The sequence below is a fragment of the Aythya ferina genome (genome assembly GCF_964211825.1).
Source record: "Aythya ferina genome assembly, chromosome: 10".
Classification (NCBI taxonomy): Eukaryota; Metazoa; Chordata; class Aves; order Anseriformes; family Anatidae; genus Aythya; species Aythya ferina.
Genome location: NC_140306.1, coordinates 23,330,497 through 23,474,675, shown reverse-complemented (window position 1 = coordinate 23,474,675; position 144,179 = coordinate 23,330,497). Strand labels below are relative to the sequence as shown.

The window sequence follows — 144,179 nt, the reverse complement described above, 5'->3', positions numbered from 1 at the left end:
TTTCCCCGCAAAACCACCCTAAACTCACCTGATCTTCTTCAAAACCCACAATCCACTCCCATTTCCCTTAAGGACCAACGAGAATCCAACTAAAACCCAACGGAGACCCCAAAACAAGTCAAAAACACCCCAAACAAGAACAGGATAACCCCTAAAAAAGAAAGAAAACCCCAAAAAAACATAGATCCACCCCAAAACCACACTAAACCTACCTGATGTTCTCCAAATCCCAAAGTCCACTCCCAACAAACTTAAAACACATTAGGAAATCAACAAAACGCAACGGAAACCCCAAAACACCTCAAAAACACCACAAAAAAAAGCGGGATCACCCCCAAAACCGAAAGAAAACCCTAAAAGCCGTTGATCCACCCCAAAAGTCCCCCTAAACCTACCTGATGTTCTCCAATACCCACAATTTACCCGTTTTCACCATGATGAACAACAAGAACCCAACAAAAAACAACGGAGACCCCAAAACACGTCAAAAACACCCCAAAAAAGAACTGAATCAGAAGAAAAAACACCAAAAACTATGAATTTCCCCGCAAAACCACCCTAAACTCACCTGATCTTCTTCAAAACCCACAATCCACTCCCATTTCCCTTAAGGACCAACGAGAATCCAACTAAAACCCAACGGAGACCCCAAAACAAGTCAAAAACACCCCAAACAAGAACAGGATAACCCCTAAAAAAGAAAGAAAACCCCAAAAAAACATAGATCCACCCCAAAACCACACTAAACCTACCTGATGTTCTCCAAATCCCAAAGTCCACTCCCAACAAACTTAAAACACATTAGGAAATCAACAAAACGCAACGGAAACCCCAAAACACCTCAAAAACACCACAAAAAAAAGCGGGATCACCCCCAAAACCGAAAGAAAACCCTAAAAGCCGTTGATCCACCCCAAAAGTCCCCCTAAACCTACCTGATGTTCTCCAATACCCACAATTTACCCGTTTTCACCATGATGAACAACAAGAACCCAACAAAAAACAACGGAGACCCCAAAACACGTCAAAAAAAAACCAAAAAAGAACTGAATCAGAAGAAAAAACACCAAAAACTATGAATTTCCCCGCAAAACCACCCTAAACTCACCTGATCTTCTTCAAAACCCACAATCCACTCCCATTTCCCTTAAGGACCAACGAGAATCCAACTAAAACCCAACGGAGACCCCAAAACAAGTCAAAAACACCCCAAACAAGAACGGAATCACCCCCAAAACTGGAAGAAAATCCCCAAAAACATAGATCCACCCCAAAACGACACTAAAACTACCTGATGTTCTCCAAAACACGCAAGTTAAACTTTTCCAACATGATGACCAACATGAACCAAACGAAAACCCAAAAGGAGACACCAAAACACGTCAAAAACACCCCAAAAAAGAAAGGGATCACCCATAAACAGGAAGAAAATCCCCAAAAAGCACAGATCCAATCCCAAAACCAGCCTAAACCTACCTGATGTTCTCCAAAACCCACAAATTTACCCTTTTCCACCATGATGACCATGGAAAACCCAACAAAACCCAACGGAGACCCCAAAAACGTCAAAAACACCCCAAAAAAGAACTGGTTCAACCCCAACAACGAAAGAAAACCCCAAAAGACATAGATCCACACCAAAAATCCCCCTAAACCAACCTGAAGTTCTCCAAAACCCACAATTTACACTTTTCCACATTGATGACCATGGAAAACCCAACGAAACCCAACGGAGACCACAAAACACGTCAAAAAAAAAAAAAAAAAAAAAAAAAAAAAAAAAAAGGATCACGCCCAAAATTGGAAGAAAATCCTTCAAAATCATAGATCCACCCCAAAACCACCCTAAACCTACCTGATGATCTAGAAAACCCACAATTTACAATTTTCCACATTGATGACCATGGAAAACCCAACGAAACCCAACGGAGACCCCAAAAGAAGTCAAAAACACCCAAAACAAGAACGGGATAAACCCTAAAAATGAAAGAAAACCCCAAAAGCCATAGATCCACCCCAAAAGTCCCCCTAAACCTACCTGATGTTCTCCAAAACCCACAATTTACACTTTTTCACCAGGATGACCAACATGAACCAAACGAAAACCCAAAACGAGACACCAAAACACGTCAAGAACACCCCAAAAATAAAGGGATCACCCATAAACTGGAAGAAAATCCCCAAAAAGCACGGATCCAATCCCAAAACCACCCTAAACCTACCTGATGTTCTCCAAAACCCACAATTTACCATTTTCCACCACGATGACCAACGAGTACACAACAAAACCCAACGGAGACCCCCAAACACCTCAAAAATTTCCCAAAAAAGAACGGGACCACCCCAAGAAACAGAAGAAAACACCAAAAAACATGACTCTGCCCCAAAAGTCCCCCTAAACCTACCTGATGTTCTCCAAAACCCACAATTTACACTTTTTCACCATGATGACCAACAAGAACCCAACTAAAACCCAACGGAGACCCCAAAACACGTCATAAACACCCCAAAAAAGAACAGGATCACCCAAAAAAAACAGAAGAAAAGACCAAATACCATGAATCCACCCCAAAATTCCCCTAAACCTACCTGAAGTTCTCCAAAACCCACAATTTACAATTTTCCACCACCATGACCACGGAAAACCCAAGGAATACCAACGGAGACCCCAAAACACGTCAAAAACACCCCAAAAAAGAACGGGATCACCCCCAAAAACAAAAGAAAATCCCCCAAAACCATAGATCCAATCCCAAAAACAACCTAAACCTACCTGATGTTCTCCAAAACCCACAATTTACCCTTTTCCACCATGATGACAACGGAAAACCCAACGAAACCCAATGGAGACCCCAAAACACGTCAAAAACACCCCCAAAATGAATTGGATCACCCCCCAAAAAAAAAAAAAAAAAAAAAAAAAAAAAAAAAAAAAAAAAAAACAGAAGAAAACCCCATATATCATGAATCCACCCCAAAAGTCCCCCTAAACCTACCTGAAGTTCTCCAAAACCCACAATTTACACTTTTCCACCATGATGACAACGGAAAACACAACGAAACCCAACGAAGAACCCAAAACACGTCAGAAACACCCCTAAAATGAATTCGATCACCCCAAAACTGGAACAAAATCCCCCAAAACCACAGATCCACCCCAAAAACACCCTAAATCTACCTGATGTTCTCCAAAACCCACAATTTACACTTTTCCACCATGATGACCACGGAAAACCCAACGAAACCCAACGGAGACCACAAAACACGTCAAAAACACGCCGAAAACCAACTGGATCACTAGAAAAAACAGAAGAAAACCCTAAAAACCATGAATCTGCCCCAAAAGTCCTCATAAACCTACCTGATGTTCTCCAAAACCCACAATTTACACTTTTCCACCATGATGACCACGGAAAACCCAACGAAACCCAACGGAGAACCCAAAACACGTCAAAAACACCCCAAACAAGAACAGGATCACCCCCAAAACCAAAGAAAACCCCAAAAAGCACGGATCCAATCCCAAAACCACTCTAAACGTACCTGATGTTCTCCAAATCCAAATGTCCACTCCCAACCACCATAAAACCCATTAGGAACTCAACGAAACCCAACGGAAACCCCAAAACACCTCAAAAACACCCCAAACAAGAACTGAATCAGAAGAAAAAACACCAAAAACTATGAATTTCCCCGCAAAACCACCCTAAACTCACCTGATCTTCTTCAAAACCCACAATCCACTCCCATTTCCCTTAAGGACCAACGAGAATCCAACTAAAACCCAACGGAGACCCCAAAACACGTCAAAAACACCCCAAACAAGAACTGAATCAGAAGAAAAAACACCAAAAACTATGAATTTCCCCGCAAAACCACCCTAAACTCACCTGATCTTCTTCAAAACCCACAATCCACTCCCATTTCCCTTAAGGACCAACGAGAATCCAACTAAAACCCAACGGAGACCCCAAAACACCTCAAAAACACCCCAAACAAGAACAGGATAACCCCTAAAAAAGAAAGAAAACCCCAAAAAAACATAGATCCACCCCAAAACCACACTAAACCTACCTGATGTTCTCCAAATCCCAAAGTCCACTCCCAACAAACTTAAAACACATTAGGAAATCAACAAAACGCAACGGAAACCCCAAAACACCTCAAAAACACCACAAAAAAAAGCGGGATCACCCCCAAAACCGAAAGAAAACCCTAAAAGCCGTTGATCCACCCCAAAAGTCCCCCTAAACCTACCTGATGTTCTCCAATACCCACAATTTACCCGTTTTCACCATGATGAACAACAAGAACCCAACAAAAAACAACGGAGACCCCAAAACACGTCAAAAACACCCCAAAAAAGAACTGAATCAGAAGAAAAAACACCAAAAACTATGAATTTCCCCGCAAAACCACCCTAAACTCACCTGATCTTCTTCAAAACCCACAATCCACTCCCATTTCCCTTAAGGACCAACGAGAATCCAACTAAAACCCAACGGAGACCCCAAAACAAGTCAAAAACACCCCAAACAAGAACGGAATCACCCCCAAAACTGGAAGAAAATCCCCAAAAACATAGATCCACCCCAAAACGACACTAAAACTACCTGATGTTCTCCAAAACACGCAAGTTAAACTTTTCCAACATGATGACCAACATGAACCAAACGAAAACCCAAAAGGAGACACCAAAACACGTCAAAAACACCCCAAAAAAGAAAGGGATCACCCATAAACTGGAAGAAAATCCCCCAAAAGCACAGATCCAATCCCAAAACCAGCCTAAACCTACCTGATGTTCTCCAAAACCCACAAATTTACCCTTTTCCACCATGATGACCATGGAAAACCCAACGAAACCCAATGGAGACAAAACACATGTCAAAAAAAAAAAAAAAAAAAAAAAAAAAAAAAAAAAAAAAAGAACAGGATCTCCCCCCAAAAAAACAGAAGAAAACACCAAATACCATGAATCCACCCCAAAAGTCCCCCTAAACCTACCTGAAGTTCTCCAAAACCCACAATTTACCCTTTTCCACCAAGATGCCAACAGAAAACCCAACAAAACCCAACAGAGACATCAAAACATGTCAAAAACACCCCAAAAAAGAACGGGATAACCCCCAAAACTGGAAGAAAATCCCCAAAAAGCATGGATCCAATCCCAAAACCACCCTAAACCTACCTGATCTTCTCCAAATCCCAAAGTCCACTCCCAACCACCATAAAACCCATTAGGAACTCAACAAAACGCAACAGAAACCCCAAAACACCTCAAAAACACCCCAAAAGCAAACCGGATCAGAAGAAAATACGTGATTTAACCCCAAGAAAACCCTTAAACCTACCTGATCTTCTCCAAATCCCAAAATCCACTCCCACCCACCATAAAACCCATTAGGAACTCAACAAAACGCAACGGAAACCCCAAAACACGTCAAAAACACCCCAAAAAAGAACTGGATCAGAAGAAAAAAAAAACAAAACTATGCATTTCCCTCCCAAATCACCCTAAACTCACCTGATCTTCTTCAAAACCCACAATCCACTCCCATTTAGCTTAACGACCAACGAGAACCCAACAAAACCCAACGGAGACCCCAAAAACGTCAAAAACACTCCAAAAAAGAACTGGTTCAACCCCAACAACGAAAGAAAACCCCAAAAGACATAGATCCACACCAAAAATCCCCCTAAACCAACCTGAAGTTCTCCAAAACCCACAATTTACACTTTTCCACATTGATGACCATGGAAAACCCAACGAAACCCAACGGAGACCACAAAACACGTCAAAAAAAAAAAAAAAAAAAAAAAAAAAAAAAAGGATCACGCCCAAAATTGGAAGAAAATCCTTCAAAATCATAGATCCACCCCAAAACCACCCTAAACCTACCTGATGATCTAGAAAACCCACAATTTACAATTTTCCACATTGATGACCATGGAAAACCCAACGAAACCCAACGGAGACCCCAAAAGAAGTCAAAAACACCCAAAACAAGAACGGGATAAACCCTAAAAATGAAAGAAAACCCCAAAAGCCATAGATCCACACCAAAAGTCCCCCTAAACCTACCTGATGTTCTCCAAAACCCACAATTTACACTTTTTCACCAGGATGACCAACATGAACCAAACGAAAACCCAAAACGAGACACCAAAACACGTCAAGAACACCCCAAAAATAAAGGGATCACCCATAAACTGGAAGAAAATCCCCAAAAAGCACGGATCCAATCCCAAAACCACCCTAAACCTACCTGATGTTCTCCAAAACCCACGATTTACCATTTTCCACCACGATGACCAACGAGTACACAACAAAACCCAACGGAGACCCCCAAACACCTCAAAAATTTCCCAAAAAAGAACGGGACCACCCCAAGAAACAGAAGAAAACACCAAAAAACATGACTCTGCCCCAAAAGTCCCCCTAAACCTACCTGATGTTCTCCAAAACCCACAATTTACACTTTTTCACCATGATGACCAACAAGAACCCAACTAAAACCCAACGGAGACCCCAAAACACGTCATAAACACCCCAAAAAAGAACAGGATCACCCAAAAAAAACAGAAGAAAAGACCAAATACCATGAATCCACCCCAAAATTCCCCTAAACCTACCTGAAGTTCTCCAAAACCCACAATTTACAATTTTCCACCACCATGACCACGGAAAACCCAAGGAATACCAACGGAGACCCCAAAACACGTCAAAAACACCCCAAAAAAGAACGGGATCACCCCCAAAAACAAAAGAAAATCCCCCAAAACCATAGATCCAATCCCAAAAACAACCTAAACCTACCTGATGTTCTCCAAAACCCACAATTTACCCTTTTCCACCATGATGACAACGGAAAACCCAACGAAACCCAATGGAGACCCCAAAACACGTCAAAAACACCCCCAAAATGAATTGGATCACCCCCCAAAAAAAAAAAAAAAAAAAAAAAAAAAAAAAACCATATATCATGAATCCACCCCAAAAGTCCCCCTAAACCTACCTGAAGTTCTCCAAAACCCACAATTTACACTTTTCCACCATGATGACAACGGAAAACACAACGAAACCCAACGAAGAACCCAAAACACGTCAGAAACACCCCAAAAATGAATTCGATCACCCCAAAACTGGAACAAAATCCCCCAAAACCACAGATCCACCCCAAAAACACCCTAAATCTACCTGATGTTCTCCAAAACCCACAATTTACACTTTTCCACCATGATGACCACGGAAAACCCAACGAAACCCAACGGAGACCACAAAACACGTCAAAAACACGCCGAAAACCAACTGGATCACTAGAAAAAACAGAAGAAAACCCTAAAAACCATGAATCTGCCCCAAAAGTCCTCATAAACCTACCTGATGTTCTCCAAAACCCACAATTTACACTTTTCCACCATGATGACCACGGAAAACCCAACGAAACCCAACGGAGAACCCAAAACACGTCAAAAACACCCCAAACAAGAACAGGATCACCCCCAAAACCAAAGAAAACCCCAAAAAGCACGGATCCAATCCCAAAACCACTCTAAACGTACCTGATGTTCTCCAAATCCAAATGTCCACTCCCAACCACCATAAAACCCATTAGGAACTCAACGAAACCCAACGGAAACCCCAAAACACCTCAAAAACACCCCAAACAAGAACTGAATCAGAAGAAAAAACACCAAAAACTATGAATTTCCCCGCAAAACCACCCTAAACTCACCTGATCTTCTTCAAAACCCACAATCCACTCCCATTTCCCTTAAGGACCAACGAGAATCCAACTAAAACCCAACGGAGACCCCAAAACACCTCAAAAACACCCCAAACAAGAACTGAATCAGAAGAAAAAACACCAAAAACTATGAATTTCCCCGCAAAACCACCCTAAACTCACCTGATCTTCTTCAAAACCCACAATCCACTCCCATTTCCCTTAAGGACCAACGAGAATCCAACTAAAACCCAACGGAGACCCCAAAACAAGTCAAAAACACCCCAAACAAGAACAGGATAACCCCTAAAAAAGAAAGAAAACCCCAAAAAAACATAGATCCACCCCAAAACCACACTAAACCTACCTGATGTTCTCCAAATCCCAAAGTCCACTCCCAACAAACTTAAAACACATTAGGAAATCAACAAAACGCAACGGAAACCCCAAAACACCTCAAAAAAACCACAAAAAAAAGCGGGATCACCCCCAAAACCGAAAGAAAACCCTAAAAGCCGTTGATCCACCCCAAAAGTCCCCCTAAACCTACCTGATGTTCTCCAATACCCACAATTTACCCGTTTTCACCATGATGAACAACAAGAACCCAACAAAAAACAACGGAGACCCCAAAACACGTCAAAAAAACCCCAAAAAATAACTGAATCAGAAGAAAAAACACCAAAAACTATGAATTTCCCCGCAAAACCACCCTAAACTCACCTGATCTTCTTCAAAACCCACAATCCACTCCCATTTCCCTTAAGGACCAACGAGAATCCAACTAAAACCCAACGGAGACCCCAAAACAAGTCAAAAACACCCCAAACAAGAACAGGATAACCCCTAAAAAAGAAAGAAAACCCCAAAAAAACATAGATCCACCCCAAAACCACACTAAACCTACCTGATGTTCTCCAAATCCCAAAGTCCACTCCCAACAAACTTAAAACACATTAGGAAATCAACAAAACGCAACGGAAACCCCAAAACACCTCAAAAACACCACAAAAAAAAGCGGGATCACCCCCAAAACCGAAAGAAAACCCTAAAAGCCGTTGATCCACCCCAAAAGTCCCCCTAAACCTACCTGATGTTCTCCAATACCCACAATTTACCCGTTTTCACCATGATGAACAACAAGAACCCAACAAAAAACAACGGAGACCCCAAAACACGTCAAAAAAACCCCAAAAAATAACTGAATCAGAAGAAAAAACACCAAAAACTATGAATTTCCCCGCAAAACCACCCTAAACTCACCTGATCTTTTTCAAAACCCACAATCCACTCCCATTTCCCTTAAGGACCAACGAGAATCCAACTAAAACCCAACGGAGACCCCAAAACAAGTCAAAAACACCCCAAACAAGAACGGAATCACCCCCAAAACTGGAAGAAAATCCCCAAAAACATAGATCCACCCCAAAACGACACTAAAACTACCTGATGTTCTCCAAAACACGCAAGTTAAACTTTTCCAACATGATGACCAACATGAACCAAACGAAAACCCAAAAGGAGACACCAAAACACGTCAAAAACACCCCAAAAAAGAACGGGATCACCCATAAACTGGAAGAAAATCCCCAAAAAGCACAGATCCAATCCCAAAACCAGCCTAAACCTACCTGATGTTCTCCAAAACCCACAAATTTACCCTTTTCCACCATGATGACCATGGAAAACCCAACGAAACCCAATGGAGACAAAAAACATGTCAAAAAAAAAAAAAAAAAAAAAAAAAAAGAACAGGATCTCCCCCCAAAAAAACAGAAGAAAACACCAAATACCATGAATCCACCCCAAAAGTCCCCCTAAACCTACCTGAAGTTCTCCAAAACCCACAATTTACCCTTTTCCACCAAGATGCCAACAGAAAACCCAACAAAACCCAACAGAGACATCAAAACATGTCAAAAACACCCCAAAAAAGAACGGGATAACCCCCAAAACTGGAAGAAAATCCCCAAAAAGCATGGATCCAATCCCAAAACCACCCTAAACCTACCTGATCTTCTCCAAATCCCAAAGTCCACTCCCAACCACCATAAAACCCATTAGGAACTCAACAAAACGCAACTGAAACCCCAAAACACCTCAAAAACACCCCAAAAGCAAACCGGATCAGAAGAAAATACGTGATTTAACCCCAAGAAAACCCTTAAACCTACCTGATCTTCTCCAAATCCCAAAATCCACTCCCACCCACCATAAAACCCATTAGGAACTCAACAAAACGCAACGGAAACCCCAAAACACGTCAAAAACACCCCAAAAAAGAACTGGATCAGAAGAAAAAAAAAACAAAACTATGCATTTCCCTCCCAAATCACCCTAAACTCACCTGATCTTCTTCAAAACCCACAATCCACTCCCATTTAGCTTAACGACCAACGAGAACCCAACAAAACCCAACGGAGACCCCAAAAACGTCAAAAACACTCCAAAAAAGAACTGGTTCAACCCCAACAACGAAAGAAAACCCCAAAAGACATAGATCCACACCAAAAATCCCCCTAAACCAACCTGAAGTTCTCCAAAACCCACAATTTACACTTTTCCACATTGATGACCATGGAAAACCCAACGAAACCCAACGGAGACCACAAAACACGTCAAAAAAAAAAAAAAAAAAAAAAAAAAAAAAAGGATCACGCCCAAAATTGGAAGAAAATCCTTCAAAATCATAGATCCACCCCAAAACCACCCTAAACCTACCTGATGATCTAGAAAACCCACAATTTACAATTTTCCAACATGATGACCATGGAAAACCCAACGAAACCCAACGGAGACCCCAAAAGAAGTCAAAAACACCCAAAACAAGAACGGGATAAACCCTAAAAATGAAAGAAAACCCCAAAAGCCATAGATCCACACCAAAAGTCCCCCTAAACCTACCTGATGTTCTCCAAAACCCACAATTTACACTTTTTCACCAGGATGACCAACATGAACCAAACGAAAACCCAAAACGAGACACCAAAACACGTCAAGAACACCCCAAAAATAAAGGGATCACCCATAAACTGGAAGAAAATCCCCAAAAAGCACGGATCCAATCCCAAAACCACCCTAAACCTACCTGATGTTCTCCAAAACCCACAATTTACCATTTTCCACCACGATGACCAACGAGTACACAACAAAACCCAACGGAGACCCCCAAACACCTCAAAAATTTCCCAAAAAAGAACGGGACCACCCCAAGAAACAGAAGAAAACACCAAAAAACATGACTCTGCCCCAAAAGTCCCCCTAAACCTACCTGATGTTCTCCAAAACCCACAATTTACACTTTTTCACCATGATGACCAACAAGAACCCAACTAAAACCCAACGGAGACCCCAAAACACGTCATAAACACCCCAAAAAAGAACAGGATCACCCAAAAAAAACAGAAGAAAAGACCAAATACCATGAATCCACCCCAAAATTCCCCTAAACCTACCTGAAGTTCTCCAAAACCCACAATTTACAATTTTCCACCACCATGACCACGGAAAACCCAAGGAATACCAACGGAGACCCCAAAACACGTCAAAAACACCCCAAAAAAGAACGGGATCACCCCCAAAAACAAAAGAAAATCCCCCAAAACCATAGATCCAATCCCAAAAACAACCTAAACCTACCTGATGTTCTCCAAAACCCACAATTTACCCTTTTCCACCATGATGACCACGGAAAACCCAACGAAACCCAATGGAGACCCCAAAACACGTCAAAAACACCCCCAAAATGAATTGGATCACTCCCCCCCCCCCAAAAAAAAAAAAAAAAAAAAAAAAAAACAGAAGAAAACCCCATATATCATGAATCCACCCCAAAAGTCCCCCTAAACCTACCTGAAGTTCTCCAAAACCCACAATTTACACTTTTCCACCATGATGACAACGGAAAACCCAACGAAACCCAACGAAGAACCCAAAACACGTCAGAAACACCCCAAAAATGAATTCGATCACCCCAAAACTGGAACAAAATCCCCCAAAACCATAGATCCACCCCAAAAACACCCTAAATCTACCTGATGTTCTCCAAAACCCACAATTTACACTTTTCCACCATGATGACCACGGAAAACCCAACGAAACCCAACGGAGACCACAAAACACGTCAAAAACACGCCGAAAACCAACTGGATCACTAGAAAAAAACAGAAGAAAACCCTAAAAACCATGAATCTGCCCCAAAAGTCCTCATAAACCTACCTGATGTTCTCCAAAACCCACAATTTACACTTTTCCACCATGATGACCACGGAAAACCCAACGAAACCCAACGGAGAACCCAAAACACGTCAAAAACACCCCAAACAAGAACAGGATCACCCCCAAAACCAAAGAAAACCCCAAAAAGCACGGATCCAATCCCAAAACCACTCTAAACGTACCTGATGTTCTCCAAATCCAAATGTCCACTCCCAACCACCATAAAACCCATTAGGAACTCAACGAAACCCAACGGAAACCCCAAAACACCTCAAAAACACCCCAAACAAGAACTGAATCAGAAGAAAAAACACCAAAAACTATGAATTTCCCCGCAAAACCACCCTAAACTCACCTGATCTTCTTCAAAACCCACAATCCACTCCCATTTCCCTTAAGGACCAACGAGAATCCAACTAAAACCCAACGGAGACCCCAAAACACCTCAAAAACACCCCAAACAAGAACTGAATCAGAAGAAAAAACACCAAAAACTATGAATTTCCCCGCAAAACCACCCTAAACTCACCTGATCTTCTTCAAAACCCACAATCCACTCCCATTTCCCTTAAGGACCAACGAGAATCCAACTAAAACCCAACGGAGACCCCAAAACAAGTCAAAAACACCCCAAACAAGAACAGGATAACCCCTAAAAAAGAAAGAAAACCCCAAAAAAACATAGATCCACCCCAAAACCACACTAAACCTACCTGATGTTCTCCAAATCCCAAAGTCCACTCCCAACAAACTTAAAACACATTAGGAAATCAACAAAACGCAACGGAAACCCCAAAACACCTCAAAAACACCACAAAAAAAAGCGGGATCACCCCCAAAACCGAAAGAAAACCCTAAAAGCCGTTGATCCACCCCAAAAGTCCCCCTAAACCTACCTGATGTTCTCCAATACCCACAATTTACCCGTTTTCACCATGATGAACAACAAGAACCCAACAAAAAACAACGGAGACCCCAAAACACGTCAAAAAAACCCCAAAAAATAACTGAATCAGAAGAAAAAACACCAAAAACTATGAATTTCCCCGCAAAACCACCCTAAACTCACCTGATCTTCTTCAAAACCCACAATCCACTCCCATTTCCCTTAAGGACCAACGAGAATCCAACTAAAACCCAACGGAGACCCCAAAACAAGTCAAAAACACCCCAAACAAGAACAGGATAACCCCTAAAAAAGAAAGAAAACCCCAAAAAAACATAGATCCACCCCAAAACCACACTAAACCTACCTGATGTTCTCCAAATCCCAAAGTCCACTCCCAACAAACTTAAAACACATTAGGAAATCAACAAAACGCAACGGAAACCCCAAAACACCTCAAAAACACCACAAAAAAAAGCGGGATCACCCCCAAAACCGAAAGAAAACCCTAAAAGCCGTTGATCCACCCCAAAAGTCCCCCTAAACCTACCTGATGTTCTCCAATACCCACAATTTACCCGTTTTCACCATGATGAACAACAAGAACCCAACAAAAAACAACGGAGACCCCAAAACACGTCAAAAACACCCCAAAAAAGAACTGAATCAGAAGAAAAAACACCAAAAACTATGAATTTCCCCGCAAAACCACCCTAAACTCACCTGATCTTCTTCAAAACCCACAATCCACTCCCATTTCCCTTAAGGACCAACGAGAATCCAACTAAAACCCAACGGAGACCCCAAAACAAGTCAAAAACACCCCAAACAAGAACGGAATCACCCCCAAAACTGGAAGAAAATCCCCAAAAACATAGATCCACCCCAAAACGACACTAAAACTACCTGATGTTCTCCAAAACACGCAAGTTAAACTTTTCCAACATGATGACCAACATGAACCAAACGAAAACCCAAAAGGAGACACCAAAAAACGTCAAAAACACCCCAAAAAAGAAAGGGATCACCCATAAACTGGAAGAAAATCCCCAAAAAGCACAGATCCAATCCCAAAACCAGCCTAAACCTACCTGATGTTCTCCAAAACCCACAAATTTACCCTTTTCCACCATGATGACCATGGAAAACCCAACGAAACCCAATGGAGACAAAAAACATGTCAAAAAAAAAAAAAAAAAAAAAAAAAAAAAAAAAAAAAGAACAGGATCTCCCCCAAAAAAAACAGAAGAAAACACCAAATACCATGAATCCACCCCAAAAGTCCCCCTAAACCTACCTGAAGTTCTCCAAAACCCACAATTTACCCTTTTCCACCAAGATGCCAACAGAAAACCCAACAAAACCCAACAGAGACATCAAAACATGTCAAAAACACCCCAAAAAAGAACGGGATAACCCCCAAAACTGGAAGAAAATCCCCAAAAAGCATGGATCCAATCCCAAAACCACCCTAAACCTACCTGATCTTCTCCAAATCCCAAAGTCCACTCCCAACCACCATAAAACCCATTAGGAACTCAACAAAACGCAACAGAAACCCCAAAACACCTCAAAAACACCCCAAAAGCAAACCGGATCAGAAGAAAATACGTGATTTAACCCCAAGAAAACCCTTAAACCTACCTGATCTTCTCCAAATCCCAAAATCCACTCCCACCCACCATAAAACCCATTAGGAACTCAACAAAACGCAACGGAAACCCCAAAACACGTCAAAAACACCCCAAAAAAGAACTGGATCAGAAGAAAAAAAAAAACAAAACTATGCATTTCCCTCCCAAATCACCCTAAACTCACCTGATCTTCTTCAAAACCCACAATCCACTCCCATTTAGCTTAACGACCAACGAGAACCCAACAAAACCCAACGGAGACCCCAAAAACGTCAAAAACACTCCAAAAAAGAACTGGTTCAACCCCAACAACGAAAGAAAACCCCAAAAGACATAGATCCACACCAAAAATCCCCCTAAACCAACCTGAAGTTCTCCAAAACCCACAATTTACACTTTTCCACATTGATGACCATGGAAAACCCAACGAAACCCAACGGAGACCACAAAACACGTCAAAAAAAAAAAAAAAAAAAAAAAGGATCACGCCCAAAATTGGAAGAAAATCCTTCAAAATCATAGATCCACCCCAAAACCACCCTAAACCTACCTGATGATCTCCAAAACCCACAATTTACAATTTTCCAACATGATGACCATGGAAAACCCAACGAAACCCAACGGAGACCCCAAAAGAAGTCAAAAACACCCAAAACAAGAACGGGATAAACCCTAAAAATGAAAGAAAACCCCAAAAGCCATAGATCCACACCAAAAGTCCCCCTAAACCTACCTGATGTTCTCCAAAACCCACAATTTACACTTTTTCACCAGGATGACCAACATGAACCAAACGAAAACCCAAAACGAGACACCAAAACACGTCAAGAACACCCCAAAAATAAAGGGATCACCCATAAACTGGAAGAAAATCCCCAAAAAGCACGGATCCAATCCCAAAACCACCCTAAACCTACCTGATGTTCTCCAAAACCCACAATTTACCATTTTCCACCACGATGACCAACGAGTACACAACAAAACCCAACGGAGACCCCCAAACACCTCAAAAATTTCCCAAAAAAGAACGGGACCACCCCAAGAAACAGAAGAAAACACCAAAAAACATGACTCTGCCCCAAAAGTCCCCCTAAACCTACCTGATGTTCTCCAAAACCCACAATTTACACTTTTTCACCATGATGACCAACAAGAACCCAACTAAAACCCAACGGAGACCCCAAAACACGTCATAAACACCCCAAAAAAGAACAGGATCACCCAAAAAAAACAGAAGAAAAGACCAAATACCATGAATCCACCCCAAAATTCCCCTAAACCTACCTGAAGTTCTCCAAAACCCACAATTTACAATTTTCCACCACCATGACCACGGAAAACCCAAGGAATACCAACGGAGACCCCAAAACACGTCAAAAACACCCCAAAAAAGAACGGGATCACCCCCAAAAACAAAAGAAAATCCCCCAAAACCATAGATCCAATCCCAAAAACAACCTAAACCTACCTGATGTTCTCCAAAACCCACAATTTACCCGTTTTCACCATGATGAACAACAAGAACCCAACAAAAAACAACGGAGACCCCAAAACACGTCAAAAACACCCCAAAAAAGAACTGAATCAGAAGAAAAAACACCAAAAACTATGAATTTCCCCGCAAAACCACCCTAAACTCACCTGATCTTCTTCAAAACCCACAATCCACTCCCATTTCCCTTAAGGACCAACGAGAATCCAACTAAAACCCAACGGAGACCCCAAAACAAGTCAAAAACACCCCAAACAAGAACGGAATCACCCCCAAAACTGGAAGAAAATCCCCAAAAACATAGATCCACCCCAAAACGACACTAAAACTACCTGATGTTCTCCAAAACACGCAAGTTAAACTTTTCCAACATGATGACCAACATGAACCAAACGAAAACCCAAAAGGAGACACCAAAAAACGTCAAAAACACCCCAAAAAAGAAAGGGATCACCCATAAACTGGAAGAAAATCCCCAAAAAGCACAGATCCAATCCCAAAACCAGCCTAAACCTACCTGATGTTCTCCAAAACCCACAAATTTACCCTTTTCCACCATGATGACCATGGAAAACCCAACGAAACCCAATGGAGACAAAAAACATGTCAAAAAAAAAAAAAAAAAAAAAAAAAAAAAAAAAAAAGAACAGGATCTCCCCCAAAAAAAACAGAAGAAAACACCAAATACCATGAATCCACCCCAAAAGTCCCCCTAAACCTACCTGAAGTTCTCCAAAACCCACAATTTACCCTTTTCCACCAAGATGCCAACAGAAAACCCAACAAAACCCAACAGAGACATCAAAACATGTCAAAAACACCCCAAAAAAGAACGGGATAACCCCCAAAACTGGAAGAAAATCCCCAAAAAGCATGGATCCAATCCCAAAACCACCCTAAACCTACCTGATCTTCTCCAAATCCCAAAGTCCACTCCCAACCACCATAAAACCCATTAGGAACTCAACAAAACGCAACAGAAACCCCAAAACACCTCAAAAACACCCCAAAAGCAAACCGGATCAGAAGAAAATACGTGATTTAACCCCAAGAAAACCCTTAAACCTACCTGATCTTCTCCAAATCCCAAAATCCACTCCCACCCACCATAAAACCCATTAGGAACTCAACAAAACGCAACGGAAACCCCAAAACACGTCAAAAACACCCCAAAAAAGAACTGGATCAGAAGAAAAAAAAAAACAAAACTATGCATTTCCCTCCCAAATCACCCTAAACTCACCTGATCTTCTTCAAAACCCACAATCCACTCCCATTTAGCTTAACGACCAACGAGAACCCAACAAAACCCAACGGAGACCCCAAAAACGTCAAAAACACTCCAAAAAAGAACTGGTTCAACCCCAACAACGAAAGAAAACCCCAAAAGACATAGATCCACACCAAAAATCCCCCTAAACCAACCTGAAGTTCTCCAAAACCCACAATTTACACTTTTCCACATTGATGACCATGGAAAACCCAACGAAACCCAACGGAGACCACAAAACACGTCAAAAAAAAAAAAAAAAAAAAAAGGATCACGCCCAAAATTGGAAGAAAATCCTTCAAAATCATAGATCCACCCCAAAACCACCCTAAACCTACCTGATGATCTCCAAAACCCACAATTTACAATTTTCCAACATGATGACCATGGAAAACCCAACGAAACCCAACGGAGACCCCAAAAGAAGTCAAAAACACCCAAAACAAGAACGGGATAAACCCTAAAAATGAAAGAAAACCCCAAAAGCCATAGATCCACCCCAAAAGTCCCCCTAAACCTACCTGATGTTCTCCAAAACCCACAATTTACACTTTTTCACCAGGATGACCAACATGAACCAAACGAAAACCCAAAACGAGACACCAAAACACGTCAAGAACACCCCAAAAATAAAGGGATCACCCATAAACTGGAAGAAAATCCCCAAAAAGCACGGATCCAATCCCAAAACCACCCTAAACCTACCTGATGTTCTCCAAAACCCACAATTTACCATTTTCCACCACGATGACCAACGAGTACACAACAAAACCCAACGGAGACCCCCAAACACCTCAAAAATTTCCCAAAAAAGAACGGGACCACCCCAAGAAACAGAAGAAAACACCAAAAAACATGACTCTGCCCCAAAAGTCCCCCTAAACCTACCTGATGTTCTCCAAAACCCACAATTTACACTTTTTCACCATGATGACCAACAAGAACCCAACTAAAACCCAACGGAGACCCCAAAACACGTCATAAACACCCCAAAAAAGAACAGGATCACCCAAAAAAAACAGAAGAAAAGACCAAATACCATGAATCCACCCCAAAATTCCCCTAAACCTACCTGAAGTTCTCCAAAACCCACAATTTACAATTTTCCACCACCATGACCACGGAAAACCCAAGGAATACCAACGGAGACCCCAAAACACGTCAAAAACACCCCAAAAAAGAACGGGATCACCCCCAAAAACAAAAGAAAATCCCCCAAAACCATAGATCCAATCCCAAAAACAACCTAAACCTACCTGATGTTCTCCAAAACCCACAATTTACCCTTTTCCACCATGATGACCACGGAAAACCCAACGAAACCCAATGGAGACCCCAAAACACGTCAAAAACACCCCCAAAATGAATTGGATCACCCCCCCAAAAAAAAAAAAAAAAAAAAAAAAAACAGAAGAAAACCCCATATATCATGAATCCACCCCAAAAGTCCCCCTAAACCTACCTGAAGTTCTCCAAAACCCACAATTTACACTTTTCCACCATGATGACAACGGAAAACCCAACGAAACCCAACGAAGAACCCAAAACACGTCAGAAACACCCCAAAAATGAATTCGATCACCCCAAAACTGGAACAAAATCCCCCAAAATCATAGATCCACCCCAAAAACACCCTAAATCTACCTGATGTTCTCCAAAACCCACAATTTACACTTTTCCACCATGATGACCACGGAAAACCCAACGAAACCCAACGGAGACCACAAAACACGTCAAAAACACGCCGAAAACCAACTGGATCACTAGAAAAAAACAGAAGAAAACCCTAAAAACCATGAATCTGCCCCAAAAGTCCTCATAAACCTACCTGATGTTCTCCAAAACCCACAATTTACACTTTTCCACCATGATGACCACGGAAAACCCAACGAAACCCAACGGAGAACCCAAAACACGTCAAAAACACCCCAAACAAGAACAGGATCACCCCCAAAACCAAAGAAAACCCCAAAAAGCACGGATCCAATCCCAAAACCACTCTAAACGTACCTGATGTTCTCCAAATCCAAATGTCCACTCCCAACCACCATAAAACCCATTAGGAACTCAACGAAACCCAACGGAAACCCCAAAACACCTCAAAAACACCCCAAACAAGAACTGAATCAGAAGAAAAAACACCAAAAACTATGAATTTCCCCGCAAAACCACCCTAAACTCACCTGATCTTCTTCAAAACCCACAATCCACTCCCATTTCCCTTAAGGACCAACGAGAATCCAACTAAAACCCAACGGAGACCCCAAAACACGTCAAAAACACCCCAAACAAGAACAGGATAACCCCTAAAAAAGAAAGAAAACCCCAAAAAAACATAGATCCACCCCAAAACCACACTAAACCTACCTGATGTTCTCCAAATCCCAAAGTCCACTCCCAACAAACTTAAAACACATTAGGAAATCAACAAAACGCAACGGAAACCCCAAAACACGTCAAAAACACCACAAAAAAAAGCGGGATCACCCCCAAAACCGAAAGAAAACCCTAAAAGCCGTTGATCCACCCCAAAAGTCCCCCTAAACCTACCTGATGTTCTCCAATACCCACAATTTACCCGTTTTCACCATGATGAACAACAAGAACCCAACAAAAAACAACGGAGACCCCAAAACACGTCAAAAACACCCCAAAAAAGAACTGAATCAGAAGAAAAAACACCAAAAACTATGAATTTCCCCGCAAAACCACCCTAAACTCACCTGATCTTCTTCAAAACCCACAATCCACTCCCATTTCCCTTAAGGACCAACGAGAATCCAACTAAAACCCAACGGAGACCCCAAAACAAGTCAAAAACACCCCAAACAAGAACGGAATCACCCCCAAAACTGGAAGAAAATCCCCAAAAACATAGATCCACCCCAAAACGACACTAAAACTACCTGATGTTCTCCAAAACACACAAGTTAAACTTTTCCAACATGATGACCAACATGAACCAAACGAAAACCCAAAAGGAGACACCAAAACACGTCAAAAACACCCCAAAAAAGAAAGGGATCACCCATAAACTGGAAGAAAATCCCCAAAAAGCACAGATCCAATCCCAAAACCAGCCTAAACCTACCTGATGTTCTCCAAAACCCACAAATTTACCCTTTTCCACCATGATGACCATGGAAAACCCAACAAAACCCAACGGAGACCCCAAAAACGTCAAAAACACCCCAAAAAAGAACTGGTTCAACCCCAACAACGAAAGAAAACCCCAAAAGACATAGATCCACACCAAAAATCCCCCTAAACCAACCTGAAGTTCTCCAAAACCCACAATTTACACTTTTCCACATTGATGACCATGGAAAACCCAACGAAACCCAACGGAGACCACAAAACACGTCAAAAAAAAAAAAAAAAAAAAAAAAAAAAAAAAAAAGGATCACGCCCAAAATTGGAAGAAAATCCTTCAAAATCATAGATCCACCCCAAAACCACCCTAAACCTACCTGATGATCTAGAAAACCCACAATTTACAATTTTCCACATTGATGACCATGGAAAACCCAACGAAACCCAACGGAGACCCCAAAAGAAGTCAAAAACACCCAAAACAAGAACGGGATAAACCCTAAAAATGAAAGAAAACCCCAAAAGCCATAGATCCACCCCAAAAGTCCCCCTAAACCTACCTGATGTTCTCCAAAACCCACAATTTACACTTTTTCACCAGGATGACCAACATGAACCAAACGAAAACCCAAAACGAGACACCAAAACACGTCAAGAACACCCCAAAAATAAAGGGATCACCCATAAACTGGAAGAAAATCCCCAAAAAGCACGGATCCAATCCCAAAACCACCCTAAACCTACCTGATGTTCTCCAAAACCCACAATTTACCATTTTCCACCACGATGACCAACGAGTACACAACAAAACCCAACGGAGACCCCCAAACACCTCAAAAATTTCCCAAAAAAGAACGGGACCACCCCAAGAAACAGAAGAAAACACCAAAAAACATGACTCTGCCCCAAAAGTCCCCCTAAACCTACCTGATGTTCTCCAAAACCCACAATTTACACTTTTTCACCATGATGACCAACAAGAACCCAACTAAAACCCAACGGAGACCCCAAAACACGTCATAAACACCCCAAAAAAGAACAGGATCACCCAAAAAAAACAGAAGAAAAGACCAAATACCATGAATCCACCCCAAAATTCCCCTAAACCTACCTGAAGTTCTCCAAAACCCACAATTTACAATTTTCCACCACCATGACCACGGAAAACCCAAGGAATACCAACGGAGACCCCAAAACACGTCAAAAACACCCCAAAAAAGAACGGGATCACCCCCAAAAACAAAAGAAAATCCCCCAAAACCATAGATCCAATCCCAAAAACAACCTAAACCTACCCGATGTTCTCCAAAACCCACAATTTACACTTTTCCACCATGATGACCACGGAAAACCCAACGAAACCCAATGGAGACCCCAAAACACGTCAAAAACACCCCCAAAATGAATTGGATCACCCCCCCAAAAAAAAAAAAAAAAAAAAAAAAAAACAGAAGAAAACCCCATATATCAGGAATCCACCCCAAAAGTCCCCCTAAACCTACCTGAAGTTCTCCAAAACCCACAATTTACACTTTTCCACCATGATGACAACGGAAAACCCAACGAAACCCAACGAAGAAGCCAAAACACGTCAGAAACACCCCAAAAATGAATTCGATCACCCCAAAACTGGAACAAAATCCCCCAAAACCATAGATCCACCCCAAAAACACCCTAAATCTACCTGATGTTCTCCAAAACCCACAATTTACACTTTTCCACCATGATGACCACGGAAAACCCAACGAAACCCAACGGAGACCACAAAACACGTCAAAAACACGCCGAAAACCAACTGGATCACTAGAAAAAAACAGAAGAAAACCCTAAAAACCATGAATCTGCCCCAAAAGTCCTCATAAACCTACCTGATGTTCTCCAAAACCCACAATTTACACTTTTCCACCATGATGACCACGGAAAACCCAACGAAACCCAACGGAGAACCCAAAACACGTCAAAAACACCCCAAACAAGAACAGGATCACCCCCAAAACCAAAGAAAACCCCAAAAAGCACGGATCCAATCCCAAAACCACTCTAAACGTACCTGATGTTCTCCAAATCCAAATGTCCACTCCCAACCACCATAAAACCCATTAGGAACTCAACGAAACCCAACGGAAACCCCAAAACACCTCAAAAACACCCCAAACAAGAACTGAATCAGAAGAAAAAACACCAAAAACTATGAATTTCCCCGCAAAACCACCCTAAACTCACCTGATCTTCTTCAAAACCCACAATCCACTCCCATTTCCCTTAAGGACCAACGAGAATCCAACTAAAACCCAACGGAGACCCCAAAACACGTCAAAAACACCCCAAACAAGAACAGGATAACCCCTAAAAAAGAAAGAAAACCCCAAAAAAACATAGATCCACCCCAAAACCACACTAAACCTACCTGATGTTCTCCAAATCCCAAAGTCCACTCCCAACAAACTTAAAACACATTAGGAAATCAACAAAACGCAACGGAAACCCCAAAACACGTCAAAAACACCACAAAAAAAAGCGGGATCACCCCCAAAACCGAAAGAAAACCCTAAAAGCCGTTGATCCACCCCAAAAGTCCCCCTAAACCTACCTGATGTTCTCCAATACCCACAATTTACCCGTTTTCACCATGATGAACAACAAGAACCCAACAAAAAACAACGGAGACCCCAAAACACGTCAAAAACACCCCAAAAAAGAACTGAATCAGAAGAAAAAACACCAAAAACTATGAATTTCCCCGCAAAACCACCCTAAACTCACCTGATCTTCTTCAAAACCCACAATCCACTCCCATTTCCCTTAAGGACCAACGAGAATCCAACTAAAACCCAACGGAGACCCCAAAACAAGTCAAAAACACCCCAAACAAGAACGGAATCACCCCCAAAACTGGAAGAAAATCCCCAAAAACATAGATCCACCCCAAAACGACACTAAAACTACCTGATGTTCTCCAAAACACACAAGTTAAACTTTTCCAACATGATGACCAACATGAACCAAACGAAAACCCAAAAGGAGACACCAAAACACGTCAAAAACACCCCAAAAAAGAAAGGGATCACCCATAAACTGGAAGAAAATCCCCAAAAAGCACAGATCCAATCCCAAAACCAGCCTAAACCTACCTGATGTTCTCCAAAACCCACAAATTTACCCTTTTCCACCATGATGACCATGGAAAACCCAACAAAACCCAACGGAGACCCCAAAAACGTCAAAAACACCCCAAAAAAGAACTGGTTCAACCCCAACAACGAAAGAAAACCCCAAAAGACATAGATCCACACCAAAAATCCCCCTAAACCAACCTGAAGTTCTCCAAAACCCACAATTTACACTTTTCCACATTGATGACCATGGAAAACCCAACGAAACCCAATGGAGACCACAAAACACGTCAAAAAAAAAAAAAAAAAAAAAAAAAAAAAAAAAAAAGGATCACGCCCAAAATTGGAAGAAAATCCTTCAAAATCATAGATCCACCCCAAAACCACCCTAAACCTACCTGATGATCTCCAAAACCCACAATTTACAATTTTCCAACATGATGACCATGGAAAACCCAACGAAACCCAACGGAGACCCCAAAAGAAGTCAAAAACACCCAAAACAAGAACGGGATAAACCCTAAAAATGAAAGAAAACCCCAAAAGCCATAGATCCACACCAAAAGTCCCCCTAAACCTACCTGATGTTCTCCAAAACCCACAATTTACACTTTTTCACCAGGATGACCAACATGAACCAAACGAAAACCCAAAACGAGACACCAAAACACGTCAAGAACACCCCAAAAATAAAGGGATCACCCATAAACTGGAAGAAAATCCCCAAAAAGCACGGATCCAATCCCAAAACCACCCTAAACCTACCTGATGTTCTCCAAAACCCACAATTTACCATTTTCCACCACGATGACCAACGAGTACACAACAAAACCCAACGGAGACCCCCAAACACCTCAAAAATTTCCCAAAAAAGAACGGGACCACCCCAAGAAACAGAAGAAAACACCAAAAAACATGACTCTGCCCCAAAAGTCCCCCTAAACCTACCTGATGTTCTCCAAAACCCACAATTTACACTTTTTCACCATGATGACCAACAAGAACCCAACTAAAACCCAACGGAGACCCCAAAACACGTCATAAACACCCCAAAAAAGAACAGGATCACCCAAAAAAAACAGAAGAAAAGACCAAATACCATGAATCCACCCCAAAATTCCCCTAAACCTACCTGAAGTTCTCCAAAACCCACAATTTACAATTTTCCACCACCATGACCACGGAAAACCCAAGGAATACCAACGGAGACCCCAAAACACGTCAAAAACACCCCAAAAAAAGAACGGGATCACCCCCAAAAACAAAAGAAAATCCCCCAAAACCATAGATCCAATCCCAAAAACAACCTAAACCTACCCGATGTTCTCCAAAACCCACAATTTACACTTTTCCACCATGATGACCACGGAAAACCCAACGAAACCCAATGGAGACCCCAAAACACGTCAAAAACACCCCCAAAATGAATTGGATCACCCCCCCAAAAAAAAAAAAAAAAAAAAAAAAAAAAACAGAAGAAAACCCCATATATCATGAATCCACCCCAAAAGTCCCCCTAAACCTACCTGAAGTTCTCCAAAACCCACAATTTACACTTTTCCACCATGATGACAACGGAAAACCCAACGAAACCCAACGAAGAACCCAAAACACGTCAGAAACACCCCAAAAATGAATTCGATCACCCCAAAACTGGAACAAAATCCCCCAAAACCATAGATCCACCCCAAAAACACCCTAAATCTACCTGATGTTCTCCAAAACCCACAATTTACACTTTTCCACCATGATGACCACGGAAAACCCAACGAAACCCAACGGAGACCACAAAACACGTCAAAAACACGCCGAAAACCAACTGGATCACTAGAAAAAAACAGAAGAAAACCCTAAAAACCATGAATCTGCCCCAAAAGTCCTCATAAACCTACCTGATGTTCTCCAAAACCCACAATTTACACTTTTCCACCATGATGACCACGGAAAACCCAACGAAACCCAACGGAGAACCCAAAACACGTCAAAAACACCCCAAACAAGAACAGGATCACCCCCAAAACCAAAGAAAACCCCAAAAAGCACGGATCCAATCCCAAAACCACTCTAAACGTACCTGATGTTCTCCAAATCCAAATGTCCACTCCCAACCACCATAAAACCCATTAGGAACTCAACGAAACCCAACGGAAACCCCAAAACACCTCAAAAACACCCCAAACAAGAACTGAATCAGAAGAAAAAACACCAAAAACTATGAATTTCCCCGCAAAACCACCCTAAACTCACCTGATCTTCTTCAAAACCCACAATCCACTCCCATTTCCCTTAAGGACCAACGAGAATCCAACTAAAACCCAACGGAGACCCCAAAACACGTCAAAAACACCCCAAACAAGAACAGGATAACCCCTAAAAAAGAAAGAAAACCCCAAAAAAACATAGATCCACCCCAAAACCACACTAAACCTACCTGATGTTCTCCAAATCCCAAAGTCCACTCCCAACAAACTTAAAACACATTAGGAAATCAACAAAACGCAACGGAAACCCCAAAACACGTCAAAAACACCACAAAAAAAAGCGGGATCACCCCCAAAACCGAAAGAAAACCCTAAAAGCCGTTGATCCACCCCAAAAGTCCCCCTAAACCTACCTGATGTTCTCCAATACCCACAATTTACCCGTTTTCACCATGATGAACAACAAGAACCCAACAAAAAACAACGGAGACCCCAAAACACGTCAAAAACACCCCAAAAAAGAACTGAATCAGAAGAAAAAACACCAAAAACTATGAATTTCCCCGCAAAACCACCCTAAACTCACCTGATCTTCTTCAAAACCCACAATCCACTCCCATTTCCCTTAAGGACCAACGAGAATCCAACTAAAACCCAACGGAGACCCCAAAACAAGTCAAAAACACCCCAAACAAGAACGGAATCACCCCCAAAACTGGAAGAAAATCCCCAAAAACATAGATCCACCCCAAAACGACACTAAAACTACCTGATGTTCTCCAAAACACACAAGTTAAACTTTTCCAACATGATGACCAACATGAACCAAACGAAAACCCAAAAGGAGACACCAAAACACGTCAAAAACACCCCAAAAAAGAAAGGGATCACCCATAAACTGGAAGAAAATCCCCAAAAAGCACAGATCCAATCCCAAAACCAGCCTAAACCTACCTGATGTTCTCCAAAACCCACAAATTTACCCTTTTCCACCATGATGACCATGGAAAACCCAACAAAACCCAACGGAGACCCCAAAAACGTCAAAAACACCCCAAAAAAGAACTGGTTCAACCCCAACAACGAAAGAAAACCCCAAAAGACATAGATCCACACCAAAAATCCCCCTAAACCAACCTGAAGTTCTCCAAAACCCACAATTTACACTTTTCCACATTGATGACCATGGAAAACCCAACGAAACCCAATGGAGACCACAAAACACGTCAAAAAAAAAAAAAAAAAAAAAAAAAAAAAAAAAAAAAGGATCACGCCCAAAATTGGAAGAAAATCCTTCAAAATCATAGATCCACCCCAAAACCACCCTAAACCTACCTGATGATCTCCAAAACCCACAATTTACAATTTTCCAACATGATGACCATGGAAAACCCAACGAAACCCAACGGAGACCCCAAAAGAAGTCAAAAACACCCAAAACAAGAACGGGATAAACCCTAAAAATGAAAGAAAACCCCAAAAGCCATAGATCCACACCAAAAGTCCCCCTAAACCTACCTGATGTTCTCCAAAACCCACAATTTACACTTTTTCACCAGGATGACCAACATGAACCAAACGAAAACCCAAAACGAGACACCAAAACACGTCAAGAACACCCCAAAAATAAAGGGATCACCCATAAACTGGAAGAAAATCCCCAAAAAGCACGGATCCAATCCCAAAACCACCCTAAACCTACCTGATGTTCTCCAAAACCCACAATTTACCATTTTCCACCACGATGACCAACGAGTACACAACAAAACCCAACGGAGACCCCCAAACACCTCAAAAATTTCCCAAAAAAGAACGGGACCACCCCAAGAAACAGAAGAAAACACCAAAAAACATGACTCTGCCCCAAAAGTCCCCCTAAACCTACCTGATGTTCTCCAAAACCCACAATTTACACTTTTTCACCATGATGACCAACAAGAACCCAACTAAAACCCAACGGAGACCCCAAAACACGTCATAAACACCCCAAAAAAGAACAGGATCACCCAAAAAAAACAGAAGAAAAGACCAAATACCATGAATCCACCCCAAAATTCCCCTAAACCTACCTGAAGTTCTCCAAAACCCACAATTTACAATTTTCCACCACCATGACCACGGAAAACCCAAGGAATACCAACGGAGACCCCAAAACACGTCAAAAACACCCCAAAAAAGAACGGGATCACCCCCAAAAACAAAAGAAAATCCCCCAAAACCATAGATCCAATCCCAAAAACAACCTAAACCTACCTGATGTTCTCCAAAACCCACAATTTACCCTTTTCCACCATGATGACCACGGAAAACCCAACGAAACCCAATGGAGACCCCAAAACACGTCAAAAACACCCCCAAAATGAATTGGATCACCCCCAAAAAAAAAAAAAAAAAAAAAAAAAAAAAACAGAAGAAAACCCCATATATCATGAATCCACCCCAAAAGTCCCCCTAAACCTACCTGAAGTTCTCCAAAACCCACAATTTACACTTTTCCACCATGATGACAACGGAAAACACAACGAAACCCAACGAAGAACCCAAAACACGTCAGAAACACCCCAAAAATGAATTCGATCACCCCAAAACTGGAACAAAATCCCCCAAAACCATAGATCCACCCCAAAAACACCCTAAATCTACCTGATGTTCTCCAAAACCCACAATTTACACTTTTCCACCATGATGACCATGGAAAACCCAACGAAACCCAACGGAGACCACAAAACACGTCAAAAACACGCCGAAAACCAACTGGATCACTAGAAAAAACAGAAGAAAACCCTAAAAACCATGAATCTGCCCCAAAAGTCCTCATAAACCTACCTGATGTTCTCCAAAACCCACAATTTACACTTTTCCAACATGATGACCACGGAAAACCCAACGAAACCCAACGGAGAACCCAAAACACGTCAAAAACACCCCAAACAAGAACAGGATCACCCCCAAAACCAAAGAAAACCCCAAAAAGCACGGATCCAATCCCAAAACCACTCTAAACGTACCTGATGTTCTCCAAATCCAAATGTCCACTCCCAACCACCATAAAACCCATTAGGAACTCAACGAAACCCAACGGAAACCCCAAAACACCTCAAAAACACCCCAAACAAGAACTGAATCAGAAGAAAAAACACCAAAAACTATGAATTTCCCCGCAAAACCACCCTAAACTCACCTGATCTTCTTCAAAACCCACAATCCACTCCCATTTCCCTTAAGGACCAACGAGAATCCAACTAAAACCCAACGGAGACCCCAAAACACGTCAAAAACACCCCAAACAAGAACTGAATCAGAAGAAAAAACACCAAAAACTATGAATTTCCCCGCAAAACCACCCTAAACTCACCTGATCTTCTTCAAAACCCACAATCCACTCCCATTTCCCTTAAGGACCAACGAGAATCCAACTAAAACCCAACGGAGACCCCAAAACAAGTCAAAAACACCCCAAACAAGAACAGGATAACCCCTAAAAAAGAAAGAAAACCCCAAAAAAACATAGATCCACCCCAAAACCACACTAAACCTACCTGATGTTCTCCAAATCCCAAAGTCCACTCCCAACAAACTTAAAACACATTAGGAAATCAACAAAACGCAACGGAAACCCCAAAACACCTCAAAAACACCACAAAAAAAAGCGGGATCACCCCCAAAACCGAAAGAAAACCCTAAAAGCCGTTGATCCACCCCAAAAGTCCCCCTAAACCTACCTGATGTTCTCCAATACCCACAATTTACCCGTTTTCACCATGATGAACAACAAGAACCTAACAAAAAACAACGGAGACCCCAAAACACGTCAAAAAAACCCCAAAAAAGAACTGAATCAGAAGAAAAAACACCAAAAACTATGAATTTCCCCGCAAAACCACCCTAAACTCACCTGATCTTCTTCAAAACCCACAATCCACTCCCATTTCCCTTAAGGACCAACGAGAATCCAACTAAAACCCAACGGAGACCCCAAAACAAGTCAAAAACACCCCAAACAAGAACAGGATAACCCCTAAAAAAGAAAGAAAACCCCAAAAAAACATAGATCCACCCCAAAACCACACTAAACCTACCTGATGTTCTCCAAATCCCAAAGTCCACTCCCAACAAACTTAAAACACATTAGGAAATCAACAAAACGCAACGGAAACCCCAAAACACCTCAAAAACACCACAAAAAAAAGCGGGATCACCCCCAAAACCGAAAGAAAACCCTAAAAGCCATTGATCCACCCCAAAAGTCCCCCTAAACCTACCTGATGTTCTCCAATACCCACAATTTACCCGTTTTCACCATGATGAACAACAAGAACCCAACAAAAAACAACGGAGACCCCAAAACACGTCAAAAACACCCCAAAAAAGAACTGAATCAGAAGAAAAAACACCAAAAACTATGAATTTCCCCGCAAAACCACCCTAAACTCACCTGATCTTCTTCAAAACCCACAATCCACTCCCATTTCCCTTAAGGACCAACGAGAATCCAACTAAAACCCAACGGAGACCCCAAAACAAGTCAAAAACACCCCAAACAAGAACGGAATCACCCCCAAAACTGGAAGAAAATCCCCAAAAACATAGATCCACCCCAAAACGACACTAAAACTACCTGATGTTCTCCAAAACACGCAAGTTAAACTTTTCCAACATGATGACCAACATGAACCAAACGAAAACCCAAAAGGAGACACCAAAACACGTCAAAAACACCCCAAAAAAGAAAGGGATCACCCATAAACTGGAAGAAAATCCCCAAAAAGCACAGATCCAATCCCAAAACCAGCCTAAACCTACCTGATGTTCTCCAAAACCCACAAATTTACCCTTTTCCACCATGATGACCATGGAAAACCCAACGAAACCCAATGGAGACAAAACACATGTCAAAAAAAAAAAAAAAAAAAAAAAAAAAAAAAAAAAAAAAAAGAACAGGATCTCCCCCAAAAAAAACAGAAGAAAACACCAAATACCATGAATCCACCCCAAAAGTCCCCCTAAACCTACCTGAAGTTCTCCAAAACCCACAATTTACCCTTTTCCACCAAGATGCCAACAGAAAACCCAACAAAACCCAACAGAGACATCAAAACATGTCAAAAACACCCCAAAAAAGAACGGGATAACCCCCAAAACTGGAAGAAAATCCCCAAAAAGCATGGATCCAATCCCAAAACCACCCTAAACCTACCTGATCTTCTCCAAATCCCAAAGTCCACTCCCAACCACCATAAAACCCATTAGGAACTCAACAAAACGCAACAGAAACCCCAAAACACCTCAAAAACACCCCAAAAGCAAACCGGATCAGAAGAAAATACGTGATTTAACCCCAAGAAAACCCTTAAACCTACCTGATCTTCTCCAAATCCCAAAATCCACTCCCACCCACCATAAAACCCATTAGGAACTCAACAAAACGCAACGGAAACCCCAAAACACGTCAAAAACACCCCAAAAAAGAACTGGATCAGAAGAAAAAAAAAACAAAACTATGCATTTCCCTCCCAAATCACCCTAAACTCACCTGATCTTCTTCAAAACCCACAATCCACTCCCATTTAGCTTAACGACCAACGAGAACCCAACAAAACCCAACGGAGACCCCAAAAACGTCAAAAAAACTCCAAAAAAGAACTGGTTCAACCCCAACAACGAAAGAAAACCCCAAAAGACATAGATCCACACCAAAAATCCCCCTAAACCAACCTGAAGTTCTCCAAAACCCACAATTTACACTTTTCCACATTGATGACCATGGAAAACCCAACGAAACCCAACGGAGACCACAAAACACGTCAAAAAAAAAAAAAAAAAAAAAAAAAAAAAAAAAGGATCACGCCCAAAATTGGAAGAAAATCCTTCAAAATCATAGATCCACCCCAAAACCACCCTAAACCTACCTGATGATCTAGAAAACCCACAATTTACAATTTTCCAACATGATGACCATGGAAAACCCAACGAAACCCAACGGAGACCCCAAAAGAAGTCAAAAACACCCAAAACAAGAACGGGATAAACCCTAAAAATGAAAGAAAACCCCAAAAGCCATAGATCCACCCCAAAAGTCCCCCTAAACCTACCTGATGTTCTCCAAAACCCACAATTTACACTTTTTCACCAGGATGACCAACATGAACCAAACGAAAACCCAAAACGAGACACCAAAACACGTCAAGAACACCCCAAAAATAAAGGGATCACCCATAAACTGGAAGAAAATCCCCAAAAAGCACGGATCCAATCCCAAAACCACCCTAAACCTACCTGATGTTCTCCAAAACCCACAATTTACCATTTTCCACCACGATGACCAACGAGTACACAACAAAACCCAACGGAGACCCCCAAACACCTCAAAAATTTCCCAAAAAAGAACGGGACCACCCCAAGAAACAGAAGAAAACACCAAAAAACATGACTCTGCCCCAAAAGTCCCCCTAAACCTACCTGATGTTCTCCAAAACCCACAATTTACACTTTTTCACCATGATGACCAACAAGAACCCAACTAAAACCCAACGGAGACCCCAAAACACGTCATAAACACCCCAAAAAAGAACAGGATCACCCAAAAAAAACAGAAGAAAAGACCAAATACCATGAATCCACCCCAAAATTCCCCTAAACCTACCTGAAGTTCTCCAAAACCCACAATTTACAATTTTCCACCACCATGACCACGGAAAACCCAAGGAATACCAACGGAGACCCCAAAACACGTCAAAAACACCCCAAAAAAGAACGGGATCACCCCCAAAAACAAAAGAAAATCCCCCAAAACCATAGATCCAATCCCAAAAACAACCTAAACCTACCTGATGTTCTCCAAAACCCACAATTTACCCTTTTCCACCATGATGACCACGGAAAACCCAACGAAACCCAATGGAGACCCCAAAACACGTCAAAAACACCCCCAAAATGAATTGGATCACCCCCAAAAAAAAAAAAAAAAAAAAAAAAAAAAAAACAGAAGAAAACCCCATATATCATGAATCCACCCCAAAAGTCCCCCTAAACCTACCTGAAGTTCTCCAAAACCCACAATTTACACTTTTCCACCATGATGACAACGGAAAACCCAACGAAACCCAACGAAGAACCCAAAACACGTCAGAAACACCCCAAAAATGAATTCGATCACCCCAAAACTGGAACAAAATCCCCCAAAACCATAGATCCACCCCAAAAACACCCTAAATCTACCTGATGTTCTCCAAAACCCACAATTTACACTTTTCCACCATGATGACCACGGAAAACCCAACGAAACCCAACGGAGACCACAAAACACGTCAAAAACACGCCGAAAACCAACTGGATCACTAGAAAAAAACAGAAGAAAACCCTAAAAACCATGAATCTGCCCCAAAAGTCCTCATAAACCTACCTGATGTTCTCCAAAACCCACAATTTACACTTTTCCACCATGATGACCACGGAAAACCCAACGAAACCCAACGGAGAACCCAAAACACGTCAAAAACACCCCAAACAAGAACAGGATCACCCCCAAAACCAAAGAAAACCCCAAAAAGCACGGATCCAATCCCAAAACCACTCTAAACGTACCTGATGTTCTCCAAATCCAAATGTCCACTCCCAACCACCATAAAACCCATTAGGAACTCAACGAAACCCAACAGAAACCAAAAAACACCTCAAAAACACCCCAAACAAGAACTGAATCAGAAGAAAAAACACCAAAAACTATGAATTTCCCCGCAAAACCACCCTAAACTCACCTGATCTTCTTCAAAACCCACAATCCACTCCCATTTCCCTTAAGGACCAACGAGAATCCAACTAAAACCCAACGGAGACCCCAAAACACGTCAAAAACACCCCAAACAAGAACAGGATAACCCCTAAAAAAGAAAGAAAACCCCAAAAAAACATAGATCCACCCCAAAACCACACTAAACCTACCTGATGTTCTCCAAATCCCAAAGTCCACTCCCAACAAACTTAAAACACATTAGGAAATCAACAAAACGCAACGGAAACCCCAAAACACGTCAAAAACACCACAAAAAAAAGCTGGATCACCCCCAAAACCGAAAGAAAACCCTAAAAGCCGTTGATCCACCCCAAAAGTCCCCCTAAACCTACCTGATGTTCTCCAATACCCACAATTTACCCGTTTTCACCATGATGAACAACAAGAACCCAACAAAAAACAACGGAGACCCCAAAACACGTCAAAAACACCCCAAAAAAGAACTGAATCAGAAGAAAAAACACCAAAAACTATGAATTTCCCCGCAAAACCACCCTAAACTCACCTGATCTTCTTCAAAACCCACAATCCACTCCCATTTCCCTTAAGGACCAACGAGAATCCAACTAAAACCCAACGGAGACCCCAAAACAAGTCAAAAACACCCCAAACAAGAACGGAATCACCCCCAAAACTGGAAGAAAATCCCCAAAAACATAGATCCACCCCAAAACGACACTAAAACTACCTGATGTTCTCCAAAACACACAAGTTAAACTTTTCCAACATGATGACCAACATGAACCAAATGAAAACCCAAAAGGAGACACCAAAACACGTCAAAAACACCCCAAAAAAGAAAGGGATCACCCATAAACTGGAAGAAAATCCCCAAAAAGCACAGATCCAATCCCAAAACCAGCCTAAACCTACCTGATGTTCTCCAAAACCCACAAATTTACCCTTTTCCACCATGATGACCATGGAAAACCCAACAAAACCCAACGGAGACCCCAAAAACGTCAAAAACACCCCAAAAAAGAACTGGTTCAACCCCAACAACGAAAGAAAACCCCAAAAGACATAGATCCACACCAAAAATCCCCCTAAACCAACCTGAAGTTCTCCAAAACCCACAATTTACACTTTTCCACATTGATGACCATGGAAAACCCAACGAAACCCAACGGAGACCACAAAACACGTCAAAAAAAAAAAAAAAAAAAAAAAAAAAAAAAAGGATCACGCCCAAAATTGGAAGAAAATCCTTCAAAATCATAGATCCACCCCAAAACCACCCTAAACCTACCTGATGATCTAGAAAACCCACAATTTACAATTTTCCAACATGATGACCATGGAAAACCCAACGAAACCCAACGGAGACCCCAAAAGAAGTCAAAAACACCCAAAACAAGAACGGGATAAACCCTAAAAATGAAAGAAAACCCCAAAAGCCATAGATCCACACCAAAAGTCCCCCTAAACCTACCTGATGTTCTCCAAAACCCACAATTTACACTTTTTCACCAGGATGACCAACATGAACCAAACGAAAACCCAAAACGAGACACCAAAACACGTCAAGAACACCCCAAAAATAAAGGGATCACCCATAAACTGGAAGAAAATCCCCAAAAAGCACGGATCCAATCCCAAAACCACCCTAAACCTACCTGATGTTCTCCAAAACCCACAATTTACCATTTTCCACCACGATGACCAACGAGTACACAACAAAACCCAACGGAGACCCCCAAACACCTCAAAAATTTCCCAAAAAAGAACGGGACCACCCCAAGAAACAGAAGAAAACACCAAAAAACATGACTCTGCCCCAAAAGTCCCCCTAAACCTACCTGATGTTCTCCAAAACCCACAATTTACACTTTTTCACCATGATGACCAACAAGAACCCAACTAAAACCCAACGGAGACCCCAAAACACGTCATAAACACCCCAAAAAAGAACAGGATCACCCAAAAAAAAACAGAAGAAAAGACCAAATACCATGAATCCACCCCAAAATTCCCCTAAACCTACCTGAAGTTCTCCAAAACCCACAATTTACAATTTTCCACCACCATGACCACGGAAAACCCAAGGAATACCAACGGAGACCCCAAAACACGTCAAAAACACCCCAAAAAAGAACGGGATCACCCCCAAAAACAAAAGAAAATCCCCCAAAACCATAGATCCAATCCCAAAAACAACCTAAACCTACCTGATGTTCTCCAAAACCCACAATTTACCCTTTTCCACCATGATGACCACGGAAAACCCAACGAAACCCAATGGAGACCCCAAAACACGTCAAAAACACCCCCAAAATGAATTGGATCACCCCCCAAAAAAAAAAAAAAAAAAAAAAAAAAAAAAACAGAAGAAAACCCCATATATCATGAATCCACCCCAAAAGTCCCCCTAAACCTACCTGAAGTTCTCCAAAACCCACAATTTACACTTTTCCACCATGATGACAACGGAAAACACAACGAAACCCAACGAAGAACCCAAAACACGTCAGAAACACCCCAAAAATGAATTCGATCACCCCAAAACTGGAACAAAATCCCCCAAAACCATAGATCCACCCCAAAAACACCCTAAATCTACCTGATGTTCTCCAAAACCCACAATTTACACTTTTCCACCATGATGACCACGGAAAACCCAACGAAACCCAACGGAGACCACAAAACACGTCAAAAACACGCCGAAAACCAACTGGATCACTAGAAAAAACAGAAGAAAACCCTAAAAACCATGAATCTGCCCCAAAAGTCCTCATAAACCTACCTGATGTTCTCCAAAACCCACAATTTACACTTTTCCACCATGATGACCACGGAAAACCCAACGAAACCCAACGGAGAACCCAAAACACGTCAAAAACACCCCAAACAAGAACAGGATCACCCCCAAAACCAAAGAAAACCCCAAAAAGCACGGATCCAATCCCAAAACCACTCTAAACGTACCTGATGTTCTCCAAATCCAAATGTCCACTCCCAACCACCATAAAACCCATTAGGAACTCAACGAAACCCAACGGAAACCCCAAAACACCTCAAAAACACCCCAAACAAGAACTGAATCAGAAGAAAAAACACCAAAAACTATGAATTTCCCCGCAAAACCACCCTAAACTCACCTGATCTTCTTCAAAACCCACAATCCACTCCCATTTCCCTTAAGGACCAACGAGAATCCAACTAAAACCCAACGGAGACCCCAAAACACGTCAAAAACACCCCAAACAAGAACTGAATCAGAAGAAAAAACACCAAAAACTATGAATTTCCCCGCAAAACCAACCTAAACTCACCTGATCTTCTTCAAAACCCACAATCCACTCCCATTTCCCTTAAGGACCAACGAGAATCCAACTAAAACCCAACGGAGACCCCAAAACAAGTCAAAAACACCCCAAATAAGAACAGGATAACCCCTAAAAAAGAAAGAAAACCCCAAAAAAACATAGATCCACCCCAAAACCACACTAAACCTACCTGATGTTCTCCAAATCCCAAAGTCCACTCCCAACAAACTTAAAACACATTAGGAAATCCACAAAACGCAACGGAAACCCCAAAACACGTCAAAAACACCACAAAAAAAAGCGGGATCACCCCCAAAACCGAAAGAAAACCCTAAAAGCCGTTGATCCACCCCAAAAGTCCCCCTAAACCTACCTGATGTTCTCCAATACCCACAATTTACCCGTTTTCACCATGATGAACAACAAGAACCCAACAAAAAACAACGGAGACCCCAAAACACGTCAAAAACACCCCAAAAAATAACTGAATCAGAAGAAAAAACACCAAAAACTATGAATTTCCCCGCAAAACCACCCTAAACTCACCTGATCTTCTTCAAAACCCACAATCCACTCCCATTTCCCTTAAGGACCAACGAGAATCCAACTAAAACCCAACGGAGACCCCAAAACAAGTCAAAAACACCCCAAACAAGAACAGGATAACCCCTAAAAAAGAAAGAAAACCCCAAAAAAACATAGATCCACCCCAAAACCACACTAAACCTACCTGATGTTCTCCAAATCCCAAAGTCCACTCCCAACAAACTTAAAACACATTAGGAAATCAGCAAAACGCAACGGAAACCCCAAAACACGTCAAAAACACCACAAAAAAAAAGCGGGATCACCCCCAAAACCGAAAGAAAACCCTAAAAGCCGTTGATCCACCCCAAAAGTCCCCCTAAACCTACCTGATGTTCTCCAATACCCACAATTTACCCGTTTTCACCATGATGAACAACAAGAACCCAACAAAAAACAACGGAGACCCCAAAACACGTCAAAAACACCCCAAAAAAGAACTGAATCAGAAGAAAAAACACCAAAAACTATGAATTTCCCCGCAAAACCACCCTAAACTCACCTGATCTTCTTCAAAACCCACAATCCACTCCCATTTCCCTTAAGGACCAACGAGAATCCAACTAAAACCCAACGGAGACCCCAAAACAAGTCAAAAACACCCCAAACAAGAACGGAATCACCCCCAAAACTGGAAGAAAATCCCCAAAAACATAGATCCACCCCAAAACGACACTAAAACTACCTGATGTTCTCCAAAACACGCAAGTTAAACTTTTCCAACATGATGACCAACATGAACCAAACGAAAACCCAAAAGGAGACACCAAAACACGTCAAAAACACCCCAAAAAAGAAAGGGATCACCCATAAACTGGAAGAAAATCCCCAAAAAGCACAGATCCAATCCCAAAACCAGCCTAAACCTACCTGATGTTCTCCAAAACCCACAAATTTACCCTTTTCCACCACGATGACCATGGAAAACCCAACGAAACCCAATGGAGACAAAAAACATGTCAAAAAAAAAAAAAAAAAAAAAAAAAAAAAAAAAAAAGAACAGGATCTCCCCCAAAAAAAACAGAAGAAAACACCAAATACCATGAATCCACCCCAAAAGTCCCCCTAAACCTACCTGAAGTTCTCCAAAACCCACAATTTACCCTTTTCCACCAAGATGCCAACAGAAAACCCAACAAAACCCAACAGAGACATCAAAACATGTCAAAAACACCCCAAAAAAGAACGGGATAACCCCCAAAACTGGAAGAAAATCCCCAAAAAGCATGGATCCAATCCCAAAACCACCCTAAACCTACCTGATCTTCTCCAAATCCCAAAGTCCACTCCCAACCACCATAAAACCCATTAGGAACTCAACAAAACGCAACTGAAACCCCAAAACACCTCAAAAACACCCCAAAAGCAAACCGGATCAGAAGAAAATACGTGATTTAACCCCAAGAAAACCCTTAAACCTACCTGATCTTCTCCAAATCCCAAAATCCACTCCCACCCACCATAAAACCCATTAGGAACTCAACAAAACGCAACGGAAACCCCAAAACACGTCAAAAACACCCCAAAAAAGAACTGGATCAGAAGAAAAAAAAAACAAAACTATGCATTTCCCTCCCAAATCACCCTAAACTCACCTGATCTTCTTCAAAACCCACAATCCACTCCCATTTAGCTTAACGACCAACGAGAACCCAACAAAACCCAACGGAGACCCCAAAAACGTCAAAAACAACCCAAAAAAGAACTGGTTCAACCCCAACAACGAAAGAAAACCCCAAAAGACATAGATCCACACCAAAAATCCCCCTAAACCAACCTGAAGTTCTCCAAAACCCACAATTTACACTTTTCCACATTGATGACCATGGAAAACCCAACGAAACCCAACGGAGACCACAAAACACGTCAAAAAAAAAAAAAAAAAAAAAAAAAAAAAAAAGGATCACGCCCAAAATTGGAAGAAAATCCTTCAAAATCATAGATCCACCCCAAAACCACCCTAAACCTACCTGATGATCTAGAAAACCCACAATTTACAATTTTCCAACATGATGACCATGGAAAACCCAACGAAACCCAACGGAGACCCCAAAAGAAGTCAAAAACACCCAAAACAAGAACGGGATAAACCCTAAAAATGAAAGAAAACCCCAAAAGCCATAGATCCACACCAAAAGTCCCCCTAAACCTACCTGATGTTCTCCAAAACCCACAATTTACACTTTTTCACCAGGATGACCAACATGAACCAAACGAAAACCCAAAACGAGACACCAAAACACGTCAAGAACACCCCAAAAATAAAGGGATCACCCATAAACTGGAAGAAAATCCCCAAAAAGCACGGATCCAATCCCAAAATCACCCTAAACCTACCTGATGTTCTCCAAAACCCACAATTTACCATTTTCCACCACGATGACCAACGAGTACACAACAAAACCCAACGGAGACCCCCAAACACCTCAAAAATTTCCCAAAAAAGAACGGGACCACCCCAAGAAACAGAAGAAAACACCAAAAAACATGACTCTGCCCCAAAAGTCCCCCTAAACCTACCTGATGTTCTCCAAAACCCACAATTTACACTTTTTCACCATGATGACCAACAAGAACCCAACTAAAACCCAACGGAGACCCCAAAACACGTCATAAACACCCCAAAAAAGAACAGGATCACCCAAAAAAAACAGAAGAAAAGACCAAATACCATGAATCCACCCCAAAATTCCCCTAAACCTACCTGAAGTTCTCCAAAACCCACAATTTACAGTTTTCCACCACCATGACCACGGAAAACCCAAGGAATACCAACGGAGACCCCAAAACACGTCAAAAACACCCCAAAAAAGAACGGGATCACCCCCAAAAACAAAAGAAAATCCCCCAAAACCATAGATCCAATCCCAAAAACAACCTAAACCTACCTGATGTTCTCCAAAACCCACAATTTACCCTTTTCCACCATGATGACAACGGAAAACCCAACGAAACCCAATGGAGACCCCAAAACACGTCAAAAACACCCCCAAAATGAATTGGATCACCCCCCAAAAAAAAAAAAAAAAAAAAAAAAAAAAAAAACAGAAGAAAACCCCATATATCATGAATCCACCCCAAAAGTCCCCCTAAACCTACCTGAAGTTCTCCAAAACCCACAATTTACACTTTTCCACCATGATGACAACGGAAAACCCAACGAAACCCAACGAAGAACCCAAAACACGTCAGAAACACCCCAAAAATGAATTCGATCACCCCAAAACTGGAACAAAATCCCCCAAAACCATAGATCCACCCCAAAAACACCCTAAATCTACCTGATGTTCTCCAAAACCCACAATTTACACTTTTCCACCATGATGACCACGGAAAACCCAACGAAACCCAACGGAGACCACAAAACACGTCAAAAACACGCCGAAAACACACTGGATCACTAGAAAAAAACAGAAGAAAACCCTAAAAACCATGAATCTGCCCCAAAAGTCCTCATAAACCTACCTGATGTTCTCCAAAACCCACAATTTACACTTTTCCACCATGATGACCACGGAAAACCCAACGAAACCCAACGGAGAACCCAAAACACGTCAAAAACACCCCAAACAAGAACAGGATCACCCCCAAAACCAAAGAAAACCCCAAAAAGCACGGATCCAATCCCAAAACCACTCTAAACGTACCTGATGTTCTCCAAATCCAAATGTCCACTCCCAACCACCATAAAACCCATTAGGAACTCAACGAAACCCAACGGAAACCCCAAAACACCTCAAAAACACCCCAAACAAGAACTGAATCAGAAGAAAAAACACCAAAAACTATGAATTTCCCCGCAAAACCACCCTAAACTCACCTGATCTTCTTCAAAACCCACAATCCACTCCCATTTCCCTTAAGGACCAACGAGAATCCAACTAAAACCCAACGGAGACCCCAAAACACCTCAAAAACACCCCAAAAAAGAACTGAATCAGAAGAAAAAACACCAAAAACTATGAATTTCCCCGCAAAACCACCCTAAACTCACCTGATCTTCTTCAAAACCCACAATCCACTCCCATTTCCCTTAAGGACCAACGAGAATCCAACTAAAACCCAACGGAGACCCCAAAACAAGTCAAAAACACCCCAAACAAGAACAGGATAACCCCTAAAAAAGAAAGAAAACCCCAAAAAAACATAGATCCACCCCAAAACCACACTAAACCTACCTGATGTTCTCCAAATCCCAAAGTCCACTCCCAACAAACTTAAAACACATTAGGAAATCAACAAAACGCAACGGAAACCCCAAAACACCTCAAAAACACCACAAAAAAAAGCGGGATCACCCCCAAAACCGAAAGAAAACCCTAAAAGCCGTTGATCCACCCCAAAAGTCCCCCTAAACCTACCTGATGTTCTCCAATACCCACAATTTACCCGTTTTCACCATGATGAACAACAAGAACCCAACAAAAAACAACGGAGACCCCAAAACACGTCAAAAACACCCCAAAAAATAACTGAATCAGAAGAAAAAACACCAAAAACTATGAATTTCCCCGCAAAACCACCCTAAACTCACCTGATCTTCTTCAAAACCCACAATCCACTCCCATTTCCCTTAAGGACCAACGAGAATCCAACTAAAACCCAACGGAGACCCCAAAACAAGTCAAAAACACCCCAAACAAGAACGGAATCACCCCCAAAACTGGAAGAAAATCCCCAAAAACATAGATCCACCCCAAAACGACACTAAAACTACCTGATGTTCTCCAAAACACGCAAGTTAAACTTTTCCAACATGATGACCAACATGAACCAAACGAAAACCCAAAAGGAGACACCAAAACACGTCAAAAACACCCCAAAAAAGAAAGGGATCACCCATAAACTGGAAGAAAATCCCCAAAAAGCACAGATCCAATCCCAAAACCAGCCTAAACCTACCTGATGTTCTCCAAAACCCACAAATTTACCCTTTTCCACCATGATGACCATGGAAAACCCAACGAAACCCAATGGAGACAAAAAACATGTCAAAAAAAAAAAAAAAAAAAAAAAAAAAAAAAAAGAACAGGATCTCCCCCAAAAAAAACAGAAGAAAACACCAAATACCATGAATCCACCCCAAAAGTCCCCCTAAACCTACCTGAAGTTCTCCAAAACCCACAATTTACCCTTTTCCACCAAGATGCCAACAGAAAACCCAACAAAACCCAACAGAGACATCAAAACATGTCAAAAACACCCCAAAAAAGAACGGGATAACCCCCAAAACTGGAAGAAAATCCCCAAAAAGCATGGATCCAATCCCAAAACCACCCTAAACCTACCTGATCTTCTCCAAATCCCAAAGTCCACTCCCAACCACCATAAAACCCATTAGGAACTCAACAAAACGCAACTGAAACCCCAAAACACCTCAAAAACACCCCAAAAGCAAACCGGATCAGAAGAAAATACGTGATTTAACCCCAAGAAAACCCTTAAACCTACCTGATCTTCTCCAAATCCCAAAATCCACTCCCACCCACCATAAAACCCATTAGGAACTCAACAAAACGCAACGGAAACCCCAAAACACGTCAAAAACACCCCAAAAAAGAACTGGATCAGAAGAAAAAAAAAACAAAACTATGCATTTCCCTCCCAAATCACCCTAAACTCACCTGATCTTCTTCAAAACCCACAATCCACTCCCATTTAGCTTAACGACCAACGAGAACCCAACAAAACCCAACGGAGACCCCAAAAACGTCAAAAACACTCCAAAAAAGAACTGGTTCAACCCCAACAACGAAAGAAAACCCCAAAAGACATAGATCCACACCAAAAATCCCCCTAAACCAACCTGAAGTTCTCCAAAACCCACAATTTACACTTTTCCACATTGATGACCATGGAAAACCCAACGAAACACAACGGAGACCACAAAACACGTCAAAAAAAAAAAAAAAAAAAAAAAAAAAAAAAAAAAAAAGGATCACGCCCAAAATTGGAAGAAAATCCTTCAAAATCATAGATCCACCCCAAAACCACCCTAAACCTACCTGATGATCTAGAAAACCCACAATTTACAATTTTCCAACATGATGACCATGGAAAACCCAACGAAACCCAACGGAGACCCCAAAAGAAGTCAAAAACACCCAAAACAAGAACGGGATAAACCCTAAAAATGAAAGAAAACCCCAAAAGCCATAGATCCACCCCAAAAGTCCCCCTAAACCTACCTGATGTTCTCCAAAACCCACAATTTACACTTTTTCACCAGGATGACCAACATGAACCAAACGAAAACCCAAAACGAGACACCAAAACACGTCAAGAACACCCCAAAAATAAAGGGATCACCCATAAACTGGAAGAAAATCCCCAAAAAGCACGGATCCAATCCCAAAACCACCCTAAACCTACCTGATGTTCTCCAAAACCCACAATTTACCATTTTCCACCACGATGACCAACGAGTACACAACAAAACCCAACGGAGACCCCCAAACACCTCAAAAATTTCCCAAAAAAGAACGGGACCACCCCAAGAAACAGAAGAAAACATCAAAAAACATGACTCTGCCCCAAAAGTCCCCCTAAACCTACCTGATGTTCTCCAAAACCCACAATTTACACTTTTTCACCATGATGACCAACAAGAACCCAACTAAAACCCAACGGAGACCCCAAAACACGTCATAAACACCCCAAAAAAGAACAGGATCACCCAAAAAAAACAGAAGAAAAGACCAAATACCATGAATCCACCCCAAAATTCCCCTAAACCTACCTGAAGTTCTCCAAAACCCACAATTTACAATTTTCCACCACCATGACCACGGAAAACCCAAGGAATACCAACGGAGACCCCAAAACACGTCAAAAACACCCCAAAAAAGAACGGGATCACCCCCAAAAACAAAAGAAAATCCCCCAAAACCATAGATCCAATCCCAAAAACAACCTAAACCTACCTGATGTTCTCCAAAACCCACAATTTACACTTTTCCACCATGATGACCACGGAAAACCCAACGAAACCCAATGGAGACCCCAAAACACGTCAAAAACACCCCCAAAATGAATTGGATCACCCCCCAAAAAAAAAAAAAAAAAAAAAAAAAAAACAGAAGAAAACCCCATATATCATGAATCCACCCCAAAAGTCCCCCTAAACCTACCTGAAGTTCTCCAAAACCCACAATTTACACTTTTCCACCATGATGACAACGGAAAACCCAACGAAACCCAACGAAGAACCCAAAACACGTCAGAAACACCCCAAAAATGAATTCGATCACCCCAAAACTGGAACAAAATCCCCCAAAACCATAGATCCACCCCAAAAACACCCTAAATCTACCTGATGTTCTCCAAAACCCACAATTTACACTTTTCCACCATGATGACCACGGAAAACCCAACGAAACCCAACGGAGACCACAAAACACGTCAAAAACACGCCGAAAACACACTGGATCACTAGAAAAAACAGAAGAAAACCCTAAAAACCATGAGTCTGCCCCAAAAGTCCTCATAAACCTACCTGATGTTCTCCAAAACCCACAATTTACACTTTTCCACCATGATGACCACGGAAAACCCAACGAAACCCAACGGAGAACCCAAAACACGTCAAAAACACCCCAAACAAGAACAGGATCACCCCCAAAACCAAAGAAAACCCCAAAAAGCACGGATCCAATCCCAAAACCACTCTAAACGTACCTGATGTTCTCCAAATCCAAATGTCCACTCCCAACCACCATAAAACCCATTAGGAACTCAACGAAACCCAACGGAAACCCCAAAACACCTCAAAAACACCCCAAACAAGAACTGAATCAGAAGAAAAAACACCAAAAACTATGAATTTCCCCGCAAAACCACCCTAAACTCACCTGATCTTCTTCAAAACCCACAATCCACTCCCATTTCCCTTAAGGACCAACGAGAATCCAACTAAAACCCAACGGAGACCCCAAAACAAGTCAAAAACACCCCAAACAAGAACAGGATAACCCCTAAAAAAGAAAGAAAACCCCAAAAAAACATAGATCCACCCCAAAACCACACTAAACCTACCTGATGTTCTCCAAATCCCAAAGTCCACTCCCAACAAACTTAAAACACATTAGGAAATCAACAAAACGCAACGGAAACCCCAAAACACCTCAAAAACACCACAAAAAAAAGCGGGATCACCCCCAAAACCGAAAGAAAACCCTAAAAGCCGTTGATCCACCCCAAAAGTCCCCCTAAACCTACCTGATGTTCTCCAATACCCACAATTTACCCGTTTTCACCATGATGAACAACAAGAACCCAACAAAAAACAACGGAGACCCCAAAACACGTCAAAAACACCCCAAAAAATAACTGAATCAGAAGAAAAAACACCAAAAACTATGAATTTCCCCGCAAAACCACCCTAAACTCACCTGATCTTCTTCAAAACCCACAATCCACTCCCATTTCCCTTAAGGACCAACGAGAATCCAACTAAAACCCAACGGAGACCCCAAAACAAGTCAAAAACACCCCAAACAAGAACGGAATCACCCCCAAAACTGGAAGAAAATCCCCAAAAACATAGATCCACCCCAAAACGACACTAAAACTACCTGATGTTCTCCAAAACACACAAGTTAAACTTTTCCAACATGATGACCAACATGAACCAAACGAAAACCCAAAAGGAGACACCAAAACACGTCAAAAACACCCCAAAAAAGAAAGGGATCACCCATAAACTGGAAGAAAATCCCCAAAAAGCACAGATCCAATCCCAAAACCAGCCTAAACCTACCTGATGTTCTCCAAAACCCACAAATTTACCCTTTTCCACCATGATGACCATGGAAAACCCAACAAAACCCAACGGAGACCCCAAAAACGTCAAAAACACCCCAAAAAAGAACTGGTTCAACCCCAACAACGAAAGAAAACCCCAAAAGACATAGATCCACACCAAAAATCCCCCTAAACCAACCTGAAGTTCTCCAAAACCCACAATTTACACTTTTCCACATTGATGACCATGGAAAACCCAACGAAACCCAACGGAGACCACAAAACACGTCAAAAAAAAAAAAAAAAAAAAAAAAAAAAAAAAAAAGGATCACGCCCAAAATTGGAAGAAAATCCTTCAAAATCATAGATCCACCCCAAAACCACCCTAAACCTACCTGATGATCTAGAAAACCCACAATTTACAATTTTCCACATTGATGACCATGGAAAACCCAACGAAACCCAACGGAGACCCCAAAAGAAGTCAAAAACACCCAAAACAAGAACGGGATAAACCCTAAAAATGAAAGAAAACCCCAAAAGCCATAGATCCACCCCAAAAGTCCCCCTAAACCTACCTGATGTTCTCCAAAACCCACAATTTACACTTTTTCACCAGGATGACCAACATGAACCAAACGAAAACCCAAAACGAGACACCAAAACACGTCAAGAACACCCCAAAAATAAAGGGATCACCCATAAACTGGAAGAAAATCCCCAAAAAGCACGGATCCAATCCCAAAACCACCCTAAACCTACCTGATGTTCTCCAAAACCCACAATTTACCATTTTCCACCACGATGACCAACGAGTACACAACAAAACCCAACGGAGACCCCCAAACACCTCAAAAATTTCCCAAAAAAGAACGGGACCACCCCAAGAAACAGAAGAAAACACCAAAAAACATGACTCTGCCCCAAAAGTCCCCCTAAACCTACCTGATGTTCTCCAAAACCCACAATTTACACTTTTTCACCATGATGACCAACAAGAACCCAACTAAAACCCAACGGAGACCCCAAAACACGTCATAAACACCCCAAAAAAGAACAGGATCACCCAAAAAAAACAGAAGAAAAGACCAAATACCATGAATCCACCCCAAAATTCCCCTAAACCTACCTGAAGTTCTCCAAAACCCACAATTTACAATTTTCCACCACCATGACCACGGAAAACCCAAGGAATACCAACGGAGACCCCAAAACACGTCAAAAACACCCCAAAAAAGAACGGGATCACCCCCAAAAACAAAAGAAAATCCCCCAAAACCATAGATCCAATCCCAAAAACAACCTAAACCTACCCGATGTTCTCCAAAACCCACAATTTACACTTTTCCACCATGATGACCACGGAAAACCCAACGAAACCCAATGGAGACCCCAAAACACGTCAAAAACACCCCCAAAATGAATTGGATCACCCCCCCCCAAAAAAAAAAAAAAACAGAAGAAAACCCCATATATCATGAATCCACCCCAAAAGTCCCCCTAAACCTACCTGAAGTTCTCCAAAACCCACAATTTACACTTTTCCACCATGATGACAACGGAAAACCCAACGAAACCCAACGAAGAACCCAAAACACGTCAGAAACACCCCAAAAATGAATTCGATCACCCCAAAACTGGAACAAAATCCCCCAAAACCATAGATCCACCCCAAAAACACCCTAAATCTACCTGATGTTCTCCAAAACCCACAATTTACACTTTTCCACCATGATGACCACGGAAAACCCAACGAAACCCAACGGAGACCACAAAACACGTCAAAAACACGCCGAAAACCAACTGGATCACTAGAAAAAAACAGAAGAAAACCCTAAAAACCATGAATCTGCCCCAAAAGTCCTCATAAACCTACCTGATGTTCTCCAAAACCCACAATTTACACTTTTCCACCATGATGACCACGGAAAACCCAACGAAACCCAACGGAGAACCCAAAACACGTCAAAAACACCCCAAACAAGAACAGGATCACCCCCAAAACCAAAGAAAACCCCAAAAAGCACGGATCCAATCCCAAAACCACTCTAAACGTACCTGATGTTCTCCAAATCCAAATGTCCACTCCCAACCACCATAAAACCCATTAGGAACTCAACGAAACCCAACGGAAACCCCAAAACACCTCAAAAACACCCCAAACAAGAACTGAATCAGAAGAAAAAACACCAAAAACTATGAATTTCCCCGCAAAACCACCCTAAACTCACCTGATCTTCTTCAAAACCCACAATCCACTCCCATTTCCCTTAAGGACCAACGAGAATCCAACTAAAACCCAACGGAGACCCCAAAACAAGTCAAAAACACCCCAAACAAGAACAGGATAACCCCTAAAAAAGAAAGAAAACCCCAAAAAAACATAGATCCACCCCAAAACCACACTAAACCTACCTGATGTTCTCCAAATCCCAAAGTCCACTCCCAACAAACTTAAAACACATTAGGAAATCAACAAAACGCAACGGAAACCCCAAAACACCTCAAAAACACCACAAAAAAAAGCGGGATCACCCCCAAAACCGAAAGAAAACCCTAAAAGCCGTTGATCCACCCCAAAAGTCCCCCTAAACCTACCTGATGTTCTCCAATACCCACAATTTACCCGTTTTCACCATGATGAACAACAAGAACCCAACAAAAAACAACGGAGACCCCAAAACACGTCAAAAACACCCCAAAAAATAACTGAATCAGAAGAAAAAACACCAAAAACTATGAATTTCCCCGCAAAACCACCCTAAACTCACCTGATCTTCTTCAAAACCCACAATCCACTCCCATTTCCCTTAAGGACCAACGAGAATCCAACTAAAACCCAACGGAGACCCCAAAACAAGTCAAAAACACCCCAAACAAGAACGGAATCACCCCCAAAACTGGAAGAAAATCCCCAAAAACATAGATCCACCCCAAAACGACACTAAAACTACCTGATGTTCTCCAAAACACACAAGTTAAACTTTTCCAACATGATGACCAACATGAACCAAACGAAAACCCAAAAGGAGACACCAAAACACGTCAAAAACACCCCAAAAAAGAAAGGGATCACCCATAAACTGGAAGAAAATCCCCAAAAAGCACAGATCCAATCCCAAAACCAGCCTAAACCTACCTGATGTTCTCCAAAACCCACAAATTTACCCTTTTCCACCATGATGACCATGGAAAACCCAACAAAACCCAACGGAGACCCCAAAAACGTCAAAAACACCCCAAAAAAGAACTGGTTCAACCCCAACAACGAAAGAAAACCCCAAAAGACATAGATCCACACCAAAAATCCCCCTAAACCAACCTGAAGTTCTCCAAAACCCACAATTTACACTTTTCCACATTGATGACCATGGAAAACCCAACGAAACCCAACGGAGACCACAAAACACGTCAAAAAAAAAAAAAAAAAAAAAAAAAAAAAAAAAAGGATCACGCCCAAAATTGGAAGAAAATCCTTCAAAATCATAGATCCACCCCAAAACCACCCTAAACCTACCTGATGATCTAGAAAACCCACAATTTACAATTTTCCACATTGATGACCATGGAAAACCCAACGAAACCCAACGGAGACCCCAAAAGAAGTCAAAAACACCCAAAACAAGAACGGGATAAACCCTAAAAATGAAAGAAAACCCCAAAAGCCATAGATCCACCCCAAAAGTCCCCCTAAACCTACCTGATGTTCTCCAAAACCCACAATTTACACTTTTTCACCAGGATGACCAACATGAACCAAACGAAAACCCAAAACGAGACACCAAAACACGTCAAGAACACCCCAAAAATAAAGGGATCACCCATAAACTGGAAGAAAATCCCCAAAAAGCACGGATCCAATCCCAAAACCACCCTAAACCTACCTGATGTTCTCCAAAACCCACAATTTACCATTTTCCACCACGATGACCAACGAGTACACAACAAAACCCAACGGAGACCCCCAAACACCTCAAAAATTTCCCAAAAAAGAACGGGACCACCCCAAGAAACAGAAGAAAACACCAAAAAACATGACTCTGCCCCAAAAGTCCCCCTAAACCTACCTGATGTTCTCCAAAACCCACAATTTACACTTTTTCACCATGATGACCAACAAGAACCCAACTAAAACCCAACGGAGACCCCAAAACACGTCATAAACACCCCAAAAAAGAACAGGATCACCCAAAAAAAACAGAAGAAAAGACCAAATACCATGAATCCACCCCAAAATTCCCCTAAACCTACCTGAAGTTCTCCAAAACCCACAATTTACAATTTTCCACCACCATGACCACGGAAAACCCAAGGAATACCAACGGAGACCCCAAAACACGTCAAAAACACCCCAAAAAAGAACGGGATCACCCCCAAAAACAAAAGAAAATCCCCCAAAACCATAGATCCAATCCCAAAAACAACCTAAACCTACCTGATGTTCTCCAAAACCCACAATTTACCCTTTTCCACCATGATGACCACGGAAAACCCAACGAAACCCAATGGAGACCCCAAAACACGTCAGAAACACCCCAAAAATGAATTCGATCACCCCAAAACTGGAACAAAATCCCCCAAAACCATAGATCCACCCCAAAAACACCCTAAATCTACCTGATGTTCTCCAAAACCCACAATTTACACTTTTCCACCATGATGACCACGGAAAACCCAACGAAACCCAACGGAGACCACAAAACACGTCAAAAACACGCCGAAAACCAACTGGATCACTAGAAAAAAACAGAAGAAAACCCTAAAAACCATGAATCTGCCCCAAAAGTCCTCATAAACCTACCTGATGTTCTCCAAAACCCACAATTTACACTTTTCCACCATGATGACCACGGAAAACCCAACGAAACCCAACGGAGAACCCAAAACACGTCAAAAACACCCCAAACAAGAACAGGATCACCCCCAAAACCAAAGAAAACCCCAAAAAGCACGGATCCAATCCCAAAACCACTCTAAACGTACCTGATGTTCTCCAAATCCAAATGTCCACTCCCAACCACCATAAAACCCATTAGGAACTCAACGAAACCCAACGGAAACCCCAAAACACCTCAAAAACACCCCAAACAAGAACTGAATCAGAAGAAAAAACACCAAAAACTATGAATTTCCCCGCAAAACCACCCTAAACTCACCTGATCTTCTTCAAAACCCACAATCCACTCCCATTTCCCTTAAGGACCAACGAGAATCCAACTAAAACCCAACGGAGACCCCAAAACAAGTCAAAAACACCCCAAACAAGAACAGGATAACCCCTAAAAAAGAAAGAAAACCCCAAAAAAACATAGATCCACCCCAAAACCACACTAAACCTACCTGATGTTCTCCAAATCCCAAAGTCCACTCCCAACAAACTTAAAACACATTAGGAAATCAACAAAACGCAACGGAAACCCCAAAACACCTCAAAAACACCACAAAAAAAAGCGGGATCACCCCCAAAACCGAAAGAAAACCCTAAAAGCCGTTGATCCACCCCAAAAGTCCCCCTAAACCTACCTGATGTTCTCCAATACCCACAATTTACCCGTTTTCACCATGATGAACAACAAGAACCCAACAAAAAACAACGGAGACCCCAAAACACGTCAAAAACACCCCAAAAAATAACTGAATCAGAAGAAAAAACACCAAAAACTATGAATTTCCCCGCAAAACCACCCTAAACTCACCTGATCTTCTTCAAAACCCACAATCCACTCCCATTTCCCTTAAGGACCAACGAGAATCCAACTAAAACCCAACGGAGACCCCAAAACAAGTCAAAAACACCCCAAACAAGAACGGAATCACCCCCAAAACTGGAAGAAAATCCCCAAAAACATAGATCCACCCCAAAACGACACTAAAACTACCTGATGTTCTCCAAAACACACAAGTTAAACTTTTCCAACATGATGACCAACATGAACCAAACGAAAACCCAAAAGGAGACACCAAAACACGTCAAAAACACCCCAAAAAAGAAAGGGATCACCCATAAACTGGAAGAAAATCCCCAAAAAGCACAGATCCAATCCCAAAACCAGCCTAAACCTACCTGATGTTCTCCAAAACCCACAAATTTACCCTTTTCCACCATGATGACCATGGAAAACCCAACAAAACCCAACGGAGACCCCAAAAACGTCAAAAACACCCCAAAAAAGAACTGGTTCAACCCCAACAACGAAAGAAAACCCCAAAAGACATAGATCCACACCAAAAATCCCCCTAAACCAACCTGAAGTTCTCCAAAACCCACAATTTACACTTTTCCACATTGATGACCATGGAAAACCCAACGAAACCCAACGGAGACCACAAAACACGTCAAAAAAAAAAAAAAAAAAAAAAAAAAAAAAAAAAAAAGGATCACGCCCAAAATTGGAAGAAAATCCTTCAAAATCATAGATCCACCCCAAAACCACCCTAAACCTACCTGATGATCTAGAAAACCCACAATTTACAATTTTCCACATTGATGACCATGGAAAACCCAACGAAACCCAACGGAGACCCCAAAAGAAGTCAAAAACACCCAAAACAAGAACGGGATAAACCCTAAAAATGAAAGAAAACCCCAAAAGCCATAGATCCACCCCAAAAGTCCCCCTAAACCTACCTGATGTTCTCCAAAACCCACAATTTACACTTTTTCACCAGGATGACCAACATGAACCAAACGAAAACCCAAAACGAGACACCAAAACACGTCAAGAACACCCCAAAAATAAAGGGATCACCCATAAACTGGAAGAAAATCCCCAAAAAGCACGGATCCAATCCCAAAACCACCCTAAACCTACCTGATGTTCTCCAAAACCCACAATTTACCATTTTCCACCACGATGACCAACGAGTACACAACAAAACCCAACGGAGACCCCCAAACACCTCAAAAATTTCCCAAAAAAGAACGGGACCACCCCAAGAAACAGAAGAAAACACCAAAAAACATGACTCTGCCCCAAAAGTCCCCCTAAACCTACCTGATGTTCTCCAAAACCCACAATTTACACTTTTTCACCATGATGACCAACAAGAACCCAACTAAAACCCAACGGAGACCCCAAAACACGTCATAAACACCCCAAAAAAGAACAGGATCACCCAAAAAAAACAGAAGAAAAGACCAAATACCATGAATCCACCCCAAAATTCCCCTAAACCTACCTGAAGTTCTCCAAAACCCACAATTTACAATTTTCCACCACCATGACCACGGAAAACCCAAGGAATACCAACGGAGACCCCAAAACACGTCAAAAACACCCCAAAAAAGAACGGGATCACCCCCAAAAACAAAAGAAAATCCCCCAAAACCATAGATCCAATCCCAAAAACAACCTAAACCTACCTGATGTTCTCCAAAACCCACAATTTACCCTTTTCCACCATGATGACAACGGAAAACCCAACGAAACCCAACGAAGAACCCAAAACACGTCAGAAACACCCCAAAAATGAATTCGATCACCCCAAAACTGGAACAAAATCCCCCAAAACCATAGATCCACCCCAAAAACACCCTAAATCTACCTGATGTTCTCCAAAACCCACAATTTACACTTTTCCACCATGATGACCACGGAAAACCCAACGAAACCCAACGGAGACCACAAAACACGTCAAAAACACGCCGAAAACCAACTGGATCACTAGAAAAAAACAGAAGAAAACCCTAAAAACCATGAATCTGCCCCAAAAGTCCTCATAAACCTACCTGATGTTCTCCAAAACCCACAATTTACACTTTTCCACCATGATGACCACGGAAAACCCAACGAAACCCAACGGAGAACCCAAAACACGTCAAAAACACCCCAAACAAGAACAGGATCACCCCCAAAACCAAAGAAAACCCCAAAAAGCACGGATCCAATCCCAAAACCACTCTAAACGTACCTGATGTTCTCCAAATCCAAATGTCCACTCCCAACCACCATAAAACCCATTAGGAACTCAACGAAACCCAACGGAAACCCCAAAACACCTCAAAAACACCCCAAACAAGAACTGAATCAGAAGAAAAAACACCAAAAACTATGAATTTCCCCGCAAAACCACCCTAAACTCACCTGATCTTCTTCAAAACCCACAATCCACTCCCATTTCCCTTAAGGACCAACGAGAATCCAACTAAAACCCAACGGAGACCCCAAAACAAGTCAAAAACACCCCAAACAAGAACAGGATAACCCCTAAAAAAGAAAGAAAACCCCAAAAAAACATAGATCCACCCCAAAACCACACTAAACCTACCTGATGTTCTCCAAATCCCAAAGTCCACTCCCAACAAACTTAAAACACATTAGGAAATCAACAAAACGCAACGGAAACCCCAAAACACGTCAAAAACACCACAAAAAAAAGCGGGATCACCCCCAAAACCGAAAGAAAACCCTAAAAGCCGTTGATCCACCCCAAAAGTCCCCCTAAACCTACCTGATGTTCTCCAATACCCACAATTTACCCGTTTTCACCATGATGAACAACAAGAACCCAACAAAAAACAACGGAGACCCCAAAACACGTCAAAAACACCCCAAAAAATAACTGAATCAGAAGAAAAAACACCAAAAACTATGAATTTCCCCGCAAAACCACCCTAAACTCACCTGATCTTCTTCAAAACCCACAATCCACTCCCATTTCCCTTAAGGACCAACGAGAATCCAACTAAAACCCAACGGAGACCCCAAAACAAGTCAAAAACACCCCAAACAAGAACGGAATCACCCCCAAAACTGGAAGAAAATCCCCAAAAACATAGATCCACCCCAAAACGACACTAAAACTACCTGATGTTCTCCAAAACACGCAAGTTAAACTTTTCCAACATGATGACCAACATGAACCAAACGAAAACCCAAAAGGAGACACCAAAACACGTCAAAAACACCCCAAAAAAGAAAGGGATCACCCATAAACTGGAAGAAAATCCCCAAAAAGCACAGATCCAATCCCAAAACCAGCCTAAACCTACCTGATGTTCTCCAAAACCCACAAATTTACCCTTTTCCACCATGATGACCATGGAAAACCCAACAAAACCCAACGGAGACCCCAAAAACGTCAAAAACACCCCAAAAAAGAACTGGTTCAATCCCAACAACGAAAGAAAACCCCAAAAGACATAGATCCACACCAAAAATCCCCCTAAACCAACCTGAAGTTCTCCAAAACCCACAATTTACACTTTTCCACATTGATGACCATGGAAAACCCAACGAAACCCAACGGAGACCACAAAACACGTCAAAAAAAAAAAAAAAAAAAAAAAAAAAAAAAAAAAAAAAGGATCACGCCCAAAATTGGAAGAAAATCCTTCAAAATCATAGATCCACCCCAAAACCACCCTAAACCTACCTGATGATCTAGAAAACCCACAATTTACAATTTTCCACATTGATGACCATGGAAAACCCAACGAAACCCAACGGAGACCCCAAAAGAAGTCAAAAACACCCAAAACAAGAACGGGATAAACCCTAAAAATGAAAGAAAACCCCAAAAGCCATAGATCCACCCCAAAAGTCCCCCTAAACCTACCTGATGTTCTCCAAAACCCACAATTTACACTTTTTCACCAGGATGACCAACATGAACCAAACGAAAACCCAAAACGAGACACCAAAACACGTCAAGAACACCCCAAAAATAAAGGGATCACCCATAAACTGGAAGAAAATCCCCAAAAAGCACGGATCCAATCCCAAAACCACCCTAAACCTACCTGATGTTCTCCAAAACCCACAATTTACCATTTTCCACCACGATGACCAACGAGTACACAACAAAACCCAACGGAGACCCCCAAACACCTCAAAAATTTCCCAAAAAAGAACGGGACCACCCCAAGAAACAGAAGAAAACACCAAAAAACATGACTCTGCCCCAAAAGTCCCCCTAAACCTACCTGATGTTCTCCAAAACCCACAATTTACACTTTTTCACCATGATGACCAACAAGAACCCAACTAAAACCCAACGGAGACCCCAAAACACGTCATAAACACCCCAAAAAAGAACAGGATCACCCAAAAAAAACAGAAGAAAAGACCAAATACCATGAATCCACCCCAAAATTCCCCTAAACCTACCTGAAGTTCTCCAAAACCCACAATTTACAATTTTCCACCACCATGACCACGGAAAACCCAAGGAATACCAACGGAGACCCCAAAACACGTCAAAAACACCCCAAAAAAGAACGGGATCACCCCCAAAAACAAAAGAAAATCCCCCAAAACCATAGATCCAATCCCAAAAACAACCTAAACCTACCTGATGTTCTCCAAAACCCACAATTTACCCTTTTCCACCATGATGACCACGGAAAACCCAACGAAACCCAACGAAGAACCCAAAACACGTCAGAAACACCCCAAAAATGAATTCGATCACCCCAAAACTGGAACAAAATCCCCCAAAACCATAGATCCACCCCAAAAACACCCTAAATCTACCTGATGTTCTCCAAAACCCACAATTTACACTTTTCCACCATGATGACCACGGAAAACCCAACGAAACCCAACGGAGACCACAAAACACGTCAAAAACACGCCGAAAACACACTGGATCACTAGAAAAAAACAGAAGAAAACCCTAAAAACCATGAATCTGCCCCAAAAGTCCTCATAAACCTACCTGATGTTCTCCAAAACCCACAATTTACACTTTTCCACCATGATGACCACGGAAAACCCAACGAAACCCAACGGAGAACCCAAAACACGTCAAAAACACCCCAAACAAGAACAGGATCACCCCCAAAACCAAAGAAAACCCCAAAAAGCACGGATCCAATCCCAAAACCACTCTAAACGTACCTGATGTTCTCCAAATCCAAATGTCCACTCCCAACCACCATAAAACCCATTAGGAACTCAACGAAACCCAACGGAAACCCCAAAACACCTCAAAAACACCCCAAACAAGAACTGAATCAGAAGAAAAAACACCAAAAACTATGAATTTCCCCGCAAAACCACCCTAAACTCACCTGATCTTCTTCAAAACCCACAATCCACTCCCATTTCCCTTAAGGACCAACGAGAATCCAACTAAAACCCAACGGAGACCCCAAAACAAGTCAAAAACACCCCAAACAAGAACAGGATAACCCCTAAAAAAGAAAGAAAACCCCAAAAAAACATAGATCCACCCCAAAACCACACTAAACCTACCTGATGTTCTCCAAATCCCAAAGTCCACTCCCAACAAACTTAAAACACATTAGGAAATCAACAAAACGCAACGGAAACCCCAAAACACCTCAAAAACACCACAAAAAAAAGCGGGATCACCCCCAAAACCGAAAGAAAACCCTAAAAGCCGTTGATCCACCCCAAAAGTCCCCCTAAACCTACCTGATGTTCTCCAATACCCACAATTTACCCGTTTTCACCATGATGAACAACAAGAACCCAACAAAAAACAACGGAGACCCCAAAACACGTCAAAAACACCCCAAAAAATAACTGAATCAGAAGAAAAAACACCAAAAACTATGAATTTCCCCGCAAAACCACCCTAAACTCACCTGATCTTCTTCAAAACCCACAATCCACTCCCATTTCCCTTAAGGACCAACGAGAATCCAACTAAAACCCAACGGAGACCCCAAAACAAGTCAAAAACACCCCAAACAAGAACGGAATCACCCCCAAAACTGGAAGAAAATCCCCAAAAACATAGATCCACCCCAAAACGACACTAAAACTACCTGATGTTCTCCAAAACACGCAAGTTAAACTTTTCCAACATGATGACCAACATGAACCAAACGAAAACCCAAAAGGAGACACCAAAACACGTCAAAAACACCCCAAAAAAGAAAGGGATCACCCATAAACTGGAAGAAAATCCCCAAAAAGCACAGATCCAATCCCAAAACCAGCCTAAACCTACCTGATGTTCTCCAAAACCCACAAATTTACCCTTTTCCACCATGATGACCATGGAAAACCCAACAAAACCCAACGGAGACCCCAAAAACGTCAGAAACACCCCAAAAAAGAACTGGTTCAATCCCAACAACGAAAGAAAACCCCAAAAGACATAGATCCACACCAAAAATCCCCCTAAACCAACCTGAAGTTCTCCAAAACCCACAATTTACACTTTTCCACATTGATGACCATGGAAAACCCAACGAAACCCAACGGAGACCACAAAACACGTCAAAAAAAAAAAAAAAAAAAAAAAAAAAAAAAAAAAAGGATCACGCCCAAAATTGGAAGAAAATCCTTCAAAATCATAGATCCACCCCAAAACCACCCTAAACCTACCTGATGATCTAGAAAACCCACAATTTACAATTTTCCACATTGATGACCATGGAAAACCCAACGAAACCCAACGGAGACCCCAAAAGAAGTCAAAAACACCCAAAACAAGAACGGGATAAACCCTAAAAATGAAAGAAAACCCCAAAAGCCATAGATCCACCCCAAAAGTCCCCCTAAACCTACCTGATGTTCTCCAAAACCCACAATTTACACTTTTTCACCAGGATGACCAACATGAACCAAACGAAAACCCAAAACGAGACACCAAAACACGTCAAGAACACCCCAAAAATAAAGGGATCACCCATAAACTGGAAGAAAATCCCCAAAAAGCACGGATCCAATCCCAAAACCACCCTAAACCTACCTGATGTTCTCCAAAACCCACAATTTACCATTTTCCACCACGATGACCAACGAGTACACAACAAAACCCAACGGAGACCCCCAAACACCTCAAAAATTTCCCAAAAAAGAACGGGACCACCCCAAGAAACAGAAGAAAACACCAAAAAACATGACTCTGCCCCAAAAGTCCCCCTAAACCTACCTGATGTTCTCCAAAACCCACAATTTACACTTTTTCACCATGATGACCAACAAGAACCCAACTAAAACCCAACGGAGACCCCAAAACACGTCATAAACACCCCAAAAAAGAACAGGATCACCCAAAAAAAACAGAAGAAAAGACCAAATACCATGAATCCACCCCAAAATTCCCCTAAACCTACCTGAAGTTCTCCAAAACCCACAATTTACAATTTTCCACCACCATGACCACGGAAAACCCAAGGAATACCAACGGAGACCCCAAAACACGTCAAAAACACCCCAAAAAAGAACGGGATCACCCCCAAAAACAAAAGAAAATCCCCCAAAACCATAGATCCAATCCCAAAAACAACCTAAACCTACCTGATGTTCTCCAAAACCCACAATTTACCCTTTTCCACCATGATGACCACGGAAAACCCAACGAAACCCAATGGAGACCCCAAAACACGTCAAAAACACCCCCAAAATGAATTGGATCACCCCCCCAAAAAAAAAAAAAAAAAAAAAAAAAAACAGAAGAAAACCCCATATATCATGAGTCCACCCCAAAAGTCCCCCTAAACCTACCTGAAGTTCTCCAAAACCCACAATTTACACTTTTCCACCATGATGACAACGGAAAACACAACGAAACCCAACGAAGAACCCAAAACACGTCAGAAACACCCCAAAAATGAATTCGATCACCCCAAAACTGGAACAAAATCCCCCAAAACCATAGATCCACCCCAAAAACACCCTAAATCTACCTGATGTTCTCCAAAACCCACAATTTACACTTTTCCACCATGATGACCACGGAAAACCCAACGAAACCCAACGGAGACCACAAAACACGTCAAAAACACGCCGAAAACACACTGGATCACTAGAAAAAACAGAAGAAAACCCTAAAAACCATGAATCTGCCCCAAAAGTCCTCATAAACCTACCTGATGTTCTCCAAAACCCACAATTTACACTTTTCCAACATGATGACCACGGAAAACCCAACGAAACCCAACGGAGAACCCAAAACACGTCAAAAACACCCCAAACAAGAACAGGATCACCCCCAAAACCAAAGAAAACCCCAAAAAGCACGGATCCAATCCCAAAACCACTCTAAACGTACCTGATGTTCTCCAAATCCAAATGTCCACTCCCAACCACCATAAAACCCATTAGGAACTCAACGAAACCCAACGGAAACCCCAAAACACCTCAAAAACACCCCAAACAAGAACTGAATCAGAAGAAAAAACACCAAAAACTATGAATTTCCCCGCAAAACCACCCTAAACTCACCTGATCTTCTTCAAAACCCACAATCCACTCCCATTTCCCTTAAGGACCAACGAGAATCCAACTAAAACCCAACGGAGACCCCAAAACAAGTCAAAAACACCCCAAACAAGAACAGGATAACCCCTAAAAAAGAAAGAAAACCCCAAAAAAACATAGATCCACCCCAAAACCACACTAAACCTACCTGATGTTCTCCAAATCCCAAAGTCCACTCCCAACAAACTTAAAACACATTAGGAAATCAACAAAACGCAACGGAAACCCCAAAACACCTCAAAAACACCACAAAAAAAAGCGGGATCACCCCCAAAACCGAAAGAAAACCCTAAAAGCCGTTGATCCACCCCAAAAGTCCCCCTAAACCTACCTGATGTTCTCCAATACCCACAATTTACCCGTTTTCACCATGATGAACAACAAGAACCCAACAAAAAACAACGGAGACCCCAAAACACGTCAAAAACACCCCAAAAAATAACTGAATCAGAAGAAAAAACACCAAAAACTATGAATTTCCCCGCAAAACCACCCTAAACTCACCTGATCTTCTTCAAAACCCACAATCCACTCCCATTTCCCTTAAGGACCAACGAGAATCCAACTAAAACCCAACGGAGACCCCAAAACAAGTCAAAAACACCCCAAACAAGAACGGAATCACCCCCAAAACTGGAAGAAAATCCCCAAAAACATAGATCCACCCCAAAACGACACTAAAACTACCTGATGTTCTCCAAAACACACAAGTTAAACTTTTCCAACATGATGACCAACATGAACCAAACGAAAACCCAAAAGGAGACACCAAAACACGTCAAAAACACCCCAAAAAAGAAAGGGATCACCCATAAACTGGAAGAAAATCCCCAAAAAGCACAGATCCAATCCCAAAACCAGCCTAAACCTACCTGATGTTCTCCAAAACCCACAAATTTACCCTTTTCCACCATGATGACCATGGAAAACCCAACAAAACCCAACGGAGACCCCAAAAACGTCAAAAACACCCCAAAAAAGAACTGGTTCAACCCCAACAACGAAAGAAAACCCCAAAAGACATAGATCCACACCAAAAATCCCCCTAAACCAACCTGAAGTTCTCCAAAACCCACAATTTACACTTTTCCACATTGATGACCATGGAAAACCCAACGAAACCCAACGGAGACCACAAAACACGTCAAAAAAAAAAAAAAAAAAAAAAAAAAAAAAAAAAGGATCACGCCCAAAATTGGAAGAAAATCCTTCAAAATCATAGATCCACCCCAAAACCACCCTAAACCTACCTGATGATCTAGAAAACCCACAATTTACAATTTTCCACATTGATGACCATGGAAAACCCAACGAAACCCAACGGAGACCCCAAAAGAAGTCAAAAACACCCAAAACAAGAACGGGATAAACCCTAAAAATGAAAGAAAACCCCAAAAGCCATAGATCCACCCCAAAAGTCCCCCTAAACCTACCTGATGTTCTCCAAAACCCACAATTTACACTTTTTCACCAGGATGACCAACATGAACCAAACGAAAACCCAAAACGAGACACCAAAACACGTCAAGAACACCCCAAAAATAAAGGGATCACCCATAAACTGGAAGAAAATCCCCAAAAAGCACGGATCCAATCCCAAAACCACCCTAAACCTACCTGATGTTCTCCAAAACCCACAATTTACCATTTTCCACCACGATGACCAACGAGTACACAACAAAACCCAACGGAGACCCCCAAACACCTCAAAAATTTCCCAAAAAAGAACGGGACCACCCCAAGAAACAGAAGAAAACACCAAAAAACATGACTCTGCCCCAAAAGTCCCCCTAAACCTACCTGATGTTCTCCAAAACCCACAATTTACACTTTTTCACCATGATGACCAACAAGAACCCAACTAAAACCCAACGGAGACCCCAAAACACGTCATAAACACCCCAAAAAAGAACAGGATCACCCAAAAAAAACAGAAGAAAAGACCAAATACCATGAATCCACCCCAAAATTCCCCTAAACCTACCTGAAGTTCTCCAAAACCCACAATTTACAATTTTCCACCACCATGACCACGGAAAACCCAAGGAATACCAACGGAGACCCCAAAACACGTCAAAAACACCCCAAAAAAGAACGGGATCACCCCCAAAAACAAAAGAAAATCCCCCAAAACCATAGATCCAATCCCAAAAACAACCTAAACCTACCTGATGTTCTCCAAAACCCACAATTTACCCTTTTCCACCATGATGACCACGGAAAACCCAACGAAACCCAATGGAGACCCCAAAACACGTCAAAAACACCCCCAAAATGAATTGGATCACCCCCCCAAAAAAAAAAAAAAAAAAAAAAAAAAACAGAAGAAAACCCCATATATCATGAATCCACCCCAAAAGTCCCCCTAAACCTACCTGAAGTTCTCCAAAACCCACAATTTACACTTTTCCACCATGATGACAACGGAAAACACAACGAAACCCAACGAAGAACCCAAAACACGTCAGAAACACCCCAAAAATGAATTCGATCACCCCAAAACTGGAACAAAATCCCCCAAAACCATAGATCCACCCCAAAAACACCCTAAATCTACCTGATGTTCTCCAAAACCCACAATTTACACTTTTCCACCATGATGACCACGGAAAACCCAACGAAACCCAACGGAGACCACAAAACACGTCAAAAACACGCCGAAAACACACTGGATCACTAGAAAAAAAACAGAAGAAAACCCTAAAAACCATGAATCTGCCCCAAAAGTCCTCATAAACCTACCTGATGTTCTCCAAAACCCACAATTTACACTTTTCCACCATGATGACCACGGAAAACCCAACGAAACCCAACGGAGAACCCAAAACACGTCAAAAACACCCCAAACAAGAACAGGATCACCCCCAAAACCAAAGAAAACCCCAAAAAGCACGGATCCAATCCCAAAACCACTCTAAACGTACCTGATGTTCTCCAAATCCAAATGTCCACTCCCAACCACCATAAAACCCATTAGGAACTCAACGAAACCCAACGGAAACCCCAAAACACCTCAAAAACACTCCAAACAAGAACTGAATCAGAAGAAAAAACACCAAAAACTATGAATTTCCCCGCAAAACCACCCTAAACTCACCTGATCTTCTTCAAAACCCACAATCCACTCCCATTTCCCTTAAGGACCAACGAGAATCCAACTAAAACCCAACGGAGACCCCAAAACACCTCAAAAACACCCCAAAAAAGAACTGAATCAGAAGAAAAAACACCAAAAACTATGAATTTCCCCGCAAAACCACCCTAAACTCACCTGATCTTCTTCAAAACCCACAATCCACTCCCATTTCCCTTAAGGACCAACGAGAATCCAACTAAAACCCAACGGAGACCCCAAAACAAGTCAAAAACACCCCAAACAAGAACAGGATAACCCCTAAAAAAGAAAGAAAACCCCAAAAAAACATAGATCCACCCCAAAACCACACTAAACCTACCTGATGTTCTCCAAATCCCAAAGTCCACTCCCAACAAACTTAAAACACATTAGGAAATCAACAAAACGCAACGGAAACCCCAAAACACCTCAAAAACACCACAAAAAAAAGCGGGATCACCCCCAAAACCGAAAGAAAACCCTAAAAGCCGTTGATCCACCCCAAAAGTCCCCCTAAACCTACCTGATGTTCTCCAATACCCACAATTTACCCGTTTTCACCATGATGAACAACAAGAACCCAACAAAAAACAACGGAGACCCCAAAACACGTCAAAAAAAACCCAAAAAAGAACTGAATCAGAAGAAAAAACACCAAAAACTATGAATTTCCCCGCAAAACCACCCTAAACTCACCTGATCTTCTTCAAAACCCACAATCCACTCCCATTTCCCTTAAGGACCAACGAGAATCCAACTAAAACCCAACGGAGACCCCAAAACAAGTCAAAAACACCCCAAACAAGAACAGGATAACCCCTAAAAAAGAAAGAAAACCCCAAAAAAACATAGATCCACCCCAAAACCACACTAAACCTACCTGATGTTCTCCAAATCCCAAAGTCCACTCCCAACAAACTTAAAACACATTAGGAAATCAACAAAACACAACGGAAACCCCAAAACACGTCAAAAACACCACAAAAAAAAGCGGGATCACCCCCAAAACCGAAAGAAAACCCTAAAAGCCGTTGATCCACCCCAAAAGTCCCCCTAAACCTACCTGATGTTCTCCAATACCCACAATTTACCCGTTTTCACCATGATGAACAACAAGAACCCAACAAAAAACAACGGAGACCCCAAAACACGTCAAAAACACCCCAAAAAATAACTGAATCAGAAGAAAAAACACCAAAAACTATGAATTTCCCCGCAAAACCACCCTAAACTCACCTGATCTTCTTCAAAACCCACAATCCACTCCCATTTCCCTTAAGGACCAACGAGAATCCAACTAAAACCCAACGGAGACCCCAAAACAAGTCAAAAACACCCCAAACAAGAACAGGATAACCCCTAAAAAAGAAAGAAAACCCCAAAAAAACATAGATCCACCCCAAAACCACACTAAACCTACCTGATGTTCTCCAAATCCCAAAGTCCACTCCCAACAAACTTAAAACACATTAGGAAATCAACAAAACGCAACGGAAACCCCAAAACACCTCAAAAACACCACAAAAAAAAGCGGGATCACCCCCAAAACCGAAAGAAAACCCTAAAAGCCGTTGATCCACCCCAAAAGTCCCCCTAAACCTACCTGATGTTCTCCAATACCCACAATTTACCCGTTTTCACCATGATGAACAACAAGAACCCAACAAAAAACAACGGAGACCCCAAAACACGTCAAAAACACCCCAAAAAAGAACTGAATCAGAAGAAAAAACACCAAAAACTATGAATTTCCCCGCAAAACCACCCTAAACTCACCTGATCTTCTTCAAAACCCACAATCCACTCCCATTTCCCTTAAGGACCAACGAGAATCCAACTAAAACCCAACGGAGACCCCAAAACAAGTCAAAAACACCCCAAACAAGAACGGAATCACCCCCAAAACTGGAAGAAAATCCCCAAAAACATAGATCCACCCCAAAACGACACTAAAACTACCTGATGTTCTCCAAAACACGCAAGTTAAACTTTTCCAACATGATGACCAACATGAACCAAACGAAAACCCAAAAGGAGACACCAAAACACGTCAAAAACACCCCAAAAAAGAAAGGGATCACCCATAAACTGGAAGAAAATCCCCAAAAAGCACAGATCCAATCCCAAAACCAGCCTAAACCTACCTGATGTTCTCCAAAACCCACAAATTTACCCTTTTCCACCATGATGACCATGGAAAACCCAACGAAACCCAATGGAGACAAAAAACATGTCAAAAAAAAAAAAAAAAAAAAAAAAAAAAAAAAAAGAACAGGATCTCCCCCAAAAAAAAACAGAAGAAAACACCAAATACCATGAATCCACCCCAAAAGTCCCCCTAAACCTACCTGAAGTTCTCCAAAACCCACAATTTACCCTTTTCCACCAAGATGCCAACAGAAAACCCAACAAAACCCAACAGAGACATCAAAACATGTCAAAAACACCCCAGAAAAGAACGGGATAACCCCCAAAACTGGAAGAAAATCCCCAAAAAGCATGGATCCAATCCCAAAACCACCCTAAACCTACCTGATCTTCTCCAAATCCCAAAGTCCACTCCCAACCACCATAAAACCCATTAGGAACTCAACAAAACGCAACAGAAACCCCAAAACACCTCAAAAACACCCCAAAAGCAAACCGGATCAGAAGAAAATACGTGATTTAACCCCAAGAAAACCCTTAAACCTACCTGATCTTCTCCAAATCCCAAAATCCACTCCCACCCACCATAAAACCCATTAGGAACTCAACAAAATGCAACGGAAACCCCAAAACACGTCAAAAACACCCCAAAAAAGAACTGGATCAGAAGAAAAAAAAAACAAAACTATGCATTTCCCTCCCAAATCACCCTAAACTCACCTGATCTTCTTCAAAACCCACAATCCACTCCCATTTAGCTTAACGACCAACGAGAACCCAACAAAACCCAACGGAGACCCCAAAAACGTCAAAAACACTCCAAAAAAGAACTGGTTCAACCCCAACAACGAAAGAAAACCCCAAAAGACATAGATCCACACCAAAAATCCCCCTAAACCAACCTGAAGTTCTCCAAAACCCACAATTTACACTTTTCCACATTGATGACCATGGAAAACCCAACGAAACCCAACGGAGACCACAAAACACGTCAAAAAAAAAAAAAAAAAAAAAAAAAAAAAAAGGATCACGCCCAAAATTGGAAGAAAATCCTTCAAAATCATAGATCCACCCCAAAACCACCCTAAACCTACCTGATGATCTAGAAAACCCACAATTTACAATTTTCCAACATGATGACCATGGAAAACCCAACGAAACCCAACGGAGACCCCAAAAGAAGTCAAAAACACCCAAAACAAGAACGGGATAAACCCTAAAAATGAAAGAAAACCCCAAAAGCCATAGATCCACCCCAAAAGTCCCCCTAAACCTACCTGATGTTCTCCAAAACCCACAATTTACACTTTTTCACCAGGATGACCAACATGAACCAAACGAAAACCCAAAACGAGACACCAAAACACGTCAAGAACACCCCAAAAATAAAGGGATCACCCATAAACTGGAAGAAAATCCCCAAAAAGCACGGATCCAATCCCAAAACCACCCTAAACCTACCTGATGTTCTCCAAAACCCACAATTTACCATTTTCCACCACGATGACCAACGAGTACACAACAAAACCCAACGGAGACCCCCAAACACCTCAAAAATTTCCCAAAAAAGAACGGGACCACCCCAAGAAACAGAAGAAAACACCAAAAAACATGACTCTGCCCCAAAAGTCCCCCTAAACCTACCTGATGTTCTCCAAAACCCACAATTTACACTTTTTCACCATGATGACCAACAAGAACCCAACTAAAACCCAACGGAGACCCCAAAACACGTCATAAACACCCCAAAAAAGAACAGGATCACCCAAAAAAAACAGAAGAAAAGACCAAATACCATGAATCCACCCCAAAATTCCCCTAAACCTACCTGAAGTTCTCCAAAACCCACAATTTACAATTTTCCACCACCATGACCACGGAAAACCCAAGGAATACCAACGGAGACCCCAAAACACGTCAAAAACACCCCAAAAAAGAACGGGATCACCCCCAAAAATAAAAGAAAATCCCCCAAAACCATAGATCCAATCCCAAAAACAACCTAAACCTACCTGATGTTCTCCAAAACCCACAATTTACCCTTTTCCACCATGATGACAACGGAAAACCCAACGAAACCCAATGGAGACCCCAAAACACGTCAAAAACACCCCCAAAATGAATTGGATCACCCCCCAAAAAAAAAAAAAAAAAAAAAAAAAAAAACAGAAGAAAACCCCATATATCATGAATCCACCCCAAAAGTCCCCCTAAACCTACCTGAAGTTCTCCAAAACCCACAATTTACACTTTTCCACCATGATGACAACGGAAAACCCAACGAAACCCAACGAAGAACCCAAAACACGTCAGAAACACCCCAAAAATGAATTCGATCACCCCAAAACTGGAACAAAATCCCCCAAAACCATAGATCCACCCCAAAAACACCCTAAATCTACCTGATGTTCTCCAAAACCCACAATTTACACTTTTCCACCATGATGACCACGGAAAACCCAACGAAACCCAACGGAGACCACAAAACACGTCAAAAACACGCCGAAAACACACTGGATCACTAGAAAAAAACAGAAGAAAACCCTAAAAACCATGAATCTGCCCCAAAAGTCCTCATAAACCTACCTGATGTTCTCCAAAACCCACAATTTACACTTTTCCACCATGATGACCACGGAAAACACAACGAAACCCAACGGAGAACCCAAAACACGTCAAAAACACCCCAAACAAGAACAGGATCACCCCCAAAACCAAAGAAAACCCCAAAAAGCACGGATCCAATCCCAAAACCACTCTAAACGTACCTGATGTTCTCCAAATCCAAATGTCCACTCCCAACCACCATAAAACCCATTAGGAACTCAACGAAACCCAACGGAAACCCCAAAACACCTCAAAAACACCCCAAACAAGAACTGAATCAGAAGAAAAAACACCAAAAACTATGAATTTCCCCGCAAAACCACCCTAAACTCACCTGATCCTCTTCAAAACCCACAATCCACTCCCATTTCCCTTAAGGACCAACGAGAATCCAACTAAAACCCAACGGAGACCCCAAAACAAGTCAAAAACACCCCAAACAAGAACGGAATCACCCCCAAAACTGGAAGAAAATCCCCAAAAAACATAGATCCACCCCAAAACGACACTAAACCTACCTGATGTTCTCCAAAACACGCAAGTTAAACTTTTCCAACATGATGAAAAACAAGAACCCAACAAAACCCAACAGAGACCCCAAAACATGTCAAAAACACCCCAAAAAAGAACGGGATCACCCGCAAAACTGGAAGAAAATTCCCCCCCCCAAAAATTTACAATTTTCACCAGGATGACCAACATGAACCAAACGAAAACCCAAAAGGAGACACCAAAACACGTCAAAAACACCCCAAAAAAGAAAGGGATCACCCATAAACTGGAAGAAAATCCCCAAAAAGCACAGATCCAATCCCAAAACCAGCCTAAACCTACCTGATGTTCTCCAAAACCCACAAATTTACCCTTTTCCACCATGATGACCATGGAAAACCCAACGAAACCCAACGGAGAACCCAAAACACGTCCAAAACACCCCAAAAAAGAACGGGACCACCCCAAAAACAGAAGAAAACGCTAAAAAAAAAACAGAAGAATTCCCCCAAAACCATAGATATACCACCCAAAAAAAATTAAAAACACCTGATATTCTCCAAAACCCACAATTTACACTTTTCCAACATGATGACCAACAAGAACCCAACAAAACCTAACGGAGACCCAAAAACACATCAAAAACACCCCAAAAAAGAACGGGATCACCCCAAAAAAAACAGAAAAAAAAAACAAATACCATGAATCCACCCCAAAAGTCCCCCTAAACCTACCTGATGTTCTCCAAAACCCACAATTTACACTTTTCCACCATGATGACCACGGAAAACCCAATGAAACCCAACGGTTTAAAGAAAATTAAGCAAAAGAATTTTCATAGGGTCTAGGCAAGCATTATGCAGCTCCTTACTTCTGCAGGGAGCTTTCGCAACTCCCGCTCCTCAAACAGAACTCCTTGTTTTTATAATACAAAAGACAATGAACAAACATTTATGGTGTATTACCCTAAGTTTTTGGGTTAGGGTTTTTTGCGTCTTAATGTTTTGGGGTTAGGGTTTGGAGCGCCCTAAGTTTTTGGGCTAGGGCTTTGAGCATTCCTAACGTTTTGGGTTGGGTTTGGGTTTTGAGCATCCTAAGATTTTGGGTTTGGGGTTTTAGGCATAGATCTTCAGAGGTTTAGTGTGGTAAATAGTTTGGGTTAGGTCTGTAGGGGTTTCGAGGTTTTTTTGGATGTTAGGGCTTGAGGCTTTTTTTGTAAGGGCGGCGAGGGTTCCAGTGAGTGCTGGTAAATGCAGTTCTCGAGCACTCGGCCTGTGATTGGCCATGCTGGCTGTGCGGGGAATGCTGGTAGGTGTAGTTTTCCGGCACTGGGAGGCCATGTTGTGTGCCCAGAGCATGCCGGGAGATGTAGTTCTCGGGACTCCGGACTTCCGGGAGGCCATGTTGCGTACCCACAGTATGCCGGGAAATGTAGTTTTCGGATTCGGGACTTCCGGGAGGCCATGTTGAATGCCCAGAGCATACCGGGAGATGTAGTTCTCGGGAACTAGGGTTAGGGGCTAGGGCTGGGGCTAGAGTTAGGGTTTCGGGTGAGGGTTGGGGGTTATTGTTAGGGTTAGTGGTTTAGGGTTAGGCTTAGAGGGTTATGGTTAGGGATAGGTTAGAGGTAGGTTTAGAGGGTTAGGGTAAGGGTTAGGGGTTAGGGGTTGGGACTGTGGTTAGGCTTAGGGTAAGGGTTAGGGTGAGAGTATTAGGGTTAGGGTTCGGGTTTAGATTAGGGTAAGGGTAAGGGTTAGGGCAAAGGTAAGTCTTAGGGTAAGGCTAAGGGTAAGGCTTAGGGTGAGGATAAGGTTTAGGGAAAGGGTTAGGTTTAGGGTAAGGGTAGGGTAAGGATTAGGGTAAGGGTAAGGATTAGGGTTAGGTTTAGGGTAAGAATAAGGGTAAACTAATGGTTAGGATAAGGGTAAGGGTTAGGGTAAAGGTTTTCATTTGTTAAAGCTGAAACGCAGTATGCAATCTGGGACGTCACAGCCAGAGCTGCCTATGGCAAGGTGAGAGAGGAAAAGATGGAGCAGATGTTCTACTCCTAGTTTTTTCTTTATACGTAAATAAAAGTTTGAGCTAATTCCAGTTGGAAGAGTTCCAATTACTTGCTTGGTCATAATGTCTTTTAATATTGAAAGCTGCAGCAAAAGCATGGGGATTTTTGCTTCTAGAAACACCCTAGTTCTCTTGTCTGCACTATGCATGCTTTTGAGCTAAAACTGATTAAAAAATAAAAAGAAAAATCACACACGCACACAAAAAAAAAAAAAGCCGCCACAGCTGCTGCTGCTGCTCTCTTCCTACTTCCTTGTGCTTTGCCCCTACCCTTCCCAGGTGATTGGATTTGGGTGCTAGTCGGGGCCAAATGGTATGTGAGTCCCAGGCATCCCCTCAGAGAGCTCATTCTGCTTGGGCTGCTCTTTGGGGTGTTTGTTTTTCCTTCGGTCAGTTGCAGGCTTCTTCAGGTGGATGAGAGTTTATGGACTGATGCGTTTCCAAGTAGCGAGGGGTACGCACATCTTTTTGAGGTAACAGCTAGTAGGATCTGTTAGAATAAACTAATGTAGTATTGATGCCTTTATTGCATGCAGTTCTTTATCAGGTGAATAACTGTTGCGAGTAACTGAAGTCAATGTTACTTGGTGTGTTTGCTATGCAGTGCCTGTGCGGACTATTGCACGAGACACAGCTTTCTGACATCTGGCCCAGCAACTACTAAATAAGGGGAGGGGAGAAGCTGAAGAACGACCAAAGGACAAAGCCTGGGAGGAAGACTACGAGCCTTCAGTACGAGCGGCCCCCAGAGGGACCACCGGAGACTGATAACGCATGCACCAGTGGGAGGGTTTGGATTCTGGGAACTAATTAGAATAACCCTGCCTTTTGTAGAAGTAGTAATGAATATGTATTAGCGTAGCAGCATAAAAACCAGCCGCCTGATGTAACTTGTGTGCGTCTTGGTGGAGCAGAGACTCCTGGCGCACCCAGCGCTGCTTGCTTACCTCTATTCCTTTAATAAATCATAAACATTAATTGTAAGCCTATTTGGGACTCGGTCATTTATTACAAGTGGGACCTCCCGATGGGTGGAAGCTGTCGGGATAGCTCGGGATGCTGAGGCGTGGTGCTGCAAGGAGGTTGGTGGTCGGTGGCGCCCTGGGGCAGGCCGAATTGGGAGGGGGCGAGGCGGCGGGTGGTCGGTGGCTTCTGTGGAAAAGGCGCTTGTATGGGGGGCTGCGCATTCAGAGGAACCTTGACAGGCTGCAGATAGGGGCAGGCAGGAACCTTTTGAAGTTCAGGAGAGGGAAATGCCAAGCCCTACCCCTAGGGAGAAACACCTCTGTTTACCAGCACTGGCTAGCTCGATACTGAATAAGCATTTCTTCATGGAAGGGGTGCTTTGCTATTAGAACAGGCTGCCCGGGGAAGTGGTAAGAGACCGGATCCTTGAAAGTATTGAAGAGCCATGTGGACATAGCCCGGGAGTCCGGCCTCCGGCAGGGCGGGAGCTGGCTCTTCCGAGCCCCTGTGCTCCGGTCTTGTGCGACGCGTTTGCAAGCAGCACCGGGTGCCGGGTCCGACATCGGACGGTTCGGGGACGGCGATTCCGGGGCCGTCGGCTAGCGGGGGCCGGCTATGTCGTGTCCCGGGGATCCGACTTCAGGGGGCGTGGGGGCCGGCCGTGCAGTGAAGCGGGGGGCTGGCGTCCGCCGGCTTTCCAGAGAGCGGGCTTTCGGTGCCGTGCGGTTCGGTGGCCGGCCGTCCCGAAACGCTGGGCACCGGTCTTGTGCTAGACTCAGCGGGCTCCGGGGCCGAACTCGGCTTCTCGGGGCCGGCGGTCGCGGTGTCCAGGTGTCCCGCCTCGGGCGGCGCGGGGCCGGCTGTCCCTAGCAGCTGGGTTCCCAAGAGCTTCTGGGCTCCCAAGCGTCGCCCAAGACCGGATCCCAGAGAATCGGGACGGCCGGCCACACCGCTGCGACTAGCACAAGCGTCTCCCGACAACGGAGCCCAGGGGCTTGCGAGGGTCAGATTCCGCGCCCCGGGATAGAGAAACGGGGAGCGCGGGTCGGCCGGCCGCAGCTTCGCACGGGACCGAACCCCCTGTCTCCGGCACGGCCAGACCCCGAGCCGGCAGACAGCAGCCTCCCGCTTCACGGCACAGTCGGCCCCCAACCCGCCCGAGTTCTGATCGCCGGGACACGGGACAGCCGGCCGCGCCGCCCGAGGCCGGACACCTGGAGCCCGGGACCGCCGTCCCTGACAAAGCCAAAGTCGGACCCGGACCCCGCTGCGGCTAGCACACGCGTCGCCCAGGACCGCAGCCTAGGACCTCGGGACGGTCGCATCCCGCGCCTCCGGCAGGAGCTACCCGGGAGGGCAGGACGGCCTGCCGCAGCTCCGCAAGAGACCGAACCTGCTGGATTCCGGGACGGCCAGAGCCCGAGCCGGTGGGCAGCAGCCTCCCGCTTCACGGCTCGGCAGGCACCCACGTCGCCCGACTTCGGACCCACGGGACAGCCGGCACCCGCGCCGCCGGAGGCCGGACACACGGGCCTCGGGATCGCCGTCCCCGAACCGCACGAAGTCACACACGGTCTCCGGTGCGTCCAGCACACGCATCGCAAAGACCGGAGCCCAGATTATAGGATCAGCCAGCCCCGCGCCGCCCGAGGAAGGACCGGGAACCCGGTGCGCTTGGCACATGCGTCGCCCAAGAACGGCGCCCAGGGCCGCGGGATGGTCGTGCGTCACGCAGCCCGAGTTCGGACCCCCGGAACACGGGACAGCCGGCACCCGTGCCTGGCTCTTAGGGACTTGGAAAGAGTCCTGATGCTGTGCCAGCACTATGCAGCAATAGGCACAACACTGGAGTGATTTCAGTGTTGTTCCAGCTACGAGTGCAGAGTACAGCACTGTGCGGGCTGCTGCAGGGAAACGGTGACTCCAGCTCAGACAGACGCAACACAACTTCCACCCCTTATTCCATAACATTTGTGTCACAATCAGGTACAGTTTAGTATACAGATGGTCTCATCACCATAGTTTTCTGTCCATTGAGGCATTTTTATGTCTGTACTTCTCTTTATTCTATAGGTCTTTTCCCAAAATGCTCATAAAAACTGTTGATGGTTTCACCATCATCTGTCAAAGTGGTCACTCAGGGCAGGCGAAGTTGGTTTTCTTGACACCAGCACCAGCTTAGCTCACATCACTGTTGCACTTGCCTGGTTCCTTGCAAAGTTGACCTTTCATTGGTTCTGCAGTGTCCTCCTACAACACATAACTTGGATGACAGATTAATTTTCTCCCAGTGTTAAATCTCCTTGAGGCACACACTTGATATCCCCATCTTTCTGCATCACCCACCAGGTATACCCTGGACCTTGGGCAAAGACAATCCCACGAGTGGGTTTGCCTTTTCCCATGGCAGGGGCAACCCACACCGCCTTCCCCATTCACTTCCCCACATGCACTACAATGACTTTAGCTTCTCCCACAGTGTGTAGGGGTTTTGTTTCAGCAGGACCAGCACGGCTTTCAGACCCCCTGTTGTTAACTAACCAAGTGGCCTCTGGTAGGTTTATATCCTAATGTTTCCATGTCGCAGCACCCAATGCTCGCAGCATAGTTTTTAACAGCCCATTGTACCTCTCAATCTTCCCAGAGGCTTGTGGGATCCCAGCTGCTTGGCTTCGTTGCCTTCTAGCTGTTGGGTATTGGCCCCACTATCCCAGTGTCAAAGCAGCCAACTGAGGATGTGCTCACCTGGACGGCGACTAAAGGCTTTTCGTATTTCTCGCAGCTCACTCAAGGATAGAGACCGAGTAGTTTCTGATTCATCTATGATTTCAGTCTCTTCTTCGTGATGTTGCCGTGATAACGCTGCTTTAGAGCCGCTTGCCTTTTCCTCTTCTCCCTCATCCATAGGAGGCGCTCCTTCCCTTACTAAACGACCTGATCTCCGTTTCCACTGTTTTGTCTTTACTACGGGGTCGACTGATACCAAAGATGGTCGGTCCTCTGGGGTGATCACAGTGTGTGCTGTCTCATCATCAAATTCAAGAACCTCCCTATCCCCTTGAGGGTGCTGGGCAATGTTAATTGACATCTGATAGGCGTAAGCCAGACCCCAGCAGAGTGCAGCCAGCTAGTGGAGTTCTCTAGTATTGCCAGGGTCAGAGCATACATCTTTCAAACATTCTACCAACTTTCTTGGATTTTGTACTTGTTCAGGGGTGAAATTTAGAACCATTGGAGGAGAAAACCGTGATAGGTACCTGCCCAAATCCCCCCACACACCTTGCCACCCACAACTTTGTCTGGGGACAGGTCCTTGGATAATATTCTTAATAAACTGCTTTGCCTTGGGGAAGAAGACAAACACTACACCTAGTAAGAGGAGGATAATATCTCACCAGGGGTATCCAAGATACTGAAAGGCTGCTGTAATTAGCCCACAGGGAGAAAAGTAGAAGACACCACACCCGATATTATTCACTGATTGACTGCTGGGGGCAAAAAAGAAGGCACTGTAATTCTTAATATTGTCAATAAGATAATCTCCAGGAGACCAGGAGGATAACAATGCCGGGCTTGAATACCAAACCAAACTGAAGGCCAGTATGTTACAGCACAACATGTTAAAAAAACAAGCACAGACTTCAACATTTTCTCCGATCGGATGTAAAGGAAAAAAGAAAACAGAGAGTGGGCTACATACAACATATCCACAGAGAAAAGTATTACCAGAAAACCGAGCATTATGACAACCAATATGTTAGTTGTAAATACTTCAATCAATACTACTGTTATCTCAACCCTCGAGCCCCACGTTGGGCGCCAAAAAGGACAGTGGTGGTTTTACTCAGGTGGGCAGCCGAGCTCCACCACAACCGCTCCCTCACTCCCCCTCTCCTCAAAGAGGGAGGGGGAGAAAATACAACACAATCCCGGGGCACGGGATTCTGTCCTCCGGTGGCGCGGGTGCCAGTTGTCCTGTGTTCCGGGGGTCCGAACTCGGGCTGCGTGACGCACGGCCATCCCGCAGCCCTGGGTGCCGTTCTTGGGCGACGCATGTGCCAAGCGCACCGGGTTCCCGGTCCTTCCTCGGGCGGCGCGGGGCTGGCTGATCCTATAATCTGGGCTCCGGTCTTTGCGATGCGTGTGCTGGACGCACCGGAGACCGTGTGTGACTTCGTGCGGTTCGGGGACGGCGATCCCGAGGCCCGTGTGTCCGGCCTCCGGCGGCGCGGGTGCCGGCTGTCCCGTGGGTCCGAAGTCGGGCGACGTGGGTGCCTGCCGAGCCGTGAAGCGGGAGGCTGCTGCCCACCGGCTCGGGCTCTGGCCGTCCCGGAATCCAGCAGGTTCGGTCTCTTGCGGAGCTGCGGCAGGCCGTCCTGCCCTCCCGGGTAGCTCCTGCCGGAGGCGCGGGATGCGACCGTCCCGAGGTCCTAGGCTGCGGTCCTGGGCGACTCGTGTGCTAGCCGCAGCGGGGTCCGGGTCCGACTTTGGCTTTGTCAGGGACGGCGGTCCCGGGCTCCAGGTGTCCGGCCTCGGGCGGCGCGGCCGGCTGTCCCGTGTCCCGGCGATCAGAACTCGGGCGGGTTGGGGGCCGACTGTGCCGTGAAGCGGGAGGCTGCTGTCTGCCGGCTCGGGGTCTGGCCGTGCCGGAGACAGGGGGTTCGGTCCCGTGCGAAGCTGCGGCCGGCCGACCCGCGCTCCCCGTTTCTCTATCCCGGGGCGCGGAATCTGACCCTCGCAAGCTCCTGGGCTCCGTTGTCGGGAGACGCTTGTGCTAGTCGCAGCGGTGTGGCCGGCCGTCCCGATTCTCTGGGATCCGGTCTTGGGCGACGCTTGGGAGCCCAGAAGCTCTTGGGAACCCAGCTGCTAGGGACAGCCGGCCCCGCGCCGCCCGAGGCGGGACACCTGGACACCGCGACCGCCGGCCCCGAGAAGCCGAGTTCGGCCCCGGAGCCCGCTGAGTCTAGCACAAGACCGGTGCCCAGCGTTTCGGGACGGCCGGCCACCGAACCGCACGGCACCGAAAGCCCGCTCTCTGGAAAGCCGGCGGACGCCAGCCCCCCGCTTCACTGCACGGCCGGCCCCCACGCCCCCTGAAGTCGGATCCCCGGGACACGACATAGCCGGCCCCCGCTAGCCGACGGCCCCGGAATCGCCGTCCCCGAACCGTCCGATGTCGGACCCGGCACCCGGTGCTGCTTGCAAACGCGTCGCACAAGACCGGAGCACAGGGGCTCGGAAGAGCCAGCTCCCGCCCTGCCGGAGGCCGGACTCCCGGGCTATGTCCACATGTCTCTTCAATACTTTCAAGGATCCGGTCTCTTACCACTTCCCCGGGCAGCCTGTTCTAATAGCAAAGCACCCCTTCCATGAAGAAATGCTTATTCAGTATCGAGCTAGCCAGTGCTGGTAAACAGAGGTGTTTCTCCCTAGGGGTAGGGCTTGGCATTTCCCTCTCCTGAACTTCAAAAGGTTCCTGCCTGCCCCTATCTGCAGCCTGTCAAGGTTCCTCTGAATGCGCAGCCCCCCATACAAGCGCCTTTTCCACAGAAGCCACCGACCACCCGCCGCCTCGCCCCCTCCCAATTCGGCCTGCCCCAGGGCGCCACCGACCACCAACCTCCTTGCAGCACCACGCCTCAGCATCCCGAGCTATCCCGACAGCTTCCACCCATCGGGAGGTCCCACTTGTAATAAATGACCGAGTCCCAAATAGGCTTACAATTAATGTTTATGATTTATTAAAGGAATAGAGGTAAGCAAGCAGCGCTGGGTGCGCCAGGAGTCTCTGCTCCACCAAGACGCACACAAGTTACATCAGGCGGCTGGTTTTTATGCTGCTACGCTAATACATATTCATTACTACTTCTACAAAAGGCAGGGTTATTCTAATTAGTTCCCAGAATCCAAACCCTCCCACTGGTGCATGCGTTATCAGTCTCCGGTGGTCCCTCTGGGGGCCGCTCGTACTGAAGGCTCGTAGTCTTCCTCCCAGGCTTTGTCCTTTGGTCGTTCTTCAGCTTCTCCCCTCCCCTTATTTAGTAGTTGCTGGGCCAGATGTCAGAAAGCTGTGTCTCGTGCAATAGTCCGCACAGGCACTGCATAGCAAACACACACAGTAACATTGACTTCAGTTACTCGCAACAGTTACTCACCTGATAAAGAACTGCATGCAATAAAGGCATCAATACTACATTAGTTTATTCTAACAGATCCTACTAGCTGTTACCTCAAAAAGATGTGCGTACCCCTCGCTACTTGGAAACGCATCAGTCCATAAACTCTCATCCACCTGAAGAAGCCTGCAACTGACCGAAGGAAAAACAAACACCCCAAAGAGCAGCCCAAGCAGAATGAGCTCTCTGAGGGGATGCCTGGGACTCACATACCATTTGGCCCCGACTAGCACCCAAATCCAATCACCTGGGAAGGGTAGGGGCAAAGCACAAGGAAGTAGGAAGAGAGCAGCAGCAGCAGCTGTGGCGGCTTTTTTTTTTTTTGTGTGCGTGTGTGATTTTTCTTTTTATTTTTTAATCAGTTTTAGCTCAAAAGCATGCATAGTGCAGACAAGAGATCTAGGGTGTTTCTAGAAGCAAAAATCCCCATGCTTTTGCTGCAGCTTTCAATATTAAAAGACATTATGACCAAGCAAGTAATTGGAACTCTTCCAAATGGAATTAGCTCAAACTTTTATTTACGTATAAAGAAAAAACTAGGAGTAGAACATCTGCTCCATCTTTTCCTCTCTCACCTTGCCATAGGCAGCTCTGGCTGTGACGTCCCAGATTGCATACTGCGTTTCAGCTTTAACAAATGAAAACCTTTACCCTAACCCTTACCCTTATCCTAACCATTAGCTTACCCTTATTCTTACCCTAAACCTAACCCTAATCCTTACCCTTACCCTAATCCTTACCCTACCCTTACCCTAAACCTAACCCTTTCCCTAAACCTTATCCTCACCCTAAGCCTTACCCTTAGCCTTACCCTAAGACTTACCTTTGCCCTAACCCTTACCCTTACCCTAATCTAAACCCGAACCCTAACCCTAATACTCTCACCCTAACCCTTACCCTAAGCCTAACCACAGTCCCAACCCCTAACCCCTAACCCTTACCCTAACCCTCTAAACCTACCTCTAACCTATCCCTAACCATAACCCTCTAAGCCTAACCCTAACCCTCTAACCCTAACAATAACCCCCAACCCCAACCCTCACCCGAAACCCTAACTCTAGCCCCAGCCCTAGCCCCTAACCCTAACCCTAGTTCCCGAGAACTACATCTCCCGGTATGCTCTGGGCATTCAACATGGCCTCCCGGAAGTCCCGAATCCGAAAACTACATTTCCCGGCATACTCTGGGAACGCAACATGGCCTCCCGGAAGTCCGGAGTCCCGAGAACTACATCTCCCGGCAAGCTCTGGGCACACAACATGGCCTCCCAGTGCCGGAAAACTACACCTACCAGCATTCCTCGCACAGCCAGCATGGCCAATCACAGGCCGAGTGCTCGAGAACTGCATTTACCAGCACTCACTGGAACCCTCACCGCCCTTACATAAAAGGCCTCAAGCCCTAACATCCAAAAAACCTCGAAACCCCTACAGATCTAACCCAAACTATTTACCACACTAAAACCCTGAAGACCTATGCCTGAAACCCCTAACAAAATCTTAGGATGCTCAAAACCCAAACCCAACCCAAAACGTTAGGAATGCTCAAAGCCCTAGCCCAAAAACTTAGGGCGCTCCAAACCCTAACCCCAAAACATTAAGACGCAAAAAACCCTAACCCAAAAACTTAGGGTAATACACCATAAATGTTTGTTCATTGTCTTATCTGTAGCAAATAGCATAGGCTGAGTCGAGGATCTCAGTACAGTAGCATTATTATTCGAGGGTTAGGGTGAGGGAAAAGTAAGGGTAAGTATTAGGTTAAGGTTAAGGGTAAGGTTAAGGTTAAATTTTAGGGTTAGGGTTAATGTAAGGGTCAGGGTAAGGGTTCAGGTAAGGTTTAGGGTTAGGGTTAGGTTAAGGTTAAGTGTTAGGGTAAGCGGAAGTTGTATGGATAAGGATTAGTGTAAGGGATAGGGTAAGGGTAAGTGTTCGGGTAAGGGTAAGGTTAATGGTAACCGTAAGTGTAAGGGTAAGGGTTAGGGTAAGGGGAAGAGTAAGGGTAAGGGTAGGGGAAGTCTAAGGTTATGGGTCAGGGTTAAAAGTTAGAGTAAGGGTTAGGGTTAGGGTTAGGTAAGGATAAGTGTTAGGGTAATGGTTACGGTTAATTTTAGGGTTATGTTGAGGGAACATAGCAACAGTGCGCGCAGTCGCAGAATATACCAGGATGTGCTGAGTAATCCCAGAATTAGCAAGGTATAAAAAGGGACCCTGGCAGGGGTGAGGTGCGTGCCGTTGGCGGAGCTGAGACTCCCCGGCTGCCCAGTGCTGTTTTGCTTGATGTTTGCTTACTCAATAAATTCCTTTCTATGATTAATACAATGTTCTCTGAAAATTAATTAAGGGGGCAACTTATAACACTTTGGACGCTCAAAACCCAAACCCAAAAACTTTGGACGCTCAAAACCCTATCCCGAAAACAGGACGCTCAAAGCCCTAACCCAAAAACATTAGGATGCTCCAAGCCCTAACCCAAAAACATTCGGACGCTCAAAACCCAAACCCAAAACATTAAGATGCTCCAAACCCTATCCGGAAAACATTAGGAAGCTCAAAGACCTATCCCAAATACTTAGGACGCTCAAAACCCTATCCTGGAAACACTGAGATGCTCAGAACCCTATCCTCAAAATTTAGGACGCTCCAAACCCTAACCCAAAAACATTAGGACGCTCAAAGCCCCAACCCAAAACATTAGGACGCTCCAAACCCTATCCTGGAAACATTAAGATGCTCAAAACCCTATCCTGAAAACTGAGGATGCTCATTACCCAGACCCAAAATATTAAGATGCTCAAAACCCTAACCCAACTACTTAGGATGCTTGAAAGCCGATCCCAAAAAATTAGGGCACACAAAAGCCTAACCCCAAAAATTAAGATGCTCAAAATCCAAACCCCCAAAATTAGGATACTCAAAACCCTGGCCCTGGAGAAACTAACCTGAAAAAAAAAAAAAAAAAAAGATCTTAAAACCCTAACCGTAAATAACTGACCAAAAATAAAACCTTAAGACTCTAACCCTAAAAAACATATCAACACTACAAGCCAAAAAACTCTAATACCCTAACACGCTAACCCTGAAACCCTTAAAACCCTAACCCCCAAATCCTTAAAACCCTAACCGTTAAAACTCCAACCCTAAAAACCTTAAAATCCTAAACATAAACCCTGAAACCCCTTACCCTGAAACCCAACCCTAGTGCCCAATCCCTGAAACCTTAAAACCCTGAATCAATCTGTAGCAAATAGCATAGGCTGAGTCGAGGATCTCAGTACAGTAGCATTATTATTCGAGATTACAATGGCGGGTGTCCCACAAGCAGGAGGGTGCCTACTAATTCCATACACAGTTTATACACTTTTTTTTTCTGCCGAGGACCGGGACCCTCCCCTGTTTCCCCTTTAACTGTGCTATTCAAGGTTCATAATCTAGCTGGTGCTTCACAGAAAATACACAGCTGCTGGCCTGTTACAAGTCACATTTCTTTTGAGGTTTTTACTCTTTGAGGTGGTAATGTTTCTTACGCCGTGATTTCCACCTAATTGCTGTAAGGATTCTGGTTGTCTGCGTTTTACAAGGTTGTCTGTTATAATAAATAAAAGTCCCAAATAGGATTACAATCAAAGTTTACAATTCACTGAATGAATAGAGGTAAGCAAACAGTGCTGGGTACGCCGGGAGTCTCTGTTCCACCAAGACGCGCACCAGTTATACACCAGTTACCTCCCTTAAGGGATATAGAGAAGCCCTCTCAGATACATCCGTCCTACTTCTCCTGCATGCGGCCGGAGGTCGGTCTAATTCTGGTGCTGTTGGTGGTGGAAGCTGGGGCAACGGTGGTACTGGTGGCGATACCACAGCCACCGGAGGGGGAGCCGCCGGGGGTGGATTGTTAGGATATGGAGGTGGTAGCTTATCCAACGGCTCACGTTTATCTTCTTTTTCTTTTTCATGTTCTTCTTGTTCTTCAAATTTCTTACCTGCTTTTAGTGTAAATATTGAGGCTGGAAAAGGACCTGAAGTCTTCCTGATCCATAATCCTGCATAATCACTTTCTTCCTGGCTAAAAGCTTCCTTTGAATTAACATGGATATTTAAGGCCTGGCAAATCCAGTCTTCGAAGGATCCAAAAACAGGCCAAAAGACATGTAGTCTTAAAGGCTCCTTTGGCCATTCTGTCACACAATACTGGACCATTTTTAATTTACTTTTTCCTTTTCTGGGGTCCCTATCATTCCAATTTCGAATCGTTATTCCTAATGGACTTTCTGGTGGTATGACTGGTAATTTGCTCCCTTTCTTCTGGTCTCTGGTCTTCGATTTTGTCTGACCCATCTAGGAATTTTACTCTGGCAATTCCCACAGCCCTTGGTTACCTTAGTAAGAGTGTCTTGCAGGGGGTCGAGGACCTATCACACACCCACAAATCCTATAGGAATCCCTTCGGTCCTTCGCCGGCCACGTCCCTCGTGGGAGATTGAAAACGCGGTTAAAAGACCTTCACAATCGCTTCGGAACTAAATTCCATCTCAGTCACACTCTTACACACACAGGCAACCGAACCCCACCCAACCGAACGGTATACGCTTTAAATGCTTACGACTCCGTCATCTTCGTTCGGATCTTCACACACACAGTTACTAGCAAAATATAGTGCTGCAGCTGGCAAGGGAGCTTAAAAAAAGAATCAGAAACTTTGCTTACCTTTATTCAGGTTCAAGATGCCATTAGTTCCGACCTGACTCAAACAGCAGCCACCAAATGGTGGGGGTGCCTCTCCTAGATCAAACCAGAAATCAGGAACCAAAGCCCTCCCGGACGAGCGCCCACTTGTAATAAATGACTGGGTCCCAAATAGGATTGCAATTGAAATTTACAATTTATTAAATGAATAGAGGTAAGCAAGCAGCGCTGGGTGCGCCAGGAGTCTCTGCTCCACCAAGACGCACACAAGTTACATCAGGCGGCTGGTTTTTATGCTGCTAGGCTAATACATATTCATTACTACTTCTACAAAAGGCAGGGTTATTCTAATTAGTTCCCAGAATCCAAACCCTCCCACTGGTGCAGGCGTTATCAGTCTCCGGTGGTCCCTCTGGGGGCCGCTCGTACTGAAGGCTCGTAGTCTTCCTCCCAGGCTTTTCTCTTGTCCATCTCCTTTGTCCATCTTGGCTGGATGGCAGACACTTGCATAGTGTCCCATGCAACAGTTGTAATAGTTAGCAGTTATTCTGAAACCCCTTTGTTCTCTTATCCCCTATTGACCCGAATTGATGGACCATTCCTTTGCAAGATACAAGAACTATATATATTAACCACTCTGGTTTTCTCAGACTTTTCATCATATCATGCGGCCCTAGCATTGTTCCATATTGACACGAATCAGATGAACTCATTTCACACTGTTAAGCTGTCTTATCACTGCAAACATATCTCAATACCACCTTCCTTCCCTCTACAGGATGTAACTGCGCAAAAACAACATTTTTATTCCCACAACCTTGATCCCCTTACCCTGAAATCCTTATTCCCCTTAAACCTAACAACTCTAACCACAACCCTAACCCTTATTATCAACCCCCTAACGCTAATGACACTGACCTTAATCCAAACCCCAAACTGCCCCTAACCCCAGACAACCAACAACGAAACACACACACACAAAGATGGAAATTACAAAAAAGGCAAAACCTACGATACAGGCCCCAAATCACAAATACGCAACCAAAATGCTACAGAAAAGCCCCAGATGCAGGCCCCAAATGCTACTGCTAGGCCTCAAAAGCTCAAGATGCATCTCAAAGCAAAAATGCAGGCCCCAAACGTTACAGAAAAGCCCCCAAACCCAGGCTGCACAAGTCTACAAGCAGGCCCCAAACTGCCAACAGAAGCAGGCACCAACCACACCCAGATGCAGACCCCAACTGCCCACAAGCAGCTCCTACCCCACCACCCCCTCCCAAGAACTGGACTCCACCCAGACACTGGCCCAAGACCCGGACCCGACCCCCGCCATCCCCCCTACCCTCCCCCCGACACAGGTGTACAAGCACCTCACAACCCGCCCCTTCAGAGACCGGTCCCACTCCCCCCACCCCCCCCAAGACACGGGATGCGGAGGTGTACAACCAACTCCCAACTCCCTCCCCCTCAAAGGGAGGCCCCAAAGACCCCCAAATGGAGGCTCCTAGAGTGAACAAACAGCTCCCAACTTCCCCAGGCACAGGCCCACCCCCCCCCCCCCCCCAAACACAGGCCACAAAGGTGTATAAACAGCCCAGACCCCCCTCCAAGACCATGGCCCCTATAGTGTACAAGCAGCTCCCAACCACCCACAGATGCAGGCCCCAACCCTTCTCAAAAGGGAGGCACCTAGAATGCATGAGCAACTCCCAACCAGCCTAAACATAGGTCCAAAAGTGCACAAGCAGCTCCCAACTCCCCTCAAATACAGACCCCAAAAGTGTACAAGTAGCTCCCCCCCGAGACAGGAACCAAAGGTGTACAACCAGTTCCCAACACCCCTGAGACACAGGCCCCAACCGCCCCCCCAGACACAGCGACCCAAATTCTACAAGCAGCTCCCAACCCCTGCCAGGCACGCCCCCTACCCTATACAAGCAGCTCCCAACCCTCCCCCCCCCCCCCCTGAGGGAGGCCCCCAAGGCCCCCACAAACACAGGCCCCTACAGTGTACAGGCAGCTCCCAGCCACCCCCAGATGCTGGCCCCAAAGTTGTACAAACAGCTCCCAGCCACCCTGCAGAAACAGATTCCTACATTGTACAAGCAGTTCTCAGCCCGCTAGACACAGGCCCTGACCCCCCACACATGCAGGCCCCAAAGGTGTACAAGCAGCTCCCACCCCTCCCCCAGACGCAGGTCCCAAGCCCCCCCCCCCCCAAACACAGGCCCCTACAACCAGCACCCAACCCCCTACCCCCGATGCCAGGCCCAAAGGTGTAGAAGCAGCTCCAAACCTCCTCCCTCAACCCAGGCTCCAACAGTGTACAAGCACCTCCCAACCAACCCTCCCCTTCCCCCCCCCCCCCCGCCCCCCGACACAGGCTCCAAAGGAATACAAAGAGCTCCCACCCCTCCCCCAGATGCTGGTCTCAACCCCACCCCGCCCCCAGAAGCAGGCCCCAAAGGTGTAGAGTCAGCTCCCAACCCCCTCAATGCCGGCCCCAAGGGTCTACAAGCAGCTCCCCCCTTGCCCCCAGATACCGGCCCCCAGACACAGACCCCAAAAGCCTAATCACAGGCCCTGAACTCTAGAGGCAGGCTCCAAAACCCAGGACAAAGCCCCACTGGTTCGAGACAGGGCCCAAATCCCAGACACAGGCCCCAAACGCTAAACACATGCCAAAAAAAGTATTAGTGCTGGTGCCAAATGTTACAGACAGGCCCAAAAGCCCGAGATGCTCAAGGCTGAGACGTAACTTGGCTTTCTGAATTACTGGAAAGCAGCTTTCATTCTCAGATAATTGTGTGCAGGCTAGATAGGATGGGGCTTCAGGCACCTCTTCACCTGAGGAAACACACTGCCATCAGGCACCGCTGTGCCAGACAAGCTTGTTCTGCTAGAACACCCTACTCAGATGCACTGTGGCATTCAAGTGAACTGCTTTCATGCAAATATAACGACTGATGTTACAACCCACCTTGCCTGTGGCACCTGATGAACAGAAGAGTAAGCCACCGCAGCGCTTCAAAACCATCCCTGCACGTGCCGCTCCTTGTCGCTCTCTGGCCTTATCTCATATCCTTATCCACTTCTGTGGAGAGCCTGCCACGGCACCTGCAAAGCAAGACGGACACCTTTCATAGTCACCTTGTGCTACTTGGTCGTTCTGCTCCAACCCAGCTCATGACCAGCCCCTCTTCTTACACAGCTCTTCAGAGTGCAGTTTGCTCCTTTGAGCCTGTGCGAGACACCTGTGAAAGAAAAAGAAACGCATAGGCCGATGCAGCATCCAAAGACACAGCACAACTAGGTAAGTTACTCTCATCTGCTCCCTTACCTCTGCCGCTTACCAGCCCCCGAGGCAGATGCTTCAATCTACCCTCTTCAAACAGCTACAACACCTCTAAAAGACAAAGAGGGGATGCCTAGAGGAACAGTGAGACCTACAACACAACAACTGCTACATCTGTTCCTCACTCACCTTGCCAGAGGCAGCTCTGCGTGTGACATCCCAGGTTGTACACTGCGTTACCTAACCCTTACCGTAACCCTTACCCTAAATCTTCTCACCCTTACCATTACCCAAATCCTTACCTTTACTTTTTCCTTACCCTTACTCTTTCCTTTAACCATAACCTTACCCTTACCCTATACCTTACTCCAACCCTTCCCCTTACCTTCCCCTTCCCCTTACACTTAACCTAACCCTTACCCTTCTGCTTCCCCTAAAACATATCCTAACACTTTCCCTTACCCTTACACTTACCCTAACCCTTTCTATTACCCTTACACTTACTCTTGCCCTAATCCTTGCTTGCACCCTTACACTTATCCTAACCCTTACCCTTACCCATACTCAAACCCTTACTCTAACCCTTACCCTGACCCGTACCCTTACCCTTACCCTTAACCTAAGCCTAAACCTTAAACCTTACTTTAAAGCTTACCCTTTCTGCTACACTTACCCTTAGCCGAAATCTAAACCTTACACTTACCCTTAGCCTAACCCTCACCCTTACCATTACCCATACCCTTATTCTTACCCTTACCCTAACCCTTACCTTTACACTTACGGTTACCATTAACCTTACCCTTACCCTAACATTTATCCTTAACCTAACCCTTACCCTAAACCTTACCCCAACCCTTACCCTGACCCTTACATTAACCCTAACCCTTACCCTAAAACTTACACTTACTCTTAACCTTAACCTTACCCTTAACATTCACCTAATACTTACGCATACGTTTTCCTGACTTTAACCCTAAAACTAACCCTAACCATTACCCTAACATTTAACCTTACCCTAACCCTAACCCTTACTCTAACCCTTACCCTGACCTGTACCCTTACACTTACCCTTACCCTTATACTTACCCTAATTCTTACCCATACCGTAACACATATTTGTACCCTTAACCTTACCGTTACCCTTAACCTTACCCTTACCCTTACTCTATCCGTTACCCTTACGCTTACCCTTAACATAAACCTTACCCTTGACCTTACCCTTACCATAAGCCATACAACAACACTTACATGTACACTTACACTTGCACTTACCCTAGCAATTACTCGTACAATTACCCTTAACCTTACTATTAAGCTAACCCTAAACCTTACCCTTATCCTAACACTTACCCTTATCCTAAACCTTACCCTTTCTGCTACACTTACCCTTTGCCTAATTCTAAACCTTACTCGAACCCTCACCCTTACCTAAATCTAACTAAAATCTAACCATTACCCTAACCCCTCACCCTTACAATATACATATTTTTACCCTTTACCTAAACCTTTACCCCAACCCTTACCTTGACCCTTACATTAACCCTAATCCTTACACTAAACCTTACACTTACTCTTAACCTTAACCTTAGCTGTAACCTAATACTTACTCTTACGTTTCCCTCACCCTAACCCTAAAATTAACCCTAACCATTACCCTAACACTTACCCTTACCCTAACCCTTACTCTAACCCTTACAATTACCCGTACTTTTACACATACCCTTACACTTACCCTTACTCTTAAACTTACACTAACCCTTACCCTTAACTAAATCTAACCCTTACACTAAACATCATCCTTACCCTTACCATTATCCCTTCTCTTACCCTTATCCTAAACATTTCCCAAACCCTTACCCTTACATTAAACCTAACCCTTACCATAACTCTTAACCTTATCCTTAAACTTAACCTAATACTTACCCTTCCGTTTCCCTCACCCTAAACCTAAAATTAGCCTAACCATTACCCTAACACTTACCCTTACTCTAACCCTTACCATGAACTTAAGTGTAAGTGTTAGGATAACGTTAACCTTAAGGGTGACCCTTAAGCTGATCCTTAATGTTTATGGTTAGGTTAAGAGTAATTGTACGAGTAATTACTAGGATAAGTGTAAGCGTAATTGTACATGTAAGTGTTGATGTATGGCTTATGGTAAGGGTAAGGTAAAGGGTAAGGTTTATGTTAAGGGAAAGTGTAAGAGTAACGGATAGAATAAGGGTAAGTGTAACGGTTAAGTGTTAGGGTAATGGTTAGGGTTAATTTTAGGATTAGGGTGAGAAAAATGTAAGGTTAAGTACTAGCTTAAGGTTAAGGGTAAGGTTAAGGTTAAGAGTAAGTGTAAGGTTTAGGTTAAGGGTTATGGTTAATGTAAGGTTCAGGGAAAGGTTTGGGGTAAGGTTTAGGGTTAGGTTCAGCTTAAGGGTAAGGGTTGGGGTAAGGTTAAGGGTATGGATAAGGATAAGTGTAAGGGATAGGGTAAGGGTAAGGGTTAGCGTAAGGGTAAGATTAATGGTAAGGTTTATGTTAAGGGTAAGCGTAAGGGTAACGGATAGAGTAAGGGTAAGGGTAACAGTAAGGTTAAGGGTACAAATATGTGTTAGGGTATGGGTTATGGTATGGGTAAGAGTTAGGGTAATGTAAGGGTAAGGGTGAGTGTAAGGGTATGGGTCAGGGTAAGGGTTAGAGTAAGGGTTAGGGTTAGGGTAAGGGTAAGTGTTAGAATAATGGTTAGGGTTAATTTTAGGGTTAGGGTGAGGGAAACGTAAGGGTAAGTATTGGGTTAAGGTAAGGGTAAGTGTAAGGTTTAGATTTAGGCTAATGGTAAATGTAGCAGAAAGGGTAAGGTTTACGATAAGGGTAAGTGTTAGGGTAAGGGTAAGGTTTAGGGTAACATAAAGGGTAAGGATTACGGTAAGGGTAAGGGTACGGGTAGAATTTGTTAGAATATGGCTTATGGTAAGGGTAAGGTTTAGGGTAAGAGTAAGTGTAAGTGTATGTGTAAGGGTACGGGTCATTGTAAGGGTTAGAGTAAGGGTTAGGGTAAGGGTAGGTGTTAGGGTAATAGTTAGGGTTAATTTTAGGGTTAGGGTGAGGGAAACGGAAGGGTAAGTATTAGGTTAAGGTTAAGGGTAAGGTTAAGGTTAAGAGTAAGTGTAAGTTTTAGGGTAAGGGTAAGGGGTTAATGTAAGGGTCAGGGTAAGGGTTAAGGTAAGGTTTAGGGTTAGAGTTAGGTTAAGGTTAAGTTTTAGGGTAAGGGTAAGTTATATGTATAAGGATAAGTGTAAGGGTAAGTGTTAGGGTAAGTGTAAGGATAAGGATAAGTGTACAAGTCAGGGTAAGGTTTAGAGTTAGGATTAGGGTTTGGGTTAGGGTAAGGGTAAGTGTTAGGGTAATGGTTAGGGTTAATTTTAGGTGTATGGTGACGGATAAGAAAGGGTAAGTAGTAGGTTAAGGTTAAGCGTAAGGTTAAGGTTAAGAGTAAGTGTAAGTTTTAGGGTACGGTTTAGGGTTAATGTAAGGGTCAGGGTAAGTGTTTGAGTAAGATTTAGGGTTAGGGTAAGAGTAAGTATATGGGTAATGGTAAGGGTAAGTGTTAGGGTTAGGGTAAGTGTAAGGTTTAGATTTAGGCTAAGGGTAAGTGTAGCAGAAAGGGTAAGGGTTACGGTAAGTGTAAGTGTAAGGATAAGGTTAAGGTTTAGGCTTACGTTAAGGGTAAGGGTAATGCTTTGGTAAGGGTAAGAGTAAGGGTAAAGGTAAGGGTTACGGTAAGGGTAAGGGTACTGGTAGAAGTATGTGTTAGAGTATGGCTTATGGTAAGGGTACAAGTAGCTCCCCCCCCAGAGACAGGACCCAAAGGTGTACAACCAGTTCCCAACACCCCTGAGACACAGGCCCCAACCGCCCCCCCAGACACAGCGACCCAAATTCTACAAGCAGCTCCCAACCCCTGCCAGGCACGCCCCCTACCCTATACAAGCAGCTCCCAACCCTCCCCCCCCCCCCCCCCGAGGGAGGCCCCCAAGGCCCCCACAAACACAGGCCCCTACAGTGTACAGGCAGCTCCCAGCCACCCTGCAGAAACAGATTCCTACATTGTACAAGCAGTTCCCAGCCCGCTAGACACAGGCCCTGACCCCCCACACATGCAGGCCCCAAAGGTGTACAAGCAGCTCCCACCCCTCCCCCAGACGCAGGTCCCAAGCCCCCCCCCCAAACACAGGCCCCTACAACCAGCACCCAACCTCCTACCCCCGATGCCAGGCCCAAAGGTGTAGAAGCAGCTCCAAACCTCCTCCCTCAACCCAGGCTCCAACAGTGTACAAGCACCTCCCAACCAACCCTCCCCTTCCCCCCCCCCCCCCCCGCCCCCCGACACAGGCTCCAAAGGAATACAAAGAGCTCCCACCCCTCCCCCAGATGCTGGTCTCAACCCCCCCCCGCCCCCAGAAGCAGGCCCCAAAGGTGTAGAGTCAGCTCCCAACCCCCTCAATGCTGGCCCCTAGGGTCTACAAGCAGCTCCCCCCTTGCCCCCAGATACCGGCCCCCAGACACAGACCCCAAAAGCCTAATCACCGGCCCTGAACTCTAGAGGCAGGCTCCAAAACCCATGACAAAGCCCCAGTGGTGCGAGACAGGGCCCAAATCCCAGACGCAGGCCCCAAACGCTAAACATGCCAAAAAAAGTATTAGTGCTGGTGCCAAATGTTACAGACAGGCCCAAAAGCCCGAGATGCTCAAGGCTGAGACGCAACTTGGCTTTCTGAATTACTGGAAAGCAGCTTTCATTCTCAGATAATTGTGTGCAGGCTGATTAAGGAGCTATTGGGGAGGCAAGGACAATCCCCAGACAAGGACTGTATATCTCGAAACAAGACACTGGAACTCATGATAAGGAAGCGGCAGGCGGACAGAGAAACGAATGTAAGGACTATAAATCTCGAAACTGGACATTGGAATTCATTATAAAGATACAACAAACGGGAGAATTGGCAACAACCAGCTCTTGCAATTAAGAAACATGCCAATTCAGCAGATTCCTGACCAAAGGTGAAAAGTACACTGTGAGGAAGACTCGGGGTCTTCCTCCCAAAGACCCCTGCCCACGTCCCAAAGACCCCTGCCCACAATTCTTGGAAGGCTCTACGCAGGCGCAAGGTGCCAAAAGGCTAATTAGCATGAGAAGCGAGGGAAGGTGGGGATAGGTAATGCATATGTATAGGTGCTTGTAGAATATTGATAGATTGATTGTATAAATTCAAGACTGCTTTCTGCTTTGGGTATGCACGATAGGTGGAGAGATCCCCCGTGCATCCAGCGCTGCAATAAAGAATATACCACTTAAAGGAATTTCGGCTTCGATCTTTGAATCAATTTGGCGACCCAGATGGGACAACCTCTCTGCCGGACTGCAGGACCTGCTGGGAACAGGACTCCCTAGGGTACCCCCGGGATTTCCCGGAGGGACTCCTCGACTCACCGGATCACTGCGGAGGCAGACAAGGACCCCATCATTGTAAGTGAGTATATTCTTTATTCTGCTTTGTTTTTCTGGTAGACCGGTCATCTGGAACTGTCTGTAAGTCAGAAGGTGATCTTCTGCGAGGCAGTGTTTGGTATACACTTTGTGGTTAGCACCATAAGTACATGTTTGGGGACCTTAAGGAAGGAGCTCGCTTTAAGGTCCATCTGGAATTGTGTTGTCTATTTCGGTTTTCTGACTCATGGAGTATGGTATTTAACTCTGGTTATTGTTACTGCGATTTTGGCTATTTTCCTGGTGGTAATAGTAGGTTCGTGGCATTGTTATAAGAAAGATATCGTTACGGTGTTACACAGTTCGGTTTTCTGACTTATCGCATGTGGAATTTGACTCTGACTATTGTTACTGTGATTTTGGCAATATTGCTGGTAATAGTAGTTTTGTGGCATCGCTACTGAAAGATATTGCGTGCCCGTATTTTTGTGAGTGATACGTTTTGTGATACGCTTTTGTAAGTAACGTGTGTATTCTGAAAGTGTAAACTGGAAAATGGGGGGGCGAGTAAGCAGTGAAATTTTAAAGAAAAGTGTGTTAGGATGTGTTTTAAGTCACTGGAAAGATATTGGAGGATCTGCCGGTGGAAGTGTGAACAGGAAAACATTGATAAAATATCGTAATCAGTGGTGGCCGCTTTATAAGCTGGATTGTGGAGAAAAGTGGCCCCTAAATGGAACTTTAAACTATAATATTTTGCTACAGTTAATGTTGTTTTTTGAGAAGCAGAACAGGAGGAAATGTTGTATACTGATGTTTCAGCATCTTGGTGGGAAAAGGTAGGGAATTAAGTTGGCCCCTGACTGAACCTTTGATGTTGGCATTAGAGAAGTACAGGCTGGAGAAAGATAAAGGAAGTGTTAAAAGGGTTGTTGAAAGTGTTAAAGGTGTTTGAAGTTGAATGAGCAGGGAAAGAGGATGTAGGAATATTAATAGTTCTGCCTCTGCCCGAGGCAGAGATCTTAAAATCATGGGTGTTAGCCCTTTAGGGCAAAGGGACCATGATCGGTCCGAGAGAGTTGTCACAGAAACAGAAAAGAGGTCAACTCTTAAAACAACCTGAGTTCATGTGCGAGCTCAGATTGCTGATGGGACCGTTCAGGGAACTGTGGACAATTGCATTCCCCTGACCGACCCCCACTAAGACCCGAATCATCCTGAAAATTATGAGCGGTTAAGTAAATACTAAAACCTGGATGAATTGGGAATTGAGAATATGCTTCCAACAAGGTCTAAAAGAAAGCCCTATGGAATTTTTGGACCAACTCTGAAATGTAATGAAAATAAATAAATAAATAAATAAATAAAACAAAACGGTTTGGACCTGGCTTTGGAGGACAAATTGACTAGCCTTTTCCTAGGGTAATCAACCCCTGATTTCAACAGGAATAACGGGGACCTGGGGAATCTACCCTAGCGGATCCTCCACTGGTTATAATGAAGCTAGGGGAGGAATGGAAGTGAAATTTCTTATTGCTATGGGGCAACGTATTCAGTTCTAAATCAAGCATTAATGCCTTCACAGAATTATTATGTTAGGGTAAAAGGTGTGTCGTGGTTTAATCCGGCCGGCAGCTAAACACCACGCAGCTGTTCGCTCACCCTCCCCCTCCCTCTCTGGGACAGGGGAGAGAAATGGAAAGTGAAGCCTGTGAGTTGAGATAAAGACAGTTTAATAAGACAAAATAATAATAATAATAATAATAATAATAATAATAATAATAATAATAATAATACAATGATGATAATAGTACCACTACTAATAATGTGTACAAACAAGTGATGCACAATGCAATTGCTCACCACCCGCTGACCGATGCCCAGCCTAACCCCGAGCAGTCCGGCCCCCTCCTCCTGGCTAGCCACCCCTATGTATTGTTTAGCCTGACGTCAGATGCTATGGAATACCCCTTTGGCTAGTTTGGGTCACCTGTCCTGGGTCTGTCCCCTCCCAGCTCTTACTGCACCCCCAGCCTGCCTCTTGGCAGGACAGAGCAAGAAGCTGAGATGTCCTTGGCTTGGTATAAGCATTGCTCTGCAACAATTAAAACATCGGGGTGTTATCAGCACTCTTCTCATCCTAAGCCAAAACATAGCATTCTCCCAGCTACTAGGAAGAAAATTAACTCTGTTCTAACTGAAACCAGGACAAGGTGTAACCGAAAAGGCTTATTTTTGTGAACCTTTGAAGTACAAGTTAGGGAAACAATGGGGCATACACAGATTTTTATCTATGCCTAGCTCCTCATGGGCGCTCTTAGGTAGAGATTTATTAGAGCAAGTAGGAGCAGAAATTGTCTTTGAAAAGGGGAAAATGGAATTAAGAACAGGAGAAGAACAACTAATAAATGTGTTAAGCTTGGCACTAATACAAACTGACCCTAAAAGTGAAATACCTTTAGAGATCACAGATCAAGTATGTCCAGGAGTTTGGGCTACCGAAGTCCCTGGAAGAGCTAAAAATGTGACCTTAATAATTATTAAATTAAAGCCAGGAGAGAAACCCGTTAAGGTTAAGTAATATCCTTTGAGGATAGAAGATAGGAAAGGAATTAAAGAGATAATTGATCAATTTTTACAGTATGGATTATTGATTGAATGCGAATCAGAATCCAATGCACCCATATTGCCAATTAAAAAGGCAGATGAAAAAGCTATAGGCTAGTTCAGGATTTGAGGGCCATAAATAAAATCACTGAGGATATACATCCAGTAGTGGCAAACCCTTATACTTTGCTGACTAAATTAAAGAATAGTCAAGTCTGCTTTACCGTACTGGATTTAAAAGATGCCTTCTTCTGCCTAGGCTTAGCCACAGAAAGCCAAAACCTATTCGCCTTTGAATGGGAAAATCCCGATTCAGGCAGAAAGACGCAGCTTACGTGGACATTACTACCTCAAGGATTCAAGAATAGCCCCACTATTTTTGGAAACCAATTAGCAAGGGAACTCAAAACATGGATACCTCCGGACACTGAAGGTGCTTTGTTACAATATGTAGTATGTAGATGATCTCTTAATAGCTACCGAGACTAAAGGGAGTTGTATTCAATGGACTATAAGTCGTCTTAATTTTCTGGGTTTAAATGGATATCAAGTCTCTTGACAGAAAGTCCAGCTGGCTCAACAAAGTGTGACCTATCTGGGATTTGACATTTCGGAAGGACAACGAGAACTAGGAACTGAACATCAGGAAGTCATTTGCCGGACTCCAGAACCTCAAATGGTAAAGGAGCTACAAAGCTTTTTAGGAATGACAGGTTGGTGTCGCCTTTGGATTTATAATTATGGACTATTGCTAAAGCCTCTATGTGAATTGATAAAGATTAACCAGTCAAAGTTAGTCTGGACTGGAGAAGCACAAAAAGTCTTTAAACAACTTAAACAAGAATTGATGATTTTGAAATATCAAGCAATATTGGTAGAACAGGACGACGTGGAAATTGTGATAATTCATATTGTGAATCTAGCCTCTTTTCTTAGTGATGCTCCGGCACAAGCTGTGATTCACGATTGTTTAGAAACTCTAGAGACTGTGTATTCCAGCCGACCAGACCTTAAGGAGGAGCCCATGGAAGATGCGGAAGACACTTGGTTCACGGATGGGAGCAGTTTTGTTACGCAAAGACAACGTAAAGCTGGATATGCTATAACAACTACTCAGCAGGTAATCGAGTCTAAGTCTTTACCCCCTGGAACATCAGCTCAAAAGGCGGAGATAGTTGCTCTCACGAGAGCATTGGAACTGGCAGCGGGAAAAAGGGTAAATATTTGGACAGATTCTAAATATACATTCGGCGTGGTACATGCTCATGGAGCAATTTGGAAAGAACATGGATTGCTGACCGCTCAGTGAAAACACAAAGTATGCTGAAGAAATTTTAAAATTGTTAGAGGCTGTAAAACAACCAGAAAAGGTAGCTATCATGCATTGTCAGGGACACCAAAAGGGGAACACCGATTTTGAAATTGGAAAATCGATTGGCAGAGGCTAAGCAGGCAGCTGAAATAACTGAGGTGAAGGCGTTGTCTTTGATACCAGATGGTAAAATCCAAACTATATCCAAATTATACAAAAGAAGACTTAAAATTAATTGAAGATTTGAAAGGTAAAATGAAACCAGATGGATGAGTATATTTAAAAGATAACCCCATAGTAATACCCTCTAGTTTGACATGGCCCATAGTTCTTACAGAACACAATAAAACGCATTGGGGAGCTGGCACACTGCATAAGAGCCTGAGTCAGACATTAGTGGGACGATATGATAAAACAAGTAACTCAACAATGTAGCATTTGCTTACACAATAACCCCAATACCAAGGATAGAATAAAATTTGGAATAATCGGTAAAGGAAATTATTCGGGGCAACAGTGGCAAATTGATTTTTCAGAACTCCCTAGAAAAGGGGGGTATCATTATTTACTGGTTCTGACTGACACGTTTTCAGGAAGGCCTGAAGCCTTTCCCTGTCGAACAAACAAAGCAAGAGAAGTGGTTAAAGTCTTGTTAAATGAAATAATACCATGCTTTGGGATTCTAGTAGCAATGTCTTCTGATAGAGTTTCACATTTTTGTGCACAAGTGGTAGAACAGATAAGTAAGATTCTAAAGATAGATTGGCAACTGCATACTCCTTATAGACCACAGGCAAGTGGACAGGTAGAAAAAAGGAACCATTTAATTAAACAATAAATAGCTAAAATTGGATAAGAAGCTAATTTGTCATGGCCTCAATCCCTCCCTTTAGCATTACTTGGAATTAGAGTTAAACCTAGAATAAAAGGAAATTTGAGTCCCTTCAAAATCTTATATGGAAGGCCATAGCAATTTCTATTTAGTGGAGAGGACCTAACGCAGTTAGGATCAGAATATTTATATGCTTATATAACTGAACTTCAGAAACAATTAAATAAAGTACTTACATTTGTTTTAGGGACCAGGGCTAGAGGGTTGGATCAACCAATCCACCCCTTTAAGCTCGGGGATTATATATATATATAAAGACTTTTTCAGGACAACCCGTGCAGGAAAAATGGAAGGAAAGTGGATGTGACCATACCAAGTATTACTGACAACACACACCGCCATTAAGATTAAGAAGCAAGCAGCTTGGATCCACAATTCAAGGGTGAAGAAGGCCCCGGCGAGGATATGGACCACCACTCCAATTGGACCAACAAAATTACGGTTTTCCAGATCCTAATGATTGCAGGGGTGCGGTTCTCGGATTTGGGGTGGGCAACTTGGGATGAGAACTTACACCTGATCTTAATACAAACAATTTCTCAAGTAACTAATAAGACGAACTGTTGGGTATGCACCCATCTGCCACAGCATGGGAATAAGGGTGTATCGTTAATTGGGATTCCCTTGCCTGCAAACTTATCTTGGACTAATTTGTGGGAAAACACGTCTTGGGGTCGAAAATATTAAGCAGTTTTGGAACTAGAAGTGAGTAGCTTCATGCCGTTAGAATCCTATTATGTATGTGTACAAAGGTGTAACCCGCCTAAGGGTATAGGAAAACAGCATTGTATAAATACGGATACTACTTATGTGGGAAATCAGACATCTTGTAATTGAACAATTGATATTAGTACGACTAGCGGCTGGGCAAATTCAACCAGCTGGACGGTTCCAGAAGGAAAAGGGTGGTATTGGCTATGCAATGATACAGCCCGTAAGGTCTTGCCTGAGAATTGGAAGGGAACTTGCACTCTTGGAGCGGTAGTCCCCAATATGACAGTACATGATGTAGTGCCTCGAGGTTACTTGAGAAATCATATCCGGAGAATCAGATGAAAAATTAACAATCCATTGGTAGAGAGACACACCCCTTTTCATAGTTTTGTGCGATGGTTTATCCCATGGTTAGGAGTGAGTGAATTGGAAAAGGCAATAGTTAATATTTCTGCAATTATAGAGAAGTTAGAAAACAAAATTCTGGATGCTATAAAGGCTCAACAAGAAGAGATATCTAGTTTATCACAGGTAGTGTTACAAAATCGGATGGCCCTAGACTTGTTACTGGCCACTCAAGGGGGAGTCTGTACAGTAATAAACACAAGTTGTTGTATGTATGTAGATCAGAGTGGAAGGATCTCTACCGACCTGGAAGAAATATGGAAGCAGACAAGGATCCTACATGAGATCAGTAAAGATGATCTTTCATGGAGTTTTAGTGAACTATGGAATAAGTTAACCTCCTGGTTGCCCAATTTCCAATGGTTGAAACAAGTATTCGTTGCTCTAATCGTATTAGTAGTGTTAGGAATATTTGTGTGCATGTTGTTTAGATGCCTGCTTTGTTGTGTTACTGTAAATAAAGAAAGTATCTGATGCAAAAGAATTTGCATGGGAAAAGAAAAGGGGGGATTGATTAAGGAGGTATTGGGGAGGCAAGGACAATCCCCAGACAAGGACTGTATATCTCGAAACAAGACACTGGAACTCATGATAAGGAAGCGGCAGGCGGACAGAGAAACGAATGTAAGGACTATAACTCTCGAAACTGGACATTGGAATTCATTATAAAGATACAACAAACGGGAGAATTGGCAACAACCAGCTCTTGCAATTAAGAAACATGCCAATTCAGCAGATTCCTGACCAAAGGTGAAAAGTACACTGTGAGGAAGACTCGGGGTCTTCCTCCCAAAGACCCCTGCCCACGTCCCGAAGACCCCTGCCCACAATTCTTGGAAGGCTCTGTGCAGGCGCAAGGTGCCAAAAGGCTAATTAGCATGAGAAGCGAGGGAAGGCGGGGATAGGTAATGCATATGTATAGGTGCTTGTAGAAAATTGATAGATTGATTGTATAAATTCAAGACTGCTTTCTGCTTTGGGTATGCACGATAGGTGGAGAGATCCCCCGTGCATCCAGCGCTGCAATAAAGAATATACCACTTAAAGGAATTTCGGCTTCGATCTTTGAATCAAGGCTAGATAGGATGGGGCTTCAGGCACCTCTTCACCTGAGGAAACACACTGCCATCAGGCACCGCTGTGCCAGACAAGCTTGTTTTGCTAGAACACCCTACTCAGATGCACTGTGGGATTCAAGTGAACTGCTTTCATGCAAATATAACGACTGATGTTACAACCCACCTTGCCTGTGGCACCTGATGAACAGAAGAGTAAGCCACCGCAGCGCTTCAAAACCATCCCTGCACATGCCGCTCCTTGTCGCTCTCTGGCCTTATCTCATATCCTTATCCACTTCTGTGGAGAGCCTGCCACGGCACCTGCAAAGCAAGACGGACACCTTTCATAGTCACCTTGTGCTACTTGGTCGTTCTGCTCCAACCCAGCTCATGACCAGCCCCTCTTCTTACACAGCTCTTCAGAGTGCAGTTTGCTCCTTTGAGCCTGTGCGAGACACCTGTGAAAGAAAAAGAAACGCATAGGCCGATGCAGCATCCAAAGACACAGCACAACTAGGTAAGTTACTCTCATCTGCTCCCTTACCTCTGCCGCTTACCAGCCCCCGAGGCAGATGCTTCAATCTACCCTCTTCAAACAGCTACAACACCTCTAAAAGACAAAGAGGGGATGCTTAGAGGAACAGTGAGACCTACAACACAACAACTGCTACATCTGTTCCTCACTCACCTTGCCAGAGGCAGCTCTGCGTGTGACGTCCCAGGTTGTACACTGCGTTACCTAACCCTTACCGTAACCCTTACCCTAACCCTTCTCACCCTTACCATTACCCAAATCCTTACCTTTACTTTTTCCTTACCCTTACTCTTTCCTTTAACCATAACCTTACCCTTACCCTATACCTTACTCCAACCCTTCCCCTTACCTTCCCCTTCCCCTTACACTTAACCTAACCCTTACCCTTCTGCTTCCCCTAAAACATATCCTAACACTTTCCCTTACCCTTAAACTTACCCTAACCCTTTCTATTACCCTTACACTTACTCTTGCCCTAATCCTTGCTTGCACCCTTACACTTATCCTAACCCTTACCCTTACTCAAAACCTTACTCTAACCCTTACCCTGACCCGTACCATTTCCCTTACCCTTACCCTTATTCATACCATTACCCTTACCCTTAACCTTACCCTTACCCTAACACTTACCCTAACCCTTAACCTTTCTGCTACACTTACCCTTTTCCTAAACCTAAACCTTACCCTTACCCTTACCCTTAACCTAAGCCTAAACCTCAAACCTTACCGTAAACCTTACCCTTTCTGCTACACTTACCCTTAGCCTAAATCTAAACCTTACACTTACCCTTACTGTTACCCTCACCCTTACCATTACCCATACCCTTATCCTTACCCTAACCCTTACCTTTACACTGACTGTTACCATTAACCTTACACTTACCCTAACACTTATCCTGAACCTAACCCTTACCCTAAACCTTACGCCAATCCTTACATTAACCCTAACCCTTACCCTAAACCTTACACTTACTCTTAACATTAACCTTACCCTTAACCTTTAGCTAATACTTAACCTTACGTTTTTCTCACCCTAACCCTATAATTAACCATAACCATTACGCTAACACTTAACCTTAACCTTACAATAAGCCATACAACAACACTTAAATGTACACTTACGCTTACAGTTACCCTAGGAATTACTCGTTCAATGACTCCTACCCTTACCCTTACACTTACCCTTACCCTTACCCTTCTCCATACCATTACCCTTACCCTAAACCTTACACTTACCCTTATCCTTACCCTAACCCTCACCCTTACCATTAACCATACCCTTACTCTTCTCCTTACCCTAAACCTTACCCCAACCCTTACCCTAACCCTTACATTAACCCTAACCCTTAACCTAAACCTTACACTTACTCTTAACCTTAACCTTACCCTTAAACTAATACATACCCGTACATTTCCCTCACCATAACCCTAATTTTAACAGTACCCATTACCCTAACACTTATCCTTACCTAACCCTAACCCTTACTCTAACCCTTACCCTGTCCTGTACCCTTACACTTACCCTTACCCTTACACTTACCCTAACCCTTTCCCTTACCATTACCGATACCCTTACCCTTACCCTTACCCTTACCATTACCATTAACCTAACCCTTATCCTAACACCCTTACCCTAATCCTACACCTTTCTGCTACACTTACCCTTAGCCTAAATCTAAACCTTACACTTACCCTTACCCTTTCCCTCACCCTTACCATTACCCATATCCTTACTCTTCCTTTTACCGTTATCATTAACCTTAACCTTACCCTATCCCTTACAATTATCCTTGTCCATACAACTTACCCTTACCCTAACACTTACCCTTAACCTAACTCTACACCTAAACCTTACCTGAAACCTTACCCTGACCCTTACATTAACCCTAACCCTTATCCTAAACCTTACTCTTAACCTTAACCTTACCCGTAACCTTAACCTAATCCTTACCCTTACGTTTCCCTCACCATAAGCCTAAAATTTACCCTAACCATTACCCTAACACCCTTACCCTAACCCTTACTCTAACCCTTACAATGACCCATACCCTTACACATACACTTACACTTACTCTTACCCTAAACCTTACCCTTACCCTAACACTTACCCTTATCGTAAACCTTACCCTTTCTGCTACACTTACCATTAGCCTAAATCTAAATCTTACACTTACCCTTACTTGAACCGAATACTTACCCTTACATTTCCCTCACCCTAACCCTAAAATTAACCCTAACCATTATTCTAACCCTTACCCTCACCCATACCCTTACACTCACCCTTACCCTTACATTACCCTAACTCTTACCCATACCATAACCCATACCCTAACACATATTTGTACCCTTAACCTTACCGTTACTCTTACCCTTACCCTTACTCTATCCGTTACCCTTACGCTTACCCTTAACATAAACATTACCATTAATCTTACCCTTACGCTAACCCTTACCCTATCCCTTACACTTTTCCTTATCCATACCCTTAACCTTACCCCAACCCTTACCCTTAAGCTGAACCTAACCCTAAACCTTACCCCAAACCTTTCCCTGAACCTTACATTAACACTAACCCTTAACCTAAACCTTACACTTACTCTTAACCTTAACCTTACCCTTAACCTTACCCTTAACCTTAAGCTAGTACTTAACCTTACATTTTTCTCACCCTAATCCTAAAATTAACCCTAACCATTACCCTAACACTTAACCGTTACACTTACCCTTATTCTATCCGTTACCCTTACGCTTTCCCTTAACATAAACCTTACCCTTGACCTTACCCTTACCATAAGCCATACAACAACACTTACATGTACACTTACGCTTACACTTACCCTAGCAATTACTCGTACAATTACCCTTACCCTTAACCTAAGCCGAAACTTTAAACCTTACAGTAAACCTTACCCTTTCTGCTACACTTCCCCTTAGCCTAAATCTAAACCTTACACTTACCCTTACTGTAACCCTCACCCTTATCATTACCAATACCCTTACTCTTACCCTTACCCTAACCCTTACTCTAACCCTTACAATTACCCGTACTTTTACACATACCCTTACACTTACCCTTACTCTTAAACTTACACTAACCTTTACCCTTAACTAAATCTAACCCTTACACTAAACATCATCCTTACCCTTACCATTATCCCTTCTCTTACCCTTATCCTAAACGTTTCCCAAACCCTTACCCTTACATTAAACCTAACCCTTACCATAACTCTTAACCTTATCCTTAAACTTAACCTAATACTTACCCTTCCGTTTCCCTCACCCTAAACCTAAAATTAGCCTAACCATTACCCTAACACTTACCCTTACTCTAACGCTTACCCTGAACTGTACCCTTACACTTCCACTTACCCACTTAAGTGTAAGAGTTAGGATAACGTTAACCTTAAGGGTGACCCTTTAGCTTATCCTTAATGTTTATGGTTAGGTTAAGAAAAAGGGTAATGGTTTGGTAAGGGTAAGGTTAAGGGTAATTTTACGAGTAATTGCTAGGGTAAGTGTAAGCGTAAGTGTACATGTAAGTGTTGTTGTATGGCTTATGGTAAGGGTAAGGTCAAGGGTAAGGTTTATGTTAAGGGTAAGCGTAAGGGTAAGGGATAGAGTAAGGGTAAGGGTAAGGTTAAGGGTAACGGTAAGGTTAAGGGTACAAATATGTGTTAGGGTATGGGTTATGGTGTGGGTAAGAATAAGGGTAAGTGTAAGGGTAAGGGTCAGGGTAATGGTAAGAGTAAGGGTTAGGGTTAGGGTAAGGTTAAGTGTTAGGGTAATGGTTAGGGTTAGTTTTAGGGTTAAAGTCAGGAAAATGTATGCGTAAGTATTAGGTGAATGTTAAGGGTAAGGTTAAGGTTAAGAGTAAGTGTAAGGTTTAGGGTAAGGGTTAGGGTTAATGTAAGGGTCAGGGTAAGGGTTGGGGTAAGGTTTAGGGTAAGGGTTAGGTTACGAATAAGTGTTAGGGTAAGGGTAAGGTTAATGGTAACCGTAAGTGTAAGGGTAAGGGTTAGGGTAAGGGGAAGAGTAAGGGGAAGGGGAAGTCTAAGGGTCCGGGTCAGGGTAAAAGTTAGAGTAAGGGTTAGGGTTAGGGTTCGGTAAGGATAAGTGTTAGGGTAATGGTTACGGTTAATTTTAGGGTTATGGTGAGGGAAACGTAAGGGTATGTATTAGTTTAAGGGTAAGGTTAAAGTTAAGATTAAGTGTAAGGTTTAGGTTAAGGGTTAGGGTTAGAGTAAGGGTTAGGGTTAGGGTTAGGGTAAGGGTTAGGGATAATGTAAGGGTCAGGGTAAGGGTTGGGGTAAGGTTTAGTTTAAGGGTAAAAGTAAGTATAATGGTAAGGGTAAGAGTGAAGGTTAGGGTAATGGTTAGATTTAGGTAAGGGTGAGGGTTCGGGTAAGGTTTAGAATTAGGCAAACGGTAAGTGCAGCAGAAAGGGTAAGGTTTAGGATAAGGGTAAGTGTTAGGATAAGGGTAAGGTTTAGGGTTAGCTTAATAGTAAGGTTAAGGGTAATTGTACGAGTAATTGCTAGGGTAAGTGCAAGTGTAAGTGTACATGTAAGTGTTGTTGTATGGCTTATGGTAAGGTTTAGGTTAAGGTTAAGGTTTATGTTAAGTGTAAGTGTAAGGGTAACGGAGACAGTAAAGGTAAGGGTAAGGGGAACGGTAAGGTTAAGGCTACAAGTACGTGTTAGGGTATGGGTTATGGTAAGGGTAAGGGTTAGGGTAAGGGTAAGTGTAAGGGTACGGGTCAGGGTAAGGGTTAGAGTAAGGGTTAGAGTTACGGTTAGGGTTAGGGTAAGGGTAAGTGTTGGGGTAATGGTTAGGGTTAATTTTAGGGTTAGGGTGAGGGAAACGTAAGGGTAAGTGTTAGTGTAATGGTTAAGGGTAAGGTTAAGAGTAAGTGTAAGTTTTAGGGTAAGGGTTAGGGTTAATGTAAGGGTCAGGGTAAGGGTTGGGGTAAGGTTTAGGGTTAGGGTTAGGTTAAGGGTAAAGATTAGGGCAAGGGTAAGGGCATGGATAAGGATAAGTGTAAGTGTTAGGGTAAGGGTAATGTTAAAGGTAACAGTAAGTGTAAGGAGAAGGGTTAGGGTAAGGGTAAGGGTAAGAGTATTGGTAATGATAAGGGTGAGGGTTACAGTAGGGGTAAATGCAAGGTTTAGATTTCGGCTAAGGGTAAGTGTAGCAGAAAGGGTAAGGTTTACTGTAAGGTTTCGGCTTAGGTTAAGGTTAAGGGTAAGGGTAAGGGTAATTGTACGAGTAATTTTAGGGTTAGGGTAAGGTCAAGTGTTAGGGTAATGTTTAGGGTTAATTTTAGGGTTAGGGTGAGGGAAACGTAAGGGTAAGTATTAGGTTACAGCTAAGGTTAAGGTTAAGAGTAAGTGTAAGGTTTAGGGTAAGGGTTAGGGTTAATTTAAGGGTCAGGGTAAGGGTTGGGGTAAGGTTTAGGGTAAGGGTTAGGTTAAGGGTAAGTGTTAGGGTAAGAGTAAGGTTAATGGTAACCGTAAGTGTAAAGGTAAGGGTTAGGGTAAGGGTAAGAATAAGGGTATGGGTAATGGTAAGGGTGAGGGTAACAGTAAGGGTAAGTGTAAGGTTTAGATTTAGGCTAAGGGTAAGTGTAGCAGAAAGGGTAAGGTTTACGGTAAGGGTAAGTGTTAGGATAAGGGTAAGGTTTAGGGTTAGGTTAAGGGTAAGGGATAGGGTAAGGGATAGGGTAAGGGATAGGGATAGGGTAAGGTAAGGGTAAGGGTTAGGGTAACAGTAAGGGTAAGGGTACGGGTAGAAGTATGTGTTAGAGTAGGGATTATGGTAAGGGTAAGGGTAAGGGTAAGGGTTAGGGTAAGAGTAAGTGTAAGGGTATGTGTAAGTGTACGGGTCACTGTAAGTGTTAGAGTAAGGGTTATGTTAGGGGTAACTGTTAGGGTAATGGTTAGGGTTAATTTTAGGGTTAGTGTGAGGAAAACGAAAAGGTAAGTATTAGGTTAAGGTTAAGAGCAAGTGTAAGGTTTAGGTTAAGGGTAAGGGTTAATGTAAGCGTCCTGGAAAGGGTTCAGGTAAGGTTTAGGGTTAGAGTTAGGTTAGGGTTAAGTGTTAGGAAAAGGGTAAGTTGTATGTATAAGAATAAGTGTGAGAGTAAGGGTATTGGTAATGATAAGGGTGAGGGTTAAGGATAAGGTATAAGGATAAGAGTATTTTAATTTTTTAATTCAATTAATTTTAAATTAAAATTTTTTAATTTAATTAATTAATATTTTAATTGTACGAGTAATTGTTAGGGTAAGTTTAAGCGTTGTTGTATGGCTTATTTTAAGGGTAAGGTTAAGTGTTAGCGTAATGGTTATGGTTAATTATAGGGTTAGGGTGAGAAAAACGTAAGGTTAAGTATTAGCTTAAGGTTAAGGGTAAGGTTAATGTTAAGAGTAAGTGTAAGGTTTAGGGTAAGGGTTAGGGTTAATGTAAGGGTCAGGGTAAGGGTTGGGGTAAGGTTTAGGGTAAGGGTTAGGTTTAGGATAAGTGTTAGGGTAAGTGTAAGGTTAATGGTAACTGTAAGTGTAAAGGTAAGGGTTAGGGTAAGGATAAGGGTATGGGTAATGGTAAGGGTGAGGGTTATGCTAAGAGTAAGTGTAAGGTTTAGATTTCGGCTAAGGGTAAGTGTAGCAGAAAGGGTAAGCTTTAAAGTAAGGTTTAAGGTTTAGGGTTAGGTTAAGGGTAAGGGTAAGGGTACGGGTCAGGGTAAGGGTTAGAGTAAGGGTTTGAGTAAGGGTAAGGGTAAGGGTTAGGATAAGTGTAAGGGTGCAAGCAAGGATTAGGGCAAGAGTAAGTGTAAGGGTAATAGAAAGGGTTAGGGTAAGTTTAAGGGTAAGGGAAAGTGTTAGGATATGTTTTAGGGGAAGCAGAAGGGTAAGGGTTAGGTTAAGTGTAAGGGGAAGGGGAAGGTAAGGGGAAGGGTTGGAGTAAGGTATAGGGTAAGGGTAAGGTTATGGTTAAAGGAAAGAGTAAGGGTAAGGAAAAAGTAAAGGTAAGGATTTGGGTAATGGTAAGGGTGAGAAGGGTTAGGGTAAGGGTTACGGTAATGGTTAGGTAACGCAGTGTACAACCTGGGACGTCACATGCAGAGCTGCCTCTGGCAAGGTGAGTGAGGAACAGATGTAGCAGTTGTTGTGTTGTAGGTCTCACTGTTCCTCTAAGCATCCCCTCTTTGTCTTTTAGAGGTGTTGTAGCTGTTTGAAGAGGGTAGATTGAAGCATCTGCCTCGGGGGCTGGTAAGCGGCAGAGGTAAGGGAGCAGATGAGAGTAACTTACCTAGTTGTGCTGTGTCTTTGGATGCTGCATCGGCCTATGCGTTTCTTTTTCTTTCACAGGTGTCTCGCACAGGCTCAAAGGAGCAAACTGCACTCTGAAGAGCTGTGTAAGAAGAGGGGCTGGTCATGAGCTGGGTTGGAGCAGAACGACCAAGTAGCACAAGGTGACTATGAAAGGTGTCCGTCTTGCTTTGCAGGTGCCGTGGCAGGCTCTCCACAGAAGTGGATAAGGATATGAGATAAGGCCAGAGAGCGACAAGGAGCGGCACGTGCAGGGATGGTTTTGAAGCGCTGCGGTGGCTTACTCTTCTGTTCATCAGGTGCCACAGGCAAGGTGGGTTGTAACATCAGTCGTTATATTTGCATGAAAGCAGTTCACTTGAATGCCACAGTGCATCTGAGTAGGGTGTTCTAGCAGAACAAGCTTGTCTGGCACAGCGGTGCCTGATGGCAGTGTGTTTCCTCAGGTGAAGAGGTGCCTGAAGCCCCATCCTATCTAGCCTGCACACAATTATCTGAGAATGAAAGCTGCTTTCCAGTAATTCAGAAAGCCAAGTTACGTCTCAGCCTTGAGCATCTCGGGCTTTTGGGCCTGTCTGTAACATTTGGCACCAGCACTAATACTTTTTTTGGCATATGTTTAGCGTTTGGGGCCTGTGTCTGGGATTTGGGCCCTGTCTCGAACCAGTGGGGCTTTGTCCTGGGTTTTGGAGCCTGCCTCTAGAGTTCAGGGCCTGTGATTAGGCTTTTGGGGTCTGTGTCTGGGGGCCAGTATCTGGGGGCAAGGGGGGAGCTGCTTGTAGACCCTTGGGGCCGGCATTGAGGGGGTTGGGAGCTGACTCTACACCTTTGGGGCCTGCTTCTGGGGGCGGGGGGGGGTTGAGACCAGCATCTGGGGGAGGGGTGGGAGCTCTTTGTATTCCTTTGGAGCCTGTGTCGGGGGGGGGGAAGGGGAGGGTTGGTTGGGAGGTGCTTGTACACTGTTGGAGCCTGGGTTGAGGGAGGAGGTTTGGAGCTGCTTCTACACCTTTGGGCCTGGCATCGGGGGTAGGGGGTTGGGTGCTGGTTGTAGGGGCCTGTGTTTGGGGGGGGGGGCTTGGGACCTGCGTCTGGGGGAGGGGTGGGAGCTGCTTGTACACCTTTGGGGCCTGCATGTGTGGGGGGTCAGGGCCTGTGTCTAGCGGGCTGGGAACTTCTTGTACAATGTAGGAATCTGTTTCTGCAGGGTGGCTGGGAGCTGCCTGTACACTGTAGGGGCCTGTGTTTGTGGGGGTGATTAAGGAGGTATTGGGGAGGCATTGGGGAGGCAAGGACAATCCCCAGACATGGACTGTATATCTCAAAACAAGACACTGAAACTCATGATAAGGAAGCGGCAGACGGACAGAGAAACAAACGTAAGGACTATAAATCTCAAAACTGGACATTGGAATTCATTATAAAGATACAACAAACGGAAGAATTGGCAACAACCAGCTCTCGCAATTAAGAAACATGCCAATTCAGCAGATTCCTGACCAAAGGTGAAAAGTACACTGTGAGGAAGACTCGGGGTCTTCCTCCCAAAGACCCCTGCCCACGTCCCAAAGACCCCTGCCCACAATTCTTGGAAGGCTCTACGCAGGCGCAAGGTGCCAAAAGGCTAATTAGCATGAGAAGCAAGGGAAGGCGGGGATAGGTAATGCATATGTATAGGTGCTTGTAGAATATTGATAGATTGATTGTATAAATTCAAGACTGCTTTTTGCTTTGGGTGTGCACGATAGGTGGAGAGATCCCCCGTGCATCCAGCGCTGCAATAAAGAATATACCACTTAAAGGAATTTCGGCTTCGATCTTTGAATCAATCTGGCGACCCAGGTGGGACGACCTCTCTGCCGGACCGCAGGACCTGCTGGGGACAGGACTCCCTAGGGTACCCCCGGGATTTCCCGGAGGGACTCCTCGACTCACCGGATCACTGCGGAGGCAGACAAGGACCCCATCATTGTAAGTGAGTATATTCTTTATTCTGGTTTGGTTTTCTGGTAGACCGGTCATCTGGGACTGTCCAGTAAGTCGGAAGGTGACTTCTGCAGGACAGTATTTGGTATATACTTTGTGGTTAGTACCACAAGTATATCTGGGGACCTTGGGGTCCATCTGTATCTGGAACTGTCTGTAAGTCAGAAGGTGATCTTCTGCGAGGCAGTGTTTGGTATATACTTTGTGGTAAGCACCATAAGTATATTTGGGGACCTTAAGGAAAGAGCTCGCTTTAAGGTCCATATGGAATTGTGTTGTCTATTTCGGTTTTCTGACTCATGGAGTATGGTATTTAACTTTGGTTATTGTTACTGTGATTTTGGCTATTTTTCTGGTGGTAATAGTAGGTTCGTGGCATTGTTATAAGAGAGATATCGTTACGGTGTTACACAGTTCGGTTTTCTGACTTATCGCATGTGGAATTTGACTCTGACTATTGTTATTGTGATTTTAGCAATATTGCTGGTAATAGTAGCTTTGTGACATCGCTACTGAAAGATATTGTGTGCCTGTAATTTTGTGAGTGATACATTTTTGTGATACACTTTTGTAAGTAACGTGTGTATTCTGAAAGTGTAAACTGGAAAATGGGGGGGCGAGTAAGCAGTGAAATTCCTAAGAAAAGTGTGCTGGGTTGTATTTTGAGTCATTGGAAGGATATTGGAGGATCTGCAGGTGGAAGTGTGAACAGGAAAACATTGATAAAATATCGTAATCAGTGGTGGCCGCTTTATAAGCTGGAATGTGGAGAAAAGTGGCCCCTAAATGGAACTTTAAACTATAATATTTTGCTACAGTTAATGTTGTTTTTTGAGAAGCAGAACAGGATGAAATGTTGTATACTGATGTTTCAGCATCTTGGTGGGAAAAGGTACGGAATTAAGTTGGCCCCTGACTGAGCCTTTGATGATGGCATTAGAGAAGTACAGGCTGGAGAAAGATAAAGGAAGTGTTAAAAGGGTTGTTGAAAGTGTTAAAGGTGTTTGAAGTTGAATGAGCAGGGAAAGAGGATGTAGGAATGTTAATAGTTCTGCCTCTGCCCGAGGCAGAGATCTTAAAATCCCGGGTGTTAGCCCTTTAGGGCAAAGGGACCACAATGGGTCTGAGAGAGTTGTCACAGAAACAGAAAAGAGGTCAACTCTTAAAACACCCTGAGTTCATGTGCGAGCTCAGATTGCCGATGGGACCGCTCAGGGAACTGCGGACAATTGCATTCCCCTGACCGACCCCCACTAAGACCCAAATCATCCTGAAAACTATGAACGGTTAAGTAAATACTAAAACCTGGATGAATTGGGAATTGAGAATATGCTTCCAACAAGGTCTAAAAGAAAGCCCTATGGAATTTTTGGACCAACTCTGAAATGTAATGAAAATAAATAAATAAATAAATAAAACAAAACGGTTTGGACCTGGCTTCGGAGGACAAATTGACTAGCCTTTTCCTAGAGTAATCGACCCCTGATTTCAACAGGAATAACGGGGACCTGGGGAATCTACCCTAGCGGATCCTCCACTGGTTATAATGAAGCTAGGGGAGGAATGGAAGTGAAATTTCTTATTGCTATGGGGCAACGTATTCAGTTCTAAATCAAGCATTAATGCCTTCACAGAATTATTATGTTAGGGTAAAAGGTGTGTTGTGGTTTAACCCGGCCGGCAGCTAAACACCACGCAGCCGTTCGCTCCCCCTCCCCCTCCCTCTCTGGGACGGGGGAGAGAAATGGAAAGTGAAGCCTGTGAGTTGAGATAAAGACAGTTTAATAAGACAAAATAAAATAAAATAATAATAATAATAATAATAATAATAATAATACAATGATGATAATAGTACCACTACTAATAATGTGTACAAACAAGTGATGCACAATGCAATTGCTCACCACCCGCTGACCGATGCCCAGCCTAACCCCGAGCAGTCCGGCCCCCTCCCCCTGGCTAGCCACCCCTATGTATTGTTTAGCCTGACATCAGATGGTATGGAATACCCCTTTGGCTAGTTCGGGTCACCTGTCCTGGGTCTGTCCCCTCCCAGCTCTTGCTGCACCCCCAGCCTGCCTCTTGGCAGGACAGAGCAAAAGGCTGAGGTGTCCTTGGCTTGGTATAAGCACTGCTCTGCAACAATTAAAACATCGGGGTGTTATCAGCACTCTTCTCATCCTAAGCCAAAACATAGCATTCTACCAGCTACTAGGAAGAAAATTAACTCTGTTCTAACTGAAACCAGGACAAGGTGTAACCGAAAAGGCTTATTTTTGTGAACCTTTGAAGTACAAGTTAGGGAAACAATGGGGCATACACAGATTTTTATATATGCCTAGCTCCTCATGGGCACTCTTAGGTAGAGATTTATTAGAGCAAGTAGGAGCAGAAATTGTCTTTGAAAAAGGGAAAATGGAATTAAGTATAGGAGAAGAACAACTAACAAATGTGTTAAGCTTGGCACTAATACAAACTGACCCTAAAAGTGAAATACCTTTATGTTGTCGACGGGAGGAAGACACAGACGCTCAATATGAGTGAACAGTGAACTTCAACTTTAATGGATAGCTCAGTCGCCTTTTATCTATTCCGAAACTCGTAAACATTCTTAAACTAAACTTAGTCTTGGCTAACACTTTCCCGCGCTATGCAGTTGCTACCGTCCTGCCCCAGGGGGTCTGTCCAATCGCCTAAGGGCATCGTGTTCTTGATCCTGATTGGCTCTCAGCCACCTGCGTACGTGCCCAGATCCATGTAAACTAAGTACGGTACTTTATTAGCTTATTGCCTGCCAATTGCCCCACATTCACATGTCCCACCTCACTTAACCATTCCTCAACAATTCCCCCGTTTTTATTTTGCTCAACAAACACCTTCTGTGTGAGTTGCTCAAGTTTTTTAGTTAGGCAGTTAAAGATTACATATGCAGCAATGATAATCAATATAACTATAAGTAGAAACCGAAGTCCCTCTTTAACTAACTGAACAGAATGAGCTCTGTCCAGACTGATTAGCCCAGGTGACCCATATATTCTGCTGAGGGTCAATTTTCCCTAAGATGGCATTACCATGTCCAGCCATTATTATAACTGATAACATAACCAAAGTCCCTTGCTTCATTAATTCAGCCATGGTCGCTGTTATCCTTTCTTGGTGACTTTTCTTCAAGGGCTGGTTTTACATCAGATGTCAAATACATAACACAACTATACAACTTAACCCTAATAACACTACAATTACTGTAAGCACTCAATGGCAACACAATTAATAGTAAGTAACAACTCAATAGTAACACACCCAAACCCAATCACTTGATGGTGATTAAAGGCTGCTCTTGATAGTCATCGAGGTGCCACAGCCCACGTCACCGTCAGAATAACTATCAGGAACCTCTTCCTGGTCGTCCTCGGCGCGTGCAGACTCCAAAGCTGCTTCAGTCCGCTTTGCAGTGATCCACCGGGCACCCACTTCCGGCACCACTTCAAAATCTCTATAACATTTTGTAACATTTTTGCAAGTAACCCTACAACCACATTTATCACAATACTACATGCAATGATGATTGACACCACAGCGAACAAAATCCTCAATCCCTCCTTGATCAATCCCAGTAAGCATCTATGCACTGTTTCAAACAAACCAGTGAACCATTGATGGAAAGGATTGATACCATATTGACTCTTTCTCATGTGCTCTTTCAAGAAAGTAATAGATTTGTGCATTGACTCAGTACGATCAAAAAGTTTTAAACAGTACGTTCCCTTAAGTTTCTCCAAGTGGCTACTTCACACAATGACTAATTTCCTATGATTTCAGCCTGTACTATGGCAATAAATGCGCTCTCACTAACACAGTACACAGCACACTTGCACACTCAGATCACACTTGTACACCCAGAGCACACTTGCACACCCAGAGCACACTTGCACACCCAGAGGCCTCTGGCACATCTCACTCTCAATCATACCACAACCTCAATCATACCACAAGAATATAATTTAGAATGATAAGCAAACAAACAAGTATTGCCTCTCATTGTGTTCCTCGTGAAGTGACTTGCAACACTTTGTTTTAAAACCTTACCCTTACATAAATACTTTCAACACAAAACACCTGGACATTTAAGAATAACACATCTTGAATTGTTCTTCGGGGTTGCAATGGGGGAGCTATCCATTCCAATACCACAGTTTCCACTCCCGTCTCCCCCGTTTTTATTTTTTGTTGTGTGATAGCACCCATCAAGTATTGCGGACCACACAGAATAGTAAGATCGAGTGGCCTGTCGGGTATGCATCGATGTGTGACACGCGTTGTAATCAATGATGCAATTTGTTGTAATATTTCTGACTGTTTTTGTGATAATGTTACCTTTGTGGCAGGGTCGGTTCCTTTTAATAATGGCCGAAGGGAATTCAACAGTTCATTTGGAATTCCGACCACTGGCCTAATCCATTGTAAATCTCCTAGCAGTTTTTGAGCATCATTGAGGGTTTTGATGTTCGATTGGATGGTAAGTTTCTGAGGCTGAATAGTGGAATCTGTAATTTTCCACCCCAAGTACTTCCAGGGGCTTGCCTCCTGAATTTTTTCTGGTGCAATTACCAGTCCCATTTGTTTAAGAGCAGCTGCCAGAGCATTTTTCTGTTGCAGGGAAAATATCTCCTTCTGGGCTAGCAAAATATCGTCCATGTAATGGTAAATTATCGTTTTGGGCCATGCGCGGCGAATTGGTTGAAGTGCCGCATCGACATAGAGCTGACATAAAGCAGGTGAATTACGCATGCCCTGAGGTAATACAGTCCACTCAAATCTCTGACATGGCCCTTCACAGTTTATGGCAGGGAGTGTAAAAGCAAACCTCTGTTTATCATTTTCATGTAATGCAATTGTAAAAAAGCAGTCTTTAAGATCTACAATTAACAATTTCCACCCTTCTGGTATCATAGCAGGATTAGGTAACCCAGGTTGCAGTGCTCCCATAGCACACATTTGACTATTAACTGCTCGTAAGTCGTGTAGCAAACGGTATTTCCCTGATTTTTTGGGAATCACAAAAACCGGAGTATTCCAAGGGCTTGTTGACAGTCTCAGATGCCCTTGTTGATACTGTTCCTGTACTAATTTATGAGCATGTAAAAGACTTTCCCGTTTTAGTGGCCACTGTTCAACCCACACAGGTTCATCAGTTTTCCATTTAAGTGGGATTGGGAAAGTCCGAGCAATGGCCACACCTAAAAATTTTGATGACTTGTTGTGAGAACCGCTCCCATTTGGGCAAGGATATCTCGCCCTATTAACGCTTGTACTCCCTCAGGCAGTGATAAGATGGATACACTGCAATTTACCACCTTATCACCTATTGTCCATTGCAGCACTGGTGATCGACGAGCAAGAATCATACCTCCTACTCCTGAAACCGTGGCATTAGACTCAAATGTAGGCCAATGTGACGGCCAATCTTTTGTGCTAATTATCGATACATCAGCACCAGTATCCAACAATGCCTCAATTTGTATTTTTTCATCCTTTAAGCACACAGTGACCTTTTGTCATGGTCTTTGACGCATACCAAGTGTCAATAGCACTACTTTTCCCGTGGAGCCAAATGCTCCCTGTCCTCGATACTTTCCAGATTCTGGTGCTAACGATTCAGCAAGATGAGGCAATGGGATTAATTGTGCTATTTTTGTGCCCTGCGGCACATGAATTGGAGGGAACATTGCAGAAACCATAACTTGTATTTCCCCAAGGTAGTCCTTATCAATAAGTCCAATTAATATTTGTAATCCATTCACAGTGGCAGACGATCTCCCTATTAATAGAGCTCCCACAGGTTCACCATTAATAATAATTGGTCCAAAAACTCCTGTCCTTACCCTGGTGGGTCTCGAATCCAATAAAGTCACATCGACTACTGTTGCCCAATCCAGGCCGGGGCTCCCTCTGGTGGCTGGTCGGAGAAAGAGGGAGCCGCTGCAGATGGTGCCGGTGCTGTTGCTGCCGTTGTCGCAAAAGCCGCTTTTTGTGTCGTCGCGGGGCGGCTCTTCCCGCTGCTCCGGCCGTTTCCCGACGCACCTCGTCGGCATGCCGAAGTGCTATGAGTATTTGATTGACAGTTCTGGCACCACACTGATTCTGTTTTACACTCCCGTCTGATGTGTCCCGCAATACCACACCGAAAACAACGGCGCTGCGGTGCCGATCCTCGGCCATTAGAACGTCCTCCGGGGGTTTGCAAAGGTGCAAGGGCGGCAGGCACTTTAGACTGCTCGTTCATGTTGTCACCTAGTTGTTTTACTGCTTTTACTAACATAGCCTGTGGACCTACAGGTACCTGAGACATTCTTTCCAATCCTTCCTCTATTGTCCAAGTACTCGGCAATGTAGCTAATATACTTCGAGTTGAAGGGTTACAATTTTGGAGTGCACATTGCTTTAATATAGTGCCTTTAAGATAATCGGGAACTCCCGCGGCTTGTATTGCATTTGCTACTCGATCGATAAACAACCCGAATGGTTCCTCCCTACCCTGTAAATTGGATTTAAATGGATTTGTCGAAAATGAATTTGTTCCCGATTCCCCACCCACCCTTTCTCCATTCTCTAATTGTGCGGGTGGGGCTGTCGGTGGCTGTGAAGGTTCTTCTTCCCCTGATACGGGTACAGACGTTTCCCAGCCACCCGAGGTCCCCTGTGGAATTATAACTGTTCTATATGATGGTGGAGAGGGGTAAGACTGTTCCTCAGCTCTTTGTTGAGTAGAGGAAGCAGCAGAAGTCCCCCCATTCTGACTGGATGATCCTAATTGCTCCGTTATGGCAGCAGCTATTTTTTGTTCAGCTTGGTGTGTTGCTAATGCATTAGTTACCGCCCTCCATGGCTTCGTTAATTTTCTCGCCACCTTGTTATCACTAATCACCTCATCAAATAGTTTGTCCCCGAACTTCCTCCACTCTGCTTGTTCAAACACCATATCAGGATTTAAAAAACAACCCTTAGCTACCCCACAAGCTAATAACTCTGGCAATTCCTTTTTACAATATATACACTGTGTGCTCCGCTTTTCTAAAAAGCATTTGAGCAAATCATACGCCGCTTGCCTCTCCATACCTTTATATGCGTCGGTACCGTTGCAGCCTTTGCAAGACCTCGGCGGCGCGTTCCGGCGGGACCCTCTATGGGCTCGTCCCGGGTGCGAGGACTCCCTTTCCGAGCCGCGGGTGCGGGGATTCGAAGTTTTCGTCCCTTTCGCCTTTCAGGCCTCGGGTGCGGGGATTCGACAATTTTTAATCCTTTTCACCTCCTGAGCTGCGTTGCAGGACCGGTCCCCGTATCCCGTCCAACCGTGGCTCGCAGGTTCAACTCCAGCCGAGTCCCTGTTCCCGTTCAGATCTGTCCCTGTTCGGGCACCATTTGCTGTCGACGGGAGGAAGACACAGACGCTCAATATGAGTGAACAGTGAACTTCAACTTTAATGGATAGCTCAGTCGCCTTTTATCTATTCCGAAACTCGTAAACATTCTTAAACTAAACTTAGGATTGGCTAACACTTTCCCGCGCTATGCAGTTGCTACCGTCCTGCCCCAGGGGGTCTGTCCAATCGCCTAAGGGCATCGTGTTCTTGATCCTGATTGGCTCTCAGCCACCTGCGTACGTGCCCAGATCCATGTAAACTAAGTACGGTACTTTATTAGCTTATTGCCTGCCAATTGCCCCACATTCACATGTCCCACCTCACTTAACCATTCCTCAACACCTTTAGAGATCACAGATCAAGTATGTCCAGGAGTTTGGGCTACCGAAGTCCCTGGAAGAGCTAAAAATGTGACCTTAATAATTATTAAATTAAAGCCAGGAGAGAAACCCGTTAAGGTTAAGTAATATCCTTTGAGGATAGAAGATAGGAAAGGAATTAAAGAGATAATTAATAAATTTTTACAGTATGGATTATTGATTGAATGCGAATCAGAATACAATACACCCATATTGCCAATTAAAAAGGCAGATGAAAAAGCTATAGGCTAGTTCAGGATTTGAGGGCCATAAATAAAATCACTGAGGATATACATCCAGTAGTGGCAAACCCTTATACTTTGCTGACTAAATTAAAGAATAGTCAAGTCTGGTTTACCGTACTGGATTTAAAAGACGCCTTCTTCTGCCTAGGCTTAGCCACAGAAAGCCAAAACCTATTCGCCTTTGAATGGGAAAATCCCGATTCAGGCAGAAAGACGCAGCTTACGTGGACATTACTACCTCAAGGATTCAAGAATAGCCCCACTATTTTTGGAAACCAATTAGCAAGGGAACTCAAAACATGGATGCCTCCGGACACTGAAGGTGCTTTGTTACAATGTGTAGATGATCTCTTAATAGCTACCGAGACTAAAGGGAGTTGTATTCAATGGACTATAAGTCGTCTTAATTTTCTGGGTTTAAATGGATATCAAGTCTCTTGACAGAAAGTCCAGCTGGCTCAACAAAGTGTGACCTATCTGGGATTTGAAATTTCGGAAGGACAACGAGAACTAGGAACTGAACATCAGGAAGTCATTTGCCGGACTCCAGAACCTCAAATGGTAAAGGAGCTACAAAGCTTTTTAGGAATGACAGGTTGGTGTCGCCTTTGGATTTATAATTATGGACTATTGGTAAAGCCTCTATGTGAATTGATAAAGATTAACCAGTCAAAGTTAGTCTGGACTGGAGAAGCACAAAAAGTCTTTAAACAACTTAAACAAGAATTGATGATTTTGAAATATCAAGCAATATTGGTAGAACAGGACAACGTGGAAATTGTGATAACTAATATTGTGAATCTAGCCTCTTTTCTTAGTGATGCTCCGGCACAAGCTGTGATTCACGATTGTTTAGAAACTGTAGAGACTGTGTATTCCAGCCGACCAGACCTTAAGGAGGAGCCCATGGAAGATGCGGAAGAAACTTGGTTCGCGGATGGAAGCAGTTTTGTTATGCAAAGACAACGTAAAGTTGGATATGCTATAACAACTACTCAGCAGGTAATCGAGTCTAAGCCTTTACCCCCTGGAACATCAGCTCAAAAGGCGGAGATAGTTGCTCTCACGGGAGCATTGGAACTGGCAGCGGGAAAAAGGGGAAATATTTGGACAGATTCTAAATATACATTCGGCGTGGTACATGCTCATGGAGCAATTTGGAAAGAACATGGATTGCTGACCGCTCAGTGAAAACACAAAGTATGCTGAAGAAATTTTAAAATCGTTAGAGGCTGTAAAACAACCAGAAAAGGTAGCTATCATGCATTGTCAGGGACACCAAAAGGGGAACACCAATTTTGAAATTGGAAATCGATTGGCAGAGGCTAAGCAGGCAGCTGAAATAACTGAGGTGAAGGCATTGTCTTTGATACCAGACGGTAAAATCCAAACTATATCCAAATTATACAAAAGAAGACTTAAAATTAATTGAAGATTTGAAAGGTAAAATGAAAACATGGCCCATAGTTCTTACAGAACACAATAAAACGCATTGGGGAGCTGGCACACTGCATAAGAGCCTGAGTCAGACATTAGTGGGACGATATGATAAAACAAGTAACTCAACAATGTAGCATTTGCTTACACAATAACCCCAATACCAAGGATAGAATAAAATTTGGAATAATCGGTAAAGGAAATTATTCGGGGCAACAGTGGCAAATTGATTTTTCAGAACTCCCTAGAAAAGGGGGGTATCATTATTACTGGTTCTGACTGACACGTTTTCAGGAAGGCCTGAAGCCTTTCCCTGTCGAACAAACAAAGCAAGAGAAGTGGTTAAAGTCTTGTTAAATGAAATAATACCATGCTTTGGGATTCTAGGAGCAATGTCTTCTGATAGAGTTTCACATTTTTGTGCACAAGTGGTAGAACAGATAAGTAAGATTCTAAAGATAGATTGGCAACTGCATACTCCTTATAGACCACAGGCAAGTGGACAGGTAGAAAAAATGAACCATTTAATTAAACAATAAATAGCTAAAATTGGATAAGAAGCTAATTTGTCATGGCCTCAATCCCTCCCTTTAGCATTACTTGGAATTAGAGTTAAACCTAGAATAAAAGGGAATTTGAGTCCCTTCAAAATCTTATATGGAAGGCCATAGCAATTTCTATTTAGTGGAGAGGACCTAACGCAGTTAGGATCAGAATATTTATATGCTTATATAACTGAACTTCAGAAACAATTAAATAAAGTACATACATTTGTTTTAGGGACCAGGGCTAGAGGGTTGGATCAACCAATCCACCCCTTTAAGCTCGGGAATTATATATATATGAAGACTTTTTCAGGATAACCCCTACAGGAAAAATGGAAGGAAAGTGGATGGGAGCATACCAAGTATTACTGACAACACACACCGCCATTAAGATTAAGAAGCAAGCAGCTTGGATCCACAATTCAAGGGTGAAGAAGGTCCCGGCGAGGATATAGACCACCACTCCAATTGGACCAACAAAATTACGGTTTTCCAGATCCTAATGATTGCAGGGGTGCGGTTCTCGGATTCGGGGTGGGCAACTTGGGATGAGAACTTACACCTGACCTTAATACAAACAATTTCTCAAGTAACTAATAAGACGAACTGTTGGGTATGCACCCATCTGCCACAGCATGGGAATAAGGGTGTATCGTTAATCGGGATTCCCTTGCCTGCAAACTTATCTTGGACTAATTTGTGGGAAAACACATCTTGGGGTCAAAAATATGAAGAAGTTTTGGAACTAGAAGTGAGTAGCTTTGTGCTGTTGGAATCTTACTATGTATGTGTTCAAAGGTGTAACCCACCTAGGGGTATGGGAAAACAGCATTGTATAAATACAGATACTACTTATGTGGGAAATCAGACATCTTGTAATTGAACAATTGATATTAGTTGGTATAAGTTTAATATTGTCTTTTGTATTACTTGTTTGGAATTGGAAATTGTTACAACGAATGTCCATGTTAGCGTCCTTGACAAATGTGCATGGTAAGGTATTGAGGGGTACATATCATAATGATTGGGAAAGAAAATTTCCGTATTAAGTAAAAGAATTTACTAGATTTTCCAGAAAAGGGGGAGTCTGTACAGTAATAAATACAAGTTGTTGTGTGTATGTAGATCAGAGTGGAAGGATCTCTACCGACCTGAAAGAAATATGGAAGCAGACAAGGGTCCTACATGAGATCAGTAAAGATGATCTTTCGTGGAGTTTTAGTGAAATATGGAATAAGTTAACCTCCTGGTTGCCCAATTTCCAATGGTTGAGACAAGTGTTCATTGCTCTAATCACATTAGTAGTGTTAGGAATATTTGTGTGCATGTTGTTTAGATGCCTGCTTTGTTGTGTTACTGTAAATAATGAAAGTATCTGATGCAAAAGAATTTGCATGGGAAAAGAAAAGGGGGGATTGATTAAGGAGGTATTGGGGAGGCATTGGGGAGGCAAGGACAATCCCCAGACATGGACTGTATATCTCGAAACAAGACACTGAAACTCATGATAAGGAAGCGGCAGACGGACAGAGAAACAAACGTAAGGACTATAAATCTCAATACTGGACATTGGAATTCATTATAAAGATACAACAAACGGAAGAATTGGCAACAACCAGCTCTCGCAATTAAGAAACATGCCAATTCAGCAGATTCCTGACCAAAGGTGAAAAGTACACTGTGAGGAAGACTCGGGGTCTTCCTCCCAGAGACCCCTGCCCACGTCCCAAAGACCCCTGCCCACAATTCTTGGAAGGCTCTACGCAGGCGCAAGGTGTCAAAAGGCTAATTAGCATGAGAAGCGAGGGAAGGCGGGGATAGGTAATGCATATGTATAGGTGCTTGTAGAATATTGATAGATTGATTGTATAAATTCAAGACTGCTTTTTGCTTTGGGTATGCACGATAGGTGGAGAGATCCCCCGTGCATCCAGCGCTGCAATAAAGAATATACCACTTAAAGGAATTTCGGCTTCGATCTTTGAATCAGGGGCCTTGGGGGCCTCCCTCAGGTGGGGGGGGGGGAGGGTTGGGAGCTGCTTGTATAGGGTAGGGGGCGTGCCTGGCAGGGGTTGGGAGCTGCTTGTAGAATTTGGGTCGCTGTGTCTGGGGGGGCGGTTGGGGCCTGTGTCTCAGGGGTGTTGGGAACTGGTTGTACACCTTTGGGTCCTGTCTCAGGGGGGGAGCTACTTGTACACTTTTGGGGTCTGTATTTGAGGGGGGCTGGGAGCTGCTTGTGCACTTTTGGACCTATGTTTAGGCTGGTTGGGAGTTGCTCATGCTAGGTGCCTCCGTTTTGAGAAGGGTTGGGGCCTGCATCTGTGGGTGGTTGGGAGCTGCTTGTACACTATAGGGGCCATGGTCTTGGAGGGGGGTCTGGGCTGTTTATACACCTTTGTGGCCTGTGTTTTTGGGGGGGGCGGGGGGGGCCTGTGCCTGGGGAAGTTGGGAGCTGTTTGTTCACTCTAGGAGCCTCCATTTGGGGGTCTTTGGGGCCTCCCTTTGAGGGGGAGGGAGTTGGGAGTTGGTTGTACACCTCCGCATCCCGTGTCTTGGGGGGGGTGGGGGGAGTGGGACCGGTCTCTGAAGGGGCGGGTTGTGAGCTGCTTGTACACCTGTGTCGGGGGGAGGGTAGGGGGGTTGGCGGGGGTCGGGTCTGGGTCTTGGGCCAGTGTCTGGGTGGAGTCCAGTTCTTGGGAGGGGGTGGTGGGGTAGGAGCTGCTTGTGGGCAGTTGGGGTCTGCATCTGGGTGTGGTTGGTGCCTGCTTCTGTTGGCAGTTTGGGGCCTGCTTGTAGACTTGTGCAGCCTGGGTTTGGGGGCTTTTCTGTAACGTTTGGGGCCTGCATTTTTGCTTTGGGATGCATCTTGAGCTTTTGAGGCCTAGCAGTAGCATTTGGGGCCTGCATCTGGGGCTTTTCTGTAGCATTTTGGTTGCGTATTTGTGATTTGGGGCCTGTATCGTGGGTTTTGCCTTTTTTGTAGTTTCCATCTTTGTATGTGTGTGTTTCGTTGTTGGTTGTCTGGGGTTAGGGGCAGTTTGGGGTTTGGATTAAGGTCAGTGTCATTAGCGTTAGGGGGTTGATAATAAGGGTTAGGGTTGTGGTTAGAGTTGTTAGGTTTAAGGGGAATAAGGATTTCAGGGTAAGGGGATCAAGGTTGTGGGAATAAAAATGTTGTTTTTGCGCAGTTACATCCTGTAGAGGGAAGGAAGGTGGTATTGAGATATGTTTGCAGTGATAAGACAGCTTAACAGTGTGAAATGAGTTCATCTGATTCGTGTCAATATGGAACAATGCTAGGGCCGCATGATATGATGAAAAGTCTGAGAAAACCGGAGTGGTTAATGTATATAGTTCTTGTATCTTGCAAAGGAATGGTCCAGCAATTCGGGTCAATAGGGGATAAGAGAACAAAGGGGTTTCAGAAAAACTGCTAACTTTTACAACTCTTGATGGGACACTATGCAAGTGTCTGCCATCCAGCCAAGATGGACAAAGGAGATGGACAAGAGAAAAGCCTGGGAGGAAGACTATGAGCCTTCAGTACGAGCGGCCCCCAGAGGGACCACCGGAGACTGATAACGCCTGCACCAGTGGGAGGGTTTGGATTCTGGGAACTAATTAGAATAACCCTGCCTTTTGTAGAAGTAGTAATGAATATGTATTAGCCTAGCAGCATAAAAACCAGCCGCCTAATGTAACTTGTGTGCGTCTTGGTGGAGCAGAGACTCCTGGCGCACCCAGCGCTGCTTGCTTACCTCTATTCATTTAATAAATTGTAAATTTCAATTGCAATCCTATTTGGGACCCAGTCATTTATTACAAGTGGGCGCTCGTCCGGGAGGGCTTTGGTTCCTGATTTCTGGTTTGATCTAGGAGAGGCACCCCCACCATTTGGTGGCTGCTGTTTGAGTCAGGTCGGAACTCATGGCATCTTGAACCTGAATAAAGGTAAGCAAAGTTTCTGATTCTTTTTTTCAGCTCCCTTGCCAGCTGCAGCACTATATTTTGCCCGTAATTGTGCGTGTGAAGATCCGAACGAAGATGACGGAGTCGTAAGCATTTAAAGCGTATACCGTTTGGTTGGGTGGGGTTCGGTTGCCTGTGTGTGTAAGAGTGTGACTGAGATGGAACTTAGTTCCAAAGCGATTGTGGAGGTCTTCTAACCGCGGTTCCAATCTCCTGCGAGGGACTTGGCCGGCGAAGGACCGAAGGGATTCCTATAGGATTTGTGGGTGTGTGATAGGTCCTCGACCCCCTGCAAGACACTCTTACTAAGGTAACCAAGGGCTGTGGGAATTGCCAGAGTAAAATTCCTAGATGGGTCAGACAAAATCGAAGACCAGAGACCAGAAGAAAGGGAGCAAATTACCAGTCATACCACCAGAAAGTCCATTAGGAATAACGATTCGAAATTGGAATGATAGGGACCCCAGAAAAGGAAAAAGTAAATTAAAAATGGTCCAGTATTGTGTGACAGAATGGCCAAAGGAGCCTTTAAGACTACATGTCTTTTGGCCTGTTTTTGGATCCTTCGAAGACTGGATTTGCCAGGCCTTAAATATCCATGTTAATTCAAAGGAACCTTTTAGCCAGGAAGAAAGTGATTATGCAGGATTATGGATCAGGAAGACTTCAGGTCCTTTTCCAGCCTCAATATTTACACTAAAAGCAGGTAAGAAATTTGAAGAACAAGAAGAACATGAAAAAGAAAAAGAAGATAAACGTGAGCCGTTGGATAAGCTACCACCTCCATATCCTAACAATCCACCCCCGGCGGCTCCCCCTCCGGTGGCTGTGGTATCGCCACCAGTACCACCGTTGCCCCAGCTTCCACCACCAACAGCACCAGAATTAGACCGACCTCCGGCCGCATGCAGGAGAAGTAGGACGGATGTATCTGAGAGGGCTTCTCTATATCCCTTAAGGGAGGTAACTGGTGTATAACTGGTGCGCGTCTTGGTGGAACAGAGACTCCCGGCGTACCCAGCACTGTTTGCTTACCTCTATTCATTCAGTGAATTGTAAACTTTGATTGTAATCCTATTTGGGACTTTTATTTATTATAACAGACAACCTTGTAAAACGCAGACAACCAGAATCCTTACAGCAATTAGGTGGAAATCACGGCGTAAGAAACATTACCACCTCAAAGAGTAAAAACCTCAAAAGAAATGTGACTTGTAACAGGCCAGCAGCTGTGTATTTTCTGTGAAGCACCAGCTAGATTATGAACCTTGAATAGCACAGTTAAAGGGGAAACAGGGGAGGGTCCCGGTCCTCGGCAGAAAAAAAAAGTGTATAAACTGTGTATGGAATTAGTAGGCACCCTCCTGCTTGTGGGACACCCGCCATTGTAATCTCGAATAATAATGCTACTGTACTGAGATCCTCGACTCAGCCTATGCTATTTGCTACAGATTGATTCAGGGTTTTAAGGTTTCAGGGATTGGGCACTAGGGTTGGGTTTCAGGGTAAGGGGTTTCAGGGTTTATGTTTAGGATTTTAAGGTTTTTAGGGTTGGAGTTTTAACGGTTAGGGTTTTAAGGATTTGGGGGTTAGGGTTTTAAGGGTTTCAGGGTTAGCGTGTTAGGGTATTAGAGTTTTTTGGGTTGTAGTGTTGATATGTTTTTTAGGGTTAGAGTCTTAAGGTTTTATTTTTGGTCAGTTATTTACGGTTAGGGTTTTAAGATCTTTTTTTTTTTTTTTTTTTCAGGTTAGTTTCTCCAGGGCCAGGGTTTTGAGTATCCTAATTTTGGGGGTTTGGATTTTGAGCATCTTAATTTTTGGGGTTAGGCTTTTGTGTGCCCTAATTTTTTGGGATCGGCTTTCAAGCATCCTAAGTAGTTGGGTTAGGGTTTTGAGCATCTTAATATTTTGGGTCTGGGTAATGAGCATCCTCAGTTTTCAGGATAGGGTTTTGAGCATCTTAATGTTTCCAGGATAGGGTTTGGAGCGTCCTAATGTTTTGGGTTGGGGCTTTGAGCGTCCTAATGTTTTTGGGTTAGGGTTTGGAGCGTCCTAAATTTTGAGGATAGGGTTCTGAGCATCTCAGTGTTTCCAGGATAGGGTTTTGAGCGTCCTAAGTATTTGGGATAGGTCTTTGAGCTTCCTAATGTTTTCCAGATAGGGTTTGGAGCATCTTAATGTTTTGGGTTTGGGTTTTGAGCGTCCGAATGTTTTTGGGTTAGGGCTTGGAGCATCCTAATGATTTTGGGTTAGGGCTTTGAGCGTCCTGTTTTCGGGATAGGGTTTTGAGCGTCCAAAGTTTTTGGGTTTGGGTTTTGAGCGTCCAAAGTGTTATAAGTTGCCCCCTTAATTAATTTTCAGAGAGCATTGTATTAATCATAGAAAGGAATTTATTGAGTAAGCAAACATCAAGCAAAACAGCACTGGGCAGCCGGGGAGTCTCAGCTCCGCCAACGGCACGCACCTCACCCCTGCCAGGGTCCCTTTTTATACCTTGCTAATTCTGGGATTACTCAGCACATCCTGGTATATTCTGCGACTGCGCGCACTGTTGCTATGTTCCCTCAACATAACCCTAAAATTAACCGTAACCATTACCCTAACACTTATCCTTACCTAACCCTAACCCTAACCCTTACTCTAACTTTTAACCCTGACCCATAACCTTAGACTTCCCCTACCCTTACCCTTACTCTTCCCCTTACCCTAACCCTTACCCTTACACTTACGGTTACCATTAACCTTACCCTTACCCGAACACTTACCCTTACCCTATCCCTTACACTAATCCTTATCCATACAACTTCCGCTTACCCTAACACTTAACCTTAACCTAACCCTAACCCTAAACCTTACCTGAACCCTTACCCTGACCCTTACATTAACCCTAACCCTAAAATTTAACCTTAACCTTACCCTTAACCTTAACCTAATACTTACCCTTACTTTTCCCTCACCCTAACCCTAAAATTAACCCTAACCATTACCCCAACACTTACCCTTACCCTAACCCTTACCCTTACCATAACCCATACTCTAACACATACTTCTACCCGTACCCGTACCCTTACCGTAACCCTTACCCTTACCGTTACCGTAACCCTTACCCTTACCCTATCCCTTACCCTTAACCTAACCCTAAACCTTACCCTTATCCTAACACTTACCCTTACCGTAAACCTTACCCTTTCTGCTACACTTACCCTTAGCCTAAATCTAAACCTTACACTTACCCTTAGCCTAACCCTCGCCCTTACCATTACCCATACCCTTATTCTTACCCTTACCGTAACCCTACGGTTACCATTAACCTTACCCTTACCCTAACACTTATCCTGAACCTAACCCTTACCCTAAACCTTACCCCAACCCTTACCCTGACCCTTACATTAACCCTAACCCTTACCCTAAACCTTACACTTACTTTTAACCTTAACCTTACCCTTAACATTAACCTAATACTTACGCATACATTTTCCTGACTTTAACCCTAAAACTAACCCTTACCCTAACCCTTACACTTACCCTAACCCTAACCCTTACTCTAACCCTTACCCTGACCTGTACCCTTACACTTACCCTTACCCTTATACTTACCCTAATTCTTACCCATACCATAACCCATACCCTAACACATATTTGTACCCTTAACCTTACCCTTACCCTTACTCTATCCGTTACCCTTACGCTTACCCTTAACATAAACCTTACCCTTGACCTTACCCTTACCATAAGCCCTACAACAACACTTACATGTACACTTACGCTTACACTTACCCTAGCAATTACTCGTACAATTACCCTTACCCTTACCCTTACCCTTAACCTAAGCCGAAACCTTAAACCTTACAGTAAACCTTACCCTTTCTGCTACACTTACCCTTAGCCTAAATCTAAACCTTACACTTACCCTTACTGTTACCCTCACCGTTACTGTTGCCAATACCCTTACTCTTACCCTTACCCTAACCCTTCTCCTTACACTTACTGTTACCTTTAACATTACCCTTACCCTAACACTTACACTTATCCTTATCCATGCCCTTACCCTTACCCTAATCCTTACCCTTAACCTAACCCTAACCCTAAACCTTACCCCAGCCCTTACCCTGACCCTTACATTAACCCTAACCCTTACCCTAAAACTTACACTTACTCTTAACCTTAACCTTACCCTTAACTATTACCCTAACACTTACCCTTATGTTTCCCTCACCCTAACCCTAAAATTAACCCTAACCATTACCCTAACACTTACCCTTACCATAACCCATATCCTAACACGTACTTGTAGCCTTAACTTTACCATTCCCCTTACCCTTACCTTTACTGTCTCCGTTACCCTTACACTTACACTTAACATAAACCTTAAAGTTAACCTAACCCTTGTTATAAATGGCTCAGGATTCAAATTAGGATTAAATAAAAAAATAGGATTTATTGAAAGAATATAAAGGAATAGAGGTAAGCAAACAGCGCTGGGTGCACCGGGAGTCTCCGCTCCACCAGGACGCACACCAGTTACATCAAGCAGCTGATTTTTATGCTCCTAGACTAATACATATTCATTACTACTTCTAAAAAAAATAGATTATTAGAATTAGCTTCCGGGGTGCAGTCCCTCCTACTGGAGCATGCGCAGTCTCCTCTGGGGTCTCTTCTGGGGGTCTCTAGGGGTCTTTCATGCTGAAGGCTCGTAGTCTTCCTCTCCCCCTTTGTACTTACTTGGCACCATACCAAGTTTATAGAACATTCTCTTCAAGACTTGTCTCCCAGCCGTCCTTCAGCTTCTTTTTCCTTCCTCTTAATCTCTCGGCCCCCCTAACCAGATACCAAAGATCCGCATAGTATCCCATAACAGTCACTAGTTGTTATCAGTTGTTCTGAAACTCCCAGACATCAAACACAAACAGCTTCACGAGTAATTAAAACATTCTTCCCCAGCCATTCACAGACACATCTATAGCAGTGTTAGAAATAGAAGTCCGGAATAACAAAAGCAAACAGGTTCATAAATTTAAGGAGTGATAAATTGACTAGAATGAGGGGGAGACTGGGACACACTGCAGCTGAGGTTCAAGAATTAAATTGCCAGTGCAGGGCCCAGAGGCAGACAGGATTCAAACAGAATTGTTCTTTATGGACACGAATTGTTAAAACATTCCTCACACCCTTATCATAAGCCATACAACAACAGTTACATGTACACTTACGCTTGCACTTACCCTAGCAATTACTCGTACAATTACCCTTAACCTTACTATTAAGCTAACCCTAAACCTTACCCTTATCCTAACACTTACCCTTATCCTAAACCTTACCCTTTTTGCTACACTTACCCTTTGCCTAATTCTAAACCTTACCCTAACCCTCACCCTTACCCTTACCATTATACTTACTTTTACCCTTGACCTAAACCTTACCCCAACCCTTACCCTGACCCTTACATTAACCCTAACCCTTACCCTAACCCTAACTCTAATCCTAACCCTTAACCTAAACCTTACACTTAATCTTACCTTTAACCTTACCCTTAAACTAATACATACCCTTACCTTTCCCTCACCATAACCCTAAAATTAACCGTAACCATTACCTGAACACTTATCCTTACCTAACCCTAACCCTTACTCTAACTTTTACCCGAACCCGGACCCTTAGACTTCCCCTTCCCCTTCCCCTTACTCTTCCCCTTACCCTAACCCTTACCCTTACACTTACGGTTACCATTTACCTTACCCTTACCCTAACACTTAACCTTAACCTAACCCTAACCCTAAACCTTACCTGAACCCTTACCCTGACCCTTACATTAACCCTAACCCTAAAACTTAACCTTAACCTTACCCTTAACCTTAACCTAATACTTACCCTTACTTTTCCCTCACCCTAACCCTAAAATTAACCCTAACCATTACCCTTACCCTAACCCTTACTCTAACCCTTACCCTTACCATAACCCATACTCTAACACATACTTCTACCCGTAACCGTACCCTTACCGTAACCCTTACCCTTACCATTACCGTTACCCTTACCCTTACCGTTACCGTTACCCTTACCCTTACCATTACCCTTAACCTAACCCTAAACCTTACCCTTATCCTAACACTTACCCTTACCGTAAACCTTACCCTTTCTGCTACACTTACCCTTAGCCTAAATCTAAACCTTACACTTACCCTTAGCCTAACCCTCGCCCTTACCGTTACCCATACCCTTATTCTTACCCTTACCCTAACCCTTACCTTTACACTTACGGTTACCATTAACCTTACCCTTACCCTAACACTTATCCTGAACCTAACCCTTACCCTAAACCTTACCCCAACCCTTACCCTGACCCTTACATTAACCCTAACCCTTACCCTAAACCTTACCCTTACTCTTAACCTTAACCTTACCCTTAACATTCACCTAATACTTACGCATACGTTTTCCTGACTTTAACCCTAAAACTAACCCTAACCATTACCCTAACACTTAACCTTACCCTAACCCTAACCCTTACTCTAACCCTTACCCTGACCTGTACCCTTACACTTACCCTTACCCTTATACTTACCCTAATTCTTACCCATACCATAACCCATACCCTAACACATATTTGTACCCTTAACCTTACCCTTACCCTTACTCTATCCGTTACCCTTACGCTTACCCTTAACATAAACCTTACCCTTGACCTTACCCTTACCATAAGCCCTACAACAACACTTACATGTACACTTACGCTTGCACTTACCCTAGCAATTACTCGTACAATTACCCTTAACCTAACCATAAACATTAAGGATAAGCTTAAGGGTCACCCTTAAGCTTAACGTTATCCTAACACTTAAGGGAACTTATTCTATCTGTTAGATAACGGATAGAATAAGGGTAAGTGTAACGGTTAAGTGTTAGGGTAATGGTTAGGGTTAATTTTAGGATTAGGGTGAGAAAAATGTAAGGTTAAGTACTAGCTTAAGGTTAAGGGTAAGGTTAAGTTTAAGAGTAAGTGTAAGGTTTAGGTTAAGGGTTAGGGTTAATGTAAGGTTCAGGGAAAGGTTTGGGGTAAGGTTTAGGGTTAGGTTCAGCTTAAGGGTAAGGGTTGGGGTAAGGTTAAGGGTATGGATAAGGATAAGTTTAAGGGATAGGGTAAGGGTAAGGGTTAGCGTAAGGGTAAGATTAATGGTAAGGTTTATGTTAAGGGTAAGCGTAAGGGTAACGGATAGAGTAAGGGTAAGGGTAACGGTAAGGTTAAGGGTACAAATATGTGTTAGGGTATGGGTTATGGTATGGGTAAGAGTTAGGGTAATGTAAGGGTAAGGGTGAGTGTAAGGGTATGGGTCAGGGTAAGGGTTAGAGTAAGGGTTAGGGTTAGGGTAAGGGTAAGTGTTAGAATAATGGTTAGGGTTCATTTTAGGGTTAGGGTGAGGGAAACGTAAGGGTAAGTATTGGGTTAAGGTAAGGGTAAGTGTAAGGTTTAGATTTAGGCTAATGGTAAACGTAGCAGAAAGGGTAAGGTTTACGATAAGGGTAAGTGTTAGGGTAAGGGTAAGGTTTAGGGTAACATAAAGGGTAAGGATTACGGTAAGGGTAAGGGTACGGGTAGAATTTGTTAGAATATGGCTTATGGTAAGGGTAAGGTTTAGGGTAAGAGTAAGTGTAAGTGTATGTGTAAGGGTACGGGTCATTGTAAGGGTTAGAGTAAGGGTTAGGGTAAGGGTAGGTGTTAGGGTAATGGTTAGGGTTAATTTTAGGGTTAGGGTGAGGGAAACGGAAGGGTAAGTATTAGGTTAAGGTTAAGGGTAAGGTTAAGGTTAAGAGTAAGTGTAAGTTTTAGGGTAAGGGTAAGTGTTAGGGTAATGGTTAGGGTTAACTTTAGGTGTATGGTGACGGATAAGAAAGGGTAAGTAGTAGGTTAAGGTTAAGCGTAAGGTTAAGGTTAAGAGTAAGTGTAAGTTTTAGGGTACGGTTTAGGGTTAATGTAAGGGTCAGGGTAAGTGTTTGGGTAAGATTTAGGGTTAGGGTAAGAGTAAGTATATGGGTAATGGTAAGGGTAAGTGTTAGGGTTAGGGTAAGTGTAAGGTTTAGATTTAGGCTAAGGGTAAGTGTAGCAGAAAGGGTAAGGGTTACGGTAAGTGTAAGTGTAAGGATAAGGTTAAGGTTTAGGCTTACTTTAAGGGTAAGGGTAATGCTTTGGTAAGGGTAAGAGTAAGGGTAAAGGTAAGGGTTACGGTAAGGGTAAGGGTACTGGTAGAAGTATGTGTTAGAGTACGGCTTATGGTAAGGGTACAAATAGCTCCCCCCCCAGAGACAGGACCCAAAGGTGTACAACCAGTTCCCAACACCCCTGAGACACAGGCCCCAACCGCCCCCCCAGACACAGCGACCCAAATTCTACAAGCAGCTCCCAACCCCTGCCAGGCACGCCCCCTACCCTATACAAGCAGCTCCCAACCCTCCCCCCCCCCCCCCGAGGGAGGCCCCCAAGCCCCCCACAAACACAGGCCCCTACAGTGTACAGGCAGCTCCCAGCCACCCCCAGATGCTGGCCCCAAAGTTGTACAAACAGCTCCCAGCCACCCTGCAGAAACAGATTCCTACATTGTACAAGCAGTTCCCAGCCCGCTAGACACAGGCCCTGACCCCCCACACATGCAGGCCCCAAAGGTGTAAAAGCAGCTCCCACCCCTCCCCCAGACGCAGGTCCCAAGCCCCCCCCCCCAAACACAGGCCCCTACAACCAGCACCCAACCCCCTACCCCCGATGCCAGGCCCAAAGGTATAGAAGCAGCTCCAAACCTCCTCCCTCAACCCAGGCTCCAACAGTGTACAAGCACCTCCCAACCAACCCTCCCCTTCCCCCCCCCCCGACACAGGCTCCAAAGGAATACAAAGAGCTCCCACCCTTCCCCCAGATGCTGGTCTCAAACCCCCCCTGCCCCCAGAAGCAGGCCCCAAAGGTGTAGAGTCAGCTCCCAACCCCCTCAATGCTGGCCCCTAGGGTCTACAAGCAGCTCCCCCCTTGCCCCCAGATACCGGCCCCCAGACACAGACCCCAAAAGCCTAATCACAGGCCCTGAACTCTAGAGGCAGGCTCCAAAACCCAGGACAAAGCCCCAGTGGTTTGAGACAGGGCCCAAATCCTAGACACAGGCCCCAAACGCTAAACATATGCCAAAAAAAGTATTAGTGCTGGTGCCAAATGTTACAGACAGGCCCAAAAGCCCGAGATGCTCAAGGCTGAGACGTAACTTGGCTTTCTGAATTACTGGAAAGCAGCTTTAATTCTCAGATAATTGTGTGAAGGCTGATTAAGGAGCTATTGGGGAGGCAAGGACAATCCCCAGACAAGGACTGTATATCTCGAAACAAGACACTGGAACTCATGATAAGGAAGCGGCAGGCAGACAGAGAAACGAATGTAAGGACTATAAATCTCGAAACTGGACATTGGAATTCATTATAAAGATACAACAAACGGGAGAATTGGCAACAACCAGCTCTTGCAATTAAGAAACATGCCAATTCAGCAGATTCCTGACCAAAGGTGAAAAGTACACTGTGAGGAAGACTCGGGGTCTTCCTCCCAAAGACCCCTGCCCACGTCCCAAAGACCCCTGCCCACAATTCTTGGAAGGCTCTGCGCAGGCGCAAGGTGCCAAAAGGCTAATTAGCATGAGAAGCGAGGGAAGGCGGGGATAGGTAATGCATATGTATAGGTGCTTGTAGAATATTGATAGATTGTTTGTATAAATTCAAGACTGCTTTCTGCTTTGGGTATGCACGATAGGTGGAGAGATCCCCCGTGCATCCAGCGCTGCAATAAAGAATATACCACTTAAAGGAATTTCGGCTTCGATCTTTGAATCAATTTGGCGACCCAGATGGGACAACCTCTCTGCCGGACTGCAGGACCTCCTGGGAACAGGACTCCCTAGGGTACCCCCGGGATTTCCCGGAGGGACTCCTCGACTCACCGGATCACTGCGGAGGCAGACAAGGACCCCATCATTGTAAGTGAGTATATTCTTTATTCTGGTTTGGTTTTCTGGTAGACCGGTCATCTGGGACTGTCTGTAAGTCAGAAGGTGATCTTCTGCGAGGCAGTGTTTGGTATATACTTTGTGGTTAGCACCATAAGTACATGTTTGGGGACCTTAAGGAAGGAGCTCGCTTTAAGGTCCGTCTGGAATTGTGTTGTCTATTTCGGTTTTCTGACTCATGGAGTATGGTATTTAACTCTGGTTATTGTTACTGCGATTTTGGCTATTTTCCTGGTGGTAATAGTAGGTTCGTGGCATTGTTATAAGAAAGATATCGTTACGGTGTTACACAGTTCGGTTTTCTGACTTATCGCATGTGGAATTTGACTCTGACTATTGTTACTGTGATTTTGGCAATATTGCTGGTAATAGTAGTTTTGTGGCATCGCTACTGAAAGATATTGCGTGCCGGTATTTTTGTGAGTGATACGTTTTGTGATACGCTTTTGTAAGTAACATGTGTATTCTGAAAGTGTAAACTGGAAACTGGGGGGGCAAACAAGCAGTGAAATTTTAAAGAAAAGTGTGTTAGGATGTGTTTTAAGTCACTGGAAGGATATTGGAGGATCTGCCGGTGGAAGTGTGAACAGGAAAACATTGATAAAATATCGTAATCAGTGGTGGCCGCTTTATAAGCTGGAATGTGGAGAAAAGTGGCCCCTAAATGGAACTTTAAACTATAATATTTTGCTACAGTTAATGTTGTTTTTTGAGAAGCAGAACAGGATGAAATGTTGTATACTGATGTTTCAGCATCTTGGTGGGAAAAGGTAGGGAATTAAGTTGGCCCCTGACTGAACCTTTGATGTTGGCATTAGAGAAGTACAGGCTGGAGAAAGATAAAGGAAGTGTTAAAAGGGTTGTTGAAAGTGTTAAAGGTGTTTGAAGTTGAATGAGCAGGGAAAGAGGATGTAGGAATGTTAATAGTTCTGCCTCTGCCCGAGGCAGAGATCTTAAAATCGTGGGTGTTAGCCCTTTAGGGCAAAGGGACCATGATCGGTCCGAGAGAGTTGTCACAGAAACAGAAAAGAGGTCAACTCTAAAACAACCTGAGTTCATGTGCGAGCTCAGATTGCTGATGGGACCGTTCAGGGAACTGTGGACAATTGCATTCCCCTGACCGACCCCCACTAAGACCCGAATCATCCTGAAAATTATGAGCGGTTAAGTAAATACTAAAACCTGGATGAATTGGGAATTGAGAATATGCTTCCAACAAGGTCTAAAAGAAAGCCCTATGGAATTTTTGGACCAACTCTGAAATGTAATGAAAATAAATAAATAAATAAATAAATAAATAAATAAATAAATAAATAAATAAAACAAAACGGTTTGGACCTGGCTTTGGAGGACAAATTGACTAGCCTTTTCCTAGGGTAATCAACCCCTGATTTCAACAGGAATAACGGGGACCTGGGGAATCTACCCTAGCAGATCCTCCACTGGTTATAATGAAGCTAGGGGAGGAATGGAAGTGAAATTTCTTATTGCTATGGGGCAACGTATTCAGTTCTAAATCAAGCATTAATGCCTTCACAGAATTATTATGTTAGGGTAAAAGGTGTGTCGTGGTTTAACCCAGCCGGCAGCTAAACACCACGCAGCTGTTCGCTCACCCTCCCCCTCCCTCTTTGGGACGGGGGAGAGAAATGGAAAGTGAAGCCTGTGAGTTGAGATAAAGACAGTTTAATAAGACAAAATAATAATAATAATAATAATAATAATAATAATAATAATACAATGATGATAATAGTACCACTACTAATAATGTGTACAAACAAGTGATGCGCAATGCAATTGCTCACCACCCGCTGACCGATGCCCAGCCTAACCCCGAGCAGTCCGGCCCCCTCCCCCTGGCTAGCCACCCCTATGTATTGTTTAGCCTGACGTCAGATGCTATGGAATACCCCTTTGGCTAGTTTGGGTCACCTGTCCTGGGTCTGTCCCCTCCCAGCTCTTACTGCACCCCCAGCCTGCCTGTTGGCAGGACAGAGCAAGAAGCTGAGATGTCCTTGGCTTGGTATAAGCATTGCTCTGCAACAATTGAAACATCGGTGTGTTATCAGCACTCTTCTCATCCTAAGCCAAAACATAGCATTCTCCCAGCTACTAGGAAGAAAATTAACTCTGTTCTAACTGAAACCAGGACAAGGTGTAACCGAAAAGGCTTATTTTTGTGAACCTTTGAAGTACAAGTTAGGGAAACAATGGGGCATACACAGATTTTTATCTATGCCTAGCTCCTCATGGGCACTCTTAGGTAGAGATTTATTAGAGCAAGTAGGAGCAGAAATTGTCTTTGAAAAGGGGAAAATGGAATTAAGAACAGGAGAAGAACAACTAATAAATGTGTTAAGCTTGGCACTAATACAAACTGACCCTAAAAGTGAAATACCTTTAGAGATCACAGATCAAGTATGTCCAGGAGTTTGGGCTACCGAAGTCCCTGGAAGAGCTAAAAATGTGACCTTACTAATTATTAAATTAAAGCCAGGAGAGAAACCCGTTAAGGTTAAGTAATATCCTTTGAGGATAGAAGATAGGAAAGGAATTAAAGAGATAATTGATCAATTTTTACAGTATGGATTATTGATTGAATGCGAATCAGAATCCAATGCACCCATATTGCCAATTAAAAAGGCAGATGAAAAAGCTATAGGCTAGTTCAGGATTTGAGGGCCATAAATAAAATCACTGAGGATATACATCCAGTAGTGGCAAACCCTTATACTTTGCTGACTAAATTAAAGAATAGTCAAGTCTGCTTTACCGTACTGGATTTAAAAGATGCCTTCTTCTGCCTAGGCTTAGCCACAGAAAGCCAAAACCTATTCGCCTTTGAATGGGAAAATCCCGATTCAGGCAGAAAGACGCAGCTTACGTGGACATTACTACCTCAAGGATTCAAGAATAGCCCCACTATTTTTGGAAACCAATTAGCAAGGGAACTCGAAACATGGATACCTCCGGACACTGAAGGTGCTTTGTTACAATATGTAGATGATCTCTTAATAGCTACCGAGACTAAAGGGAGTTGTATTCAATGGACTATAAGTCGTCTTAATTTTCTGGGTTTAAATGGATATCAAGTCTCTTGACAGAAAGTCCAGCTGGCTCAACAAAGTGTGACCTATCTGGGATTTGACATTTCGGAAGGACAACGAGAACTAGGAACTGAACATAAGGAAGTCATTTGCCGGACTCCAGAACCTCAAATGGTAAAGGAGCTACAAAGCTTTTTAGGAATGACAGGTTGGTGTCGCCTTTGGATTTATAATTATGGACTATTGGTAAAGCCTCTATGTGAATTGATAAAGATTAACCAGTCAAAGTTAGTCTGGACTGGAGAAGCACAAAAAGTCTTTAAACAACTTAAACAAGAATTGATGATTTTGAAATATCAAGCAATATTGGTAGAACAGGACGACGTGGAAATTACAGAACAGAACAGAATCACAGAACTTTCTAGGTTGGAAGAGAACTCAAGGTCATCGAGTCCAACCTCCAACCTAACGCTAACAGCCCTCCACTAAACCATATCCCTAAGCTCTACATCTAAACTTCTTTTGAAGACTTCCAAGGATGGTTGTGATAATTCATATTGTGAATCTAGCCTCTTTTCTTAGTGATGCTCCGGCACAAGCTGTGATTCACGATTGTTTAGAAACTCTAGAGACTGTGTATTCCAGCCGACCAGACCTTAAGGAGGAGCCCATGGAAGATGCGGAAGACACTTGGTTCACGGATGGGAGCAGTTTTGTTACGCAAAGACAACGTAAAGCTGGATATGCTATAACAACTACTCAGCAGGTAATCGAGTCTAAGCCTTTACCCCCTGGAACATCAGCTCAAAAGGCGGAGATAGTTGCTCTCACGAGAGCATTGGAACTGGCAGCGGGAAAAAGGGTAAACATTTGGACAGATTCTAAATATACATTCGACGTGGTACATGCTCATGGAGCAATTTGGAAAGAACATGGATTGCTGACCGCTCAGTGAAAACACAAAGTATGCTGAAGAAATTTTAAAATTGTTAGAGGCTGTAAAACAACCAGAAAAGGTAGCTATCATGCATTGTCAGGGACACCAAAAGGGGAACAGCGATTTTGAAATTGGAAAATCGATTGGCAGAGGCTAAGCAGGCAGCTGAAATAACTGAGGTGAAGGCATTGTCTTTGATACCAGACGGTAAAATCCAAACTATATCCAAATTATACAAAAGAAGACTTAAAATTAATTGAAGATTTGAAAGGTAAAATGAAACCAGATGGATGAGTATATTTAAAAGATAACCCCATAGTAATACCCTCTAGTTTGACATGGCCCATAGTTCTTACAGAACACAATAAAACGCATTGGGGAGCTGGCACACTGCATAAGAGCCTGAGTCAGACATTAGTGGGACGATATGATAAAACAAGTAACTCAACAATGTAGCATTTGCTTACACAATAACCCCAATACCAAGGATAGAATAAAATTTGGAATAATCGGTAAAGGAAATTATTCGGGGCAACAGTGGCAAATTGATTTTTCAGAACTCCCTAGAAAAGGGGGGTATCGTTATTTACTGGTTCTGACTGACACGTTTTCAGGAAGGCCTGAAGCCTTTCCCTGTCGAACAAACAAAGCAAGAGAAGTGGTTAAAGTCTTGTTAAATGAAATAATACCATGCTTTGGGATTCTAGTAGCAATGTCTTCTGATAGAGTTTCACATTTTTGTGCACAAGTGGTAGAACAGATAAGTAAGATTCTAAAGATAGACTGGCAACTGCATACTCCTTATAGACCACAGGCAAGTGGACAGGTAGAAAAAATGAACCATTTAATTAAACAATAAATAGCTAAAATTGGATAAGAAGCTAATTTGTCATGGCCTCAATCCCTCCCTTTAGCATTACTTGGAATTAGAGTTAAACCTAGAATAAAAGGAAATTTGAGTCCCTTCAAAATCTTATATGGAAGGCCATAGCAATTTCTATTTAGTGGAGAGGACCTAACGCAGTTAGGATCAGAATATTTATATGCTTATATAACTGAACTTCAGAAACAATTAAATAAAGTACATACATTTGTTTTAGGGACCAGGGCTAGAGGGTTGGATCAACCAATCCACCCCTTTATGCTCAGGGATTATATATATATAAAGACTTTTTCAGGACAACCCGTGCAGGAAAAATGGAAGGAAAGTGGATGGGAGCATACCAAGTATTACTGACAACACACACCGCCATTAAGATTAAGAAGCAAGCAGCTTGGATCCACAATTCAAGGGTGAAGAAGGCCCCGGCGAGGATATGGACCACCACTCCAATTGGACCAACAAAATTACGGTTTTCCAGATCCTAATGATTGCAGGGGTGCGGTTCTCGGATTTGGGGTGGGCAACTTGGGATGAGAACTTACACCTGACCTTAATACAAACAATTTCTCAAGTAACTAATAAGACGAACTGTTGGGTATGCACCCATCTGCCACAGCATGGGAATAAGGGTGTATCGTTAATTGGGATTCCCTTGCCTGCAAACTTATCTTGGACTAATTTGTGGGAAAACACGTCTTGGGGTCGAAAATATTAAGCAGTTTTGGAACTAGAAGCGAGTAGCTTCATGCCGTTAGAATCCTATTATGTATGTGTACAAAGGTGTAACCCGCCTAAGGGTATAGGAAAACAGCATTGTATAAATACGGATACTACTTATGTGGGAAATCAGACATCTTGTAATTGAACAATTGATATTAGTACGACTAGCGGCTGGGCAAATTCAACCAGCTGGACGGTTCCAGAAGGAAAAGGGTGGTATTGGCTATGCAATGATACAGCCCGTAAGGTCTTGCCTGAGAACTGGAAGGGAACTTGCACTCTTGGAGCGGTAGTCCCCAATATGACAGTACATGATGTAGTGCCTCGAGGTTACTTGAGAAATCATATCCGGAGAATCAGATGAAAAATTAACAATCCGTTGGTAGAGAGACACACCCCTTTTCATAGTTTTGTGCGATGGTTTATCCCATGGTTAGGAGTGAGTGAATTGGAAAAGGCAATAGTTAATATTTCTGCAATTATAGAGAAGTTAGAAAACAAAATTCTGGATGCTATAAAGGCTCAACAAGAAGAGATATCTAGTTTATCACAGGTAGTGTTACAAAATCGGATGGCCCTAGACTTGTTACTGGCCACTCAAGGGGGAGTCTGTACAGTAATAAACACAAGTTGTTGTATGTATGTAGATCAGAGTGGAAGGATCTCTACCGACCTGGAAGAAATATGGAAGCAGACCAGGATCCTACATGAGATCAGTAAAGATGATCTTTCATGGAGTTTTAGTGAACTATGGAATAAGTTAACCTCCTGGTTGCCCAATTTCCAATGGTTGAAACAAGTATTCATTGCTCTAATCGTATTAGTAGTGTTAGGAATATTTGTGTGCATGTTGTTTAGATGCCTGCTTTGTTGTGTTACTGTAAATAAAGAAAGTATCTGATGCAAAAGAATTTGCATGGGAAAAGAAAAGGGGGGATTGATTAAGGAGGTATTGGGGAGGCAAGGACAATCCCCAGACAAGGACTGTATATCTCGAAACAAGACACTGGAACTCATGATAAGGAAGCGGCAGGCGGACAGAGAAACGAATGTAAGGACTATAACTCTCGAAACTGGACATTGGAATTCATTATAAAGATACAACAAACGGGAGAATTGGCAACAACCAGCTCTTGCAATTAAGAAACATGCCAATTCAGCAGATTCCTGACCAAAGGTGAAAAGTACACTGTGAGGAAGACTCGGGGTCTTCCTCCCAAAGACCCCTGCCCACGTCCCAAAGACCCCTGCCCACAATTCTTGGAAGGCTCTGCGCAGGCGCAAGGTGCCAAAAGGCTAATTAGCATGAGAAGCGAGGGAAGGCGGGGATAGGTAATGCATATGTATAGGTGCTTGTAGAATATTGATAGACTGATTGTATAAATTCAAGACTGCTTTCTGCTTTGGGTATGCACGATAGGTGGAGAGATCCCCCGTGCATCCAGCGCTGCAATAAAGAATATACCACTTAAAGGAATTTCGGCTTCGATCTTTGAATCAATTTGGCGACCCAGATGGGACAACCTCTCTGCCGGACTGCAGGACCTGCTGGGAACAGGACTCCCTAGGGTACCCCCGGGATTTCCCGGAGGGACTCCTCGACTCACCGGATCACTGCGGAGGCAGACAAGGACCCCATCATTGTAAGTGAGTATATTCTTTATTCTGGTTTGTTTTTCTGGTAGACCGGTCATCTGGAACTGTCTGTAAGTCAGAAGGTGATCTTCTGCGAGGCAGTGTTTGGTATACACTTTGTGGTTAGCACCATAAGTACATGTTTGGGGACCTTAAGGAAGGAGCTCGCTTTAAGGTCCATCTGGAATTGTGTTGTCTATTTCGGTTTTCTGACTCATGGAGTATGGTATTTAACTCTGGTTATTGTTACTGCGATTTTGGCTATTTTCCTGGTGGTAATAGTAGGTTCGTGGCATTGTTATAAGAAAGATATCGTTACGGTGTTACACAGTTCGGTTTTCTGACTTATCGCATGTGGAATTTGACTCTGACTATTGTTACTGTGATTTTGGCAATATTGCTGGTAATAGTAGTTTTGTGGCATCGCTACTGAAAGATATTGCGTGCCCGTATTTTTGTGAGTGATACGTTTTGTGATACGCTTTTGTAAGTAACGTGTGTATTCTGAAAGTGTAAACTGGAAACTGGGGGGGCAAACAAGCAGTGAAATTTTAAAGAAAAGTGTGTTAGGATGTGTTTTAAGTCACTGGAAGGATATTGGAGGATCTGCCGGTGGAAGTGTGAACAGGAAAACATTGATAAAATATCGTAATCAGTGGTGGCCGCTTTATAAGCTGGAATGTGGAGAAAAGTGGCCCCTAAATGGAACTTTAAACTATAATATTTTGCTACAGTTAATGCTGTTTTTTGAGAAGCAGAACAGGATGAAATGTTGTATACTGATGTTTCAGCATCTTGGTGGGAAAAGGTAGGGAATTAAGTTGGCCCCTGACTGAACCTTTGATGTTGGCATTAGAGAAGTACAGGCTGGAGAAAGATAAAGGAAGTGTTAAAAGGGTTGTTGAAAGTGTTAAAGGTGTTTGAAGTTGAATGAGCAGGGAAAGAGGATGTAGGAATGTTAATAGTTCTGCCTCTGCCCGAGGCAGAGATCTTAAAATCATGGGTGTTAGCCCTTTAGGGCAAAGAGACCATGATCGGTCCGAGAGAGTTGTCACAGAAACAGAAAAGCAGTCAACTCTAAAACAACCTGAGTTCATGTGCGAGCTCAGATTGCTGATGGGACCGTTCAGGGAACTGTGGACAATTGCATTCCCCTGACCGACCCCCACTAAGACCCGAATCATCCTGAAAATTATGAGCGGTTAAGTAAATACTAAAACCTGGATGAATTGGGAATTGAGAATATGCTTCCAACAAGGTCTAAAAGAAAGCCCTATGGAATTTTTGGACCAACTCTGAAATGTAATGAAAATAAATAAATAAATAAATAAATAAATAAAACAAAACGGTTTGGACCTGGCTTTGGAGGACAAATTGACCAGCCTTTTCCTAGGGTAATCAACCCCTGATTTCAACAGGAATAACGGGGACCTGGGGAATCTACCCTAGCAGATCCTCCACTGGTTATAATGAAGCTAGGGGAGGAATGGAAGTGAAATTTCTTATTGCTATGGGGCAACGTATTCAGTTCTAAATCAAGCATTAATGCCTTCACAGAATTATTATGTTAGGGTAAAAGGTGTGTCGTGGTTTAACCCGGCCGGCAGCTAAACACCACGCAGCTGTTCGCTCACCCTCCCCCTCCCTCTTTGGGACGGGGGAGAGAAATGGAAAGTGAAGCCTGTGAGTTGAGATAAAGACAGTTTAATAAGACAAAATAATAATAATAATAATAATAATAATAATAATAATAATAATAATAATAATACAATGATGATAATAGTACCACTACTAATAATGTGTACAAACAAGTGATGCACAATGCAATTGCTCACCACCCGCTGACCGATGCCCAGCCTAACCCCGAGCAGTCCGGCCCCCTCCCCCTGGCTAGCCACCCCTATGTATTGTTTAGCCTGACGTCAGATGCTATGGAATACCCCTTTGGCTAGTTTGGGTCACCTGTCCTGGGTCTGTCCCCTCCCAGCTCTTACTGCACCCCCAGCCTGCCTCTTGGCAGGACAGAGCAAGAAGCTGAGATGTCCTTGGCTTGGTATAAGCATTGCTCTGCAACAATTGAAACATCGGTGTGTTATCAGCACTCTCCTCATCCTAAGCCAAAACATAGCATTCTCCCAGCTACTAGGAAGAAAATTAACTCTGTTCTAACTGAAACCAGGACAAGGTGTAACCGAAAAGGCTTATTTTTGTGAACCTTTGAAGTACAAGTTAGGGAAACAATGGGGCATACACAGATTTTTATCTATGCCTAGCTCCTCATGGGCACTCTTAGGTAGAGATTTATTAGAGCAAGTAGGAGCAGAAATTGTCTTTGAAAAGGGGAAAATGGAATTAAGAACAGGAGAAGAACAACTAATAAATGTGTTAAGCTTGGCACTAATACAAACTGACCCTAAAAGTGAAATACCTTTAGAGATCACAGATCAAGTATGTCCAGGAGTTTGGGCTACCGAAGTCCCTGGAAGAGCTAAAAATGTGACCTTACTAATTATTAAATTAAAGCCAGGAGAGAAACCCGTTAAGGTTAAGTAATATCCTTTGAGGATAGAAGATAGGAAAGGAATTAAAGAGATAATTGATCAATTTTTACAGTATGGATTATTGATTGAATGCGAATCAGAATCCAATGCACCCATATTGCCAATTAAAAAGGCAGATGAAAAAGCTATAGGCTAGTTCAGGATTTGAGGGCCATAAATAAAATCACTGAGGATATACATCCAGTAGTGGCAAACCCTTATACTTTGCTGACTAAATTAAAGAATAGTCAAGTCTGCTTTACCGTACTGGATTTAAAAGATGCCTTCTTCTGCCTAGGCTTAGCCACAGAAAGCCAAAACCTATTCGCCTTTGAATGGGAAAATCCCGATTCAGGCAGAAAGACGCAGCTTACGTGGACATTACTACCTCAAGGATTCAAGAATAGCCCCACTATTTTTGGAAACCAATTAGCAAGGGAACTCGAAACATGGATACCTCCGGACACTGAAGGTGCTTTGTTACAATATGTAGATGATCTCTTAATAGCTACCGAGACTAAAGGGAGTTGTATTCAATGGACTATAAGTCGTCTTAATTTTCTGGGTTTAAATGGATATCAAGTCTCTTGACAGAAAGTCCAGCTGGCTCAACAAAGTGTGACCTATCTGGGATTTGACATTTCGGAAGGACAACGAGAACTAGGAACTGAACATAAGGAAGTCATTTGCCGGACTCCAGAACCTCAAATGGTAAAGGAGCTACAAAGCTTTTTAGGAATGACAGGTTGGTGTCGCCTTTGGATTTATAATTATGGACTATTGGTAAAGCCTCTATGTGAATTGATAAAGATTAACCAGTCAAAGTTAGTCTGGACTGGAGAAGCACAAAAAGTCTTTAAACAACTTAAACAAGAATTGATGATTTTGAAATATCAAGCAATATTGGTAGAACAGGACGACGTGGAAATTACAGAACAGAACAGAATCACAGAACTTTCTAGGTTGGAAGAGAACTCAAGGTCATCGAGTCCAACCTCCAACCTAACGCTAACAGCCCTCCACTAAACCATATCCCTAAGCTCTACATCTAAACTTCTTTTGAAGACTTCCAAGGATGGTTGTGATAATTCATATTGTGAATCTAGCCTCTTTTCTTAGTGATGCTCCGGCACAAGCTGTGATTCACGATTGTTTAGAAACTCTAGAGACTGTGTATTCCAGCCGACCAGACCTTAAGGAGGAGCCCATGGAAGATGCGGAAGACACTTGGTTCACGGATGGGAGCAGTTTTGTTACGCAAAGACAACGTAAAGCTGGATATGCTATAACAACTACTCAGCAGGTAATCGAGTCTAAGTCTTTACCCCCTGGAACATCAGCTCAAAAGGCGGAGATAGTTGCTCTCACGAGAGCATTGGAACTGGCAGCGGGAAAAAGGGTAAACATTTGGACAGATTCTAAATATACATTCGACGTGGTACGTGCTCATGGAGCAATTTGGAAAGAACATGGATTGCTGACCGCTCAGTGAAAACACAAAGTATGCTGAAGAAATTTTAAAATTGTTAGAGGCTGTAAAACAACCAGAAAAGGTAGCTATCATGCATTGTCAGGGACACCAAAAGGGGAACAGCGATTTTGAAATTGGAAAATCGATTGGCAGAGGCTAAGCAGGCAGCTGAAATAACTGAGGTGAAGGCATTGTCTTTGATACCAGACGGTAAAATCCAAACTATATCCAAATTATACAAAAGAAGACTTAAAATTAATTGAAGATTTGAAAGGTAAAATGAAACCAGATGGATGAGTATATTTAAAAGATAACCCCATAGTAATACCCTCTAGTTTGACATGGCCCATAGTTCTTACAGAACACAATAAAACGCATTGGGGAGCTGGCACACTGCATAAGAGCCTGAGTCAGACATTAGTGGGACGATATGATAAAACAAGTAACTCAACAATGTAGCATTTGCTTACACAATAACCCCAATACCAAGGATAGAATAAAATTTGGAATAATCGGTAAAGGAAATTATTCGGGGCAACAGTGGCAAATTGATTTTTCAGAACTCCCTAGAAAAGGGGGGTATCGTTATTTACTGGTTCTGACTGACACGTTTTCAGGAAGGCCTGAAGCCTTTCCCTGTCGAACAAACAAAGCAAGAGAAGTGGTTAAAGTCTTGTTAAATGAAATAATACCATGCTTTGGGATTCTAGTAGCAATGTCTTCTGATAGAGTTTCACATTTTTGTGCACAAGTGGTAGAACAGATAAGTAAGATTCTAAAGATAGACTGGCAACTGCATACTCCTTATAGACCACAGGCAAGTGGACAGGTAGAAAAAATGAACCATTTAATTAAACAATAAATAGCTAAAAT

General features: G+C 43.5%; 1 protein-coding gene and 2 long non-coding RNA genes across 5 annotated transcripts; 1 reads left to right on the top strand and 2 right to left on the bottom strand.

The window, feature by feature from the left end:
- Positions 1-77,309: 77,309 nt before the first annotated feature.
- LOC311441858 lies at positions 77,310-86,514 on the bottom strand. The gene is made up of 6 exons (XR_014696290.1): positions 85,940-86,514; positions 85,796-85,861; positions 85,663-85,709; positions 85,436-85,572; positions 82,373-82,446; positions 77,310-77,692 (listed from the first exon to the last, which is right to left on the bottom strand). It is a non-coding gene; the product is annotated as an uncharacterized lncRNA (long non-coding RNA).
- A 19,502-nt stretch (positions 86,515-106,016) lies between these two features.
- LOC311441854 lies at positions 106,017-122,085 on the top strand. 3 transcript variants are annotated; one of them, XR_014696280.1, is made up of 3 exons: positions 106,017-106,166; positions 106,257-106,393; positions 122,052-122,085. It is a non-coding gene; the product is annotated as an uncharacterized lncRNA (long non-coding RNA). The 3 variants fall into 3 exon arrangements; XR_014696281.1 differs by lacking the exon at positions 122,052-122,085 and adding an exon at positions 121,540-121,767; XR_014696282.1 differs by lacking the exon at positions 122,052-122,085 and adding an exon at positions 121,554-121,766.
- Positions 110,601-114,364, bottom strand: LOC311441966 (uncharacterized protein). Its single transcript, XM_084530655.1, has 2 exons — positions 113,946-114,364; positions 110,601-111,556 (listed from the first exon to the last, which is right to left on the bottom strand). Exons 1-2 carry the CDS (start codon positions 114,280-114,282, stop codon positions 111,408-111,410), a joined length of 486 nt encoding a protein of 161 aa, XP_084386781.1. The 5' UTR covers positions 114,283-114,364; the 3' UTR covers positions 110,601-111,407.
- Positions 122,086-144,179: the final 22,094 nt, after the last annotated feature.

Coding starts and splice junctions, on each gene's coding strand:
- LOC311441966 (XM_084530655.1), bottom strand. CDS start 114,282: ATGGCCGAGGATCGGCACCGCAGCGCCGTTGTTTTCGGTGTGGTATTG. Junction 111,557..113,945: donor TGGATTCGAGACCCACCAGG/GTAAGGACAGGA, acceptor AAAATGTTATAG/AGATTTTGAAGTGGTGCCGG.